Below are 121,896 nucleotides of genomic sequence, written 5' to 3'. Positions count from 1 at the left end.
CACAAAAAGGAACATAGAAAGAAACGAAGTAGCGGGTTTCGTCTTATTATAACATCAGCTTTTGTTAGGTTATTTTAGGTTAGTTAAATATTAATGATTGCCCCGAAGGGTGAGAAAATTGGCACCACGCAGGGGCTAGAAATAATAGAAAAGCTACTGTGAAAATACGACAAAATCCGCTACTTCGTTTTTTTCCCATGATCCCATATAATATATTTACATATTTGTATCTGTTTACAGTTCAAGGTAAAATGTTCCTGGGAACGATTATTTCCGAAAAAACTGCCAGCTGCTAAACGGCTGAACGACCATTCCAGATGATTTGTAGTCCTTCCTTTGTTGGTTAAACTGCATGTAAACATATAAATACGTTTACCAGCTGCTTGCAGCTTATACCAACAAAAAAAATAATTTGGAAAAAAATCACAAAACCTATATTTGTTTTTCAGCTGTCGTAAGGGGGTTACATATAGTAGAATCGACGACCTTTCCATCTGCCCCCCAATTATTATTTTAGATTTCTTTCTCTTGTGGTTATACCTTATTTCTTCGCTGCCAGCCTTTAAGGTTCATAGATTAAAAAAAAATAATCAGTCCTGGCAACATTTTACCACATGACTACTCGATTCATAACTTCTCCAACTAAGCTGTTTCTAGGGCCTGGCTGCCGTTGAATTACTATGAAACTAGAGGATAACTATTTTCCTAGCTGTATTTAGCATAGAATTGGTCCAGCTCTCTTTCAATAATATCCACATTGTTCAACACGTTGAATTCCATCATCTTGTTCATTCTAAATAATAATTGCATCGAATTATAGACAGTGTTCTGCGGATATGAAAAAGATAAAAATTTAAACCGGTGTTGCTAGACCCAAGGGGCCGAAGGGTAATACTTTTATGTTTTTATTTTATTATTAGAGAATATTTTCTAAAATACGATGCTATACATAATTTTTCAGTATGGCTGAAAACCGGTTCTAATCCAGCGGGTTAAAACTTCAGGGGAAAAAGAAAAGCCAGTCCATCAAAACGCATACAGTTTTAATATAAAACGAAATTATGTTTACTTTAGGCTAATAATTGTAAAAGTAAAAGTCCGTAAGTTTGTTTTCAACACAATAGTTGATAAAATATCCGATTTACTTAATTTTTGAGTTGTGGATTCCTGGGACCATTAGGTATATTGTTTGTAATGATCGTTTGTGTGTCTTGTCTGATTGACCAAAATTAGATAAATTATAAATAGATAGATAGACAATATTATAAATAAACAGAGCTGGATCTTTAAATCATTTTAGTGGTGAGCCAGATCGGGGTGTGCCGAATTTCAGCCAATCACAGCGCGGCATTTCATAAAATCCTGTGCTCTCATTGGTGGAAAGTTGGCTCACCCCGATCTGGCTCACCACTAAAATGATTTAAAGATCCAGCTCAGGATCTCTGTGTGTACTGAAGGATCTTCCTAACTGCTAAAACGATATGGTTCTCCTGTAAAGTGCAGTGTAGCTTCTCATATGCCTTGGGAAGGTTTATAACTATTTTGTGGGAGGATGCCACTACCCTCCAAAGAGAAATCGCCACTAGAAAAAATTTAATACTTAAATTAAAAATGGGGGGTTGGTCGAATGACCCCCCCCCCCCAGTAGGGGCGTAGCCGCTAGTAAATAGATATACAGACAAATGAATAGATAGATACCTGTCGAAAGAAAGATTTGGATAGACAAATCTCCAACTGGCAAAATCATTTGTATTTTCAAAAATGTTGAAATTCGCAAATGCTTTCTCATCATCTGTCGCTCTAAATAAAATTAAAAGATATTAATAAGTAGCGAAGCACAAAAAAAATCATGGAATGGACAAACAGACAAAAAGAAATAGAGATAATATGCAAAAAAAAGAAAATCACGAAACCTTTAAAAAATAAGGTTTATTACTTTCAATCATGACCGACAGACAGACGGACAAAGCAATGTCTAGAATATATGGCACTGACAGCTGTCTATCCTCAATACCAGCCGAGAAAATAACGTATCGGACTTATGAACGGGCAGACAAAGTGAATTATAAAAAAAGTAGCAAGATTTACTTCTCAAGTTGTTTTTCTTTCATTAAACAATAAGCCAAGATGTTTTTTATCTTGTACTATAAAAAATAAGAATTTGTTTTTCAAGGTACATAAAGAATTTAAATTAAACAATTCCTTTGAGTTTCCTATTACGACTTTCCAGTAAAAAACATATTAAAGTTAGTATATAGATGACGAAGCCCATTTTGTTCTGCGATTTTAATTGTTTGCTAGCATAAAAAAAGAAACACAAAATACATAAAATTTAGAAGCTAGTAAAAGTGACTGACTCAGATTATGACATCAAAAAAATTAACCACTATATATTTTACCATTGGTCAATTACACTGGCCTCTCATTGGTTAAATTTTTTGACGTCATTAAATTTATTGAGAACCTGTATAAACGTGTAATATTCAATTAATTAATTTACTTTTTATGGAATTTTGATAAGTAGGTTCTCAACTAGAAGTATCCAAACTTTTTACTAATAATTATAAGAGCATTTTACTGTTCTAATTTACAGAATTTTCATACCTAACCTTACCTTGGAACCCCGGGGGCTGAGTATTCTCTAAAGTCTTTGTTGATGAGTGGGAAGTAGAGAATTACCGGGACATTAATATCATCCTCCTAAAAAACTTGAAAAATTAACCAAAATACGTTTCCTGCTTTTTCCTTCAAGAAAGAACAGCTGCGAATATTTTTTTCCTAATAATTAAAAGTAGAAACAAAACAGTCATAAATTTATTTTCTCGTATTCATTCGAATCCGGTGGATAGGAACCGGTTCTCATCCATACGAAAAAACTATGCCTAGCATCGTATTATAACCAGCTTTCTATGAATTTAAAAATGTACAATCATAAGATTAAAACCAGTTTTTTAGCCCGTGCCTTCGGCATCTCGGGGCTAAAAAAACTGGTTCTAATCTTATAATTGTACATTCTGTATCCGCGGAAAGCTGTTTATAATACGATGCGAAAAATAACTATTAATTTACTTATCTATAATACAAAGTAGAACGATGTCTGTCTGTCCGTCTGTCCGTCTGTCTGTCTGTCTGTCCGTCTGAAGCTTAAGATCTCAGTAATCACTGAACCGATTGGGCTCTTCTCTTCAGGGATTATACCTACTGGTCCTGTGATGGTTTTAAGCTATTTTCTTGGGGGGTGGGACACCCCCAACCCCCCCAAAAAATGAAAAATAACCCCCCCCAAAAAAAATTTTTTTTTTACTTTTTCTTTTCAAATCTAAAATACGAAAAATTAGGTTGCTCAAACCTCTTGGGCCAAAGCCCCTAGAGGCTAGGGGCGAAGCCGCTAGTTATTTATATTTTAACGAGTCTTTTCTAATTGAATTAGACACTTGTAAGGCTATAATTTAAATTATATTTTAAAATATGATTCTTTTCTTTGGTTTCCTAAATGCAATTATATTTGGTTGAATTAGTTTTAATTTATAGAAAGGGTGCATTTTAACTATAACATTTGTTTGTTTTTCCGTTTAAAAACATCTTTTGAAATAAGTTTATTTTTGGGGTTCGATTAAAATCAGCCACCCACAACTTGTGGATGGCCTAACCCACCCGCAACTGGGGCATAACACGTAGCACATCCGCTGGGAGTCGGAAAGCGAAAAACACTGCGTCATAATTAAAGACGTTAAAATTGGAAGATGATTAAAGTCCCTCCACAGATTATGGACGTCATACGATAAAATAACCAGTGAGAGGCCAGCATTGATCAATTACAGTGTATACTGACCTCTCATTGGCTATTCTATCGTATGACGTCATAATCTGTTGAGGGATTTTAATCATCTTCTTAAAATTGTTACTTCTTATGCTATGTTAGGTGCACGATATTAATAGTTAGAGAAGATAGAATTCCTTGACCCAAAAAAGGCGCAATTTATTATCATGTACAGTAAGGACTTTCAGACAAAGGTCGGTTGTCTGATGGGTGTTGCTTTACCTTAAACCCCGGGTATTTGGACAGGTAAGAAGATATTGCCCCGCCTTTGTCATCCTTGGTTAACAGTGATAATGGATATAGAATACGTGGATACTGTGTGAGATTTTCGTCTACCCTGATAAATTGATTCTTTTAGCTGGCTAATATAACGATACCTCCCCCATCCTTTATACTGAAGGAGCGTTCTGACCATTGAACGATGACTATGTTAGCAACCTAAATTGACAACATATTTTCCCCTGCGCAAAATCCAAGTAATTATATATTGATTGCATTGGTATATGAAAGGGACTATACGCAATAATTGTTAGGTACTGGAAATAATTAAAATTCAATTTTTTCCAGTATTTCGAAACTGATTAATATCCGCTGGAATAATACCGGTTCTTGGCCATACTGTAAAAATCGTATATCGTATTGCATTTTATCCAGTTTTCTACGATTATAAATAATATTAAAAACCTTCGGCATCTCGGGGCTAACAAAACTGGTTATAATCTTATAATTATTCATTTTTATATCCGCGTAAAGCTGTTTACAATACGATTCGCCAAATAAATATTCTTTATTTTTTACTGCGCATTTAGAAAATATATTTTCATCTAGCAATTTGTTTTTGCAATCTACTTTTAATCAAACTTTGTATTTTACTTCAAAGCAAAATGCTGAAATTAAGTTCGCCAGGGAAAAAATACATATATAAAAATATTTTTTTTACCTCCATTAACACCGGAGATTTTTAGAGCTAAAGTTTTGAAAAAGTGACTGAGAAAAAGAATTTTTTTTTGTTTCTCTTATTTTTTGGATGGTTATATTATGTTTTTCTGGCAACTGAATAATGAGACACAAAGAAAAACAAGTTAACTAATTATTTCTTTTTTATTCCACCAAAAAATATAAATTTTTAATGGCAAAAAATACTACTGAATGAATTGATTATTTGCAAATTTTAGGTTATTTATTAACCCTTATTTATAGAAAAGGATTAATTATGACAGTTGCTCCGCCTACTTTTCTGACATCTCAATTATTTAATAGGGGGTAAATTAAGCTTTTTAGACTAAAAAGTCATTATGTTTTAATTTTATTTTCTTTATAACTTTTTTGTTATTAAAGTTAGGATTGTGAAACAAAAACAATTTTCCTGCTATATTCATAGAGATTTATTTGGTTTTTTAATCTTAAACAATTTTGCCTAATAAGTAAGTTTTTCAAAATATCATTAAACTAAAAAGACTCAAAAAATATGTGTAAAAAAATGCTTTTTACTCAAAAACTAAATTTTTTATTTCATATTTGTATAAAGTTTCTGCTAGTAACAAAAATAAAAGGATTTCTAGCTTAATTTTGCTAAAAAAGTCGTTTCATGTTAAAAGTTACTTTTTCCTCAGTCACTTTTTCAAAACTTTAGCACTAAAAATCTCCGGTGTTAATGGAGGTAAAAAAAATATTTTTATATCTACTTACGTGGAATACTATAGAGAACAAGGACATATGCATTTTTTAATAATTCATTGAGAAATAAGGGCTGCAGATGCTTAAAAATACTTTTTTGAGGGTCATGCTGTATAAAAATAATTATTTTTTAAGTACGTTTTTTAAAAAATAATTTCTAAATGGCTGAATAGAATCTTATTTGTAAAATCTTAACCTTTTATTTTTTAACTCCAAAAGGGGCTTGAGCACACAACCCCTTTTCACTTATTTGAAGATAAATTGAAAATAAGGAGGGGGGGGGGGGAATTCGTTTGGATGTTTTTGCTTTAGGTCATGTTAGGTTACACTAGGTACAGGGCAGACCAGCAGGGTTAGGGCATCTGCATTAAAAACTAACGTTTCTTCCATATATTCAATTTATTTAAAAACAAAGTGAAGGGAAAGCAGTCTGTTTTCATGCAAATTGGTAATAATTTTTCGGCGCAATTCATCATACTTACTTGTATATTACCTCGTAAGGGCGGGATTCTCCTTCGATTTAAGTGATCATCTAGAGAATCATTTACGTGATGCAATGGGATACGATAATCTAACACCCAAGGATAATAGGTTAGGTAACATCCTTCAGAAAACCAACCCTTTGATTGCACGACCTTCGTCTGAGAAGTCCTAACTGTGCATATGGTAGTGAGTTGCACCTGTTTATGGCATTCCCCCAACCCTTACTATTTATGTCGCGCACCTGACATAGCAGCAATAGGAACCATTTTAACGCCTGTAGTTATGACTCGGTGTCGGCCCGAGATTCGAACCTATCACCTCCCCGGCGACGAGCGGATGCGCTCCGTGTTGAGCCACGATCGCGAGTTATCATCGTGCTTAGTCTTGCATCTTAAACTTTAAGCTAGAATTATTAAATTCAATTTTGGCATTGAAACAAAACTTATATATCAAATTTTATTAATCATTAAAATAGTTTTCAATTTCTATTATTGATCCTATATCCAAGCTTTCTTAGTAAGAAATTAAAATATAAATATTTGATGAGAAAAGGATTTATTACACAACAACATGTATGAATCATGTTGCAGATTTAACCAGGAATCAAAAGGGATAAGACAATGGAAGACTCGACAATGTATCCGATAAAATGAGCCATGTGACGTCATAAAAGGGAGAGATGAGAGGAAAAGTGGGAAAGGAAACCCATTAAAAAGAGATCTATTGACGTCACACGGCTCATTTTGTCGGACACTTTGTCCAGTCTCAATGGCCGATAAATTTATGTGCATCCCCAATGATGATACACATAATTGCCCTTTTTTGCAGATTACAATTATTGGTTGAAACGTTTGGACATTTAACTTAATGAATCAACCAATCAAAATCCAATAAAGTCCCCAAAAGTGTAAAGCCAAAGAATTATGAAATGTTATTTTAAAACTTTGTGGACTTATGAAATAAACAGCCCATGCCTCCTTTCTTTTTTAAACTAAAATTAAAAATGTGAAGGGTCAACCCCTTCCCCCCCCCAAAAAAAAAATTCTTGCCCCCTAAAATTTTTTTTGGGAATTTTTCTTTTTAAATCTAAAATAAAAATAAAATTACCAAACTCAAATCCCCTCTCCACAAGTGCCCCTAGAGGCCTCTAGGGGGCGTAGCCGCTAGTCCTATTATATAAATTAGTAAACTTTTTTTGTCGCTAACCGCTGAACCGATCGGGTTCTCCTTTACAGGGTAGCTTCTCATAGGTCCCGGGAAGGTTTATAACTATTTTCTTGGGGGGTGGGACCACAACCAAAAAAAATATCCCCCTCTCTAAAATAAAAAAAGGGGTATTTATCTTTCTTATTAGAAATAGAATCCTATCTAATTAAGTTGATATAATCATATCAAAAATGTAATCATGACAAAACTATTATGTAAAAGATTTCCGTACGTCTACTTAAGACCATATTAAATAAGATATAGAAAAATACTGTAGTGCTTTCGATCATAGTTTCGAAAGGATCCAATCCCCTCACCCCATTTTACAATTTAAAAAAACAGCACTTGCAGAGGTCTATATATAATCTGCATTACCCAATTCCTATGATGTACTATTCTTATTTCATCAAACCTAACTTTAGATATGAATCAAAAGTGTGTTTTTTTAAAGTGTATTTGTGCTCCATATGCGACATAAGGGGGAAACCAGGGCTCGGCAGCTGCGCCTCAGAGAAATCAAGCTTTTTCAAATTTTAAATATCAGTTTGGTGTTAAACCTGACCCAAATATGGAAATCCCTTTTTAAAAAAAAATTACAAAGCATCCAAACGGGTTTAATTTTGAGGCATAGTCGCGGCTAATGTAGGAATTTTCTTTAAAATGTGTATATTTAAAATTATAGTTTAACTTAACGAAATATAAGTTTAAGAAAAACTGTAATTAAATTAATGTTTTTTTTATTGTGTTTTATGTGATTATTAAAAGGATATTATGTATTTTAGAAGATTTTAAAACTACATCATAATCTTAAACTAGCTAAACTTTTAAAATTTCAAATAAAGAATTATCTCTTATATAACACCCTTATAACTAGTGACTGTGCATTTAATCAGAAGGGTCCCCCCCACCCCCCCCCCCAAAAAAAAAAAATTTAACAAGTGTGGTTTTCCTAAAGTCCCCAAGAAGTTAAGAAAATTTCCACCTTATTTGGAAATATACTAAAATTAATTGTTTTCTTTTCTTTATGCCTATCCCCTGCGAGGCTTGTACCTGCGGCTCCCTAACCCTTTGGGGCTATCCTGTTGACAAATAACCTAACTTAACCTGGCCTTAAGTTAAACACGAGAAACTTCTTCCACTTATTTTCAATTTATTTATTTCAAAATAAGGGTTTTGGGGTTTCTGTGCTCGAAAACACATATTGTGAAAATCCAGAAGAAAACATAAAACCTGATAATGACACACAGACAGACATCCTGTTCATTTTTATTACCTTAAAGACATAACACTCTTGAACAGGCTCTTTAGATAGCTCTTTCACTTTACTCTAAAAAAATATACAATTTATTAAAAATTAAAAAATACTAACAAATACTTATGAAACAGACCTTAGTGCCTATAAAAAATGACGTCATAAAATACAAATAACCAATGATATGCCAGTATATTTGACCAATCGTAAACTGTAAACTAGCCTATCATTAGTCATTTGTATTGTATGACGTCATTTTTTATAGGCACTATAAGCTGCTACGATACTTAACCTAACCTACTCCAAGTAGGGGGGGGGGGGGGGACACAAATAAAACAGACAAATGGGCAAAGAGTTCAGTGGTCTTTAAAAATAGACAAAAAGAAAGAGAACGAAAGTATGAAAAAATCTCAAGAACTTATAGATAATATATTTGTGTCTTTTGTAGCATGAGATACTAACCGATAGACCAAGTAAGTAGTATACTGGATATATAAATTTGGAAATAATATCAGCAGTCTATCTCAAATAACAGCCGATAAAACCACATTTCTCGCATTGATGGACAGATAAATGTAGCTATAAAGTAGCTTTCTAAAACGTTTATTTAGTTCAAACTTGTAGGTCAATAAAAATGAAATATCACCGCGGAAAAAAAAATATTAAAACCTTAGTAACAATTTTACTTCATTTAAAAAGTTTGTTATATACATTTTCAATTGAATATAATTAATTTTGTACATTAAAAAGAAAATAATTAGTTCGTTAAAAAAATAGAATATTAAGTACACGACCAAAAACAATTTTTCAATTTTCCCTAAACTAAAACTCAATACTCAATAGTGATTAGTGGAATAAAAAATTTGCAAAAATGTCTAAATCCTTTTTATTACTATTAAACTGTTAACACCTCTCCCCTAACCTTTTTTAATTTTGGTAAAGACTTAATTGGAGGGGGGGGGGGGGGTGGATATTGATAGGAGGTGATTAGCCCTCAAAAATTAGTTTTTAAGTATGATAGATTTTAACCCTCCCCCTTCCCCCATCCCAAATGTATCACCAATCACCTCAAACCCTTTAAAACCACTGATGTAAATGTTTTAGCACTCCGCAAAAAGGATCATAGCCCTTGGTTTTTACGAATCAGGTAAATGTTTGACATACTTCATTCTAAATAATTTTTCTATCCCCCCCCCCCCCCCTCCTCTCCCAAAAAATAAGGTTTTACTCATTTGTGCTTTTTTCAGTGCCTGTAAAAAATGACGTCAAACTGGCCTATTACTGGTCAATTAAAATGTAAACTGGCCTGCCCTTGATAATTTAGTCTGGTATTGGCCTATCATTGGTCCTTTGTATTGTGTGCCACCGTCACCTTTAGGTGAATACTTGCATTAATATTACCTTAATATTAGGGAAGGGAACTTTGTGGAGATTCGCCCACTTCTCGGATAATAATAGTTCCTAAAAAGTATACAAATATATAAAAAGAGTTTGTTTTGTTCATTTTTTATCTTATACTTTACACTGCACTAAAACTTTTACTTCTGCGTATTCTAAATTAATCATAATTGAAATCGGGTAGGTAATTTTTTTCTTTTTTTTCCTTATTTGAATAAAAAATTTACTCGACTGCTTTTAATTCCAACTTATGGTAGCTTTGCTGTTTACCAAATTTTGTAATAATCAAAGCATGACTAAAAATGCAACGAGTTTACTTACAGAATGACGTACTTACACCCTGATGACGTACAAAACTCTATAGTTACAGAGTAGCTGCGCTATGTTATAGTTATTTACCACATCGTATTATAAACAGCATTCCGCAGATACAAAAATGCCTAAATGCCTAAGGAACGGGCTAACAAAACAGGTTTAATATTGTGACTGTACATTCTATATCCGCGGAAAACTGTATATAATACGATACAGCACATGATTTTCAGTTCATGGCTTAGAACCGGTTCTAATCCAGCGGATATTAATCGGTTTGGAAGCCCTACTGGAAAAGATATTCTTACCCTAAATGGATGGCTGTCATCAGATTCTCTATTGCTGAAGTCAAACACAAGATAAAACTTCACATCTCTCTCTGGCCTTAAAAATATAGCGAATTTAATAAAAAAAAATTATTTCTTGCTCACCACTTATTTTTAAAAAATCAAAGTAGGGGGGCTGGGGTTAATTTGTTTAGTTTGTATATTTGTTTAGGTTAGGTCAGGTTATATTGAGTGCCCGCAAGGTTAGAGCACCACAGATATAGCCATTGGTTAAAGGAAAACATCTACCCCCCATATTTTTTTTTAAAAAAGAAGAAAAGGGGGTGATAGTGCCCGACAGGTACTTTCAGGGAAATAACTTGTCTCAAAAAATACCCACCAAATTTCAAATAATAGATTGATAATTGCAAAAGTAGGTCTACTAACAAATCTTTTAGATGGTAAATATTAGAGGGAAGAAATGGCTGAAGATTGAATTAGAAGTTGACCTTAACAATGAAGTGCTTTTAGAGCGCAGATATATCAGAAATCAAATTTACAATAAATAAGAAAAAAATGGATATAGTTGAGGCACACTCTCGGGATAGGACATGATGATTTAACCAATCAAACCTTGACATGAAATCCCCAAAGTGAGAAAAAACTAGGTAGACCAAAAACAACTAGGAGGAGAATACTTATATATGAAATTTAAGAGTAGAAAATTCGCTCCATCATTTATTCCCTCGGGCAAAAGATATTCATTCCTAAACAAAAAACTGGATAGGAATACCCCATTTTTAGCGATGCCTCAAATCCATAAAAGATTGAAGAACCATTGATCGTGGCCTACGCTCTACAAAGAAGAGATAAATGGCAATGATGGTGATTACCTTAACAGAATAGGGAAAGGTATGTTGAAGCTCAAACCACTGTCCACAAGGTAAATAGATTTCCCATCTGTTCGTGTTGCTTCGTTGTAACCGTGGAAGTCAAGATCTTCTAAAAATAAATCAGCATCTAGTGTGGAGCGCTCCAAAGAGAGAGGCGACAATGGGCAGTTTATTACGCTAGTTCCAAAGTTTTTCAATAACACTTTCTCATTCGGTGGCTTTACAACTTGGGGGACTTAAGTGAATTTTGATTGGTTGGTTTATTAAGTTGAGTGTTCAAACGTTCCAACCACTACTTTTACGCTAAAGAAAGGGGTAATTTTGTGTATCATCATTGGGAATGTACACCAATTTATTGGCCGTTGTCTTATCACTTTTGATCTCTGAAAGCGCACACTTTTCAAAACATCTTGTGTTTTAAATATGGACACAATTAATTATCCTATTCATTTTATTTTTTTTAATAATGATATCTAGGACAACAAGGTACAATATCATAAGCAAAGCATATCTTTAACCTAGTCCTAAAAATGTAAGTATGTCTGTTAGAACTCTAACAGTTTAAAACCGTTGGCTAATAAAACAAGAATTACTTTCACAATTTCACTTTAATATCCGCGGTAAAACGATGCTATGAATGACTTTCCAGTATGGCTGCGAACCGGTTCTAATCCAGCCACAATTGAAAAGTTTTACTACCTGGAAAGTTGGAAATATTTTCTGATTCTGTTTTGTCTCTGAAATTTTCTTGGATAGTGAGACCTCGCAATGGGTTGTGTATCAATCCAGCTCGACCTAAAATGTACAGGAATCTCCTTAAGGGATAAGACAATGGTTGATAACTTCATGTACTTTTCCATGATAAACAAAATAACCCCATAAAAATATTAGTTTAGAACCATCTAATCAAATTCAATAAAAGTTCCTAAGGTTTTGGAACCAACGAATAAGATAACGTGCATATGAAATTTTGGGTATAAGTGTACTTATAGTTATTATAGACAACCTACCGCGTACATTGATTTTATTTTAATATTCGTGGAAAAATGATTTGATACTATGTGGGTTTTTTTTAGTATGACTGAGTAGTAGTACTGGTTTTAATCCAACGAATATTCATTGAGTCTCAGTCCCTCGGGGTTGACAAAACTGGTTTTAATCTTTTGATTTTTCATTTCAATATCTGTGGAAAGCTGTCTGATACGCTGCGATAAATAACTTTTCCTTGGCAGGATTTGGGCTTTTTTTTACCTGCTCTGCTGTTCAGTGGCAAAGCCTTTTCCATGATACTTAGAAATAATGATGGATTCTGTCTGGCGATTTCAAGTTCTTCGGCCCTAAAAATAATCAAAACTAAGTTTCTGATTTATATAAAAGCAACAGGATCTGTGTCTGTCTGTCTGATATAGTTCTCCTTTACAGTGTTGCTTCTTATAGGTCCAGCGAAAGTTTCTAACTTATTTTGTAGAGGGTACACCCTTATTACTAGGTACAAACAACTGCCTCTAGAGGCATCTAGGTGAGTAGCCCAGGGAGGAAGGGGACATTGGAAAGTTTATCCACACTAGTCCTAAATTTTATTATAGAGTTTTCGGGTATAGTCCTTTCCAAGACATCCCTCCATAAGGAGCGATTCTTCGTATTTTTAAAATGGCTTTTTATAGGTTATTTTAGGTTAGGTTAGGTTATATTGTGTTAGGTGATTGCCCCACAGGGTTAGGTAATTGGCCCCGCAGGATTAGAGCCCCCCTGCAGGGGCTAGAAATAGGAGAAAAGCTACTGTAAAAAATACGAAGAATCGCTCCTTATGGAGGGATGTCGTGGAAAGGACTATACCCGAGTTTTCTTATATGTTGGCTTAACAACTTTGGGGACTTTTTTGAAGTTTGTTGGTTTATTAAGTTGAGTGTCCAAACATTTTAACCACTAATTGTAATCTACAGGAGACTGAACATATGAGGCTGTACTATATGGTCTGACTGTCCCTACGACGGTCACTTAAAGATTGATAAGAATTTTTTCTCGTATTCATTTGAATCCAGTGGATAGGAACCGGTTCTCATGAATACGAAAAAACTATGTCTAGCATCGTATTATATCCAGTTTTCTACGAATATAGAAATGTACAATCATAAGATTAAAACTAGTTTTTTTAGCCGGTGCCTTCGGCACCACGGGGCTAAAAAAACTAGTTTTAATCTTATAATTGTACATTCTATATCCGCGGAAAGCCGTTTATAATACGATACGAGAAATAACTATTCTGATTATTCAAAGATATTAAAATCTGGAATATTAAAGTTTCTTTCTTACTTTTGTAGGTTTTTAATTTCTGCGCTACTTATGAGCACGTAATTATCCTTGTTATCTTAAAACTGACACGCAAAAAAACGTGTAGGTTTTAAGTATTCAAGACATATACGTTGATTTGCATTAAAATTCAGCACAGAAGAGATTTATTTTGTGTCATCACATTCGATAAATATAAAACATATGCAAGGACTGAGATTCAGCCAATCAATTCCATTTAAAATTGCTGAAAATTTGGATATTTGTGGCATGTTAATGTAAAATTTGAATTGCGAATAAGAAGGGTGGCAGGGATAAGGAAGTGGGTTGTGGGGAATTTTCTCTTATAATTGTTTGTCATAATCTTAATCCCTTGTCCCTGAATATATGTATGTAAATGTACCAAAAAACAGTACTGTCAGTGCAAAAAATGTCCGGCCCCAATTGAACTAACAAATCTTTACAAAGTGTCTCAAATAATCAGCCATGTGACGTCATAAAAATGCGGGATGAAAGGAGAATTGGGAAAGAAAACCCCTAGAAAAAAAATGGATAATCTCTTATTTTTATTACGTCAAAATGCTGATTTTTTAAAGATGTGACCGTCAGACATACGGACAGACGTTATAAAGCAGCTTTGTTTTCATAAAAAAGTATTACCTTAGATTAGCTTGGCGTTTGGTTTTTATTTGAGCCTTGAAATTCTCTAAAACATCCCTAAAATTAATCTAAAATTATGACTTAAATTGATTTATTAGTGCTGTATACTGTTAGCCCTGAGGTATTTAATGATATTTAGTATGGCTGAAAACCGGTTATAATCCAGCGAATATTATTAAGTTTCGAAGCCATACTATATTGTTATGTGTTTTAGACAATTTACATGTATGATAAAATCAAATCGTAGAAACATTACCAGTTTTGTTGCCCATTGCGTTTGTCCCTCTGATTAATAATAATTACAATCATTATTATTATCAATAGAGGTATTCAAAATATACCATATTTTTTATCACAGTTGTCTATCATTGTCAATTATTACCTGGGAAGGGAATAGGGTAAAGGATGGGGATGGGGGAGATCGTAATTTTAGCCCGCTACAGAGTTCACTTTATTATAGAACATTGGAATCTGGTGTAAGATACAAGGAATAATAAATCCATTTACCTGATAGATCTGGAGGAGGTGAGCTGTTCCTTGTCCAACTCTGGACTACTCACAGGCGTGCACGGCTCCACTGGGCTGCTGACGGGCGTGGTCGGCTCTACCGGGCTGCTGACCTGCGTGTCGCCGCCATTTGGACTACTGTTTGGCGATAGCATGTCTTCTCTATAATATCAATGTTCATATGCATCAAAATAATAATCAATGATTGAAGACAATACAGACAATTACCAATTAGCTACTAGGCCCCCTCGAAGCCTCGGGGGCACTCAAGGTTGGAGGGGGAAAATTCCAATCCCCCCCATTTTTAATTTGAATTTTAAAAAGAAAAATTGTTAAAAAAAAAATTTTCGGCGTGGAGGGGGCATTTTTGGGGAGTTTTGAGATACCCTCCCCCCCAAATAGTTAAAAACCTTCCCTGTTCCTATGAAAACGTTTTCTTATTCGTTAACTCAACAACTTTGGGAACTTTTGTTGAATTTTGATTAGTTGATTCATTTAGTTGAGTATCCAAACGTTACAGCCAATAATAAAATCTACAGAAGGGGTAATTTTGTGTATCATCATTGGGAATGTACATTTTTTAATGTCCTTTGTCTTATCCTTTAAGATCCCTTTCTGGTGATTATTAAAATGATTTGAAAACATCATACAGTATGAAAAAAGTAGTTTCATGTTTTAAAGATTTACTGTAACTTATCAGGGATCTAAAGGGATAAGACAATGACCGATAAATTGATGTACCTCCCCAATTTATAATACTCGAAATCATCCCTTCTGTAGATTAAAATTAGTGGATGAAACGTTTGGACAATCAACTTAATGAATCAAGCAATCAAATTCATTAGAAGTCTCCAAAGTTGTTAAGCCTACAAAAAATAAGAAAAGGTTATTATAAATCTTTACGGACTAGTGTAATAAACAGCCTAATGTCCCCTCCCTCCCTGGTGACTTATACTTTGATCAGTCTGAACATTCCTGGAAGTATCTTCAGTACTGTTACCATCACTCCCATTGGCAGCATCCACTGACAGATTAAACAGGTCCTCATTACTCACTGATTTCTCACTGAAATATTTATACCATGGAAATACTAGTAGCTGTGCCCCTAGCAACAAGGGGCTTTGTTTTCTAAAGGGGTAAGAAATTGTCTAAACCAATTCCAAGACTTGAATCTAAAACTAAAGTAGCCTAAATCATCTTGTTAACTATGTGAAGATTTCCTAAAAAGGAGAACTCAATCGACTCAATGATTATTTAATGACTTGGATAACCTCAAGAGTGAAGTTAATAATGCTCTTAATATGCAATGGATCGATAAAGAGCAGGCTAAATGGCTGGTCCCAGACGAACCTAAAGAGGGCCGCCTTTATGGTCTTGTTAAAGATCACGTGGCCAAAGAGAAGTGGCCACAGAATAGCAAAATTCCCCCCCTGCGACCTGTAGAAAGTGCATCTGGTACCACTTTTGAAAACTGTTCACACTTTGTTGACATGCACAGTAACGACATTGTTAAAAGCCTGCCGTCATACTGGCAAGATACACCTGACATGCTGCGTTTTTTTAAGTCAGAGAACGATGCCGGACCGCAGCCGCCTGGCACAATTCCGGTCACCTTAGACGTACAGTCTCTATACACAAATATACCAATTCAACAAGGTATAGAGACTTTCCGCTACTTTTTGAACCAGAGACAAGATAAATCTGTACCAACATCGTTCCTGATTATACTTCTTACATTTGTCCTTACGTGTAATATTTCAGTATTTAATAATACTTTCTACCTACAGACTATAGGCACCGCGATGGGCTCAAGAGTCGCCCCGACGTTTGCGTGTCTATTTATGGCTGGTGTAGAGCAATTGGCTCTAAAAAGATGGAAAGGCCTACAACCCCGACATTTTCGCAGATATATTGACGATATATTTTTCTTATGGAATGGTAGTGAAAATGAGCTTTTAAAATTTATTAAACATTTAAATGATTTCCATCCATATCTTAAGTTTACAGCCAGTTATGATTTCACCAAGAAAACCGTTGTTTTTTTGGATACAGTTATTTCTGTGACAAAGGATAACTTTATCAAAACTGACCTTTATGAGAAACCGGGGCGAAAATGCAACTATCTTTCGCCCTTATCCTGTCACCCCTCACACATTACAGAAAATATACCTTACTCATTAGCGTTAAGGCTAAAACGTATTTGCAGTGAAAATTTAGATTTTTTAAACAAATTAGATTGTTTGAAAATAAAGCTTTTATCACGTGGTTATAAAGTTGATTATATAACAAAAGCTTTTGATAAAGTGAAAATTATTGATAGAAATGTTGCTTTACAAAAAGTTGCTAAGCAATCTGAAATAAAACGCCCAGTTTTATCTTTACAATATGACCCCCGTTTACCCTCTATTTCAAATATAATTTTTAGATTTTGGAAAGTTATGGTAAAAAATCCTAGACTAAAAAGAATTTTTCCCCACCCACCAATGATTACTTGGACTAGGCCAAAAAATCTCAGAGAATATTTAATTCGAGCCAAACTTCCTGTTTTAAATGATCGAAAATCAGAGAGAAAAAAGATTGGTTCTAAACATTGTAATATAAATTGTAATCTTTGTAAACATTCACCCAGATTTGCAAATTATTTGACATCATCAACAACAAATGAAAAATTTCCTATTCTCTCTAGTATGAATTGTTTATCTTCTAATGTAATTTATTGTATAACATGTGTTAAACAATCTGGCAATTGTAGACTAAAACCACAGTACATTGGCAAAACAAAAAATCGTATTTGTGATAGATTTAATGCCCATAACAGTTCCATTAAACCAAATTCAACCAAAGCTGTAGGTATTCATTTTTCTTCTAATGGACACCAGCCCAATGATTTTCAAATGGTGCCATTAGAGCAAGTGCAGAGTAATGACCCTTGGATTTTGTTATCTAGAGAAAAATATTATATTCGTAAATTTGACCCTGTATTAAATATTAGAATGTAAAATGCAGTTGCAATGTTTTAAAAAAAATGAAAATAACAACCACACCACAATCCCCTCTTGCTACGCCCATTCAAAATCTTCAACCCTTTCTTTCAGCTGTTTTTTTTGTTTGTTTTGAAATGGTCTGCTGTTAGACCATAAATAGATATGTAGCGGGAGTGTAAATATGTTTTAAAATGTCAAAAAAGTTTATAGGTATGTGTTTTAATAATATGAATTATGAAAATTTAATTTTCTCGTATTCATTCGAATCCGGTGGATAGGAACCGGTTCTCATCCATACGAAAAAACTATGTCTAGCATCGAATTATATCCAGTTTTCTGCGAATATAGAAATGTACAATCATAAGATTAAAACTAGTTTTTTTAGCCCGTGCCTTCGGCATCTCGGGGCTAAAAAAACTAGTTTTAATCTTATAATTGTACATTCTATATCCGCGGAAAGCCGTTTATAATACGATACGAGAAATAATTATTAACAGCATTTCTAATTACACAACCTTTTATAAAGATGCGATGCATCTCTACAATTCTTCAAATCAAAAAGAAAAAAAGAAACGTTAAATATCTTATTCAGATTCTTCAAAAATAGACTTTTTGTATGTATTATTTACTGATCTGTGTTTTTTTCCTTTACAGGACGATTGAGAATGATAACCTTAGTTATTGAAATATGTATATGGCCTGTACAAAGATGTTAGTTTGATAAAGTAGTCTTGGGTTGAGATGGATCAATAGCTTTTAAAACTAAAAGAAAAAAAAACTTACTACTCTAGAGAAATAACATATTGAAATCAAGAGCTTAATCGTCATTAAGTTGAGTGTCTTAGTGTCTTTTAACCACTAATTGTAATTGTAAACCAGAGGGGTAAATTTGTTCATCATCATATGGGATGTGCATGAATTCATTGGCCATTGTCTTATCCCTTTATCTCCCTGAAAGATATTCATGTTCGAAGTGCACTTTACACACATTAATAATTCATTAATTTTGTTGGATATTGGTACACGGCATTAGAACCATCCTATTATATAAGGAAGTAAGGTTAATTTGTCTGTAGCTTAAGATTTGATAATTACTGAACCGCTTGAGTTCTCCATTTTACAAAGGTTCACTCAAATCCTGGCATGTTTTTAGGCTTTTGAATTTTTAGATGTAAGTTTTGGGAAAGTTTGGAGTTATTTTTTGCTTTCCCCACCCCTGTGAATATAGTGTCCTTATAGGCTAGGTGCGCAGCCGCTGGTTAAACAATAAATTGCAATATATGGCAAGAAGGAGCAACTAGGAATTAGTTTTAAACGGATTCTAACTACAACTTATCCCTATTTGAAGGCCACGTTGTCCGTTTCTTTTGTGATTATTTTAATGCATTGCTAAGGAGACCTGTGATTTTTTTTTGTATTTTCAATTAAAGTTAATTTAATAATATCATTTTAGAATAACTGTTCTTTTTTCATTAATTCTATTGTCAAATTAAAGCTGTTCTCCTAATATTTAATTCCTTTATTATAATGACAAAACTACAATAAAAAATGTGGTTAACTTTCCAGTTGACTTACTACATTTCTAAAAATTCTTTTTCGTGTTTTCATGTAAGATATGTGATTCATGTTTTTAGTTCTATTTTGGTCATCTTTATATTCTTTCAAGGGTGTCCTAGTATTTCCTTAGTAATTACCTAAAGTGTTAAATTTACATAAAACCGATTAAAATCCGGTGGATTAGAACTGGTTCTCAGCCATACTGATATCATGTATAGCAACGAATTTCAGACAATTTTCCACAAATATTAAAATAAAAATCATATAATTTATACCAGTTTTATTGCATGTTGCACCAGATTCATCCCTTTTACCCCATCCCCTCCTACTAAATGACCTGTCTCACTCTGACCAATGAATAAGGTCCATATTAACAAGCTAAATTGACTAATTGGCTAAATATTCACGTATATATAATACTAGAGGCTTTGCCCCAAGAGGTAATTGGTACGACCAACAAAGTTTTATTACCTGCCTAAAAAATTAGGGGGGGGGGGTGGTTGGTGGTGTTCCACCCCCCAAGAAATAGCTTTAAAGTGGAGAATTCAATCAGTTTAGTGTTTACCGAGATATAAAGGGACAGACGGACGGGCAGACATCAAGCTACTTTGTATTATAGATATCCATTAAAGTAAGTGTAAAAATGAACAAGATATTTCCAGATAACATTTTTCATTGTATCATTTCTGAGGGATAGGTCAATGAAAGTAAAACATATGCATTTTTCTATTTATCACCGACTTTATATATTTTCTAAACCTGCCTACGCGTAAAGCGTTTACTCAATAAGCAATAACAATCTTAAAATTATATTTAATGCATCTAATTAATGTCTGATGAATTTCTTCATTTTGCCCCAAGAGGTTTGATAAACCTATTTTTGTGTTATCTAAATTTAATAAGAAAAATAAAAAAAAATTCTGGGGGGGGGGGTAGTCGACGTCCCTTTTTTAATTTTAGTTTTAAAAAGAAAAAGAAAAAAAAATTTTTGGGGAGGTATTTTCATTTTTTGTGGGGGTTGGGGGTGTCCCACCCCCCAAACAAAATAGCTTAAAACCATCATAGGACCAGTAGGTATATTCCCTGAAGAGTAGAGCCCAATCGGTTCAGTGGTTACTCGGATCTTAAGCTTCAGACAGACAGACGGACAGACAGACGGACAGACAGACAGACAGACAGACTTCGTACTACTTTGTATTATAGATAATGCCATAAAACACTTTTCTTATAATAATATATTTGTTTGATGAAATAAAAAAAAAGTTCAGTCTGTGTTTTGGCCTGTCATTAGTCATTTGTGTTGTATGACGTCATTTTTTTTAAAGAGGCACTATAAAGACCATCACTGGGGTAAGGATGCTAGAGCAAATTTAGTAGTAAGATTAAATTATCTGCAATCAATCTATCCCTGAAAAGTAAAACTTATAATGGTTGGTTCTCACCAATTAAGAATATTAGATGCAAAACTTCATTAAATATTTATCTATAAAAATCACAGTGGAATTGAATCAGAAGTAGAAAAAAATCATGGCGATTTTGTGCCATTCCTCAAAATGCTCAGCGGAAAAGGAAAGCTCCCCACCCCTTATCTTAAAAAAAATTTTTAAACAAGGACTATTTTTTTCAGTATGTTTAACCACTGTCGGGGTCTCTAACCCTGTCGGGCTTATAACTGCAATACAATTACCCTGCGGGGCTATCCAGTACCCCATACAAACTAACCTAACTTAAATAAAAAACACATGAAAATCTATCCACAATTGAGGAGGGTTTCTGTGCTCGGTAGGCTCTTTGAGTGTAACTTTTATTTTTGTCTTTTTTTAATCATAAAAGCAAAGTTGTTACATGTTGAATTATTTTTTGATATTTCTACTAACATTTATAATTCACTGTGAATTGTAGTGTACTATATTTTGGTTTTGGGATAAAAAGTTTATTCTATAATTATATCAAGAATTGTATATATAGTACATAATATATTATTTGGTGGAATATATTTTTTTCTTCAAAATATATAATAAAAGTTGTAAGTTTATTTTTATTTGTAGCTTAGGATATTGATAACTACTGAACCAATTAGGTTCTTTATTTTAGGGAAAGCATTCCATAGATCCCAGGAAGGTTTTATGCGTTTTTATCTTTATATATAAGTCTTGGGATGGTTTTAGGCTTTTTTATATGCACATCTCTTACCTTGCTCGCATCATATAAAGTTTTTTCTTTATGCGTTAAGACAAGTTGTTAACCAATGAGTTGGAACTGTTTTGGACCTAAACATTCCCCAACTCTTAATGTCATGCATTTGATATAACAGCGGTAGGTTAAACTTAGACATTATTACTTATGTTGCAATTTGAACACATAACTTTTTTCAACTACAAATGGAGGTGCTACATGTCATGCTACAGATGCAAGCTTAACTCTAACTTACAGAATAACTGAATAGTCTAAATTGTCTAAATACAATTTTGTATGAGAACATTTATTTGAAGAAAAAACAACAAGATAAAGATATGATATAGAAAAATTTTAATTAAGAAAGGATTTCAAGATAAAATTAGATAAGGCTGTCAACTTAGTGTTCACAATCCTTTACTTCCAAAAATACTTTGAAAATTTAGAGATTATTGACATTAGAGAATCAAGAATGCTGAGAGCACATAGACCCAGCCACAAACCAATAGCACTTCCCAAATCAACAACAAGGCTGAAGATGTCATAAGCATACACATCAGTGAACACAGTAACATCATCAGCAACATTGTATTCAATCAGTCCATCAAGTTTCCTGTTTGTAGTATGCAACAGTTCTTTTAGGTGTACATGCATTGTGAGACATGGGGGTAAACAGATTTTGAACATATCCAACTCTAAACCCTTTATCAGATCTAATATTTCTGACTTCATAATATTCACAGCTTTCAAGTCCTTGATTTCTAGGTCCTTGTCTTGTTCGCAAATCTTACCATGTTCATTTGGGAACCATGGAGGCAAACAGCCATAACTATTCATTAGGTTATCTTCAAGAACATCATGAATACACTTTCCATAGCTTGTGTCTTGTTTAGTGTAGTCTGTGCAAGTTTTACCATCATGAATACTTTTATCATGAATGCTTAATTTCATCAAGTACTGAAAAACATCAAAAGTGTCATTGCCTGTAGGTCCAAATGCGTGCTTTGCATTATCCATTTCTGTTACGCGTATGTTATTATCAAAGAAGGGATCAACAAGTAGCAAATTTGTTCTCTTAGTTCCTTCAACTGAAATTCCACTTTCCATATGGTTAACTTTCATGCAGTAACCAAAAGGTAGAATAAAATCTACCTTGTAATCATGATGAGTTGAGCCCATAGTTCCATTGTTTTCCATTGTTCTTGTAATCACTGTATAATTGCTGTAATCTGGGGCATACAATTCTTGTAGTAGTTCTGTAGATGTCCTGTTGCCAAATTTCCCTTTCCAAGATATATCATCAGAATCTGTTATGATTCCAAAGAGAAAAGTAATCAGATTATATCCATAGTAGTTTCCTTTAACATGATTAAACTGACGATCTTGACAGGCATACAGAACTGGCATTGTCACTTCATCAACCAAAGTTTGAGATGTGTGTGGCATAGTTGGGCCCTCAAAGTACTTTTCTATAGAATGCTTCATTTGGTAGACAAATATTCCAAATGCCAAAAACTGGAACAATGTCCTTGTCATTTGTTTATGACTCATTGTAAAAACTTGGATAGGTTATATTGTAGACTTATACATCATCTTCATATCAAGGTTAGAAGTTTACTGAGGCCATGATAAATTATTAACTCAATAAACCTATCAATTGATTTTCAATAATATAAAACATTAATTAGAGATACACTGGTTCCTGGTCACTTATTCTATATCTCTTTTTGGCTGATTATATTCATAAATTCTATCTCTGATAGGATGATAATGAACATATGCTCCATCTCTTATTGGCTGATTATGTACATATACTCCATCCCTTATTGGCTGAATAAGTATACTCCATTTCTTATTGGCTGATAATGTACATATGCTCCATCTCTTATTGGCTGATAATTAACATAAACTCCATCTCTTATTGGCTGAATAAGTATACTCCATTTCTCATTGGCTGATAATGTACATAAACTCCATCTCTTATTGGCTGATAATGAACATAAACTCCATCTCTTATTGGCTGAATAAGTATACTCCATTTCTTATTGGCTGATAATGTACATAAACTCTATCTCTGATTGGCTGATAATGTACATATTCTTTATCTCTAATTGGCTGATTAAGTAATATGCAGTGCATTTAGTTATTTTCTTCAAAATATATTTGTTAGCATATATTCCAATAACTTGCAAAATAAGTATTTTCAAAATTTTGTCACAATTAAGTTCTAAATGAGGGAAGGATTAATTAACATGTTGTAACAATATTTGCGTCATCTATAAAAATTGTATGGAAATTAATGAATTTTATTCAAAGTTTCCAATAAATTCAACCAATATTCATAATCATTAGAATTTATGGTGGTCAATAAACATAATTAATTTTTACATAGGAAATAATTCCATTCAATGAAAATCTAACATACAAATAATATATATTGACCTTAATGAGGCAATTTTACTACAATTGAAAGTGGACTGCAATATGCTCTTTTTTGATAATAAGGATTCTTGTGCTTAGTTTTATTAGATTAGGATATGGAATAATAATTCCCCTTAATATCTAGAAACAATTTTTAAAATAAGATTTGGTGCATGGGGTGCAGCAGCTAGCAAAACATAAGATATCTAATTTGAAACAGAGTTTTTTTTCTTAACTTTTGAAATAAGGGAAGTGTAATTCATGTGTCAAATTAGCAGTACAAATGTGTACAAAATTAAAAATAAATATGTTATAAAGAAATCTATGTACAAACAGAATCTTTATTAAAAATTAATAAGCAAACTATTTTATGTATATTTTTCTGTAAAAATACAAAAACAAGCATGTTTACAGCCATTGTTCTTGAAAATTTTAGACAAACAAGGACAAATATGTACAAGAAAGAAAGTTTGGTTTTCTAGATTTAATAAAATAGGAAGAAAGTGTGCAGCAATTTGTATTCACACATTGTTTTCATACAGGCCATTAATATAAGAATATCAGAAAAAAAGGTATATAATCATATTGAAATAATAGTAATTAAATTATCAATCATATAACAAGCTACTAGTTGCCAAACAAGATTAAATTATGCGATGGAAGCACGCAGCTAAAAAAATTTTCATTTAAATAAAAAACTACCTCAAAGTTTCAGCAAAATCTTCTAGAACACACAACTTTATTTCATTGACATAAGATTCCTCTGATACCAGCATATCTGTGAGTGATGGAGTTACACTAACACCACCTAGTAATAAAATCAGATACTAAATTTAAATGTCTTTAGGGGAATAAATATTATTATTATATGTGGTTGAGCACCACCTAGTAGTGTAAAATCAAACTAAATCAAAGAGGTATATTTACATCCTTGCCAGATAAATCTAGGTTATAGAGTCATAGCTATTACTAATTCTGCATATAATTGCATATGTACGTCCAGCCGTTTGCCCGCTGGCTACCAAAAATATTCTTAGTTTTTTGGGCAGGGGTATTGAAGAATGAGACAATGGATGATAAATTATCATGCATTAATACCACTTCTCTATAACCTCTAGTTTAAAACCAATTCAACAATAGCATCAAAAATTACAGAGCTGACTAATAATGTGGTTTAAACACCATCTAGCAACAAAAAATAGAACTAAAAATCAATAATTTTACCTGGAGCAGGGTTACTAAATCTTCTTTTCAGAACAGCAGTTCGAATTATTTCTTTCTAAAAAATATTCATAAATTAGTAAAATATGTATGAAGTATGGCTTCGACACCGATTAAAATCCGCTGGATTAGAACCGGTTCTCAACCATACTGAAGAATCATGTATAGGATCGTATTACAGGCATTTTCCCACAAAAACTAAAATATAAAATTATAAAATTAATTCCAGTTTTGTTAGAACAGGCCTTCGGACCATTGGTTCTAATCTTATGATTTCATTTTGCAATACGCGGAAAGCTGTACATAATACGATGCGAAAAATAACTATTATGCATAATTGTCTTTAATAAAACCTGAATATAAAATTAAAATCTGAGATAGAAAAGCTTTGCTCCTATAATCCTACACAGTTATAGTACACAAAATATAAAATACAGAAAAATGTATGTTTTTAAGTTAGTATTATTTAGATTTTTTGGTCAAAGCGAGGATTTTTACAGTTAGGGTCGGTCCATACGTCTGCAACGAATACCTTAAATCACTAATATAGGCATAGAAACATATTGTAAGTATGTCTATTTTAAAAGCAATGATTTTTTTTTCTTTTTTAAATAAATTCAGTTGATTTCAGTTGACATATCAATTCCTTGGATGATTGCATCCCTATAATTAAGTCTTAAAATGTAAGTGTTACCATGTTAAGCATCCTATGTTTTATACTCGTTGCTTCTCCCCCAGTAACCAGGGAGGTCGGCAGAAAATAGCCTAAAACCATCCCAAGACATTTAAGAAGCTTCACAGCTTCAGACAAAAAATTTTTACTACTCTATGAAGTATTTCTATTCAGGTCTCTAAATAAGTGTAAATAATGTTAATACCTAATGTTCGTTATTCTTAAAATCTAATTCGCTTGTTGTCATCCTTGTTATATAGTTAAGATTTTACCCTTTTAAATTTTTTGTAAGTATTTTTCCAATATTAACAAATAAAATACATTTTTGCAAACAAATATATGAAAGAATCATTCATTTTAATGAAACAAGGTTAAACATAAGAAGCGTAGCAACAAGCTATTTCTTAGTAATTTACTAGCGGCTACGCCCATTGAGGCCTCTAGGGGAACTTGTGGTGGGAGGGTGGCGGAATCAAACCCCCCAATTAAAGTTTTAGTTTCAAAAGAAAAGCAAAAGTAAAAAGAAGATATTTTTCTGGGGGTAATTTCTCTTGGGAAGGTGGTGGTATCCTCCCTCAAAATAGTTATAAACCTTCACAGGACCTATGGGAAACTACACTCTAAAGAAGAACCATATCGGTTCAGTGATTAGTGAGATCCTTCAAGTAGGATAAGTACTTGTATGGTTTTTAGACACAAGCATAGCCGATAGTGTATGATAATGTATTTTTTTCTGCTTTTTTATTTCAGGTTTTATTTAAATAATAAAAAATCAGAGCTAGACAGCAGCGACTTCAAATATAGCTGGATGTCTGAAACTGTTCCTAAACAGACAATCCATCTTTTCAGAATTTTTTTATGCGCACTAGCGGTTTTATATCAAATGCCCTGACAAACACCATAGATAATTTTCCCGTATTACCTAGATTTATAGAGTAGATGCGCTGCTAAAAAAGTTGTTACTTGACGTCAATAAAGAAATGCTTAAAGTTGACAAGTTTACTTGTTACTAGACGAATTGAGAATTGTTAAAACTTGTTTCAAAGTTAAATAAAGTTTCAAGTAAATGAGAATAGTTATTTCTCGCATCATATTATAAACAGCTTTCTGCGGATATTAAATGTACAATTATAAGATTAAAATCAGTTTATTTAGCCCAGAGATGCCGAAGGCAATTTTTATGGACTGGGTCCACCCAATCATTAATCATCAAAGCATTCTCTGGACCTATAAGAAGCTTTACAGTAAAGGAGTATTCCATCGGTTAACGATATCTTAAGCTACAGACAGACAGACGAACATCCTGTTTCTTTTATGGGATGTATTAGTAATTGGATTAGTAAATCTCATGAATTCTATAGGTAACTTCACAAAGTGTCTCAAAAAATCAGCCATGTGACGTCATAAAAATAAGGGATTAACCCCCTCTTTTTTAGAGGTTTTCTTTCCAACTTCTCCTCTCATCTCCCTAATTTTTATGACGTCATATGGCTGATTTTTGAGACACCATGTAGAGTTACAATATATAGTATACAGAGTGTCCAGAAATAATGAGTTTTTAGGTTTTGGGAAACAAGAAGTAAAAAAATAAAAAAATGTTACATGTCCATATTCTCTGGAAAAAATATACATCAAATTTATAACAGGTGGTTTTTAATATCTCTTAACTTAACAGCGCATTTTAGAGCTTAGATAATTTAATCTTATTAAGCTTTTTATATAGGCTATAAAAAAAATGACGTTTATACTGGCCTACCATTGGTCAATTAAAATGTATACTAGCCTGCCATTGGTAATGTAGTCTGTGTATCGGACTATCATTGGTCATTTGAATTGTATGACGTCACTTTTTTTATAGGCACTATTAAGAGCTTCTGAAAGTGAAGCTTACCTGAAAATCTGTAATGTTGGTAGGTTGGCAGGTATAGAGATTAAATCCGTTCATTCCAGTTTCACCCTTCCCATCACAATCTCCAACCTTACCCACACACACATAGAATAATTACTAATATTTAGGAAAAAAAACAAGGATGACAACATCCATAAACGTATGAGAAAATGCTATACCGAGTATCTATCCCTTGGATAAGACAATGGCGGATAAATTGATGTACACCTCCAAAGAAGATGCACACAATTACCCCTTCTGTAGATCACAAGTAGGGGTTCAAACGTTTTGACACTAAACGTAATGATCCAACTAATCAAAAAGTCCCCAAAGTTGTTAAAACAACGAATAAGAAAACATTATTGCCGTTATCAACTTTCATTTTTTTTAATTTTGAAAATTTTGGTAACTTTTTGACACTTAACTTAATGAACCACCCAACAAAAATTCAATATAAGTCTCCAACGAATAAGAGAACGTTATTATACAACTTTGGGGACTAGTGTAATACAAGGCCCATTGTCTCTCCTTCTAAGATCTCTTTTTAAAAGCGAAGCTTTTCTAAAATTATTTTTTCCGCTAATAAAAGATTGAAATGGAGGTAAAGCAATATAATTGGTAGATGGAAACGATGTATTTGTTCTACAACTTTCAATCTTAATTATTCTTTCCTCTCCGCAGTATTCGTTGAGAAGATCATCGTCTGTTTGTTCTGGATGATGGTGGGTAGGGTAGGGGTGCCCGTTTTGTTTCAAGGTCTTCTCATCTAAAACAAGAGGTGCTTTTACTCTAAGTGACTATCAAACACCGAGACCCCACTCCTCATTTTTAAATGAAATTTAAAAAAACGGAGGGGCTGAGTATTTATTTTCTCTGTTTTTAACCCATACAGGGAGGGTTAACACTGCCGGTCCTATACCGGCGTTGCCTTAACCCTGCGTGGCTTCCGATTATCCAAGTTAACCTAACCATGCCCTAAAGTAAAAACAAACTACTTAAACTCCTCCCCCCCCCCTTATCTTATAATTAATTCTAAAAAACAAAGAGTGAAGGGGAGCTATACTCGCCTAAGCTTGGATACCGAAAAACATTGATATTCGGGTATAGTGCCTTTCGTAGAAACGCCTCATAAGGGGCGTTTCTTTGTATTTTCGCAGTAGCTTTTTTCCTTTTTCTAGCCACTTCAGGGGGCTCTAACCCTACGGAGTAATTACCTAACCCAATATAACCAAACCTAACCAAAATAACCTATCAAAAGCCATTTTGAAAATACGCCGAATTTCCCCCTTAAGAGGAGTTACCATAAAAGGGACTATACCCGGATATTCTTTCAATTTATTTTAAAATAATGGAGTGCAGGTTTTTGCTCGACACTCACTTTTTAGGAAAGCTCCAAAAATTAGCTTACCTTTAATATTATTATGTTGAAGAATAATTAGATCCTGAAAAGTTTCAGCGCCATCTGGTACCAGCAACTTTTCCTGCAAGCAAAAAAGGATATTTTAAGACAGGAAAGTATACATTTTTATTTAATTCAGAATAATTTCGATGAAGTAACTATTTGTGTCAAGGGGAAAATTTGATTTTTTGCTGTTTATTAAAAAAAAATTACAATCCTTATAATAAAGTAACAGGATGTCTATTTGTTTGTCTGTGTATTTGTTTGTGTGTTTGTATGTTTGTACCGAAGGATCTCGATAACCGCTGAACCGATCGGGTTATCCTTAACAGGGTAGCTTCTTATAGGTTATGGGAAGGTTTATAACTATTTTGGAGGAAGGTACCACCACCCTCCCAAGAGAAGTCACAAAGTAATCGAAAATTTTTGAAATTTACGTAGAGGCTTGAACGAAACATTGAAATAAGGAAACAAACTTGTAAAGTGCCACAAGGGGCGTAGCCGCTAGTAATACATAAACAAACACCTATTCAAAATTTTACTTTATCAGTCTAACAGTCTTTCTGGTGTAAATCAGATTCCTTTGATATAAATAATTACTTAGATGTTTTGCTTTATAACTAGCGGATAAGCCTCTAGAGGCATCTAGGGGAACTTGAGATAGGAGGGGAATTCGATCCACCTTAATTTTAATTTTCTTTCCTAGGATTTTTTTCCTCTTGGGGTGGAAGGGGTAGTCCTTTTTTACTACGGGCGATTTGAATTGGGAAGGTAGCTGTACACGTAAAATGGTTATAAACCTTCACATGAGCTAAGAGAAGCTACAATGTAAATGATAACTATATCGGTTTAGCAGCTCGAATGATTCTTTGATACAGACAGAAACACAGACACAGACATAGATCCTGTTACTTTTATATAAGGAATTTAACCCTTACAGATTGACCCCCCCCCCCTCTATTTTTTCAATGTAATTTTTTTTGTAGGTAAGATAGAGAGTTATGACTTCATGACTTTTTAAGTTTAGTAATTATACGTCGGCAAGAGTTGATTTTATTAGGATATCTGGTCTGTGTCGGTCGTGGTGTCCGGTCAAAGTCGGTTGGGTAGCACCAAAATTTAAAAAAAAATCTAAATAAATCTTAATTTCTACATTATGACTTTGTATATAAGGTAGAAACCTAAAATTTTTTTGGTGAATACTGAGATATCAATGACCTTATGAGAAAAGTGGTTTTATGACTGTTTGACCGCACCCTGACCGACTTTATGACCGATTTTTGTCCGGCTTTTACTACAGACATATATCATGAATATCGTGGCTTCTATTTCAGCTAGAGACCTATACATTTTTTTGGTAAATCCTTGAGCAATAATAAACAGATAAAATATTAATTGGCGCCGCCAACCGCCGTTTTACCGCCGAAAATGGCGGTTTCCGTTATTTGCCGTTTTTTGGCGATGATCAGAAAAAGTATTTTTTTTGTTATGAAAAATAAAAGTTCGTCCTAAAATTTGGTCATCCTAGCTGCAAAATTGGCCGCTCTACAGCTGTTTTAAAATTTAGCGGCTGGCCGCTAAAAAGCGGCTAAGAAGCGGCCTGACTGCTATGACTAGAAAAAGTAATTTTCTCTAAAAATACACATGAACCACCAGAAAAAAATTTTACGTCTTTATCTGTATCAGAAGCCGAGATAGAGGGGGGGGGGTCAATATGACCCCCCCCCCCCCCCCCCGATCTATTAAGGTGGGAATAGGGGCCCGATCTGTAAGGGTTAAAAAGATTTCCTTGATTAATAATCAACTGCTATATATATATATCTTAAAACTAAATTTTTGATTGATTATCAGAAGCTTAGATAAAAGATTTGTCTGAAAAAATAGCCTAAATCCACCCTAAAAAGTAAAGCTAAATTAGACTAAATATTCGGCTATATATCCCTATTCTTATACAGATTGAAGCTATAACATCCCAAAATTTATATTTTTTCTTGAAAATTTGTTTGTAAACAGTTATAATGGATGTAGAATATACCTTGATATTATGACAGGGGAAAAATTGTCGTCAATTTAGGTTGCAATTTTCCCACGTATTTATTAGTCAGGCCGTTTATCCATCAGGATTTTAATGGAAGGGGTAAAGGGAGGATGGGGTATTGTTATTTTAGCCCGCTACACTATTATTATAGAACATGAAAATCTGGTGTGCGATCCAAGTAATAATAAATCCATTACTGAAATGAAAAAGCTATTTATATTATGTCATGTTCTTTTCATATTTTGAATGTAATTGCCAGCAAAATTGGATGTATTCCATTGAGAATAAAAACTGCAATTATAAACACCTGGTTGGAACAAGGTTTTAGTTTTTAGGGGATGTTATTTCTAGAAATTCTATATAAGGGTTGCCAAAAATAACAATTATCTTACTTTTTCGATAACCCAATTACTTATTTTAGATTTTTAAAAAAAATTCTGGGGGGAGAAGTAATTTTTTTCTATGGGCGATTTTTCTTTAGAGGGAGGTGGTACCCTTCCCCGAAATAATTCTAAACCCTGGAACCTATGAATAGCTACCATTTTGGTTCAGTACAGATAGACCAACAGAAATACAAAAATCTTGATAGGATTACAAAAAATTGAATTAAGGATCAAGCACCTGACATATACTTATTTATTCAAACTTATTGCTTATTATTTACATTTAATTAAGCATAGTATTGTAGAATCGCTGAAATTTATTACCAATAAAGAAAATAGAAGTTTATATAAGCACAAATTAGATATATTAGAATAAAGATATGACCATACAAATTACTTATGGTAGTAGAGAGGCATAATGTCTGATTCCACCAATAGGAAATCCTTAAGGAACATTCAAGAGTTCTCATTGGTTGAAATTGTGTACACATTTTATTACGAACGCATGTTTGTTTTCAGACGCAACCCAATCTTTCCCACTTTTGTATTAATTTTGTTGGAACATGATTCCAGTTAAGTCATATTTTTCTTTTCCGAAAAAGGGAAGGGGGGAAGAAAATCTCTTCAAAAGAGATGGGGAAAACACCCTTTTCTCCCATCTCTTTTTTTCTTGAAAGCATCCAACAGAGGATTTAAAAAAAAATTGGGCTAGATACTCGCTGGTGAGGCAAAATTTTGTTTAATTTGTTTTGTAGATTTTTAATTTGATTTTGGAGGATTTTTCAAAAAATTATTTTGCCTCACCAGAGAGTAGCAAGCCTATTTTTATTTAAGAATCAACCTAAGCTTAATTCAAAAGTAAACAATTCTATCTTCTGCTAGAAATGTTCCTTTTTAGATTTGACGAAAAATCGGGTCAGACGGGTAATCTAGATATAGTATTTTATTCTTATGGTTTATGGTTAACAACAAAATTTTCTTATTTTGAGGGAAAATTCAAATTTTAGATTTAAAATGTTTTATATTTCTTTAATGGAAGGAGGGAGATTACCATAACAGTAATAGTTATTTCTCGTATCGAATTATAAACGGCTTTCCTCGGATATAGAATGTACAATTATAAAATTAAAACTAGTTTTTTTAGCCCCGTGGTGCTGAAGGCAACGGCTAGAAAAACTAGTTTTAATCTTATGATTGTACATTTCTATATTCGTAGAAAACTGGATATAATACGATGCTAGACATAGTTTTTTCGTATGGATGAGAACCGGTTCCTATCCACCGGATTCGAATAAATACGAGAAAATTTATAAATCTTTCTTCCTTTGAACATGATTTTATAAAAATTATTCATAAAAATACAAAAAATAAATAAATTGATTTTATAGATGCAAAAAAAACCATAAAATATTCAGTACAAGAGTATTTTTGTTCCACGTGAAAAACACAATATTTGTTTTTTTAATAATAAAATATTCTCAGTCATGTATAATGTATAATCAGAGATAATACAATAAACGATAGATTTATATACATCCCTATTAATGATAAACAAATTATCCCTTATGTAGATTGTGAAAAATTACCATTTGTTATGTTTCAGGTTATTTCCCTATATCAAACCAGTGGAGCATTGAACTATACCAAAATAGAGCTATACCAAATAAGTGAGAAGGCGCAGCTATGAAACCATACATCCTTGTTAGACAAATACCAAATGCGTTATAGTGATTTAATAAAATATATTTATCATTTGTTATATTGTTGTTTATTTAATTAAAAGATTTATGACTGTAAGGGACTTTTTCTATTGCAGAAAGTTAAACTGATTCTGGGCTAAAATATAAGTGTATGTCAAGTTCATTATTGTTTCAGAGAGAGATGCGAATGTGTTCGTTCTTGTTAAAGTGGGACAGCTGTCATATTTGCACTGCAGGCCGTTTTTAGGTAATCTTTCAATGGTAGCAGCAGGAGCAAATAAGACTACAGGACCTCTATTAATCGGAAAAACATCTTTCTTTCTCTTTCTCTTGAAGTGAATTATAACCCAATCAAGCGTGATACTAAAGACAAACTAAAGGTGTTTAGAGAAGTCTCAGGGGGTTGAAACATATCAAATGGAGTAGGAACCGGTGGGTTATATAAAAATATCAAATTCAGTGAGGGATTTGAAACATAACAAAATTTGTAACAATCCAGAGGGTGCTTGTAAAAATATCAAATTCAGTGAGGGGTTTTTGATTAATACCAAAACAGACGGGGGCGGGACCGTACATGGATAATAAACAAAAATCACAAGGACGTATAATACCAAAAATAGTTATTAGCCCAGAATCTAAAATATCAGAAACAGAAAAAGGGGAGCCGGAGAAAAAAGATGGGTAGGATTTGGGAAACCGTTACCAGTCCCTAAAATAGAAGATTATGCCGAATTTGATACATGGTGTAAATGCGTTACAGCATGGTCTAAAACTTGTCATATACCAAAAGAGCAACAGGGGTTTTATTTAGCACAAGAAATCCCTATTTCAAGCGATAGATACGGCACAACTTTAAGAGAAGATATTTACAAGAATTGTCCCCCTGACACCTTAGTAGAAGATGAGGAAGGGGTAAACAAAATCATCGAATTTTTAAAAACAAGATTTTGGACAGACAGTGAAAAAGACATCTATGATACAAACACAGCAATTAAAGTATTCCATCGGAAACGCGACCAATCGCTTAACGACTATATCATAGAGTTTGACAAATTATACACAAAAGCAAAGCAATTAAAACTTATACCAGGCAGGCCAGAATATGATATGTGTAAGGCTGTAGACTTAATGTTAACATCAGATTTAAACAACCACGAATTCATGATAATGCGGTCCGTAGCAAATGTCAGAGCCGGCGATGGTAAAAGATATGAAACCGTCAAAGAAAAAATGCGAGAAATTATCGGGAAAGGAATATCTAATACAAAATCAAAAAGTGCGAGCGAAGAATCTTTCCTTTCTCAAGTCCAATCTAGAAAGGACGACGACATTAGCATGCACGAAGCCTACATAAGCAGAGGATGGAAACCGCCGCCAAAGTAAAACAGAGTATACCAAAACAATAAAAATTGGCATCAAAACCGAAACGGGCCAAATAAAGCAAACAATGGATATGAAAATAGAAACAAGACCTTCATCAGAACAAAACCTAAAAATCCACCAGGCCCTGATGGAAAACCTATGCAATGTATTAGTTGTAGAGCTGTGACACATCTGATCAAAGATTGTCCAGATACATTCGAAAATCAACAAAAGAAACAACAAAATAAAAACTACAAAACAGCCTATGTAGTAAATTATGACACACTGGAAGAAGAAAAGGTTCTAATGCCAATTTCGGACTCAGAATCAGAACAAGACAAGGAAGGGAATGTTTTCTGTGCAGTATACTGTTCAGAAAAATTGGAAGATATGAGCAAATTCACTGCAGAGGCACTTAACAAAGCAGCACTAGATACAGCATGTACAGCTAGTATTGCAAAGAGTCTAGCAAATGACATAAGAACCAAAGAAAACGAGAATGAAGTTCAAGATAATAAGGATGATACAACAAACACTGACAAACCCAGCACGACAACAAGAAGTCAAGAGACAGCAGTCCCAGAAGAGACAGATTGGCACAGACTAACAATAGAAGAGAAAGAAATTCCTGATGCAAGAGAAACAATAACTCCAACGACAGATGAATCTGAAATCCCTTTAATACCAGACAATGATGATCAGAATCAGGAACAATCACTTCAAGATCCATTGACTAGACATGAAATCAACGAGGAAGCAGAACCACAAACAACAGAGAGCACGAACAAAGGAAGGAAAAGGAGGAAAGTTAATCAAAAACCAACTCCTGAACTCAACTGTGATGGAACAATTAAGAATGCTGCAAGTGTGTTAAAAAGAAATGATAGGATTGAAATACTAGAGAATGGTAAATGGGAAAAAGGAATTGTACTTGGTCATGGAGGTAAAGTAGGAGGTAAACACAGTGGCTGGTACAATGTACAGCTTGACAACGGAGATGTGTTTCATGATGAGATGTCCGCTATGAACAAGAACATATAGAAGGAGAGGATGAAGAGGAAGTGTTGATTACAATACAGCTGGATTGTGGTAAGAAAATCAGCTTCAAGAACTTGGACAACCGTAAAGTATGGTTTGAAAACGAAGAAGAAGAGTTAGTACTTCTAACAACTGCAGATGTGTTAGCAGTCATGGTTCCAAAAGAACAAAGAAACTCACCAGAATGCATGGAAGCAAAATTGGAGGAGTTAAACAAATTGATTGCATTTGACACATACAAAGTAGTCAATGACGAAGGACAAGAAAGAATTACAACAACATGGGTACTAACGGAGAAGGGAACAGAAAAGAGAGCAAGATTGACAGCCAGAGGATTTCAAGAGGATGGTGAATTTCCGACAGATAGTCCAACTGTGCAGAAGCATTCGATGCGTCTTTTACTAGCAATAGCAGCTACAGAAGGATGGGATATATGTACAACTGATATATCAAGTGCTTTCCTTCAGGGATCAAAAATGGATAGAGATGTTTACGTGAAACCTCCCAAGGAAGCAAATCAAGCAGACAAGCTTTGGTTGCTGAATAAATGTCTTTATGGTCTGAAGGATGCTAGTAGAAAGTGGTATCTGAGAGTTGTTGACAAGCTTAAAGAACTTAAATTTGACACATGCAAGTTTGATTCAGGTATGTTCTTTTTGTTCAGGGATGGAAAGTTAATTGGCATTGTAGCGCTTCATGTCGATGATTTCCTTCATGCTGGCAATCAGTTTTTTAACCAAGAAATAATGCCACAACTTCTTGGATGTTTCAAGGTTGGAAAGTCGGAATCAAGAGAATTCATGTATACTGGATTCTTTCTCAAGCAAACTGACCAAGGTATTTGACTAGACCAGAACAAGTATGTCAGGAATGTGACAATTCCAGCAATTGACGTGCGTCAAATGAAAGACAAAGAGAGAGAGAGATGAATCAAGAGGAGTTGTCTCTACTAAGATAAATGACAGGAGTAGTCAATTGGACAGCCAGAGCTACACGTCCTGACCTAAGCTTTGATATGATTGATCTGTCAACAAAATTCAAAGGTGGCAAAGTTGCAGACCTCATAAAAGCAAAAAATGTAGCTGCCAGACTCAAGAAAGAAGAAGTGTCTGTCATGATCTCTAATCTTGGGAACTTCAATGACTGTGAGATGATTGTCTATACAGATGCAGCGTATAGGAATCTGAACGACAACACAGACAGCTGTGGTGGATATATAGTATTCATCGTCAACCTAAAGACTGGCAAGGTAGCTCCATTGGAATGGAAAAGTGGCAAACTCAAAAGAAGAGTCAACAGTACGCTACGGGCTGAGACACAAACATTATACAATGGTATAGATGCAGCTGTTGGTCTTAAGATGTTGCTTAGTGAGCTGTATGGAGGCACAGTTGACATGAAGGTTAGAGCAATCACTGATAATTTTTCGGCAAGAACTGCCGTATATTCAGAATCTGAGGTTGGAGAAAGAATTCTGAGAGGTGACATTGCAGTACTCAAACAAATGATACAAGACGGAATAGTAACCGAGATAAAATGGGTGACAGGAGAGAACATGTTGGCTGACCTTCTTACCAAGAGAGGAGTCAATAAGCTAGCTCTATTAGATGTCTTGGAATCTGGAAGATTAAAACCAGAAACCCTCCAGCTGATCAGACAATAGGAAATCTGATGCTAATTTACAAAAATACCAAAATTTTTAAACATATCAAAAATTATTCAAATATATCAAAATACTGTATTTCAAGTACAAAACATCAAAACTTCAAGAAGAAACAAAACTCTACAAAAATCAACAAAAACATCACAAAATTCAGGAAAATCACAAACAGAAACATAATTCATTGAATATAATTCCATTTAAAACAAATCACCCATTAAAGTAAAAATTTTGAAAAATCCATGTAAAATATGTAGCCTGGGATTTAAATGACACGACAACGGATTTTGGGAGAATGTGACAACCATGAGTTGGCAACACGATGAAAGCGCAAAATTGCGGCATAGAGAGATTCTTCAAACTCGTGCCGGTAACATACCAAACCAAAACAAATTTGAAAACATATACACGTAGCGCATTTCAAAGCTTTTTTTAGTGATATAAAGTATACGTAACATCAAATTCTGTATATAGTAGTAAAAATTAGTGAAATTATTTTTTTTCTCCCAAACCATAATATCGTAATATTGCATTTTAAACATATCAAACAAATTTTTTTTTTCTCGAATCTATCCTGTATATCATAGTAAAAATTAGTGATAATTCTTTTCTCTGCCGTAGTAATGTAACATTAGACTATAAACATACCAAACAAATTTAGTTATTATTTTTGCTCAAATATATTAATAGCTATAAAATTTTTTATAAATATACCAAACAAATATTATGTCTGAATTCTAATTATCAATCTATCCTTTCACACAAAAATTTGTTTCTTTTCATCATAAACAAATTTTAAACAATTTTTTTTTTCATTTTTCAGAACAAATAAAATCCAAGGTAACCATAAGCAAGCACTTCGACATTGTGGATGTTGTTTACGCACATTTTCGTCCATTTGATGAACTTTGGGAGGATACAGATAAAAGGATGTGGATCTCTCTATCTGACAAAAACTTAGAGGAGATGACCTCAATTGTCAAGGATGCCATTTTCGACCAAGAGAGGCCTAAGAACATCATCTGCTTATTCTTCCAGAAGTACGTGGGAGGATGTGACAATGACCTAATGCGCGAATATGTGAATGAGCTTGTTGAGGCAACTAAAGCACAGAAATGGAACAAGTTGAGCATCGCCACAAGTTACTTTGTGCCTTCGCACATGCAAGTGTGGGATAAAGTTGGCGAATTCAACAAAATTGCTCATGACGCCAATGAGGCCATGGGGATGCCAAGATTAAATGTCCATAGATCTTTGATGGCAATGGTCTTGGGTGACGGCAGCGATAAAACACTGCGGGTTAGGTTCGGCATGTGGATTGAACCACAGTTAGGTGTTCACCTGGGGACTCACCCTAGTTTCGAAGGTGTGGCCAAAATTGTGGACACGGTGATCAAGACATTTGATCATGCTTTCAAATTTAGGAAGCTGCTACCATCCAGATTCGCTGAAACCAGAGTTATGGTGCCACCTTGTTTGACCATCACTCCCGGTTACAACAAGAACAATTTCATGAGGCATTTACTGGCGGATAGAGGGTTATTGAGAGGGACATTGGTGTTAAACGCTAAATTATGTCAGATCAACTGCCACCAGGATGGCAAAACTGGCATGTTTATAGGACTCATGGTAACCTTAGCCGCTATAATGAGAGAGAGGGCATGCTAGTTGCCCACAAACTTCTTCTCAAGAGATCTGATAAGCTGCCGATATGGAATCTAGAACAAGAGGCAGATACTGACAACATTGAGGCTGTTCAAGGTTCAACTGAGGATGAAATGGAGAATCTCCCACTTCCAACTGTTGATATTGACCAGCTTGGCGAGGCCTATGACCCTGATGAGTGGGTGGCAGATAAGGATCTGGAAATTGAGTTTGTTAACAACCAAGATGGTGAGATTGAGGTAATGACTAGAAGGGTTGTATGATGAGATGGAACAGGATAAAGTTGATGACCAAACAAAAGAAGAACAAAAAGATTATAATGAAGATGAGGATTGTGTTAAGAAGTTAGAGCTGGCAGAAAGAATGCTAACAATTGCTATGGAAAGAATTAAGGCTTACAAAGAGGAACTGGAAAGAAAGAATCTCATCATATCCAAGGAGAAAGCAGCAGTTAAGTTTTATCGTCATCAGTCAGAATCAAAGAAGGAGAGAATTGAATTCTTGGAGAAAGAGAACGACAGGATTGTATCTCAATACAAATATCTCAAGAATGTCTACAAGGCAAGGGGTGCAAAGGATTTGAAGTAAGCAAACAAAAGAAAAAGAAGAATTTCATATAAATGTGACAAATTACCATTTGTTATGTTTCAGGTTATTTCCCTATATCAAACCAGTGGAGCATTGAACTATACCAAAATAGAGCTATACCAAATAAGTGAGAAGGCGCAGCTATGAAACCATACATCCTTGTTAGACAAATACCAAATGCGTTATAGTGATTTAATAAAATATATTTATCATTTGTTATATTGTTGTTTATTTAATTAAAAGATTTATGACTGTAAGGGGCTTTTTATATTGCAGAAAGTTAAACTGATTCTGGGCTAAAATATAAGTGTATGTCAAGTTCATTATTGTTTCAGAGAGAGATGCGAATGTGTTCGTTCTTGTTAAAGTGGGACAGCTGTCATATTTGCACTGCAGGCCGTTTTTAGGTAATCTTTCATAGATTTATATTATTATAATCTAATTAAACCAACGATCTAAAATTCAATAAAAGTAGGATAACGTGGTTATAAAACTTTGGGAACCTGTGGCCAATGTCCCCTTCCTCCCTGTATATATATGTTAGAAATATAAAATGTAAACAAGAGTGGTTTTCATAAAAAACATGCACATTAAAACTTTATTTAATCTAACCCCAAACCCCTACAATTTTAAGACTTGATAATAGATATGCTTTGCTTATGATATTGTACGTTTTTGTCCTAGAAATCAGTATTCAAAAAATCAGATTAATAGGATCTATAAGTATATTATTAAAAAAAATTGTCCACCAATCAGAAAAGCAGAATGTTTTTAATGGGCGTACGGACTTTCTTGTAACGATTAAAGAGTTGCAATGCTTTCTAAATCGTACCTATCTGTCTAAATTATCAATCAAAGTTTGAGATTGATAGGACAATTCTAACATGCCTAAATTAATGAAAAGAGCTATCAGTTACGGACACACAAACATACGGACGTACTGACATATCCTAATTATAGGATAGTTTCACTTTTTGAAATAACTAACGGCTTCGCCCCTAGCCTCTAGAGGCTTTTCCCCAAGAGGTTTAATCAACCTAATTTTTCGTATTTTAAAAAGAATCTTTTTTTTTTTTTGGGGGGGGGGGGTATTTTTCATTTTCTGGGGGGTTGGGGGTGTCCCATCCCCCAAGAAAATAGTTATACACCTTTCCAGGACCTATGAGAAGCTACCCTGTAAAGGGGACCCGATTGGTTAAGCGGTTAGCGAGATCCTTCGGTGCAAACAGACAAAAAGACAGACAGACATCGTTCTATTATAGATAAGATTGTAAAATTTTGTATCAAGTGCTGCATTGTTGGACGAATGACACGACTTTTACCTGGTCTATAAGAATATTGATATGGTCTGGAAGAGTGGCGCTGTTCTTTAATCCCCCGACATTTGTCCCGTGGTCCTTTTCTTTCTGCACCTGTTCTCTTTCCAGAAATAATCTCTAAAAGAATAATTACTTCTTTATAAAGGGAGTCATATAAAAGACTTTTAACAAGAGTAGAATGCTAAAATTTTGGATTGAAGTTGCTTTAATGTTGTATAACGTTAATTTCATATTTACATATTTTTCTCGCCAAATATGTAGTTTTAAAAAAGATATTTCTTATATATTCACTTGTCGGCATTTTGTAGAGTTGGGACATGTTTTAAATATTAAGAACAAAAAAAGTTTCATTGAAGCTTTTAACAATTACCTTCAGCAGAATGGTAAACGCACTTCCCCAAACTCCATACAAGTAGTGTAGTGGTACCTCTTTATGGCCTGATTTGAGTAATATAATATTATAATATTTGTTGAAAATTTCTTAAATTTCTATTATTGCAATAATGGTTTGAGACTTGTATGCCCCAATCAATTCTTCCTATTATCATTTTTTTCCTCTCCAATATGATTTTATCTATTGCTTATTATCTTTTTTTTCAATTTTGTTTTTTCTTACTTATATGGCCTGTATGAAAACAATGTGCAAATACACATTACTGCATACTTCCTACTTTTTAGGAAACTGCGATTTGGGAAGAAATTTTGTTTTATAAATTAACCATATCAATAAAATTTGACTGTATATATAAATGTATATAATACTCATTTAATTCATTTATTATTGTTTTCTTTCTATGTATGCACAATAAATCTAATCTAAAATCTAATCTAGAATAGATTTATTAACCTAATCAGTCTATGTGACCAATTAATCCGTCTATCATAAAAAAAAACATTTTCTGTCAATCAAAGCCTTATCCTCATAAAATTTAACTGTCTATGTCAATGAAATGGAAAAAATAACTTTCGTACCAAAATGAAAAAGTTCTTCCAAAACTGTGTTAGAATTGTTCCTACAATGTGTTTCTATTGGGTCCTTAAATGGATTGTTTATCTAGACCTAACTTATCATTTGGATTCTAAGTATGAGAACGGAGCCAGGAATCTGGAGGGATTAGACAATGGCCGATTAATTGATGTATATTCCCAATGATGATACACAAAATTACCCTTCTATAGCTTATAATTGGTGGTTCAAACGTTTTGACACTAAACGCAATGAACCAACTAATCAAAAAGTCCCCAAAGTTGTTAAGACAACGAATAAGAAATCATTGTCCTATTATTTTGGAGACTAGTGTCCATTATCCGCTAACTCCCTGGAACAGAACACATAAAACTACGTCGAAAAATACAGATTGATTTTAACAGTCATGTCTTTTAATTTTTTTAAATATTTTTTTTTAAATCATAGTTTCTTGTTCAAATACGCATTTTCCCACCCTTAAACAATCAAATATTTCTAATGCTAAGTTCTTTAGGACACACACTTTCTATAATAAAAAGTAGAATGATGTCTGTCCGTCTGTACCTTAAGATCTCGGTAACCACTGAACCGATCGGATTCTACTCTTAAGGGAATATACCTACTGGTCCTGTGGTGGTTTTAGGCTATTTTCTTGGGAGGTGGGACACCCCCAACCCCCCAATAACAAAAATCCCCCGCCATTTTTTATTCTTTTTCAATATCTAAAATAGTGGTGGATTAAGGGAACTCCAGGTAATAAAAGATGTAATTATATCTCTTGGGGAAAAAAGCCCCTAGAGGCTAGGGGCGAAGCCGCTAGTACACAATTAAAGTATTCCATTTATTAAACTATATTATTCCTGACACAGAGTGACCCATAAAAAACTTGCATCCAAATTTCTGTTCAAACATTTTCAATCATTTAAATCCCGTTCTGTAGGTCTCAATTGGATTTTAGAATATATAATTTACCTTTTAAAAGCACAACATTTAGAAATGAAAGATTTTTGTTGATGTAAAAAAAATAAACGTAGGTATTAAACAGAAAGAATCGATTGTATATGTTTATCACATTGTATCTAGACAGTTTTAAATTTAAAGAAATTAAATAAATAGTGTGATACGATACATGATTTTTCAGTATGGATATTGATCGCTTTTGATTCCACATTTACAGCATACCTATTTCTCTACTTGTTCTTAATATAATTGAAAATGTTCCTGAATTGGCATAGATATTCCATATTTTGGTATACTCATCTCATAAGGGTTAAACTCATACCATTCCTAAAGAGTTAAATATTCATTATTTTGGTATACTCAATCATTAATTGAGAGTTAAACTTATACTATTCTTAAAGGGTTAAATATTCATTATTTTTCCATATTTTGGTAAACTCATCTCATAAGGGTTAAACTCATACCATTCGTAAAGGGTTAAATATTAATTATTACTTCATATTTTGGTATACTCATCTCTTTAGGGTTATACTAATACCATTTCCATTTTTTAGTAAACTCATCTTATAAGGGTTAAACTCATTCCATTCCTAAAGGGTTAAAATATTCAGTATTTTTCCATATTTGGTATACTCATCTAATAAGGGTTAAATTCGTACTTTTCATAAAGGGTTAAATATTCATTATTAATCCATATTATAGTATACTCATTTAATAAGAGTTGAACTCATACTATTCCTAAAGGGTTAAATATATCATAGATAATCCATATTTTGGCATATTCATTCATCTCTATAAGGTTAAACTCGTACCATTCCTTAAGGGATAAAAATGTACATTGATATTCTATATACTCATCTCTTTAGGGTTAAACGCATACCATTCCTAAAGGGTTAAATATAAAGATTTTCCATATTTTGGTATACTCATCTCATAAGGACTCATACCATTCCTAAAGGGTTAAACTCATACCATTCCTAAGGGGTTAAATACAAATATATATCAACTCATAAGGGTTAAACTCTTACCACTCCTAAAGGGTTAATTATTCATTATTTTGGTATACTCATCTAATAATTATTTAGCGCATATCCTTCTAAAAGGGTAAAATATATATAATCTCATAAAGGTTAAACTAGTACCATTCCTAGAATTAAGCATATAATTTAATTTTCAATAGTACACAGAGTTTTATAAACAAATTATCTTATTCGTTGGATTAACACTTACAATAAAGTTCCTTGCAAAATATAAATGTTTTCTATTTCATTCTTCACAGGGAAGCTATGCATAGGTCAAGCACAATAAGCAAACATTTTTTCTCATGTTAATAATGTTAAGAAGATATACCTGAAATATTTTAGCAGAAACATTTTTCTTGACGTGTAGACATGTGTAGAGAGGCATAGGTACTTGGCCAACCTCCAGGTGAGCCCTCTGCTCACTTAACCGGCTTTTCATTCGCTGAAAAAGTATGTGTAAGTTGTTTTTCATGTGGAAAATTATCTCGTTCAACTTATACTACTTAATCTAACATAAACCCCAGCTATTGAGACCCCCACCCACTTATACTAAAATAATCAAAAGCTTGAGAATCCTTTTAAGCACGTTGCTTTTATACTAAAATATATGTATACTAGCGGCTACGCCCCCTTAGAGGCTTCTAGGGTTACTTGGGGGGGGGGGGAGTTGAATAGGGTGGGGTATTTTTCTAGGGGTGATTTCCTTTGGGAGGATGGTGGTACCCTCCCCCAAAATAATTATAAACCTCTCAAGGACCTATGAGAAGCTACCCTGTAAAGGTGAACCTGTTCGGTTCAGCGGTTAGCGAGATCCTTCGGTACAAACAAACAAACACACACATACACAAACAAACATCCTGTTACTTTATTATAAGGATTAATAAACATATTGAATAAAAACTGTCCATATTAATTGGCCTCAACTATGGATATACAAATTCGTGGATATTTTTTGTTGTAAATTTTTGTTGTTATTGATCAGTTCGGTCGTCCAGTTGGAGTAGGAGAGGAGAGAATGAGATACAGGGGTTGGATGGGGAGTATCGTTGGTTTAGCCCGTTTGGAGTATCACTTTATTAGAGCACATGAAAATCTGGTGCAACATCAAAGTAATTATATATCGATTATTAGATGATGTCATCAATCAACATGTAAGGTGTTCTTTTAAAAACTCTTTAAGATGAGACAAGATTTATTTTCAAATCGGTTTAGTAATAATAAAAATATGCAAAGCATTTACAGACATAATAAATCACATCATTAATATACTCTTACTAATATGGTATCTACGATTATGAGGCATTCCATAAACCAGAGGGGTCCTAATGACTTGTTCTGAATTATAGAGTAGTTTCGTTACTAGGCCCAATCTGTACCTTTTTGATTCCTGAGACGTAATAAAAATGAGGGTTTCTCCATCTCTTTTTTAGGGATCTTCTTTCCCACTTCTCCTCTCACCTCCCTCATTATATGACGTCACAGGAATCAAAAGTGGTGCATAAGGGGTACAGATTGGGCTTAGTCCTAAATAATATTCTTACCCCAAGGAGAAGTTGTTCGCCAACCAGATATCCAAAGAAATCTGTGAATGCCACTGGTTGTCCTTGTTTATACTTCTTTGCTATCTTTCTCAAATATCTAGAAAAAAACAAGGATGGCAACATCAATTTACGCGAAGCTCTAAAATCAGACAATGGTACAAACAAAAAGGAAACTGTTTCAAAACAATAGGATGGTTATATCTACTCTTAGACTGTTTCAAATGGACGTAGGGGCTTTCTGGTAACGATTACAGAGTTGCTCCGCTTTATAGATTGTACCTAACTGTTACAGTAATCATCATCATGCAAAGTTTACGATTGATAGGACAATTCTAACAAGCCTAAATTAGCATAATGATCGGACTAGAATTTAAAAAAAAACAAAGCATAGAAACAAGAGACTATACAAAGTGTCTGAAAAAATGAGCCGTGTGACGTTAATCAATCCATCTCTTTTTCTCTCCCTTTTATGACGTCATACGGCTCATTTTTTCGGATTCTTTGTAGAGTCTCAAGGTATATAGGGAAATTTAAAAAAAAAAAAAACTAAGTCATAAAATTGATAGGACATTTCTATCAAAACTTTAAACTATACCTGGAAGACCACGAAGGAAATGATGGACCTGCTAATAGAACTCAACACACCAATGAAGATCCACAGTCAATAGGATGATTCTATCAAAACTATAAACTCTACCTGGAAAACCATGGAGGAGAGAGATGAACCTGCCATTATCTCTCCACACACCCACAAAGATACTCAGTCAATAGGATGATTCTATCAAAACTATAAAATCAACCTGGAAGACCATGGAGGAGAGAGATGAACCTGCCAGTATCTCTCCACACATCCACGGAGGTCGTCAATTATTTCGTTCACTGCCTCGCCACTAGGTATATACATAATTATAGCCATTTTCACATGGTGAGGAAAGGTGTAGGGTGAAGCAACCCTCCCTCATACTTACTTACAGTAAGCCTAAGGTGCATTTAGTTAAGACAGAGATATAGGATAGGACAATGAACCTGACATTTAAAAGTTAAGCTATTTGGATTTTAGGTGGCAGAACTAACGCAACTTTTCTTATTTTGGCTACATTTAAAGACTTTGGGGGTACAGCGCAGAGTGCCGTGACACATTTTTTTCTATCAAAATAAAATCATAAACATAACTGAGACAGACCATGACATTACACTTAAACTCCTTGATTTTAGTCTAGCAGAAAAGTGAGATGCAAAATAATGTTATGGGTATGCCTTATCCTTCCTAATTTCAAGTCATTGTTGGACTACCAGATAACTATCCAAAATATTGATCACAATCTTTCAAGAACTTAATTAATTTAAAAGAATTAAGTATGACATCAGAGAATTAAGTAGGAATTAAATTCAATTAAAAGATATAATTGGAGATAAATAAAGTATAATTAGAGTATAAAATATATGTTGCTTTCTCACATAGTGTTGAATGGGAACTGATAGACCCCCCCTACCCCCCCCCCCCCCCATATATTTAAATAAATTAAAAATAGGGAGTGGGGAGTTTTTTCCTTTAAATTACCCCTGCGGGACTACCCAGTACACAATGTACTTTTGTAGTTTGTATAATCACTAGTGGCTGCACCCAATTCTGCAAGACCTTTATGAAGCTTCTCTAAAATAGAGGAAACCGATCGGTTAATAGTTTCCGAGATATTTACCTTCAGACAAAAAATCTTATTGAATTATAAAATTCAAATACCTCGGAAATTTTGGATGGGTGTAAAGAGTTGCTAGGTACCAACAGGAGCCAGACAACGCACCTAAAAGTTATAAATGGCTTATTATCAGGAAGGAAGAAGACAATGGTCTGATTTTTACACTAGTCCTAAAAGTTTTTATTATAAAACTTTTTGGACTTTCATTAAATTTTGATTAGACTAACAAAACTGGTTTTAATCTTATATTTGTAGATTTTTATGTCCGCGGAAAGCTGTTTTCATATGGGTTATTTTGTAAAGGAATTTTTACAGGACATAAACTTGCTTAAATAAATCTACAACTCATTCTTTCTGCTACAATTTACAGCTAAATCTACAAAAAATTATTGATGAATTAATTTAATTTTAACTCCATTGTCCTATCCCTGAATCTCTTAATTTTAATTTTTAATGCACTTTTCCGATAACATTTTTGAATTTCCCGTTTTTCCATACTTTACATAATACCAATACACATATGAGTTTGTGGATTGGAATAGGAATGATGCAACTCTTCTTGTCATTTCTCTATTTAAAATCAGTTGGAGCGGGGGGGGGGATAGGATAGGATGTAAGTGAAGAGGTTTAGGAGGGTTAATATCCTCAAGAAAATGTTTGTGTCTTTAGTTAATTATGTAAAAGGGCTAATAAATCCTTATACTAAAGTAACAGGATGTTTGTCTGTTTGTGTGTCTGTGTATCTGTGTGTCTGTACCAAAGGATCTCGCTAACCGCTGAACCGATCGGGTTCTCCTTAACAGGGTAGATTCTCATAGGTCCCGGGAAGGTTTTTAACTATTTCCGTGGAGAGTCTTACCACCCTCCCAAGAGAAATTGCCCCTAGAAATTTTTTTTTTTACGTTCTCGATTTTAGAAAGAGAGTTCAACACAAACATAAACGTCAAACGCAATATAGACATATTTTAAATATAAAAAAAACATTTAAAGTGCCACTAGAGGCCTCTAGGGGCGTAGCCGCTAGTAAAAGAAATAGGATCATAGTATAGTTTCATTTAAATTTTTTGGGTATAGTCCTTTCCATGACATCGCTCCATATGGGGCGATGATTTTCTATAGCTCCTTCAAGGAGCTATAGCATAGCCTCTTATCATATGGAGCGATGTGAAAGCCCCTTTTAAGGAGCGTTCATATCGCCCCTTATGATAAGAGGCTATGCTATAGCTCCTTCATGGCCTCTTAATAGCTCCTTTGAAGGGGCGTTAATATCGCCTCTTATGATAAGAGGCTATACTATAGCCCCATGATGGCTCCTTCATAGCCTCTCCATCGCCCCTCCGTAGTCCCTTACCTTAATTTATATAACATCCCACTTGATGGCCCCTACATCGCTCCTCCATCGCCCCTTCTCCAAATTTATATTACATTGTACTTTGATGGCCCCTACATCGCTCCTACATCGCCCCTTCATCGCTCCTACATCGCTCCTTCATCGCTCCTTCTCCAAATTTATATTAAATTGTACTGTGATGGCCCCTACATCGCTCCTACATCGCTCCTTCATCGCTCCTACATCGCCCCTCCATCGCTCCTCCATCGCTCCTTCATCGCTCCTTCTCCAAATTTATATTAAATTGTACTGTGATGGCCCCTACATCGCTCCTACATCGCTCCTTCATCGCTCCTACATCGCCCCTTCATCGCTCCTTCTCCAAATTTATATTACATTGTACTTTGATGGCCCCTACATCGCCCCTCCATTGCTCCTACATCGCCCCTCCATCGCTCCTTCATCGCTCCATCTCCAAATTTATATTACATTGTACTTTGATGGCCCCTACATCGCCCCTCCATCGCTCCTACATCGCTCCTTCTCCAAATTTATATTAAATTGTACTGTGATGGCCCCTACATCGCTCCTTCATCGCTCCTTCATTGCTCCTACATCGCCCCTTCATCGCTCCTTCTCCAAATTTATATTACATTGTACTTTGATGGCCCCTACATCGCCCCTCCATCGCTCCTACATCGCCCCTCCATCGCTCCTACATCGCTCCTTCATCGCTCCTTCTCCAAATTTATATTAAATTGTACTGTGATGGCCCCTACATCGCTCCTACATCGCTCCTTCATCGCTCCTACATCGCCCCTTCATCGCTCCTTCTCCAAATTTATATTACATTGCAACTTGATGGCCCCTACATCGCTCCTCCATCGCTCCTTCATCGCTCCTACATCGCCCCTTCATCGCTACTTCTCCAAATTTATATTACATTGCAACTTGATGGCCCCTACATCGCTCCTCCATCGCCCCTTAATAGCCCCTTACCTTAATTTATATAACAAAGCTCCTATATGGCCTCTCTATCGCCCCTTAATAGCCACTTACCTTAATTTATATAACATAGCCCTACATAGCCTCTCCATCGCCCCTTAATAGCCCCTTACCTTAATTTATATAGCATAGCCCCTACATAGCCTCTCCATCGCCCCTTAATAGCCCCTTACCCTAATCTATATAACATAGCCCCTACATAGCCCCTTCATCGCTCCTTCTCCAAATTTATATTACATTGTACTTTGATGGCCCCTACATCGCCCCTACATCGCTCCTCCATCGCTCCTTCATCGCTCCTACATCGCCCCTTAATAGCCCCTTACCTAAATTTATATAACAAAGCTCCTATATAGCCTCTCCATCGCCCCTTAATAGCCCCTTACCTTAATTTATATAACATAGCCCCTACATAGCCTCTCAATCGCCCCTTAATAGCCCCTTACCTTAATTTATATAACATAGCCCTACATAGCCTCTCCATCGCCCCTTAATAGCCCCTTACCTTAATTTATATAGCATAGCCCCTACATAGCCTCTCCATCGCCCCTTAATAGCCCCTTACCCTAATCTATATAACATAGCCCCTACATAGCCCCTTCATCGCTCCTTCTCCAAATTTATATTACATTGTACTTTGATGGCCCCTACATCGCCCCTACATCGCTCCTCCATCGCTCCTTCATCGCTCCTACATCGCCCCTTAATAGCCCCTTACCTTAATTTATATAAAAAAGCCCCTACATAGCCTCTCCATCGCCCCTTAATAGCTCCTTACCTTAATTTATATAACATAGCCCCTACATAGCCTCTCCATCGCCCCTTAATAGCCCCTTACCTTAATTTATATAACAAAGCCCCTACATAGCCTCTCCATCGCCCCTTAATAGCCCCTTACCTTAATTTATATAGCATAGCCCCTACATAGCCTCTCCATCGCCCCTTAATAGCCCCTTACCTAAATTTATATAACAAAGCTCCTATTAGCCTCTCCATCGCCCCTTAATAGCCCCTTACCTTAATTTATATAACATAGCCCCTACATAGCCTCTCAATCGCCCCTTAATAGCCCCTTACCTTAATTTATATAACATAGCCCTACATAGCCTCTCCATCGCCCCTTAATAGCCCCTTACCTTAATTTATATAGCATAGCCCCTACATAGCCTCTCCATCGCCCCTTAATAGCCCCTTACCCTAATCTATATAACATAGCCCCTACATAGCCTCTCCATCGCCCCTTAATAGCCCCTTACCTAAATTTATATAACAAAGCTCCTATATAGCCTCTCCATCGCCCCTTAATAGCCCCTTACCTTAATTTATATAACATAGCCCCTACATAGCCTCTCAATCGCCCCTTAATAGCCCCTTACCTTAATTTATATAACATAGCCCTACATAGCCTCTCCATCGCCCCTTAATAGCCCCTTACCTTAATTTATATAGCATAGCCCCTACATAGCCTCTCCATCGCCCCTTAATAGCCCCTTACCCTAATCTATATAACATAGCCCCTACATAGCCTCTCCATCGCCCCTTAATAGCCCCTTACCTAAATTTATATAACAAAGCTCCTATATAGCCTCTCCATCGCCCCTTAATAGCCCCTTACCTTAATTTATATAACATAGCCCCTACATAGCCTCTCAATCGCCCCTTAATAGCCCCTTACCTTAATTTATATAACATAGCCCTACATAGCCTCTCCATCGCCCCTTAATAGCCCCTTACCTTAATTTATATAGCATAGCCCCTACATAGCCTCTCCATCGCCCCTTAATAGCCCCTTACCCTAATCTATATAACAAAGCTCCTATATAGCCTCTCCATCGCCCCTTAATAGCCCCTTACCTTAATTTATATAACATAGCCCCTACATAGCCTCTCAATCGCCCCTTAATAGCCCCTTACCTTAATTTATATAACATAGCCCTACATAGCCTCTCCATCGCCCCTTAATAGCCCCTTACCTTAATTTATATAGCATAGCCCCTACATAGCCTCTCCATCGCCCCTTAATAGCCCCTTACCCTAATCTATATAACATAGCCCCTACATAGCCCCTTCATCGCTCCTTCTCCAAATTTATATTACATTGTACTTTGATGGCCCCTACATCGCCCCTACATCGCTCCTCCATCGCTCCTTCATCGCTCCTACATCGCCCCTTAATAGCCCCTTACCTAAATTTATATAACAAAGCTCCTATATAGCCTCTCCATCGCCCCTTAATAGCCCCTTACCTTAATTTATATAACATAGCCCCTACATAGCCTCTCAATCGCCCCTTAATAGCCCCTTACCTTAATTTATATAACATAGCCCTACATAGCCTCTCCATCGCCCCTTAATAGCCCCTTACCTTAATTTATATAGCATAGCCCCTACATAGCCTCTCCATCGCCCCTTAATAGCCCCTTACCCTAATCTATATAACATAGCCCCTACATAGCCTCTCCATCGCCCCTTAATAGCCCCTTACCTAAATTTATATAACAAAGCTCCTATATAGCCTCTCCATCGCCCCTTAATAGCCCCTTACCTTAATTTATATAACATAGCCCCTACATAGCCTCTCAATCGCCCCTTAATAGCCCCTTACCTTAATTTATATAACATAGCCCTACATAGCCTCTCCATCGCCCCTTAATAGCCCCTTACCTTAATTTATATAGCATAGCCCCTACATAGCCTCTCCATCGCCCCTTAATAGCCCCTTACCTTAATTTATATAGCATAGCCCCTACATAGCCTCTCCATCGCCCCTTAATAGCCCCTTACCCTAATCTATATAACATAGCCCCTACATAGCCTCTCCATCGCCCCTTAATAGCCCCTTACCTAAATTTATATAACAAAGCTCCTATATAGCCTCTCCATCGCCCCTTAATAGCCCCTTACCTTAATTTATATAACATAGCCCCTACATAGCCTCTCAATCGCCCCTTAATAGCCCCTTACCTTAATTTATATAACATAGCCCTACATAGCCTCTCCATCGCCCCTTAATAGCCCCTTACCTTAATTTATATAACATAGCCCTACATAGCCTCTCCATCGCCCCTTAATAGCCCCTTACCTTAATTTATATAGCATAGCCCCTACATAGCCTCTCCATCGCCCCTTAATAGCCTCTTACCTTAATTTATATAATCCTTACCTTAATATATATAACATAGCCCCTACATAGCCTCTCCATCGTCCCTAAATAGCCCCTTACCCTAATTTATATAACATAGCCCCTACATAGCCTCTCCATCGCCCCTTAATAGCCTCTTACCTTAATTTATATAACATAGGCCCTACAAAGCATCTCCATCGCCCCTTACCTTAATTATATAACATAGCCCCTACATAGCCTCTCCATCGCCCCTTAATAGCCTCTTACCTTAATTTATATAACATAGCCCCTTCATAGCCTCTTCATCGCCCCTTACCTTAATTTATATAACATAGGCCCTTTATGGCTCCTGTACAGCCTCTGTAATTGTATTGCCCCTTCATTATAGAAGGTAGGGCATTAAGGTAAGGAAGGAATGTGACCCTCTACAGTTTTAAATTTAAGTTTTAAAAGGATGACAAGGATGACAACATTTATAAAAGCAAAGCTCTGAAACGGTAGAAAAAAGTTTAATGAACATTAATAATGTAGAATGTCAGAACTGAATAGTCAGAACATAAATTTAAAATTCGAAACAAAATTGTAAGTAAATTTATTGAGAAATTGCTTACATGCAGGAAAATGCTTAAGGACGTACTCACATTTTTTGGACTTGTTTATAGATATGATTCGCTTATAACATTCTATTTTGTTGTCCTAGGAATCAGTATCCCAGAAATCAGATTAATCGGATAATTTTGATACATAAAAATTTGTTGTAAGTTAATAATTAGTATGCTTAAAATGGACGTACGGATATTCTGATAATGATTATAGACTTTCTAAATCGTACCTTTCTACTACAGGAATCACATGCCTAAATTAACGAAAATAGCTAACCGTTACGGACGTACGGACTGATCCTTAATATAGAAAAGCTTTGCTTTTAAAAAGTTAAAAAGATTTTTTGAGGGGATGGGGTAATATTTTTCTTGGGGTGAATTTTCTGGGAGGGTGGAGATACCCTCCCTCGAAATAATTATAAACCCTCTATGAACTTAAAAGAAGCTTCACTGTAAAGGAGAACCATATAGGTTCAGCGGTTAGCTTTTCTACAGACAAAAAAAGATTACTACTTTATATAATAGGTTATGAAAAAGGAAAAAAAAGCAAGATAACAAGGATAACAACATTCACAAAAGCAAAGCTCTAAAATCAGGAGGTCAAACATAAATTTTGTTAAAATTAGCGTAAATCCATAATACAAAGTAGAATGATGTCTGTCCATCCGTCTGTCTGTCTGTTTGTCCGTCTGTCTGTCAGTCCCTTAAGATCTCGGTAACCACTGAACCGATTATATTCTACTATTCAGGGATTATACCTACTGGTCCTGTGGTGGTTTTAGGCTATTTTCTTGGGGGGTGGGATACCCCCAACCCCCCCAAAAACAAAAAAATCCCCCCCCATTTTTTTTTTTGCTGAAGATTTTCTTGGTCCTATTACGAATTTCGCCAAAAAAATTTTTTATCACCTCTTGGGGTAAAGCCCCTAGAGGCTAGGGGCGAATCTGCTAGTATAGAATATAGTAAAAGGGCATAATTTTATTTTTAGTATTTGATTATAATACTAAACCTTGTTGTCCTAAGAAACATTACTCCAAAACCCAGATGAATGGGACAATGATATTATACAAAAAAAATGGACGTACATACTTTCTAGTAATGAATATAGTATTGTACCCAACTGTTATAGAAATCATTCTGCAAAGTTTGAAATCGATAGGATATTTATAACATGTCTAAATTAAAGAAAATGTCGTCTTACCGTTTGGACGTACGGACAAACCAATCCTTACTATAGAAAAGTTTCACATTTAAAAAGGAAAATTATAATGAAAATATAATGAATTAATAAAATAAATATAAATAATATAATAACATAATGAAATAAAGAAAAAAAAATAAACTAAGAGAATGAAATTTTTTAGTTAAATAGAATATTGAATAAGGATCATATAATGGACAAACAGACAAAGTAAGTTATAGAGCAGACTTTAAGAGAATATGCTATTACTCAAAGATTATCACGAAACCTAAGTCTTTTGAAGCATAATTGAGAGACAGACAAAATAATTTATAGACTGGATATACATATGTCATGGGAATATTCACTAAAAATCTCAACAGTCTATCTTTAACAATAGCAGAGAAAACCACATGCTTAACTTAATGAGAAGAGCAATGACGAAAGGACTAACCCTAATTGTAGAAAAGTTTCTCTTTTAACAAAAAAAGTATTTTTTTTGGTCTGAAGCTTAAAAATTTCATAAACTGACTAAATTCTCCATTTAAGGGAAGCTTCACATAGGTCATGGGATGGTTTTTTGCTATTTCATTTTCAGATTTAAGCCCCTAATTGGTTTAGGCTATTTTTCTGCCTCCTTACATTAAAAAGAGCGCAGCTGCAAGTGAATAAGAAAAGAGAAATATAAAAGAAGAATACATATTATCCTATTATATAAAGTAGTAAAACATAAACAAACGTTGGAGTGGACAAACCTAGGAATGGGACAATCGTCGGAGTGGACATTGCTTATGTAAAACGCAGGAGTGTCTTTAATTTTATTTATAAAATAAAAATCTTTCAAAACAAAAAAAAAATCTTGAATATCTTTTCTCACAGACTGAAATTTTAAAATCAGTCTGACAGTTTTCCAAAGTAGGTAAGTTCTATCGAAAGGCAAAGGTTTGAAACAGATAGAACATTTCATTAAACTAAAACATATTTTTTTCTCACATTGTTTACAACTGTCAAATATGTTTTTTTATATGCCTAACCCCTGCAGGGGGCTTATTTGTATATTTATATCTTAACCTAACCTAACCTGTGTAGAAATAACTAGACAAATGTTGTTGAAACCTAATTTTTAAGATATTATAGACACTTCTGCGTTTTACTTATATAATGTCCACTCCGACATTTGTCCGAAATATCCTGCGTTTGTCCACGTTAGTAAGGCTTTCTGTTCTGAAACTTAAGATCTCAATAACTACTAAACAGATTGCGCTTTCTATTTCAGGTAAGCTTAATATTTGTCTTGTAATGGCTTTAGGCTATTTTATTTTAAGTCGAGGGATGGTTTTAGGCTATTCTATTTTAAGTCCTGGGAAGGTTTTAGGCTTTTATTCATTCCCCTTTGAATACAGAGCCAATAGATGCTGGGGGCGTAGCCGCTAGTCGATATACAAAGTTTTTTTTGTCTGTAGCAAAGGATCTCGTTTGCTCCTAAACCGATATGATGTATGTCTGTCTGTCTATATCGTAGGATCTTGCTAACCGCTGAGTCCTGAGATGATTTTAAGATAGTTTATTTTTTTTCCTTATAATAAAATAACAGGATATTTGTCCATAAAAAGCGAAGCAATATCTTAATTTTTGTTGTTGGAACTGTTATTCAGTTGATTATACCGAGGATCTAAAGGAATAAGACAATGGCCGATAAATTTTTATCCTTCCCTAATAACGATACACAAAATTGCAACACTACAACCAAAATATGACAAAAGTCCCCAAAGTTTTGAGCCAACGAATAAGAAAACTTCATTATAAAACTTTGGAGACTATTGTAAAAATTGCCTAATGTTTCCTTTCTCCCTGAGATTATACAGACTATCCTTAAACTAATATTTACATTAAAGTAACAGGATGTTTATCAGTATCAACTGAACCGATATGCTTCTCCTTTACATTGAAGCTTATTTTACTCGCAGGAAAAGTTTTCATTTTGGGGAGGGGACCAACACTTTCAGCCCCCGGAAGGTATCACTTCCCTTAAATTCTTAACCTTCCCCCTCCCCCCCCCCTCTCCACCACATCTATTCATTAAAGTACTCCTAGGGTCATCTATGGGATTAGCCGTTAGTGACTTAAAAATAATTCAAGTGCAATGATATATTTACCAAATTAATACGATAATTTTGTATACATTTTTTATGAAAAAAAATTATTTTGCCAAAGGCAGCCAAAAAATAAGCAGCAAATATTTCAAAAATGCTCTGATAATCAGAGATCTACAGGGATAAGACGAGTGTCGATAAAATGATATATATACATATATACAGTGTGTTTTTTTTATGAGAACTTTTTTGAAAGCAATTTTACCTTACTTATAGTTATCAGAATTTAATGATTAATGGCTTATTCTCTTCTTTTTTTATAACCTTTAATAGAAAAGCAAAAAATATTTCAGTTTTTATTCAAAAAGTACAGTAAATTAAAAAATTTAAATCTTAGGTGTCAACATCTAAAAATGGTTTTAGTGCATTTTTCTTATAATCTACCTTTGCAAGAATGGCTGCAAAACGCTTCAAAGTTGAGATATAGAGCTAAAAATTTATATAGATACTATTTGTGACATGTACTAGAACATTTTGAAATTTGAAGGCCATATCTCAACCAGGGAGGGAATACTGGCCCCCCAATGTACTCCCTCCATTCTTGGAAAGGGTAGAAGATTTGAGCATTAGAAAAATGCGCTAAAACCATTTCTCGTATTCATTTGAATCCGGTGGATAGGAACCGGTTCTCATCCATACGAAAAAACTATGTCTAGCATCGTATTATATCCAGCTTTCTACGAATATAGATATGTACAATCATAAGATTAAACCCAGTTTTTTTAGCCGGTGCCTTCGGCACCTCGGGGCTAAAAAAACTAGTTTTAATCTCATAATTGTACTTTCTATATCCGCGGAAAGCCGTTTATAATACGATGCGAGAAATAACTATTTTAGATGTTGACACCCATGTTTTGAAATTTTGAATTTACTGTACTTTTTAAATAAAAACTGAAATATTTTTTTGCTTTTCTGTTAATGGTTATAAAAAACGAAGAGAATAAGCCATTAAATTCTGATAACTATAAGTAGGGTAAAATTGCTTTCAAAAATGTTCTCATAAAAAAAACACTTTATATATATGTATGTTTATATATTAATTATTCCCATTGATGATTCACAAAATTACCCCTTCTTTAGTTTAGAATTAGTGGTTGAAACATTTAGACACTCAACTTAATGAACTAAACAATCACTAAACAATAAAAAGTCCCCAAGGTTGTTAATCTAACGAATAAGAAAACGGTATTATAAAACTTTGGAGACTAGACAGCACTCTTGGATAAGCCAACTTATAACACTTTGGGAACTATCCCAATCCTCCCTGGCGAAATGACAATGAGATTTTTTGGTAAACTTTATTCTTAATAAATTAGCACTTGCCAAAATTATACTGGAGAGATATTTCATTGAAGAATAAATCTTTTTTTTTGCCCAAACTTTTCGTCAGCCAATAATAACAGATAAGTTAAACATTGTAAAAATAATATAGTAACTTAACTCGAGTTGTCGAGAAATTAGGTCCTGAGATGGTTTTAGGCCTGGAAAGGTTTATAACAATTTTATCTGTATTTCTTAAAATAAATTAACAGAATCTTTGTCTGTATGTATGAATGTCTGTCTGTACCGAAGGATCTTGCTAACCGCTGAACCAATATGGTTCTCCTTTACAGTGAAGATTCCTATAGGTCCTGAGATCGTTCTCCTTAATAGGGTAGCTTCTCATAGGTCCTGGGGAGGTTAATAACTATTTTATTTTAATCCTTATAATAAAGTAACAGGATCTTTGTCTGTATGTATGTCTGTCTGTACCTTGCTAACCACTAAACCAACATGGTTCTCCTTTACAGTGAAGCTTCCTATGGGTAATGAGATGGCTTTAGGCCATTTTATTTTTAATCCTTATAAAAAGTAACAGGATCATTGTCTGTATGTATCAAAGAAGATCGCTAACTGCAGAACCGATATGGTTCTCCTTTATAGGGTAGCTTCCAATAGATCCTGGGAAGGTGTATAACTGTTTTGAAGGAGGATATAAGGGGCTATTAAGGGGCGATGGAGAGGCTTTGTAGGGGCTATGTTATATAGATTAGGGTAAGGGGCTATTAAGGGGCGATGGAGAGGCTATGTAGGGGCTATGCTATATAAATTAAGGTAAGGGGCTATTAAGGGGCGATGGAGAGGCTATGTAGGGCTATGTTATATAAATTAAGGTAAGGGGCTATTAAGGGGCGATTGAGAGGCTATGTAGGGGCTATGTTATATAAATTAAGGTAAGGGGCTATTAAGGGGCGATGGAGAGGCTATATAGGAGCTTTGTTATATAAATTTAGGTAAGGGGCTATTAAGGGGCGATGGAGAGGCTATGTAGGGGCTATGTTATATAGATTAGGGTAAGGGGCTATTAAGGGGCGATGGAGAGGCTATGTAGGGGCTATGCTATATAAATTAAGGTAAGGGGCTATTAAGGGGCGATGGAGAGGCTATGTAGGGCTATGTTATATAAATTAAGGTAAGGGGCTATTAAGGGGCGATTGAGAGGCTATGTAGGGGCTATGTTATATAAATTAAGGTAAGGGGCTATTAAGGGGCGATGGAGAGGCTATATAGGAGCTTTGTTATATAAATTTAGGTAAGGGGCTATTAAGGGGCGATGTAGGAGCGATGAAGGAGCGATGGAGGAGCGATGTAGGGGCGATGTAGGGGCCATCAAAGTACAATGTAATATAAATTTGGAGAAGGAGCGATGAAGGGGCTATGTAGGGGCTATGTTATATAGATTAGGGTAAGGGGCTATTAAGGGGCGATGGAGAGGCTATGTAGGGGCTATGCTATATAAATTAAGGTAAGGGGCTATTAAGGGGCGATGGAGAGGCTATGTAGGGCTATGTTATATAAATTAAGGTAAGGGGCTATTAAGGGGCGATTGAGAGGCTATGTAGGGGCTATGTTATATAAATTAAGGTAAGGGGCTATTAAGGGGCGATGGAGAGGCTATATAGGAGCTTTGTTATATAAATTTAGGTAAGGGGCTATTAAGGGGCGATGTAGGAGCGATGAAGGAGCGATGGAGGAGCGATGTAGGGGCGATGTAGGGGCCATCAAAGTACAATGTAATATAAATTTGGAGAAGGAGCGATGAAGGGGCTATGTAGGGGCTATGTTATATAGATTAGGGTAAGGGGCTATTAAGGGGCGATGGAGAGGCTATGTAGGGGCTATGCTATATAAATTAAGGTAAGGGGCTATTAAGGGGCGATGGAGAGGCTATGTAGGGCTATGTTATATAAATTAAGGTAAGGGGCTATTAAGGGGCGATTGAGAGGCTATGTAGGGGCTATGTTATATAAATTAAGGTAAGGGGCTATTAAGGGGCGATGGAGAGGCTATATAGGAGCTTTGTTATATAAATTTAGGTAAGGGGCTATTAAGGGGCGATGGAGAGGCTATGTAGGGGCTATGTTATATAGATTAGGGTAAGGGGCTATTAAGGGGCGATGGAGAGGCTATGTAGGGGCTATGCTATATAAATTAAGGTAAGGGGCTATTAAGGGGCGATGGAGAGGCTATGTAGGGCTATGTTATATAAATTAAGGTAAGGGGCTATTAAGGGGCGATTGAGAGGCTATGTAGGGGCTATGTTATATAAATTAAGGTAAGGGGCTATTAAGGGGCGATGGAGAGGCTATATAGGAGCTTTGTTATATAAATTTAGGTAAGGGGCTATTAAGGGGCGATGGAGAGGCTATGTAGGGGCTATGTTATATAGATTAGGGTAAGGGGCTATTAAGGGGCGATGGAGAGGCTATGTAGGGGCTATGCTATATAAATTAAGGTAAGGGGCTATTAAGGGGCGATGGAGAGGCTATGTAGGGCTATGTTATATAAATTAAGGTAAGGGGCTATTAAGGGGCGATTGAGAGGCTATGTAGGGGCTATGTTATATAAATTAAGGTAAGGGGCTATTAAGGGGCGATGGAGAGGCTATATAGGAGCTTTGTTATATAAATTTAGGTAAGGGGCTATTAAGGGGCGATGTAGGAGCGATGAAGGAGCGATGGAGGAGCGATGTAGGGGCGATGTAGGGGCCATCAAAGTACAATGTAATATAAATTTGGAGAAGGAGCGATGAAGGGGCTATGTAGGGGCTATGTTATATAGATTAGGGTAAGGGGCTATTAAGGGGCGATGGAGAGGCTATGTAGGGGCTATGCTATATAAATTAAGGTAAGGGGCTATTAAGGGGCGATGGAGAGGCTATGTAGGGCTATGTTATATAAATTAAGGTAAGGGGCTATTAAGGGGCGATTGAGAGGCTATGTAGGGGCTATGTTATATAAATTAAGGTAAGGGGCTATTAAGGGGCGATGGAGAGGCTATATAGGAGCTTTGTTATATAAATTTAGGTAAGGGGCTATTAAGGGGCGATGGAGAGGCTATGTAGGGGCTATGTTATATAGATTAGGGTAAGGGGCTATTAAGGGGCGATGGAGAGGCTATGTAGGGGCTATGCTATATAAATTAAGGTAAGGGGCTATTAAGGGGCGATGGAGAGGCTATGTAGGGCTATGTTATATAAATTAAGGTAAGGGGCTATTAAGGGGCGATTGAGAGGCTATGTAGGGGCTATGTTATATAAATTAAGGTAAGGGGCTATTAAGGGGCGATGGAGAGGCTATATAGGAGCTTTGTTATATAAATTTAGGTAAGGGGCTATTAAGGGGCGATGTAGGAGCGATGAAGGAGCGATGGAGGAGCGATGTAGGGGCGATGTAGGGGCCATCAAAGTACAATGTAATATAAATTTGGAGAAGGAGCGATGAAGGGGCTATGTAGGGGCTATGTTATATAGATTAGGGTAAGGGGCTATTAAGGGGCGATGGAGAGGCTATGTAGGGGCTATGCTATATAAATTAAGGTAAGGGGCTATTAAGGGGCGATGGAGAGGCTATGTAGGGCTATGTTATATAAATTAAGGTAAGGGGCTATTAAGGGGCGATTGAGAGGCTATGTAGGGGCTATGTTATATAAATTAAGGTAAGTGGCTATTAAGGGGCGATAGAGAGGCCATATAGGAGCTTTGTTATATAAATTAAGGTAAGGGGCTATTAAGGGGCGATGGAGGAGCGATGTAGGGGCCATCAAGTTGCAATGTAATATAAATTTGGAGAAGTAGCGATGAAGGGGCGATGTAGGAGCGATGAAGGAGCGATGGAGGAGCGATGTAGGGGCCATCAAGTTGCAATGTAATATAAATTTGGAGAAGGAGCGATGAAGGGGCGATGTAGGAGCGATGAAGGAGCGATGTAGGAGCGATGTAGGGGCCATCACAGTACAATTTAATATAAATTTGGAGAAGGAGCGATGAAGGAGCGATGAAGGAGCGATGGAGGGGCGATGTAGGAGCGATGTAGCAGCGATGTAGGGGCCATCAAGTTGCAATGTAATATAAATTTGGAGAAGGAGCGATGAAGGGGCGATGTAGGAGCGATGAAGGAGCGATGTAGGAGCGATGTAGGGGCCATCACAGTACAATGTAATATAAATTTGAAGAAGGAGCGATGAAGGGGCGATGTAGGAGCGATGGAGGGGCGATGTAGGAGCGATGGAGGGGCGATGTAGGGGCCATCAAAGTACAATGTAATATAAATTTGAAGAAGGAGCGATGAAGGGGCGATGTAGAAGCGATGGAGGGGCAATGTAGGGGCCATCAAAGTACAATCTAATATAAATTTGGAGAAGGAGCGATGGAGGAGCGATGTAGGAGCGATGTAGGGGCCATCAAGGGACTAAGATATATATAATAGTGAAGGGGCCATGAAGAGGCGATATTTAATTAAATAGCCCCTTGGGATAAGAGGACATATCATCTCCTCTTTAGAAGGGGCGATAAAGGAGCGATAAAGGATCATTTAATCGCCTCTTAGGGCAAGGGGCTATTAAATCGCTCCTTTCAAGGAGTCATAACATCGCCTCTTGTTATATGGGGCTATTAAATCGCTCCTTTCAAGGAGCCAATACATCGCCCCTTGTCATAAGAGGCGATCAATTAAAATCATCGCTCCATATGGAGCGATGTCATGGAAAGGACTATACCCAATTTTTTTTAATTATCTTCCTTCCTTTCTAATTTGAATATAAAGGGGGGAAAAGTAGTTTTTTATAACTAAAATTAATATTTCAAAAAAATCTATATCTATGTCACTGCACATAATATGTAGATTAAAACCATATTTTCCAAAGACACATGTCAAAGAAAATTTAATAAAATATTCCTCTCTCTCTCATATAATATTTATTATTATATCTGAATTCAATACTTTGGTATTTGAGGGAATGTGATTCAAGGATAAAATCTATTAACCATTCCACTAGTTAAAGTTTGTAAATAAAATTTAAATAGGTTGATAATCTTAAAATTTATTAAACGCTTTTTCTGTTAAAGAAATCGACTTTAAAAGTTTTTTTTGTATTATAGAATACTTTGCTAAGGTCTAATGGTATCAAATTAACAAGGTTGATAACATCGATAAAAACAAAGCTTTAAAATCAAGAAAGTCGAACATTAATATTTGTAGAGTGTCAAACTTTATAAGTCTAAACAAAGTAGAAATGAATTTATGAAAAATGTATAGAAATCAGCAAGTTTAAAATGGATGTACAAATTTTCTACTAACGTTTCTTAATGGTATTTATTTGTTACAGCAATCTTCAAGCAAAGTGTAATAAATGATTTGACTTTCATATTGTAAGTCAATTAGATATGAATACCTGCATAATGGAAACAATCTATCAGTCCAGAGTCATGGAGAGCCTAAAATATTCAATTTCTTATTTAAAAGTTAGAATCCCTATAATAAAGTAACAGGATTTTTGTTTGAACTGAGGGATCTCGCTAACCGATATGTTTTTCATTTACAGGATAGCTTCTCATAGGTCCCGGGAAGGTTTATAACTATTTTTGGGGAGGGGGATTTTTACTGCTGCTGGAATAACATTAAGTGCTTAAACTAAATTCATAGAAAATGACTTATTTAGTGATTTATTGAAAATATTTGTCAGGTTTTTGATAATTTTTCTTACCAAAGCAATTTATTATACAATTTCTATTTTGGATAAATTACCAAATATTTTATTCACAAAGCAGAAACAGTTTCATCCAGTATTATAAAATATAAAAAAAGAAGTATTATATAATTTTTCAATTACTGTAATTGAAAAAAAATGTACATAACTTAAAGTAATCTTATTTAATCTTTTTCATAATAAACAAGGATGATTTTTTTTATATAATTGCTTATATGTTGTAAAAATGGATAACTCTAGCTAATCTTCATTTTTTAATATTACCTTATAAACTCCACTATATGCAATCATAGCTCTAAATCCCCCGCCAGATGTCACCAGTGCCAACTTTGGCAACTTTCTCTCAGGTTTTGGCGCGTTTTTATCAAAGCTTGGTTCTGATTGGTCATTGGGTAGACTATTGATGAAAGGTGATTGGTCACTATTACTGTTGCTTATTTTTGATTGGATGAAATTTGTTTCTGAGGTTTCTGATTGGATATTAAATTCTTTTTGCCATGATTGGTTATGGTTTGGCAAGGGGTTTTCTTTTATATGAGAGCAATTACCGTTGGTCCTAAAAATAGATAGAAATAATTAGTTTTAGTTCTATGACATTCTCATGGTGTAAAAGGAAGATTTTTATATTTCTTTGTCTCAAACCCTAATAGGTTCCTTCTTAAGTACATATTGAAATAATAAATGACCAAAAAAATTCAACAAAACACTAATAATGTACATTAGGATATATAAGTTGCAAGGAATTTTATTGTTGTAGGGAGATTTAACCCTTAACGGTGGGGGGGGGGGCGTTGAACGCCCCCCCTTACGTTTTTTTCTATCTCATTTTCTGTGTGTGAAAGATAAAGAGCTCAAACTGCGTGACTTTTTAAGTATGGGTATGACACATAACTGAGAGTTGGAATTTTGTTAATATCTCCATCCTGGCGGGCACAAGATGCCAGCAAACATGGCAGGGTCATCCAGGTAAAAAGAGCAAAAATATTTTTTTGACTTAAACAAAGCATTTTATCCTACCAAAATACTAAAATATCCTCTAGTAGAACATACTCATATTAAATACACGTGTTCAAGTCAATTTCAGGTTCCAGGTATGATCCTGCAGGTCCTGATCCTGCAGGTCTCCAGAAATCTTTAAAAGGCTCCTGTGGCCGCAATTTTTGACATAAACTAATTTTAAACTAAAGCTTTTCTTACATGTCTACATAACGTATTAAAATTTCATAAAGATCTGACGCTGTTTTCCGCCGACTGCCAACTGCCGACTGCGGCGGCTGGCAGCTGCCAAGTACAGCTGCGTTCACTAAAATTTATGTTTTGATATTTCTAACAAAAAATTTACATAAAGATAAACATTTTCTGCAAAAAAAATTTCTTCTAGCTTAAAAAATAAAAAATTACAGCCGTTTGAAATTTTAAAAAGTAAAAAAGGACCTAAAAACAAAGGTTATTAATTAAAAGGGGGAAGGAAGCGAAAATTGACTTTGACTCACTTAAGGTCGGAAATTTATTACCAAACAGGGGACATGCACAAAATTTTTTAGCCCCTTAGCTCAAATGGGAAACGCCCCCTCCCCTAACTGATTAAGGTGCGGCAAAAGGCCTGACTGTTAAGGGTTAAAATCTGCATTAAATTTTAAGGATTTTTCATAAAATTCGTTTTTTGTATAATTTTTTATCTAAAAGTGGAAATACAATTTGAGTTCATAAATTTTGACCAATAGGATAGGTGGATTGGAAACTACCTGCGCTCTAATTGGTTGAATGATGTGCGACACTTAAGCTTCTCCAATTAATTTTCAATCCACAAATTACAGATTGCAAAATTAATTAACTTAAATGGTATTTTCGCTTTTAGATAAAGAATTATACAAAAAACGAATTTTCTAAAAAAAATCCTTAAAATTTGATGCAGATTTCAAATCTCCCTCTAACATTAAAATTCTTTCCAACTTATATATCTTAATGTATATAATATGTCAATAGTATATAATATTGTATAAAATTACATTTGGTTTAATATTTTTAAACCATAGATTTATATTAAAATATGAAATACCTAATGAAAATTCGGATATTGTTTTATAATAGATTTTATGTAACATATTTCTAAGAAAGGGTATTTATAGATTTAAAATATTACAGAAAGCAAAAAACATAAAGTGTAAAAAAGTACAATTTCATTTTTGCCAAAGACGTGGGTATACATCAAACAAAACAGTAAACATCTTTTAGTCAACATCATCAACATCAAATATTTATTTCAGTCAACATATTAAAATACAGTGATAATGACAGATTAAGAATATTTACATATAGCATAAGTTTATATAAATCATTGATACTAAATAATAAACATAAGAATATGTTGCTAGAGGCAGGATCTAACGCAAACATAGAGTGCAAGCTAAAGTTATAAAGTCAACAATTTTTAATTAGTAACCCTAGGAACATGCGGTGAAAGGATCAAGCCCTATACAAAAAAACTAAATATAAAATATACAGATGTACTTAAGTGAATGGAAAAATAAAAAATTTAGTGCTTTTTTTATAAAACTCAGGAGCAAAAGAATAAGGTTTAAGGTTAAATGTTAAAAAGTTTTAAAGATTACAACAAAGCATAAAAAAGAAGTTGACGGCGATGTAGTACGTTTAAGACCTAGCAAATTTTGCTTTCTAATTAAAACAATAAAACAATTAGTGGATTAGTCAACGGGGGCTCCTTTATTTTTTAAATAAATGAAAAATAAGGGAGGGGGTAGTTATTTCGGTACTACGTCAAACCCTAGATACGTGAAACAGTAGATGCGACAAACGCTAGACAGACAAACCCTAGACACGACAAGTGCTAGATACGACAAACGCTAGAATGCGACAAACGCTAGAATATAACAAACTCTAGATTTTTTTCTAAAGGCGACAAACAACAGATACGACAAACGCTAGAATTATTTCATTAGAATAACTACTGCGGGGACTATACCTGCTGCGGTTCCCTGACCAGTATCCAATATAACCTAACCTATCCTGACCTAAAGTGATAAAAAAACGAAATACAACCACAAAACCCCCTACCTATTACCTAACCCCTATTTTAATCTCTTTTAAAAACAAGGATGACAACATCCATAAAAGCGAAGCACTGAAACGGTAAGACAAACGGACATTAACACTTGTATAATGTCAAAACTGAATAATCAGAATATAAATGTATAAGAATCGAAGCAAAATTGTAAGTAAAATTGTTGAAAAACTGCTTGATACAGAATAATGGACATACTTACAACTTTAGTACTTGATTATAGAGTTGCTTTGCTTAAAAGATTGTACTTTGTTGTCCCAGGAATCAGTATACCAAAAATCAGATCAATCGGATTATTATATCACATAAAAATGAGTTGTTAAAAAAGTAAAAAAAAATGGACGTACGGACATTCTGGTAATGATTATAGATTAGCTACGGTTTCTAAATCGTACCTAACTATAACAGGAAAGTTAACATGCAAAGTTTGAAATCAATAGGACAATTCTAACATGCCTAAATTAACGAAAAAAGCTGTCCGTTTGTGACGGACGGACGTAAGGGCCGACCCTAATTATAGAAAAGCTTCGCTTTTAATAAAGTGGGATGATTTTCAGTGCTTAACAAGTAGAGGGAGAGGGGACAATAAGCTGTTTATTTCTCTATTCCCCAAAGTTTTTTAATAACGTTTTCATATTCGTTGGCTAAACAACTTTTGGGACTTTAGTGAATTTTGATCAGGTGGATCATTAAGTTGTGTGTTCAAAAGTGTCAACCACTAACTTTAATCTGAAGTAAAGATAATTTTATGTATCATCATTGGGGATGTACATCAATTTACCGGCCACTGTCTTATCCCATTAGATCCCTGCTCAACAAGAAGGTGTTAATGTGAAATTATAAGTAAATCATTTTCTCGTATTTATTCGAATCCGGTGGATAGGTACCGGTTCTCATCCATACGAAAAAACTATGTCTAGCATCGTATTATATCCAGCTTTCTACGAATATAAAAATGTACAATCATATGATTAAAACCAGTTTTTTTAGCCAGTGCCTTCGGCACCTCGGGGCTAAAAAAACTAGTTTTAATCTTACAATTGTACATTCTATATCCGCGTAAAGCCGTTTATAATACGATGCGAGAAATAACTATCATATTCTATAGTCCTATCACTGGATATTTGTCAAGAATTTGAAAAAAATTAGAGTAGAAATAGTAGGACGACAAATGTATGTAAATTTATTTGAAAAAAACACGCACAAGATGTTTGCTTCATGGAGAAAAAGATTTGAAAATGTACAATTTTAATTTCTTATCCTATTGGCTATGATATAAAGAAATTTTGTTTGTTTGTAGCAAAGTATCTTGCAAAACATTGAACCGATTGGGTTCTCCTTTACAGGGTAGCTTGTTATAGGTACTGGAAAGGTTTGTAACTATTTTGAAGGAGGGTGCCACCATCCTACCGAGAGAAACGCCCCTAGAAAAAAGTAATCACCCCCAAAAAAAAATTTTTTATTTTCTCTTTACATGTAAATTTAAAAAATTGGGTTATCGAGTTCTTTTCCTGCCTCCTAAAAGACAACTAGAGGCCTCTAGGGGCGTAGCTGCTATTTTATATATATGGAAAGATTAAATTAATCCTATCGGCTCCTTCTTGTAAGAAATAAATTTAAAACACATATGTACATCAGAAAGTTTCTTTTTAAATGAATGCATTTTTTTTTATTTTTGCATTTATATGATTCTAGTAAATTAATTACTGCAAAAATTTAGGAAGGGAGATGACATTCAAAATCAAAATGTTCTCCAAAGTTTCGAAACCTGTAGTACTGTACTCTCAATCATGCCAAAACTTTAAACTATTTAATAATTTATTTAAGAAGTATTTTGCTTATATCTTATATATAATATTTTCCGTATTCCTTTTCTTCTCAAAAAAAAAGTTTGTTTGATGTTACCCTAGAGAATATATTAGTTTACATTTCTACAGTATTTACGTCATGTGTAAACAGAAAATGTTTCATATTTCAAATGTATCTAAAAAGACATTCTTGAAAAAATGTTTTAAATCTTCAGTGGACCAAAAATACCACCCTTTCCCCCAACTTTCATGAAATGATAAAAATAATTGTTGGAAAAGTTTGGATACTTAATAAAATTTATGTTTTTATTAATTTTGGTCAGTTAAGGTTAGGTAAATATTGAGTACTTGGTAACTTCTATGGGTTAAGGCACTGAAGTGACTGGGCCCCAGGCAGGAGTTAGACTTATGTAAAAACTACTACCCCTTCCCTTCCTCTTTATTCTCAATTTAGTTTAAAAATAAGATGGGGTAGGTATCAAAGCTCAACAGGCCTTTTTACGTGAAAGCACTGCTTAGGCAATGCAAATCTTACCCTGTTTCAGTCTTATTCATTTTCTTGTTATTGCCATCATTAACTTGATAATTAGTATCTTTAACATTTTCTGAGTTATCTTTATATTTATCTTCTTGCTTTTCCATAGTTTCAATAATAATTTCATTATTAACATTATCTCTAGCATCACTTATTGGCTTAAATTTCTCTACATCATCATTATTTTTATTATTAACTTGTAATACTGTATCACTTGCTTCAACTGAGCAGTCAAGATCATTTTTATGAGTATTATTACAATCATAATCTTTGGCAACTTTATTATCACAGTTAGTGTTGGTGTTGAGATCACATAGTTTGGAAGAAACAGCTGCGGAAAAATCTTCAGCTGTTTTGTTCTGTTCGGATGGAAGGCATGGATTAGGTTCCTGAAATTTAAATGTATGATTAGAAAGGTATTTTAGGCCAAAATAATAGGGAATTTCCCTTTAAGTCCCTTAGTGAGCACACTAACCCCCTTTTAAAAAAATAAATTGAATTTTTGTCTGTATGTTTATTACTTTATATCAAGTTAGGTTAGGTTATATTAGGTGCTGTGTAGTTAAGCCGGATTAGGGCCATTAAGTATTCTCATATGGATAGACACATTTGCGTTACATTTTTCTAATCAATTTAATTTTACCTGGTTTCTTTGGTCATAATTTCTATAACTCAAGTCTGACAATGTATTGCTAGAAGTGCTGAGAGGTTGCGAGGTGGCTGCCGTGCCCTCGGAGCTCCAGGCACATGGGTGAAGACGACTTTCATCAGTTGGCGCCATTTTGAAAGATTCAGGTGAGGAGAGATGACTGTTTGATGCGCTCTCAAGAAAGTAGAGTTGATTAGAGGTTGGACTGTTACTAAAAATATAATTTTGTCTATTTCAAATGCAATGGTGTATAAATGACCTTAATCCATAACAAATTACAAAATACACTGCATAAAAGTTTTTGATAGAATTTAAACCTGTAACGTTATAAATGTATACTTAGCTTATAAAAGTAAGTGCATTTCTAAAATCCAAAAATTCAACAAAATAAAAGAAGGAGAATATTAATAAGAAACTATTACAGACAGACATACATAGAGACATCATAGTGATGGAATATAATCTAGAACAAATTTCATTTCAGAATATTTACTTCAAGTAGGCAGTCAACTGTAAATCTTCACGATCAGGGATAAGGGATGGGAAACGTAGGAAAATATTATTTCAGGCCTATTTCAAGCCTAGGCCTATTTCTAGCCTAATAAACCAGTTTTGGGATAGCGCAGTGGTTCGTATAAAATGCTAATGAAAAAGCTGTGTGTGTGTGTGTGATAGCCTGATATCTAGTTGCCGAAAGTGTACGCAGTTTCCTGGGTGTTTCCTCATCCTCGCTCAATATTTACTACTAGCTACAAATCTTCAAACTTCCCTTAAAAAAATCAAAATTTGAATGTGTAAACGATTTATACAATATACATTATAAATTTGAATTTTTTAAATTTTTTTTTTTTTTGAAGTTTGAAGCTTTTTTAGCTAGTAGTAAATATTGAGCTAGGATGAGGAAACACTCAGGAAACTGCGTACACATTCGGCAACTAGATATCAGGCTATCGTGTGTGTAGATAAAGTATAGAATCAAATTCAGGTAGCTAGTTTAAAGTAAAAAACATAACTTTTTATAAGCCTATATATTAATGGCTTTTGTTAAAATGAAGTTTTTTCTCTCCCAAAATTTTTTATCTTTTACTTTGGTAATTTGAACTGTCAGAAAGCTATCGTTGGGTTTCCCTCAGACAGATTTTAGTTTGTAGTATTTGCATTTTTATTAATGAGTAAAAATTTTATTTGAAAATTTCATTGCTAATTAAAATTCAAAATAAATAAATAAATATGCACTTGGGTAACATTCTATCAAGTTCTTTGGAACTATAATGTAATGATATATCTGTACTGTGTTGTATTGTACAAAAATTATTGTTAAGGTGTTGTTTCAATTCCGTACTAAATTTTTAAAATTCAAAATACAACATCTAATTTATAAACTACCAAATGAAAATTCGTAGCTACCTTCTTTCCAAAAAAATAATCCCGTTATTTTTGTTTTTTCTATATGGCCCTTTTTTAATGTTTAACACTAAGCAGATTTAATAATTAAACTAATGTGATCTAACACCATTTATATTTATTTTTTCGTAGCAGACGAAATCATTATTTTTTCTATAATTGTCTGCTTCTAAAATTTCCGCCATCTGTGATTTGGGCTTGTTTTGTATCAACCAATCACCAATTGGCGCCGCCAATTGGTGATTGGTTGATACAAAACAAGCCCAAATCACAGAACACTATTGGTTTAGAGCGGTAGCCAATATGAGCCATCCGCCAGTAAGGTCATTAAATTAGGCAAATGGTAAAAGTTGCATGATCCCTTTCAAAACCAGGCCGAGACCTAATTTATGGCCAGGTTTCCTATCCCTTATCCCTGTTCACGATAAAATTAACACCGTCAGAGGTAAAATTGATATGGATTTTAAAGGTTTTTATTGGACGGGGGGATGGGGGGGAGGGTATTAGGCTATTTTTTGTGGGTTCCTTGGCACGCACCCTCAACATACGAGTAAGGGGGGAAAGAGGTGAAACTTATGACACACCAAAATCTTTTTTTTGATGGGGGCATGGCCTCAATTTCTTCCCCTCCCCCTCTTAGGACGTTTTTAGAGGGGGGGGGGGATTTAATTAACTTACCTTAGTGAAGGATCAGGAGTGCTGAGGGGTGGCAGGCGCAAATCCAGCCAGCTTCCCCCTTTTCTCTTCTCATCTAAAATAATTGTTATTGATTGATTTTTTGCATTTATTAATAGCTACAATTTTCCGGATTTTTTCTTTTTTATTGCAGTTTATTAAGTTTTGTACTGACCTAGCAATTCCTTTTTTTCCAAACAAAAAATCAAAGCTCCAAATGGGTTTGAATTTGAGGCTAAGTCGCGGCTGCCGTGCACGGGTTTAATTAAACTGGTTTTAATCTTATAATTTTTTAATTTAAAATCCGCAGAAAGCTGTCTATAAAACGATACGATAAATAACTATTCCTACGATCTTTTCAAAACGTTTCTATATCTTTAAGCTTTCATTAGTAATTTGTATTAATTGTACTTTCTATATTGTATATTTTTTAAGCGAAGCTTTTCTATAATTAGGGTAAGTTCGTGTGTCCGTAACGGAATTGCTCTTATTGTGAATATAGACATGTTAAAATTGTCCTATTGTTTTCAGTCGCTAGGTCTATTTTTTCCTATAATTTTTTTATATGATAAAATTGTCCTATTCAACTGATTTTTGAAATACTGATTCAAAGACATTAAGAAACAATGTTATAAGCGAAGCATATCTATAATAATAATAAATCCTTAGAAATATGTCCTTAAAAAGTATTTAAGCAATTTGGCAACAAATTTACATACAATTTTTTATACTGTTTTTTAAGTTTTGACACTCTACAGTTCTTATTGATCGTTTGTCCTGCCATCTTATTTTAAAGCCTCACTATTATGAATGTTGTCATCATTGTTTATGCTCAAAATGCTGATTTTAAACATATAGTACCTTAATATTAATCTATAGATTACAGCATAGAAAATCATAAGTCAGCTAGTATTATTTATAGAGTTGGAAGCTGAGACGCAAAATTCTTTGGAATTTGCTCAGGGATGTTATAGGATAAGACAAATGACGAAGAATGTTTCACGCCCAATAACGCTACGATAATTGTAATTTATCGCATTAGAATATAGACAGCTTTCCGCAATTATTAAAATGAAAGATTAAAGTCAAACCAGTTTTCCCCGAGAGACTGAAAGCTTGGGCTGACAAAACTGTTTTTTTTTGGAAAATTGTCTATAGCACGATACATGATTTTTCAATACTGAGAAACAGTTCTACTCCAGCTGGATTCAGTGGAATTTACAATGACCTTTTCCTCCCTGGGTAAAATTTATCTGAAAATCAAGAATAAGAATAAAATTTTACCATGATTTTTTCTTTCATCATTTTCTAGACTTTTTCTAATATTTTCCAAAGCATTCCTGAAAATTTGTAAAAAAAAGGTTATTTTTTAAAAACGCACTTTTTATAACTTACTTTTGCTCAGGGAAGTTTTTCTATAAATAGGGCCAGTCCGTTCGTCAGTAAAATTTAGTTCTTATTTGATTATTTAGACATGTCAGAATTGTCCTATCGATTTCAAACTTAGCATGATGATTCCTATGACGTTAGGTTCGTTTTAGAATGATATTTTTCGATGAATAATTTTTTCTTAAATATGAGCTGCAAATCTAGATAAAATGACTCACGACCTTGATTAAGCCTTTCTGAAAAACACAATTAAGCCAAAGATCAAAGTCTGTTATGTTCTTAGAAATCTTTGAACTAGACAATTAGATCACAGGGGACAGTCAGACATTTAAACTTTAAAAACAAGAGTAACTCTTTGGATAGTTTACAATTGCTTCGTCCCTAGACTGCCGGGGGTGGGGGGTATGGAAGACAGGAAAACACAAAACCACTCCAAGATATTTTCAAGGCTTATCTAAAAAAGTACACTCAGTTCAAACCATCAATTTCAATGATCGTTAGCTTCAGACAAAAAAAAAATCTTACTGCTTTACATTAAGGGAAAGAATAAGAGTTTTAAACCTACCTAACAACTCTATCACGATGGTGTAGAAATTCTGCTTCTTTTTCACCAATTTCAGCCTTGAATCTCATCTCTTTATATTCACTGAAAATAATTATAATTGTTATTAAAAACAACGCCGCCAAAGTAAGAAAATAATAGATGTAGAATACATTTGGATATTATGACAATGGGAAAATTGTCGTCAATTTAGCTTGCTAACATTGAACTTATATATTGGTCAGCTCTTTCAACCAGTAGGAAGGGAGGGGTTGGGGTAATAGGTCTTGATGGGGGGAATCGTTACTTTAGCCCACTGTGTGTTTCACTTTATAATAGAAAATAAAAATCTGGTGTAAGATCCAAGTAATAATATATTCATTAAGGAGATAATAACATGACAAAAATTTAGTGTAAGTCATGCAATTTAAATTTTATAAATATTACTAGAGTTGGCTCGATATAACTATCTCGCTATTAGCTAGGTTTATTCAATGATTTATTTACGTTTTTTGGATTTACAATATAAAATACGCTCTATATTTCTATAAAATCCTTTCGTGGCATTCTTTTACTAAAAACCCACCTTGTATTGGCATAGTTTAATAACCAATTCAAAATTAATCTAATAACCTTTACAAACTGACATTTTAATTCATACATTTTATTTCACAAATTCACTCTCTTTAGATTTTTTTGAAATAGACAACATTGAATATATTTTTGAAAACATGTTGTGTTCATCACAACATGTTGTAACATACATAGGGGTGGTTTTTTTTTAAAAAGAATGATGCGTTATTTTTTTTTTATCTTTCCTTTGTCATGAAATCTATGTACTTTCTCTCCCCCTCTCTGTCTCTTTCTGTCTCTTTTTCTCTCTCTCTCTCTCTCTCTCTCTCTGTCAACAATATTTTCTGAAACAATATTTTTTATTTTATATACTTTAGCATGTAAACTAAGGCTGTAAAATTGTAATTTTTATCCAATGCTGATGTGGCTCTTTTGGTTAAGGCGTCAGGTTTGAGATGTTAAGTTTCAAGGTGAGTGGTTCAAGACTCACCACTGAAAATTTTTTTTCAATCTTAAATACTTTGGCATGTAAATTAAGGCTGTAAAACTATAATCTTTATCTAATGCTTTATGGCTCTTTTGGTTAAGGCGTCAGGTTTGAGATGTCAAGTTTCAAGGTGGGTGGTTCAAGACTCACCACTGAAACATTATTTTTCTTTCAATTTTATATACTTTGGCATAAAAACGAAGGCTGTAAAACAATAGTCATTGTCTCATGATAATTTAGCTCTTTTGGTAAAGGCATCAGGTTTGAGATGTCAAGTTTCAAGGTGGATGGTTCAAGACTCGCCACTGAAACATTATTTTTTTTTCAATCTTATATACTTTGGCATGTTTATTAAGGCTGTAAAACTATATTAATTGTCTCATTCTGATTTAGCTCTTTTGGTTAAGACGTCAGGTTTGAGAAGTCAAGTTTCAAGGTGGATGGTTCAAGACTCACCACTGAAACATTATTTTTCTTTCAATCTTATTTACTTTGGCATGTAAATTAAGGCTGTAAAACTATAATCTTTATCCAATGCTTATCTGGCTCTTTTGGTCAAGACATCAGGTTTGAGATGTCAAGTTTCAAGGTAGGTGGTTCAAGACTTACCACTGAAACATTATTTTTTTTAAATCTTATTTATTTTGGTACATACACTAAGGCTGTAAAACAATAGTGATTGTCTCATGCTGAATCAGCTCTTTTGATTAAGGTGTTAGATTAAAGATGTCAAGTTTCAAGGTGGGTTGTTCAAGACTCACCACTGAAACATTATTTTTTTAAAAATCTTATATACTTTGACATGTAAATTAAGGCTGTAAAACTATAATAATTGTCTCAAACTGATTTAGCTCTTTTGGTTAAGGCATCAGGTTTGAGATGTCAAGTTTCAAGGTGGTTCAAGACTCATCACTGAAACATTATTTTTTTCAATCTTATTTACTTTGGCATGTAAACTAAGGCTGTAAAATGTTAATAATATTTGTCGCATGCTGATTTAGCTCTTTTGGTTAAGGCGTCAGGTTAGAGATGTCAAGTTTCAAGGTGGATGGTTCAAGACTCACCACTGAAACATTATTTTTTTAAAATCTTATATACTTTGGCATGTTTACTAAGCCTGTAAAACTATAATAATTGTCTCATGCTGTAATAGCTCTTTTAGTTAAGGCGCCAGGTTTGAGACGTCAAGTTTCAAGGTGGTTCAAGACTCATCACTGAAACATTATTTTTTTTCAATCTTTTTTACTTTGGCATGTAAACTAAGGCTGTAAAATGTTAATAATATTTGTCGCATGCTGAATTAGCTCTTTTAGTTAAGGCGTCAGGTTTGAGATGTAAAGCTTCAAAGTGGGTTGTTCAAGACTCACCACTGAAATAATATTTTTTTAATCTTATATACTTTGGCATGTAATAGCTTTTTGATATTTTAAGTGACTGTTGGTATAAGGTAAATGTTTAAAAATATTTTTTTTTACTTTTACCAAATATTAATTATTATCTCAAGGAGTGAAAATGATATTTAGTGTTAAGGGTAGATTTGAACCATCTGACCTAAACTGGAACCTCATCTCTACCCCTGAGCTACAATGACAGACATGAAAGAGTAAAATTTTAAATTATACTATAAGAATTATGTTTTTGTCTATCTTGTCTTTTTTCACCACTGATAATTGGTCTCCGTCATAGCTCATTTATAGAATGTCGGTTACCTTATCCGTATGATGCGGGTTCGAGGCTCTCCGAGAGGGGCGGGGTTTTTGTAGTTGTTAAAAATTGGAAGAATTTATAAAACAAAAGTTGTCACAAATATAGGTATTAAATGGAAAATTGTAAAGTACACCTGGTACTAAGCAGTAGCTTGGTGTACTATTGTATGTACGGCTTCGTAAGAAGGGGCGTAATCTGTCACTAAGTAAATGTTTTAGTTGTTACGACGAAAGACCTAATGGACTACAAAAAAACTAAAAATATATACCTTATGGACAAACTGAATCCCCCTTAATTAAATTGAAAATAAGTTTCCCTAATAGGCCTATACCTGCGTTGCCCAAATCCTGCGGTAACTGACATTAGCAAACCTAGTGATAAACTACACCCCAATATTTCAAAAATAAGGGGGGAGGTTGTTGCTCGAAAATACACTTTAGGGGAAATTGTCGTACTTACTTTCATCATACAAGTACTACTTTGAAAGAAAAGATAAAAAAGATGAATTTATATTTCTTTTCAATTAGAAAGAAAAAAAAAGATTTTTTTCTCAAACATTTTGTAATCTTTCTTTCACTTTAAGCAGGGTTTCGGATCCGCATTGATTTTATGCGGATCCGGATCCGGATGCGGATCCGGATCCTACTGGATCCGGATCCGGATCTTTGACAATAAAAATAAAATCACCAAATTTTTCAAAAAAATTTTATTCTTTAATTCGAAGTCAAAAATACTTTTAATTTTCAAGTCTGAACCTAAACCTTAAAGATTGGCTCTCATCAAGAGAATGTCTGAGATTTTATATAAATTTAGGTAGATTTTTCCATTTTTTCTGCATTTTTTGGAGTCTAAGGATCCGGATCCGGATCCTTGGACTCAAAAATATGCGGATCCTTGCGGATCTGGATCCGGATCCGGATCCAAAACCCTGACTTTAAGGATTACTTTCAAAAATAAATTTATTCATATTGAATACTTAAAATTAAGAAATTATTTTTTTCCATTAAAAATTGAGACTTCTTTTTCTAGAAGCTTTATAACTTTCATATATAAGAACAAATGGTTTATTTTATGGACATCATGTATTTTCTAAACCTTTAATACTCTATTTAAATGATTTTTAAAAGTTTGACTGTTTGTCAGAAACACACATGGGGAAACGTGATTTTCTCAGCTCCTATTTAAAATACTCATTCCAATTTCCATTTAGTGGCCGACAAATCCTAATAAAATTTAGTGAAAATATGTTGAATGTAAAATTAATTAATCCCTGAAAATTTCAGCCCTGTATCTTGAAAAGGAGCTGAGAAAATTACGAAAACTTAAAAATCTAGGAGTCGATCTAGCACCCCAAATAACAGACAGATGGACAAAACAATGTATATATTATATGGGCATATATGATAGCAATCTTCACTAAAAATTTCAGCTGTCTATTTCTCCTATAGCGTTACGGACTGACGGACTAACTGACTGACTGACTGATTGGCGGACGGACGGACGGACGGACAGACAAAGTGAATTGTAGAGTAGTAACCTAAAATTGAATTATAAAAGCTGAACAGAAAGTTTTCATGAAGCAAAATGTTTTCTTAATTGTTTTGGTCAAGAAATCTATTAAACCATGACGTCACCGATTCATAATGGATCAATAGCAAAAACAAGAATGAAAATAGACAAAGATTTCCTCGTTACGGAGGGATTGTTCTTCGATTTAAGTGATCATTTAAAGAAGCCAAAGCATCTTTACCTTGTAATTCTATTACGTTGCACACTCAAAGGTGTTATCAAACAGACAACTAACCTTTGTCTATGCTTGGTAATGGCAGTGAGTTGCACATTCCCCCCTACTCTCAATATAGTTGTCATGTGCCAGACACGCTATCTTTGACGCTTATGCTGTGGAGTTTAAGTTAGATTATACTATTTCCATTAGGCGCCGGTTTTAGACGATTGTTGTCATTTCTGAGTTTTTGATGGGCACGGCACATAGAGTGGGAAGAAGTTGTTTTATTTAGGTTACTCTGAATTACTTTTATTGAGGCAATTGAAATTTACTAAATATCATGTGAAGTAAGTTTTTTTTGCATAACCAAACAGATTTTTTCTGGATAAATTTCAATAGGACGCGGCTTTTATTTTTTTTACATTAATGTTACCGGCCGGGTAAAATGGGTCGATAGCAATTATAAATTGATTTTTGTAAGACTCGATACAGATTTGTTTAACGTAGGCAATAAGAAAATGGTGGTTTCTATAATGGTTATGAGTATAACCTATCACAGTCTGTCATAAAAAAGTATATTTTTGACGAACAACCGAAGCTCTTTATATGGGGCTTAAAAATGACGTCTTACAATACAAATGAATCAATAGAAAGGCCAATACACAGACGAATTTAACAATGGCACGCCAGTTAGCATTTTAACTGACCAATGGTAGGCCAGTATGGCGTCATTTTAAGAGATACAATACAAAGCTTCCGTACAAACTTAATTGTAGAAAAGCTTTCCTGAAAAGAGATTGTAATATCTAACCTGTCATGAACACTCATACTAATCTCAACTTTTGAACCCTGAAACAAAGGAACAATTATTAAGTGGTTTCTGGCGGCGAAGCTTCTCTAAAATTGTTGTCTATCAGTTTATATGTCAATCATAATACAAAAGTATACAATTATATGTCTTATTTGGGTATTCTTGATTTAACTAACACCATGAAGAAAAAATCAATTAACATATAAGTTTTTGATTTTTTTGCAATAAAAAAATCTACGCCCCAAAAAATATTTTTTCCTTTATTGATATCGATTATTATCCGCTTGATTAGAACCAGTTCTCAGCCATGCAAATAAATCATGTATAGCATGGTATTACAGACTAAATATTAAAGTACAAATCATGAAATTAATACATGTTTTGTTAGCACGGGCCTCGGCCCTTTAGGGCTAACAAAACTAGTCTTAATCGTATAATTATTCAGTTTAATATCCGTGGAAAGCTGTCTATAATACGATGCGATAAATAACTATTCTTGTTTTAGAGATTATTTTATAAGTTTAAGGTTTGGTAAAATTTTATTTACAATTATTTTCCATTAATTGTTCCGACACCTAATATTGATGTATACAGTATGTGGATATATTGACAGGGGAAAGTTGTTGTCAGTTTAGCTTGCTAATATACACCGCATTTATTCGTCAGTTCGTTCATCCAGTTAGAAGTATGGGCTAAAGGTGGTGGAGTATCGTTATTCTACCCATCTACGAATGATACTTTATCAGAGTACATTAAAATCTGGTGCAACATCCAATCAATAATATATCGATAATATATTTCACTCTATAATTCCAAAAGTCCGTTTGTCCCTTTCTATTATCTGACAACTGCTTAAAGTAATCTTTATAAAAAAAGCTAGGTACCCCATTTTCCACAATTTTGCAGAGGATATGGTTCCCCTGCACTAATAAATGAGGACTATAGAAGCAACCTAAATTGACGACATAAATTAGTATAATATTAAGTACGTTATTTATAGCCATTTTCTTTAATGCCAAATGTATATTAAAATGCAAATTAAATTCTATTTTTAGAGCAGTGGCGTGCGAACCGAAGGGGGCATTTGGGGCAATCGCCCCCCCCTAGCGACCAAAATGCCCCCCCCTGCCCCCCCCCCCCTAGCCACCGCCCCCCCTGCCCCCCCCTAAATGTTGAAAAATGCCCCATTTTGCCCCCCCCTGGTCAACAAAAATGCCCCTTTTTGCCCCCTACTCTAGAAAAAGCAAAACTATCCCAGTTTCCAAAAAAAAGATCAAGAAATACTCAACAAAAAAAAATTTTGGCGCTTCGCGCCAAACAGACAGTTACTATTCTATATATATATATAATCTTTTTTCACTGAACATAACAAACCAGGTAATAGGAAGTATTTTATTTGGTATAATATAAACTTTTTTCCAAAAAAATTTTGTACATCCCCAATGATGATACACAAAATTACCCCTTATTATATAGATTACAATTAATGGATGAAATGTATGGAAACTCGACTTAATTAACCAACCAATCAAAATTCCATTAAAGTCCCCAAAGTTGTTGAGCCAACGAATAAGAAAATTTTATATGAATTATTTGGGATTAGTGTAATAAATAGCCCAAAAACCCCTCCTTCCCTGCATATTTGAAGAAAAAAAATTGCGCTTTGCGCACTTCCAAATGGTTTCTGCTTTTTATCACATGCATTGTATATTTTGTTTTTATTTCTATAAAAACATTTGTAAACAACAAATATTTAATCAAAAAGTTATTTTATGTAAAAAAGAAACAGCGTTGATATTTATCTAAGCCTTTTTCTCAACACTGTATGTCTGTCTAAATGAATAACTATATATGATGTCATATTATTTTCAGGATAAGTTTATCATTTTTTTTGTTTACATACCCTTACAAAAAGACATGTTTTTTATGGCAAATTTCATTAAAAATCCTTAAAACTAACTACACTCTATATTCCTAACTTGATAAAATATGCCACTCTTGTTGTCTTTAATTGATTTTTGTTTAAAGGGGGCCGGGAGTAAATATTTTTAGGTGCGCTTCACGCACCGCCCTTGGAAACACCACTTAATGAAAAATTAACAGAGTTTTAAAGTGCCATTTAAAGAGGGTAGGATATGTTGATATAACTTTTTAGCTTCTCTATAATTCACTATGGCTGTCAGTACGTAATGTTCAGGGGGAAATGTGATTTTTTCAACTGCAATTAAAGATAGAAGGCTAAAACTTAATGTTAACATTCCCATCATTATGGAGTATAATTAACTATTAAAAATTTATGGATGTGGGACTGCTTTTCAGGACGTTTTTGGCTATTTTTGTATCTTTTAAATTTCGGGTATAGTCCCTTTTGTGACATTGCCTCTTAAGGGGCATTTCGTCGTATTTTCACAGTAGATTTTCCCCTATTTATAGCTCCTGTGGGGCCAATTGCCTAACCCTGCAGCGAAATCACCTGACCTAACTTAAACTAGAATAACCTATTAAAAGCTACTATGAAAATACGACGAAATGCCCCTTAAGAGGCGTTGCCACAAAAGAGACTATACCCCAAAGTTTTCCATATTTCTAAGAGATTTTTATATCTGTCGATGAAAAGACAAGTAATTTTTATTATTTTTTACATAGTTCTTTATATCTTTGGTTTTTATGGTACGATAAATTTTTTTGTGGATTATAATATTAAAAAAAATAAAATTTCTCGCTGTTTCGAGCATCCAGTATGTAATTTACTTTGACTGGCATCACACAATATGCAGGAAAAAGGATTTGTGACTTTTTCTACCTAAAATATATATTTATTTCAACAGATGCTCTTTAATCTACTTGTCTGTATTCTTATCAATGATTTTTTGTGCTTTGCTACTTAAAGATGTTGTCATCCTTGTTGTCATACAATAAAGAAATATTTAAAATCTGTTTTACATATAAGGTTAATTTTTGGTAAATTATTTCCAAAATGAGTGTTTTTATCTCCTCTCCCCCCAAAAATTTTTTAATAGGGTTATTCATCCTTCCTGCTGAGATTTTATAACATCCCCTTCCACCCATAAAAAATGTTTTGTGGGTGGGGGGGGGGGGAGGTTAAATTATATTCTGTACTTTTTTTCAAAGATGCTTTCTAGCTCCCTTCCCTTCGGTCATTGCAGGGTGGGGAGAAGGGATGGGGGAGAAGAGATGGGGGGGAAGAGATAGGGGGGAGAGATAGGGGATATAAACGGGAAATAGGGATGGGGGAAGGGATGGGGAAGAAGGGATAAGGACTAGAAGGCCCATAATCAAATAATCCCACCCCTTTAAACGCCCTTATTTAAAATTAGTATATATAATCAAAATGCCCCCCCCTAAAGCAAAGTGCCCCCCCGGGGCACTTTGATTTAGGGGGGGGCAAAATTTTACAAAATCTTCAAAATGCCCCCCCCTAGACAAAGTGCTTCGCACGCCACTGTTTTAGAGAGAAGGAATTAGCAAAAATTATATTAATAAAATTTTATGCATACTGCTGATAAGAGTAGTGTTATTCATTTTAAGTCAGGAAAATAGAGATACCCATATGGTTCTGCTTTAGAGGGTAGTTTCTAATAAGCCCTAAAAGAAGAATTGCCTTTAGAATGAAAAATCCTCCCCCCAAAAAATATTTTTCTTTTTGAAATAAAATTAAAAACCCCAAAGTACCCCTAGAGGCCTCTATGTACCAAGTAAGTAGTAACTATGTAATACGATACTTATCAGGCATTTTGATAAAAAAAAATATAAACTACAATTTGTTGTTATAGAATTTTTATGTTATCCCTTTTGCATGAGAATTATCATGTAAAAGAAATATCTATAGGAAAATATCTTTTTTTGCGAGTGAACAATGTAACCCCCTTCCCTTTTGAAGCACCGCATTATTTTTAAAATTGCACAGAGCTGAAACCCTATTGGGAGTTTTATAAGAGAAAGAAATATTTTACTGTTTTTAACAAATTTTATTTTTTTCCCATGTGATTCTTAAAATATTAATGAATAAAAACTGAATTATAAATTTAAATACTTGTTGAAAACTCTGTGAAAAAAATGTATCTTAATGTTTTGTCATGGGTAAGTGGGTAAAATTAACCAATACTCTTAGTTTATTCAATAATGTACTGTTTATATAGTATTTAGTTTGAAAATTTTAAAATAAAATGAGGGGGTACATTGATACAATGGAGATTCAAGAGATTTTTCTGAAATAGTGATACACAATTAAATAGCTGAGTCTAAACTTTTTTTTATCTCTTAAGGAAGGTATTGTCTTTCTAACAAAGGAAATATTTTAGGGGTCACCAGCCGCAGTAAATCTACAAATATTGAATAGGATTCAGAAATGGGCTGCCAAATTCATAATAAAGCCGCTCTGTATTAGAGCATTCTACAGCCTTAGCGGCTACATTGGATGAAAATCCAAGATTTAATTACAGCTACAACAAAAAACTCTGCCATAGCTATCACTGTGATGTAAACACTATACATTCAACCGCAGCTAAGCTGCTGCAGAATCCCAAAATATTTTCATCTATTCTTATTTTTATTTATTTATTTTAATTTATTCTATTCAAAATTGCAAATATAAAGAAAACGTTTGGTAGGTAAAATTTAAAATTTTATGTTAGAATCATTGATGGTTATTTTATTTGTTTTTATTTTTCTCTGTCTGTCTGATTTTCTTGACTGCTTATTTTTCATTTAAGATACCCGTTCCCCTTTTTCTGTTTGTCCATCCATTTATATATCTTTATTTTTTTGTGCAATTAAAAATATAGGGTATAGTCCTTTTCGTGGCAACACCCCTTAAGGAGCGATTCTTCGTATTTTTCACAGTAGCTTTTCTCCTATTTCTAGCCCCTGCGGAGGGCTCTAACCCTGCGGGGCAAATTGACTAACCCTGTGGGGCAATAACCTAACCTAACCTAAAATAACCAATAAAAAGCAATTTCAAAAACACGACGAATCGCCACTAAAGGGCCGTTGCCACGAAAGGGACTATTCCAAAAATATCCTTTTTTTGGTCTAAATATTAATACATATTTTTATTATTTCATGTCATTTTTTACATCTATGAATTAGGGGTCATGCAAAACTAAGGTTTACCAACTAAAACCCGAATCTTATAGATTATATGAGATTAAAAAGTTGTATATGTGATTCAATTCATGATTTCAGACACCATTTGATGTAGCAACCTTTAACATTATGTTACTTCATCAAAGAACATATTTTAAGGGCCCAATGTATAACAAGGATGACAACATCTATAAGTATAAACGAACAAAGTGGATTTTAGAGCAGATTTTCAGCTGCCATTAAAAAAGAAAAATAGAATATGCGATAAACCTTTATAAAGTAAGTTCATATGTATATATGTCATTTGAAGCATGATCGACAGAATGACGGACAAAGTAAATTACTATATGCTCATTTGTACAAGGAATCATCACCAAAAATTCAACCGACTATCTTAAGTGGCAGCTGAGAAACTCATATTTCCCCATAGCGTTACGGACGGACAGACAGACAAGTGAATTATAGAGAAGCTTTGCTGCTAATAACTAAACTTTTGTTTCAATACAATAAAATTTTTATATTTTAATTAATTGTTATCTATTGTTATTGTTATTGTTGTTATTATTTAGTTCTTGAGAAAAAAGTAATAAACATTCTTTTGTTTTATTTAAATAAAACGTCAAAGACAATGTTTGGTGATTTTCCACAAAGGGCCTAGTGATCACAGAAACCCACCCATCATTTATTTTAAAAATATATTGAAAATAGGAGATTTTTCATTATGCTTTACCTCTGAGGGGCTATACCTGTGTTTTCATATCCCTGTGTGGGACTAAATTCTACCAAAAAACCTTACCTAACGTAAAAAAAACTAGAATAACTAAACCCCCTTTTATCTTATTTTTTAAAAGTCAGGGGGAGTATTTGCTCGACTATGCACTATGATGAAAATGTTTTGTAAAAAGAGGTTACTTTTTAGATATAGATTAGCAACCCCAAAAAGTAGCTAATTTGAACATAATGCAGCCCGTCATAATAAAGATATTAATAAATTATAATAGATCGTTCAATAAAAGTGAGCCAAATAATTTCCTGTGCTTTTCCTCAATTTTCCTATCGAGCACTAAAACCCCTGCGGGGCCTGTAACTGCGGTTCCCTAACCCTGTGGGTCTACCCTATATCCAATTAACACTTGTAAAAGTGTCAGAACTTTTAAATCAGAATATAAATGTATTAAAGTTGTTACAAAATTGTAAGTCAATTTTTTGAAAACTGCTTAAATACAGGATAACTTTAAAGGAAATACTTACATTTTTAGGGCTTGATTACATAGGTGCTTCGCATAACATTGAACTTTGTTGTCTTAGGAATCGGTATTCCAAAAAACAGATCAATCGGACAATTATATCACATAAAATTTAACTGTTAAAATTTACATGTTAAAAATGGACGTACGAACATTCTGGTAACGATTATAGAGTTGCTACGCTTTCTTAGTTGTACCTAACTACTACAGGAATCATTATGAAAAGTTTGAAACCCTAAATTAACGACAAAGCTATCCGTTACGTACGGACGGACCGACCCTAACTATTAAAAACTTTTAAAAACTAACTGACCCCCACCAATTTTTCTATTTTTTTCTTCAAAATAAGATACTTTTAACTGACCCTCACCAATTTTTCCATTAATTTTTAAATAGGGGTTTTCTAAGCTCGACTAAGCACTTTGAGGGAAAGCAGCCATGATTTGACTGGAACACAAAAGGGAGGATAACATTATGTACACCTCCAATTATTAAAAATAAAATTACCCCTGTTGTCGATTAAAATTATTAGTGGAAAAGTTTGAACACTACGAGTTTGTTGTAACACCCATCTTGATTTGATAAAAGTATACCAAAGTTTTTAAGACTAAAAAAATTACTTACATTTTTAAATGTGAGTATGAAGGGTTGATTTTGTGTAAGAAGTTTATCATCGATGCACACTATCTCCTTCCCAATTATCTCGTTCACCGTCAGGTTCCGGTCAAACAACACAAACTCTGAATACAATTATATAGTACAGCTTCCTTACTATGATGACAGAAATTAGAGTGAAACTCTAGAGGGGGGAAGGGGTTATATAACGGTATGTCCCCTCACCAAGGACCCTGTTCTGAAATTCAATTAGGTCTTTGATAATCAACCAATAGCGTCGGGAATATTAACACAGCCAAGTCGCTAAAAAAGAGAAAAAAGAATTTGCCCTCAGACGAAAAAGGTCTTCAACAAGGGGTTCCAGATAGTTGTCTGGATTATTCATCAATATTTATAGATTTATTAATATATATTTACTATAAAATAGATATAGAAATCGTGGATATTATGACAAGGGAAATTTTGTCGTCTATTTAGGTTGCTACAGTAGTCCTTATTTATGTGTCAGTTTGTTTCTTTAGTAGGAGGGGAGCAGGTGGGGTAAAGGTTGTAGATAGAATTATTAGCCAGCTGAAAGTAGCTTATTATCGGTGTATAAGAGAATCTCTAATACTGTCCACGAATTATATATCCACTAAACTAAAGTAACAGGAGGTTGTCTATCTATCCGCTCCACACTAAAAAAAATGCTGGAGTTTACGCCTTTTTATCCCAAAATTTTTTTAATTTTTCAAATTTTTGGCAGTCCATTTATATTTTTCTATCGGCTACTATAAGGGGAGGAAGTCGATGTCCCCACCCCCGTCACTTTCAATTACATTTTTGGTTTCGGTAGGTGGGGTGTGATTTTTTTTTCCAGGGGCGATTTATCTTGTGAGGGTGGAGGTTCCCTCCCCCAGAATAGTCATAAACCTTCCGAGGACCTATGAGAAGTTTCTTGTAAAGGAGAACCATATCGGTCAAATGGAAAAAAAGATTCTTTGTTACGGACAGACAGATACACACCAAGACATTCTTTCACTTTTATATACGGTATGCGAAAATTCCACCAAAACGTATATAAAGTTTCGTTGAAGACGATTGATACACAGACAGACAGACAAAGATAAAAAACATCGTACTACTCTATAATTATAACTATACATATATAGTAAAATTGTTACCTATAAATCTATCTCTCTCGACATCAATATAGAATTCAAAAGTCTCGTTCCACCTAGAAATAATATAAGAATGGATTTAGTATTACTTGGATCTTTCATCAGATTTTCTACTCTAATAAAGTGAAATTTGTAGCTGACTAAAATAACGATAACCCCAATCCACCCTCATAACCCCATCTCCTTCCTCCTAATAGATGAATTAAGTGACCAATAACTTATATCCATGTTGGCAACCTAAATTGACGACACTTTTTCCCGTGTCATAATATTCAAGTTATATAAATTAATATAAGATATAATTTGAAGCAGTTTGACCTTTCCAGGGCATTTGATTGCATCAGAATATTTTTATTAAGAGAAGCTGTACGTCCATGATTTTTAGGCTATTAAAATTTTCCATTCCATTTCCAAAAAGGTATGATAATTCCTTTAACAGTAAGGTACGATTAAGAAAGCGTAACAACTAAAGAATCACTACCATAAAGTCTATTTATAATATATTGAGTTTATTTTTTAACTTTTTCCTTTCCTTAACTTTAATGTATTAAAGGAGTTTGCTACTATTCATTTCAGTTTAAAGTAATAAATTTATATTGAGTTCTGACACTCTACACGACTTTGTCCTATGGTCTGGTTGTCCTTCGCTTTTATGGATGTTGCCATCCTTTTTTTTCTACATCTGCAAGTTGGCGTGAAAGCGATTAGTTCGAAGAATAGCCATATTATCATCATATCGTACAAAATATAATGATAAGCTCTTTATAGTGCCTTAGAAAAAAATGACGTCATACAATACAAAAGACCAATACACAGACTAAATTACCAATGGCTGGCCAGTATACATTTTAAGGTAGGCCAATATAACATCATTTTTCCAAGGCACTACGGAAAGCTTTATATGATTACCTAGGATTTGCAGAGTTGGTGATGTGCTTCGTTTGGTGGACAACATTAGGTGTGGCTAGCATTCGAACTCTTATGTACGGGTCCGGCTTGTATACTAAATATATCAATATTTCTATTAGGTCAAATATTTAAGCTTATACCAACAAAGAAATTAATTTGGAAAAAAATCACGAAACCTGTGTAATTTCAGCTGTCGTTGGGAGCAAACGCTTATTCAAATTGAAAACCTTTCAAGTGTTGTTTTAGATTTATTTCTCTTGTTGATTATACCTTATACCTGCATATATTTAGCCAATAAATCTCTAGGATTGAATAAGACAATGAACTATAAATTGATTTTCATCCCCAATGACAACAATTATAATTACCCCATCTGTAGTGTTGAATTATACGTGGAAGAGTGTGTGGACACTGGAATTTAAATTTACGAGGGTAAAATAAAACAGACAAAGCTCTTTATTGTGCCTATAAAAAAAGGGGATAAATTGTTAATTTCCCAAATATCCCGAATGATGTCATACTTTTCATAGTTATGATTTGACATCATTCTGGATTTTTCGGCCAAAAGTTTTTTAAAATTTATTCCTTTTTAAAGGCACTATAAAGAGCTTCGAAACAGACGAAATAAATATATTGTAGAGTTGCTGCGCATGTAAAATAATACTTACGCCAATCCTTAATTTTTCCTCTTGTAATTGCTATACCCTGGTGGATTTCTACTCTTAGCACCTGAAATAATTAATATAGTGTTTTCACATTAGTAAAATCCTATTATATATAGTAACTAGTGGGTTCGCCCCTAGCCTCTAGGGGCTTTGCCCCAAGAGGTAATTTAAAAAAAAAATTAAGTACTACTGGTGCTGCCGCCAGTAGTTTTATGTGAACTAACTTCTCCATAAGAATAAAATCTACCTCTCAATAAGAAAAAAAATCTGACTTCCACATAAGAAAAAAAATATAACTTCTCCGCAAGAAAAAAATCAAAAAAAATTGGAGCAGGGATTTTTATTTTTGGGGGGGTTGGGGGTGTCCCACCCCCCAAGAAAATAGCCTAAAACCACCACAGGACCAATATGTATATACCCTAAAGAGTAGAATCCGATCGGTTCAGTGGTTACCGAGATCTAAAGCTTCAGAAAGACGGACGGACGGACAGACAGACGGAGAGACATCATTCTACTTTGTATTATAGATAAGGTTTTTTTGTCTAAAGCTTAAGATTTTAGTAACTACACAACTGATTGAGTTATCCTTTATAGGGAAGCTTCACACAGGTCACAGGACGGTTTTAGGCTATTTTGATTGTAGATTTAATCCTTGGGATGGCTGTAGGTATTTTTCTGCCCCTTATCTACCCATTTACAGAGCTCCCTTGATGCTCATAGGCTATACTAATCCTTATACTAAAGTAACAGGATGTTTGTTTGTCTGTGTGTCTGTACCGAAGGATCTCGCTAACCGCTGAACCGATAGGGTCCTCCTTAACAGGGTAGATTCTCATGGGTTCTGGGAAGGTTTATAACTATTTTGTGAGAGGGTACAACCACCCTCCCAAGAGAAACGACAAAAACATCTAAAGTGCCACTAGAGGCCTCTAGGGGCGTAACCGCTAGTAGTATACTAAAGGACTATGTAAAACTTAGGAGATTGTATTGGCTTTTTTATCTTTTTTTGGGGGAAGCATTCTGTAATGGCTCTCTTTGCAAATAGTGAACTATATAAAATTTGTTGTATTGTAAAAATACCTAAATTGCCTTCATAAATTACGTAAAGACGAAGCAATATAAATGAGAATCAGGATACAAACAAGGATGACAACATTAACAAGTTGTTATATACAAAAAAAATAATGGATGGACAAACGGACAAAGAAAATTATACGGCAAATGTTCAGTAGTCATAAAAAGGAGTAGAAGAAAAAAAGATCCTAAGGATATAAAAGTAAAGTTAAAAGACTTTTTAAAAATCGCGCAATTCACAACAAAACTCCGCAATGTATCTTAAATGGTAGCCGAGAAAATTACATTTCTCCCATAGCTTTACTCACGGGCTGACGTACAGAGTAGCTTCGCTACTTAAATATCTCAGGAGAACGATGTTGATTACTTTTATATCACTTTAAGGGTACATCCGGTTTTGTTTAGGATATTATTATGAATTCATTTATCGCAATGTATTATAGAAAGCTTTCCACGGATAATAAAATGAAAAACTATAAAATCAAAACCAGTTTGTTTTTCCCGAGAAGCCGAACGCAGTGGCTCACAAAACTGGTATTAATTTTATGATTTTTATTTTAATATTTGTGGACAATTGTTTGTGATACATCATTTTTCAGTGTGACTAAGAACCGGTTCTAATCCCGCGGATTTTAAGCCGTACAGAAAACACATTCATCTTATCTAATCCATTCATTAGTTTTTTTTGACTTTTGTAGAAGAAACGCCATGTAAAATAATTTAATGTATTATATTTTACCAAAGATGAACAGATTAAAGATAATATAGAAAGAACGCTACATAAAAATTGACAGGCATAGATGTAGTGAAGAAATGATTCGATGTCAAATCTAGCACCGAACCTCCTCATTTATGAAATTAATTGAAACAAAGGGGGAGGGGGTGTAGTTTTATTTTCTATGCCTAACCTCTACAGGGCTATCAAGTAACCAATATAACCTAACTTGATCTAAAGTAATAAACACACAAATGAACCCAATCCCCGAAGCGCTGAAAAGTGTCATGTATGACGTCATAAAAATACGTCTATTAATAAATATTAAAGTATAGATTAGCTACGATATTAACAAAGTGTATAACTTCCAAAGTTAAATAATAATTATAAATCACTACTTATAGTTAACAAGGATGACAACATCCATAAGTAGCGAAGCCAAAAAATTCATGGATGGGAATACGGTTGTTTTCTTAAAACGACAGGAAATTTAATTTTTATATCCTTAACTTAAAAAATTAGGAAAATCGGACTATATACATAAGAGAAATGGAAAAATAAGGAAAAAATTAAAAATAGCCAAAAACCTGCAAAAAGGCAGTCTGACTGTCATGGTTGTTTTCTTTAAACGACAGGAAATTTAATTTTGTTATCTATAACTGAATTTTTTTTGGAAATCAGACCATAAACACCAAAGATATGGAGAAAAATGTGAAAAATACAAAAATAGCCTAAAACCTGTTTAAAGGTAGTCTGACCGTCATAGTTGTTTTCTTTAAAAGACAGGAAATTTAATTTTGATTTCTCTAACTGAAAAAATTTTGGAAATCGGACCATAAACACTAAAGATATGGAGAAAAATGTGAAAAATACAAAAATAGCCTAAAACCTGCTAAAAAGCGGTCCGACCGCCATTGATGTTTTATAGTTAATTGTGCTACTTATTAATAGGAATGTTGTCAAAAAATTTCAGCATTCTATCTTTTATAGGAGCTGAGTAAATCCCATTTCCCCCATAGCGTTACGGACTGACTGACTGACGGACTGACTGACGGTCAAAGTGAATTATAGAGTAGCTTCGCTACTAATAAATATAGAAGTAAACAAGGATGACAACATCCATAAGTAGCGAAGCCAAAAAATTCATGGATGGGAATACGGTTGTTTTCTTAAAACGACAGGAAATTTAATTTTCATATCCTTAACTTAAAAAATTAGGAAAATCGGACTATATACATAAGAGAAATGGAAAAATAAGGAAAAAATTAAAAATAGCCAAAAACCTGCAAAAAGGCAGTCTGACTGTCATGGTTGTTTTCTTTAAACGACAGGAAATTTAATTTTGTTATCTATAACTGAAATTTTTTTTGGAAATCAGACCATAAACACCAAAGATATGGAGAAAAATGTGAAAAATACAAAAATAGCCTAAAACCTGTTTAAAGGTAGTCTGACCGTCATAGTTGTTTTCTTTAAAAAGACAGGAAATTTAATTTTGATTTCTCTAACTGAAAAAATTTTGGAAATCGGACCATAAACACTAAAGATATGGAGAAAAATGTGAAAAATACAAAAATAGCCTAAAACCTGCTAAAAAGCGGTCCGACCGCCATTAATGTTTTATAGTTAATTGTGCTACTTATTAATAGGAATGTTGTCAAAAAATTTCAGCATTCTATCTTTTATAGGAGCTGAGTAAATCCCATTTCCCCCATATCGTTACGGACTGACTGACTGACGGACTGACTGACGGACAAAGTGAATTATAGAGTAGCTTCGCTACTAAAAATAGATAATATAATATTAAAGTATAGAGGAACCTTTTAATAGTTCTTTTAAAAATGACGTCATACTGGCCTACCATTGGTCAAATGTTTACTGACCTGCTATTGGTAATTTAGTCTGTGTAATGTTCTATCATTGGTCATTTGTATGTATGACGTCATTCTTATAAGCACCATAAACAGCTTCAGTATAAAGTAGAGTACATACCTTGCATAGTTGGGTTACAATGTGGAATTGTTGAAATTCGTCCCCTGGCCTGCAAAATATACAATTATTAAATATCAAGGACAATTAATACCATGAAGGGAGGAGACATTGAACTAGGTTCTTCTTATTCTTGGGCTTTGAAACTTCGGGGTCTTAAATGTTGATTGGGTTGTACAAACTAGCAGGGTCCCAATTTTCTATCAATTATCCTAATCTGCTTAAAGGGTAATTTAGATTATCACAATTGGGATTGTACATTAATTTATAGTCCATAGTCTTATCACTTTTCAGAAATTCAACACTGAAACTTATCTGCCTTAACTTCTCAATCAATTTAAAAATAAAATTTTTTGATGGGGGGTTCATTCTTTATTAAGTGAATGAAGATACCCTCTCCAAAAATAGTTAAAATCTTCCCTGGACCATGAGAAGCTTCACTATAAAGGAGAACCATATCGGTTCAGCAGTTAGCTACATCTTTTACTACAAACAAAAAAAGCTTACTACTTTCTATAATAGGATAATATGTTTTGATGCTTATTTTAAATGTTAAATAAAATAGTTCTTCAGATGAACTATTCCTTCTTGAGACGAAATAAATTGGTAAAAATATAAATCTTTTATTCTTATAAGTTGGATTGTTCCAATTCATAGATTTGGCCAAATTGTCAAATAATGTAAAAATTTTGAATCTAGAAAATTCAGTTTAGGTTCAATTGAATACAAAATTCAAGTTTATCTTTTCATGGATAAGACAAGTGGCGTTTATTGCTATTCACCTGAAAATATGAAGAAAAGGGGAAGGAACAAATCTTGTAGTAGGGGGTCCACCAATAATTTTGATTTACAAAAGGGACAATCTTGTTTAACTTTATTTGGAGGTCATAAATTTATCGTCAATTGTCTCATCCCTTAAGATCCCTGTGTTTTATTGTAATATGTCTTATCCCTTCAGATCCCTGTGTTTTATTGTAATATGTCTTATCCCTTAAGATCCCTGTGTTTTATTGTAATATGTCTTATCCCTTGAGTTCCCTGTGTTTTATTGTAATATGTCTTATCCCTTGAGATCCCTGTGTTTTATTCTAATATGTCTTATCCCTTGAGATCCCTGTGTTTTATTGTAATATGTCTTATCCCTTGAGATCCCTAGGTTTTATTCTAATATGTTTTATCCCTTCAGATCCCTGTGTTTTATTGTAATATGTCTTATCCCTTGAGATCCCAAGGTTTTCTTGTAATATGTCTTATCCCTTGAGATCCCTGTGTTTTATTGTAATATGTCTTATCCCTTGAGATCCCTAGGTTTTATTGAAATATGTCTTATCCCTTGAGATCCCTGTGTTTTATTGTAATATGTCTTATCCCTTGAGATCCCTGTGTTTTATTGTAATATGTCTTATCCCTTGAGATCCCTGTGTTTTATTGTAATATGTCTTATCCCTTGAGATCCCTGTGTTTTATTGTAATATGTCTTATCCCTTCAGATCCCTGTGTTTTATTGTAATATGTCTTATCCCTTCAGATCCCTGTGTTTTATTCTAATATGTTTTATCCCTTCAGATCCCTGTGTTTTATTGTAATATGTTTTATCCCTTCAGATCCCTGTGTTTTATTGTAATATGTCTTATCCCTTGAGATCCCTGTGTTTTATTGTAATATGTCTTATCCCTTGAGATCCCTGTGTTTTATTGTAATATGTCTTATCCCTTGAGATCCCTGTGTTTTATTGTAATATGTTTTATCCCTTCAGATCCCTGTGTTTTATTCTAATATGTCTTATCCCTTCAGATCCCTGTGTTTTATTGTAATATGTCTTATCCCTTGAGATCCCTGTGTTTTATTCTATGTTTTATCCCTTCAGATCCCTGTGTTTTATTGTAATATGTTTTATCCCTTCAGATCCCTGTGTTTTATTGTAATATGTCTTATCCCTTCAGATCCCTGTGTTTTATTCTAATATGTCTTATCCCTTCAGATCCCTGTGTTTTATTGTAATATGTCTTATCCCTTGAGATTGATAGGTTTTATTCTAATATGTCTTATCCCTTCAGATCCCTGTGTTTTATTGTAATATGTCTTATCCCTTCAGATCCCTGTGTTTTATTCTAATATGTCTTATCCCTTCAGATCCCTGTGTTTTATTCTAATATGTCTTATCCCTTCAGATCCCTGTGTTTTATTGTAATATGTCTTATCCCTTGAGATCCCTGTGTTTTATTCTAATATGTCTTATCCCTTCAGATCCCTGTGTTTTATTGTAATATGTCTTATCCCTTCAGATCCCTGTGTTTTATTCTAATATGTTTTATCCCTTCAGATCCCTGTGTTTTATTGTAATATGTCTTATCCCTTCAGATCCCTGTGTTTTATTCTAATATGTCTTATCCCTTAAGATCCCTGTGTTTTATTCTAATATGTCTTATCCCTTCAGATCTCTGTGTTTTATTCTAATATGTCTTATCCCTTGAGATCCCTATGTTTTATTGTAATATGTCTTATCCCTTGAGATCCCTGTGTTTTATTCTAATATGTCTTATCCCTTGAGATCCCTGTGTTTTATTGTAATATGTCTTATCCCTTAAGATCCTTGTGTTTTATTGTAATATGTCTTATCCCTTGAGATCCCTGTGTTTTATTGTAATATGTCTTATCCCTTCAGATCCCTGTGTTTTATTGTAATATGTCTTATCCCTTGAGATCCCTGTGTTTTATTGTAATATGTCTTATCCCTTCAGATCCCTGTGTTTTATTGTAATATGTCTTATCCCTTCAGATCCCTGTGTTTTATTCTAATATGTTTTATCCCTTCAGATCCCTGTGTTTTATTCTATGTTTTATCCCTTCAGATCCCTGTGTTTTATTGTAATATGTTTTATCCCTTCAGATCCCTGTGTTTTATTGTAATATGTCTTATCCCTTCAGATCCCTGTGTTTTATTCTAATATGTCTTATCCCTTCAGATCCCTGTGTTTTATTGTAATATGTCTTATCCCTTGAGATTGATAGGTTTTATTCTAATATGTCTTATCCCTTCAGATCCCTGTGTTTTATTGTAATATGTCTTATCCCTTCAGATCCCTGTGTTTTATTCTAATATGTCTTATCCCTTCAGATCCCTGTGTTTTATTCTAATATGTCTTATCCCTTCAGATCCCTGTGTTTTATTGTAATATGTCTTATCCCTTGAGATCCCTGTGTTTTATTCTAATATGTCTTATCCCTTCAGATCCCTGTGTTTTATTGTAATATGTCTTATCCCTTCAGATCCCTGTGTTTTATTCTAATATGTTTTATCCCTTCAGATCCCTGTGTTTTATTGTAATATGTCTTATCCCTTCAGATCCCTGTGTTTTATTGTAATATGTCTTATCCCTTAAGATCCCTGTGTTTTATTCTAATATGTCTTATCCCTTCAGATCTCTGTGTTTTATTCTAATATGTCTTATCCCTTGAGATCCCTATGTTTTATTGTAATATGTCTTATCCCTTGAGATCCCTGTGTTTTATTCTAATATGTCTTATCCCTTGAGATCCCTGTGTTTTATTGTAATATGTCTTATCCCTTAAGATCCTTGTGTTTTATTGTAATATGTCTTATCCCTTGAGATCCCTGTGTTTTATTGTAATATGTCTTATCCCTTCAGATCCCTGTGTTTTATTGTAATATGTCTTATCCCTTGAGATCCCTGTGTTTTATTGTAATATGTCTTATCCCTTGAGATCCCTGTGTTTTATTGTAATATGTCTTATCCCTTAAGATCCTTGTGTTTTATTGTAATATGTCTTATCCCTTGAGAACCCTAGGTTTTATTGAAATATGTCTTATCCCTTCAGATCCCTGTGTTTTATTGTAATATGTCTTATCCCTTTAGATCCCTGTGTTTTATTCTAATATGTCTTATCCCTTAAGATCCTTGTGTTTTATTGTAATATGTCTTATCCCTTGAGAACCCTGTGTTTTATTGTAATATGTCTTATCCCTTGAGATCCCTATGTTTTATTGTAATATGTCTTATCCCTTGAGATCCCTGTGTTTTATTGTAATATGTCTTATCCCTTGAGATCCCTGTGTTTTATTGTAATATGTCTTATCCCTTCAGATCCCTGTGTTTTATTGTAATATGTCTTATCCCTTGAGATCCCTGTGTTTTATTCTAATATGTCTTATCCCTTCAGATCTCTGTGTTTTATTGTAATATGTCTTATCCCTTCAGATCCCTGTGTTTTATTGTAATATGTCTTATCCCTTCAGATCCCTGTGTTTTATTGTAATATGTCTTATCCCTTGAGATCCCTGTGTTTTATTGTAATATGTCTTATCCCTTAAGATCCTTGTGTTTTATTGTAATATGTCTTATCCCTTGAGAACCCTAGGTTTTATTGAAATATGTCTTATCCCTTCAGATCCCTGTGTTTTATTGTAATATGTCTTATCCCTTGAGATCCCTGTGTTTTATTCTAATATGTCTTATCCCTTAAGATCCTTGTGTTTTATTGTAATATGTCTTATCCCTTGAGAACCCTGTGTTTTATTGTAATATGTCTTATCCCTTGAGATCCCTATGTTTTATTGTAATATGTCTTATCCCTTGAGATCCCTGTGTTTTATTGTAATATGTCTTATCCCTTGAGATCCCTGTGTTTTATTCTAATATGTCTTATCCCTTGAGATCCCTGTGTTTTATTGTAATATGTCTTATCCCTTCAGATCCCTGTGTTTTATTGTAATATGTCTTATCCCTTCAGATCCCTGTGTTTTATTCTAATATGTCTTATCCCTTGAGATCCCTGTGTTTTATTGTAATATGTCTTATCCCTTGAGATCCCTGTGTTTTATTGTAATATGTCTTATCCCTTGAGATCCCTGTGTTTTATTGTAATATGTCTTATCCCTTGAGATCCCTGTGTTTTATATTATAAGAATTGAATGGAAGTGTTTTCTTTGTCTCGCTGATTAAATCAAATAAATCCAAAGAGGTTTATTTTTATATTCAAAATATAAGGATGACAACATCCATAAAAGCGAAGCACTGAAACGGTAGGACAAACGGACACTTGTATAGTGTCAGAACGGAATAAAATTGTAATTAAATTTGTGCAAAACTGCTAAAAATACATGATACTGTTTATGGACATTACTCACATTTTTGGACTTGATTATAGAGTTGCTTCGCATATAATATTGTACTTTGTTGTTCCTGGAATCAATATACCAAAAATCAGACCAATCGGATAATTAGTTCACATAAAAATTTGTTTTTAAAAAAGTAGAAAAATCAACATGTTTAAAATGGACGTACGGACATTTTGGTCATTGCTACGCTTTCTAAATCGTACCTACCTACTACAGGAATCACCATGCAAAGTGTGAAATCAATCGGACAATTCTAACATGCCTAAATTAACGAAAAAAGCTATCCGTCCCGGACGGACGGACCGACCCCAATTATAGAAAAGCTTCGCTTTTAATAAGAAATGAAAACAAAAAGGGTATACCAAGGGTTCTTAATTGGGATATGACAATGGACAATAAATTGATGTACAACTCCCTTGTTAGTTTCAACCAACCAATAAAGATTTAATTACAGTAACAAGAAGTTGTTCAGCCACTGAATGAGATAAAGTAGTTGTAAAACTTAAGATAGCAGTACAATTGAAATACATTGTCCCCTCCCTCTCTGGGTACAAAATACATTCCTAATGTTAATACACACAATTACCCCTTACCACAATTAGTGGTTGGTACGTTAGGTTACTCAACTTATTAAACCAACCAAATTGAAAGTACCAAATGTTGTTAAACCAACGAAAAAGAAAACGTTATTACAAAACTTCGGGGACTAGTGTAATGAACAGCCCATTGTACCCTCACTTTTTGGTACCCAAGCAAAAATATTACATGGATATGACACCAGTAGAATAACTATTTTACCTGTCCATTTTGTGAGTATCTTTTGATTGAGATTAAGTAGTACAACCCTTAGAGTTTAAAACTCACAACTAAAAATTTTTGGTTGTATCACATTTTTATCTGAAAATTAAAAAAGTAATATGATAATTGTACAGTAAACTCCGAGCTTAAATTTAAAAAAACGTATGAATTTAAATAAAATTAAGTTTTAAAAATATTCTGTTCACTTTGCATAAAAAGGATTCAATTTTGAAACTTTTGGCAAAGCTTTCTATAGTTCCTATAAAAAATGACTTCATACTGGTCTTCCATTGGTCAATTAAAATGTATACTGGCCTGCCATTTGTAATTTGTAAAAATCATGAATGACGTCAAAGTAGAATAATGGACTTTTCTAATTCGACGTCAAAAGTTTTTAAATTTATTCATTTTTTAATATGCACTGTAAGAGCTTTTTTGAATGATACGTCCATAAGAAATTAGTTACATATTTACAGCGGGAGAGGTTAAGCATTATAGAACACACTCAAATGTGAGTTAAAAACCCACAAATACAATAATAATATCAATTAATAGAGGAAAATTTTTAAAAATGAATTAATTAAAATTGATAAAAGTGTACTCTGACCTTTAAAAAAAAAAAAATTATTACCATTTATCCAATTATTATCAATTGTCCTTCAGAAATTGACGTAAATATTAATAGATATGATCAATGTTGAGCCAGTCACGTGCACAGATATTTGTTTAGGGGGGACGGAGGAACAGATCTATAGTATAGATTATATAAGGATAACCACCTGCCCCCCTATTAAAATGACCTTATTCGTCTGCTACCACATTATTTCCTGCTACTTGGCTGTGTTAATACACACCACACCATTGCTTCATTTTCAATGACCCAATTAAGAGTCGGCACAAGGTCCTTGGGATATGTTATTTAACCCAGAATCTCTCTATAGTTTTACTCTAATGACGGAGGCATGAAACCCCAACTCCCTCAAATGCCCTTAAATTAAATAGAAGATTACTAAGGTCCATCAACAGATTATGACGTCATACGATAGAATAGCCAATCAGAGAGGCCAGTACACATTGTAATTGACCAAATGGTAGAATTTATGCTGGCCTTTTATTGGTTATTTTATAGTATGACTTCATAATCTGATGAGGGACTTTAATCATCTTCAATTAAATAATCAAAATTCAAAACAAGACTGATTATTTCACATAATGATTTTTTAGTGCGGATATTCTGTTGTCTGTAAATTTAAAGAAATCTTGTATAGCACTCGAGAGAACTTAAGGGAGAACTAGCTGACATTAAGAATTATAGATTAGATTCGCTACTATTAGGATACATTTTTTCCAAGTAAAAAATACAGTTTGATTTTAGGATAATATTTGACTGACTCAGATAACCGTTAATTTCATTATAGTTTAAAACAAGGATGACAACATCCATAAGTAACAGAGCACAAAAAAATTAAAAGATGTCAATAAAAAAATAAAGAGTAGATCAGAGATATCCTCTTATATAAATTTAATTCAGTAATAAAGCCACCAGTCGCTACATCTGTTAATATTATTTATAAAATCAGCTGTCTATCTTTTATAGGAGCCGAGAAAATTCTGTTCCATATGGATACACTGACAGTAATTTTGAATTATAGAGTAGATCGCTTGTAAAATGCAAAATATCATTATATATCAGCTATGTTTATCATTAACTTTAACTTTGATATTTGTTGAAGTTAGCTTTTGTGGATTTTGTTATCTTTGTTAAATAGTTTTTTTTTATGTTTCATATTCATGAATAAAGCAAGTAGCGCAGCTACTTTATAATTGTAGCATGTTCATACGTCACTATGAAACTCATTCCAATACGATAAGAAAACGCATGTAATGTTACTTGTGTATTGACGGATTTTAAATGTTCTAAGACACAATTGCTTTTAATTTTTTTAACATTTCCTTGAAAAAATAATGCTATGTTTTTGCAATTTTTTTGCATTCTTTAAAGGGCAGATTTTTCATATGATAAATATATATATATATATATATGTAAACATGTTTTACATTAAAGCATTACTAGAGGCTACGCCCCTATCATCTAGATGTTCTATGAATCTATATTCAAAGGAATATAGAAAGGCAGAAATATCCTAAAACCATACCCAGACTTTTTATAAAAATAAAATATACTTTTACCATCCCTGAACCTATACGATGCTTCACTGTAAAAGAGAACCTTATCAGTTCAACGGATATCAAGATCCTTCGCTAAAGACACCCCCCAAGAAAATAGTTATAAACCTTCCCAGGACCTATGAGAGGCTACCCTGTAAAGGAAAACCATATCGGTTCAGAGGTTGGCGAGATCCTTCGCTACAGATAGAATATATAATATGATAAATTTGTATGTTTTAATATATGTTTTTAACTATAACTTTTCTTAGTGTACTAAAAGATAAAAGATAAAATGCATGGCTCATAAAACTTAAAAAACAAGGATGGCAAGATCCATAACAATAACTCTTTTAGGTTTTCATAACTAAATAAGCAGAACACTAATTTGTAAATATAAACAAAATTGTACATAAATTTGTTTTAAAAATATAAATACAGGATACACCAATAGGACATACTTCCATGTTAGGACTTGATTGTAGAGCTGCCTCGCTTATAACATTGTGCTTTATTGTCCTAGGAATCATATTTAAAATGGACGTACAGACTTTCTGGTAAGGATTATAGAGTTGCTAGGCTTCCTTAACGTTATAAGAATCATCATGCAAAGTTTTAAATCGATAGGATAATTCTAACATGTCTTGATAACGAAAAAAAGCTCTTGTAGGCACATTCTATTATTAATATAGAATTGCTACGCTTTTAAGATTACATTATTGATATAGGAATTTCCATGCAATATTGAATTTATTTGTCGATTCTATTTTAGATTAGAGCTATATACGTCTTTGGCGGACAAAGATTAAATAATACAAAAGCTTCGCTTTTAAAAGTACTATACTCTAAAACTCACTATAACTTGTTTTAACACATCATTATAATAACAAAAATTACAATGAAAATTCTTTTTTTTTCTTCAAATTTTGTTCAATGTTTTGTGATATATATCATCAGCTGGTAGAACATTGTATCTGCACAGCCTCTCACACAATGGATCATGTTTTCATATTTATGTGCAAAAAATTTAGCGGGAAAAATTTATTTTCACGGCTTAGAATTATATTTTTCCCATTAAAATAAAAAAAAATTATTTTTCTTTAATATAAAGTAGTAAGGTTTTTAGTTTGTGTGTTGATCTTCCTGACCCCTAAACATTTATGTACTTCATTTGTAAAGGTCTTGGGGTGGTTTTAGGCTCTGATGGAATAGCTATTATGCCTCGGTATTGCTCAGCTACTTATAGAATGAATCTGTTCTTTTGAAAATAAAAAAAAATATTTTTGATTTATTTTTGTACAAATTTAGGTCAGTGTGTGTCTTGGCTTAGAAACAGAGGCTGCACAAGGGGGAGAGGGGAAAATAATAGATGAAGTGAGGCTTAATAGGGAAAGTAATAATAAAAGAGAAGGGGGAGGGGGGTTAGGGAAGTAAAGGTGGGGGGGGGATGGAGGGGGGTTGCAGTGTACTCAGGGAGGAAGGGAACATAAAATAATTACCAACTAATTCTCCTTCCTAATAAGACATATCCCATGTTCAAAATTACAACCATAAAAATTAAGGGGGGGAAAAGGGTAACTTATATTCCATTGCCCCTTCCCTGTGTACCTGAGTATACTCTCTTTTATAGTATTTAAGGCCTATCTGTGACATGCATTGTTTGAAGCTACTCCGTTGCATACTTATGCTTGGAAAAAGAACAATTCTATCAGTTGTAAGATTTTGAAGACGAAGTCGCTCAATATTCTGACGTCATAAAATGAAGGATGAGAAGAGGAGGGGTGAAAAAGAAAATTCCTAAAAGAGAGATGGATAATCCCTCATTTTTATGACGTCACATTGAGCTACTTTCATCGTTTTCCAAGATTTTTTTTGTTGGTTAACTAAGATCTCTTTAACATCCTCTTTGCGAAGCATAGAAAAGTGTCATGTGTGACGTCATAAATATATGTCTAAAAAGGAAGGATGAGAGGAAAAGTGGAAAGACACACCTAAAAAAGAGATTATTTAGACATTTTTGATACCGTCACACATGACACTTTTTGGAGCTTCCCATTTTGCATACAGAAAGCTATTTAATAGGCCCTCTGTTGATTTTGGAACATTTGGATTGTTTTAGGCTATTTTTGTGCTCCCCCTACGAAGACTAACTAAATCCCAAGGGCACTGCGCTAGAACAATATAATTCTATCATATAAAATTCTAAGGTTTTTTGTTTGTTTGAAGCTTATGATATCAATAACTTAAGTTTAATCCTTGGAATCTATTTTTTACCTATATCTACGCCTTTGAATACAGAAACCCCGTAGATGCTAGGGCACCGCCGTTAGAATAATTTATTTTAAAAGTACACTAAACTGTTAACAGTAATAACAATTATTGAAATTTTTTTCGAATGTTAAGTTTTTCTCTGGGAATCGTTACAAACTTCTAAAAATCGATGTGCTGCTTATCTATAATATTATTGATGTTTCTTTTTCATTTCCTGCTTATAAAGCTTCGCTTTATTGGTTGTTTCAATATTATTTGAATTCTAGCGGCTACGCCCCTAGAAGCCTCTAGGGGCACTGGTAGGAGGGGAAAAAGTTGACCTTATCCAATTTTAAACTTGAGTTTCAAAAGAGTTTAAAAAATATTTTTCGGGGGGCCCTCCCAAAAAATAGTTAAAATCCTTTCAAGGACCTATAAGAAGCTTTACTGTAAAGGAGAACAATATCGGTTCAGCGGTTAGCGAGATCCTTTGGGACAGACAAAAAACTTTACTACTTTATACAATAGGATAAATACAATATTATAAATATAAATGTTTTTTAAGAACCTAAATTTGTACTATGTACTATGCAGGAAGATTTTTTACAAATCAATTAAGAAAATTGAATTAACTAAGTTGACTTTGTCTATTTAGTAGCAAAGTTTATCTTTAACAAAGAATGTCTGTCCTTATCTCTTTAAGAAATCCGGTATTTTCCAGCTTAAATATTGACAGAAACTTTTTTACATAAGAATTTCAGCCGCCTATCTTTCAGTCGGAAAAAGTAACGTTTTCCATTTAACGTTTCAGACGGACGGGCAGACATTCCCTTGGAATTTAGCAAAATTACCTTAAGTTTTTAAGTCAACGAATGAGAGAAAGTTAACTTGGTTTACAACAGAATAATTTTTAAGGTAGCTTTACTACAACAAGAATGATAACGTCCACAAAAGCGAAGTTTTGAAACGGTAGGACAAACGAACATTAACACTTGTAGAGTGTCAGAACTGAATAATCAGAATATAAATGTATAAAAGTCGAAAGTCGAAACAAAATTATTAGTAGATTTGTTGAAATATAGGATAATATTTAAGGATAAACTTACATTTTTAGGACTTGATTATAGAGACGCTTCGCTGATAACATTGTATTTTGTTGTCATAGGAATCAGTATTCAAAAAAATCAGATTAATCGGATCATTAGAGATCATAAAGCTGTTATGCTTTTTAAAACATAATTACTACAGAAATCACCATGCAAAGTTTGAAATTAATTGGACAATTCTAACATGCCGGAATTAACGAAAAACCTATTGATTCCGGACGTACTGAAGGACCGACACTAATTATAAGAAATCTTGGCTTCTAAAAACAGTTTACCTAAACCTCAATATATTTTATTAATAATGATATATATCAGCAAAATATTACTTTAATTTACATCAACATATGTTATACAATATACATATATATATATTTTCTTTTAAAAAAATTACAGTTAGGCTTTAAAACCGCTTAATATCCACTGGATTAGAACCGGTTCTAAGCCAAACCTAAAACTCATGTATTGTCATCGTATTACAGACAATTTTACTTGGATGTTAAAATAAAAATCATAAGATTAATACCAGTTTTGTTATCCCGGTCCTTCGGCCCGTCGAGGCTAACTGAACTGTTTTTATTCTTACAGTTTTTTATTTCAATATCCGCGGAAAGCTGTCTATAGTACGATGAAATGAATAACTAATATCATCACATTTTATCTTTTTGAAATATCAAGGTCGCAAAATTCTATACACATTTTATGGATACTGCGTCAGTAGCGCGGCTACTCTATAGCTAGGATGCGCCTGTATGTACGTCTGTTTATCTTTGACGCTTACTAAAAGATTTTTAAAGTAGCGCTGTTTCTCTATAACATGGTTCGTTCGAAAATAGCTTACACGATTTTGTAATTAGAATGTACAATTGTTTTCCTTAATTTTTTGAAATTTTCTTAACCATTTACTATTTTTCTTTTAATAGCTAGTTTTTGCTGTGCTTCTTATAATTATGGACAAATATGTTAATATTTCTTTCCCGTATTTATTCGAATCCGGTGGATAGGAACCGGTTCTCATCCATACGAAAAAACTATGTCTAGCATCGTATTATATCCAGCTTTCTACGAATATAAAAATGTACAATCATAAGATTAAAACCAGTTATGTTATCCCGCGCCTTCGGCACCTCGGGGCTAAAAAACTGGTTTTAATCTTATAATTGTACATTCTATATCCGCGGACAACTGTTTATAATACGATGCAGGAAATAACTATTAACTTTTTAAAGCAATTATAAAATCTTAAAAGTAATTATTAAAGAAAGAAAAATGACAATTAAAAAAAATAGTTTGCCTCTAACTTTGCAGCCAGTAAAGATACTTTTTTTATTTTCCTTTCTGTACTGAACTCCTAGACTATTAAAACATCTGTAATTTACACAAAAATAGCTAAAAACCTGAGCTCGACAGCCGCGCATTAGTATCAGGGCATTCAACCTTTTACAATTTTAAAAATCAGCTGGAAGTCCAAACCTGACCCAAATATTGCAATCCCTCTTGTCAAAATTTTAAAAGAAGTCGTATATGTGTTTGAATAGGAGGCTCAATCAGCGGCTGCCACCCTGCCAAAAAATTACCAAAAACCTTTAGAGTAGTTTTGTTACTAAAAATGAAAAGTAAACGCATCTAATAAAACATTATTAAATATTCATTGGAATAATATTAAAATTTAAATTTTTCCTTTTATCTTTGGGAAATTGTGGTAATAGGCAATTAAATATTTAAGAATTTTAAATTGATTTATATTCTAAAAAAATAATGTATTTTTTATTACACAAAAAATCAATAAACTTATTATATGGTTTTTTACAAGAATTTTTGTGATAAGTGTTTAGGTTATGAAACCTAAATCTTTTTAAAACTGGAAGACTAATATTTAACTAACAAAATCTTTTTTTTATCTTAAAACAAAATTTTAAGATTTTTTTTAGGTATCTTTTTTTACAAAAAAGTTATAAGTATCTTTCCAGTATGGCTTTGAAAACCGATTTATATACGTGGTATTAGAACCGGTTCTAAGCTATACGGAAAAATCATGTATAGCATCGTATTACACACAATTTTCCACAAATATTAAAATAAAAATCATAAGATTAATACCTGTATTTTTAGCCCAGGCCTCCGGCCCCTCGGAGCTAACAAAACTGGTTTTAATGATTTTAATATCCGCGGAAAGCTGTCTATAATACGATGTGATAAATAAAGAATACAGATAGTTTTTTACATATTACATACATATAAACAAGTTTTATAAGTCAAAAGTCAATTACTTATAATATTTAGATATGATTTTTTTATGTCAAAATAGGTACTTTATTAAAAAACTGATTATCAATATACAAAATTATACAATTTTTTCTCTCCAAAATTAAAATTTACCACATTTTTTTCATTGTCAAAATTATTGGACCTTTTTTTAATTAAAAGTATTTTTCAAAAGCGAAGCTTTTCTATTATAAGTGCCTGTACTTATGTAACGGATAGGCCTTATCGTTAGTTTAGAAATGTTAGAATTGCCCTATCAACTTTGCCTGATGATAACAGATACCAGAATGTCCGAATGTCCATTTAAAACTTTTAACTTTTTTGAAAACAATTTTTGTGTGTGATATAATTATCCTATTCATCTAATTTTTGAAACATTGTTTCCTAGGCCAACAAAGTGCAATATTTTAAGCGATGCATCTCTATAATGAAGTCCTAAAAAAGTAAGTACATCCATTAACAGTATACTTTTTAAACTCAATTTAGCATCACATTTTTGTTAAACTTATAAATTAATATTCTGCTTATTAAGTTCTAACACTCTTCAATTGTTAATGTTCGTTTGTTCTAGCGTATGATTAGAGTTTTGCTTTTATGGATGTTACCATCCTTGTTACATTAACAAACAATCTTTTAATATTAAAAAAATAATACGTTAGACTCATAATATTACAAATATTATACTCATAAATATATAGGTATTATATTTTACTTTATATTCATGTGATATATGGTAGATAGGAGAACTAAGAAATTACACATTCTTCGGGTTTTGGCTCATTTACCTTCCGGCGAATCTAAATTATAATATTTTGTGTAAAGAGCGCAGCTAAATGTAATATGGATATGTCCGACTGACCAACAGCCCTTGACTAAAAGTTAAGGTATACTAAGAAAATAAAAAGTGTAACAAAACAAACTTTATGCTTATTTTAGGTTTGGATAGGTTAGGTTAAGTAGAGTCTTTTATGGAAAAAAAGAAGCCGTCTATCTCAAATAACAACCGAATAAATTACATTTCCTTTTATTTTTTTTAATTTTTAAAGGTTTAACTAACAAACCGGTCGGTATAAAAAAATCGACGTCTATCTTTCATTGGAAACAAGTAAATTTATACAATTCCCCAATTCGTGTTATGGACTGACGGACAGACAGACAAAGTGTGTTGAAGAGTTGTTTCGCCACTGAAAACGTAGCGGGACAAAGTGTCTCAAAAATCAGCCATGTGACGTCATAAAAATGAGTGAGATGAAAGGAGAAGTGGGAAAGAAAACCCCCTAAAAAAATATATGGATATTTGCACATTTTTATGACGTTGCATGGCTGATTTTTGAGACACTTTGTCCCGCTACCTGAAAACCTGTTTTACCTTGTTACTGCTGCGTCTGATTAGTTTTACCTTGTTGCTGCTGCGTCTGATTAGTTTTACCTTGTTGCTGCTGCGTCTGATTAGTTTTACCTTGTTACTGCTGCGTCTGATTAGTTTTACCTTGTTACTGCTGCGTCTGATTAGTTTTACCTTGTTACTGCTGCGTCTGATTAGTTTTACCTTGTTGCTGCTGCGTCTGATTAGTTTTACCTTGTTGCTGCTGCGTCTGATTAGTTTTACCTTGTTACTGCTGCGTCTGATTAGTTTTACCTTGTTACTGCTGCGTCTGATTAGTTTTACCTTGTTACTGCTGCGTCTGATTAGTTTTACCTTGTTGCTGCTGCGTCTGATTAGTTTTACCTTGTTGCTGCTGCGTCTGATTAGTTTTACCTTGTTGCTGCTGCGTCTGATTAGAGATCTACTTCTCTGCTTTCTGTCACCTTCGGATCTGAAATATTTATACAATCAGGGATCTCAAGGGATAAGACAATGGCTGATAAATTTATGTACACATCCAATTATGATACACAAAATTAACCCTTCTGTAGATTAGAATAAGTGGTTGAAACGTTGGATCAATCAACTTAATGAGCCAACCAATTACAATTCACACGGGTCACCAAAGTTGTTAACCCACCGAATAAGAAAGCGTTAGTACAAAACATTGGGGACTAGTATAATAAACAGCCTGTTGTCCCTCTTTCTCTCTCTCTCTCTCTCTCTCCATCTCTCTCTCTCTTTCATTAATTTAGGCATTTTAGAATTGTCCTATCGATTTCAAACTTTGCATGATGATTCCTGTAGTAGTTAGGTTTTAAAAAGCATAACAACTTTATGATCTCTAAAAATGTAAGTATGTCCATAAACATTATCCTGTATCAACCTGTTTTTCAACAAATTTACTTACAATTTTGCTTCGACTCTTATACTTTTATATTCTGATTATATAGTTCTGACACTATACAAGTGTTAATGTCCGTTTTTTCTACCGTTTCAGTGCTCCGTTTTTATGGATGTTATCATCCTTGTTTTGGGTGTGATTACAAAAAACACTATAAAACGTTTGTTCAATACGATCTCATATTACACCAGGGGGGGAGGGTACATTGGGCTGTTTATTACACTAATCTCCAAATTTTCATAATAGTGTTTATTGGTTCATTGTATTATATCCTCATTGGGGATGAACATCAACTTATCAGCCATTGTCTTATGCCTTTAGAAACCTGGGTTAAAATTATCTAATTGCTATTCTGAAGTCAAAAATAATTAAAAGACATAAAAAAAAATTTTGTGCGTATTCCAAAAAAACTATAAAAACGTTTGCTCAATACGCTCTCACATCTAACCTACGTGGTTTATGATTCTAAGAAATACTTCATTATTTTCATAACAAATCCTCTTTTTCCAATATCTCCAAAATTGAATAAATTTCGCCGAAATTTTTATTTTTAAGCTAAATACAAAATAAATAAAATTTTCATCTTATTTTTGTTTTTTTATTAATAATTTTAAAATTTTATTTTTAGGTTAAAAGCAAAAAAAAATTTTTTCAATCGTTATATGCATTAATTGGATGTCCATCTTCCAAATAAGTGGGAATCAGGAATCTAAAGGGATAAAACAATAGCCGATGAAATGATGTACATCCCCAATGATGATACACTAAATTGCCTTTTCTTTAGATTACAATTAGTGTTTAAAACGTTCGGACACTTAATGAACAAACCAATTTTAATTTAATAATAGTCCCAAAAAAGTTGTATGGCCAATGAATAAGAAAACATTATTATAAAACTTTGGACTAGTCTAATAAACAGCCCAATGTCCTCTCCCTCCTTGTCTAACTATTGTTATTTTAAAAACATGTTTACCTTGTTTTTTCCTCTTCCTGTGGTGGTAAACTCCTTTCTGTATTCTAAACAAATATGATATAATTGTCTTTTTGGCTTAAAACTTTCTAAAGTCTTATTCTGAAATATAATTTACTAGCGGCTACGCCCCCTAGAGGCCTCTAGGGGCACTTTAGGAGGGGAGAGTCGAATTTGATAACCCAATTTCTTATTTAAGATTTGAAAAGAATTTTTTTGATTTTAGTTTTAAAAGTGGTTTTTTTTGGGGGGGGAGGTAATTTTTTTTCAGGGGCTATTTATCATGGGAGGGTGGTGGTATCCTCCCTCAAAATGGTTATAATTCTTCCCGGGACCTATTAGAAGCTACCCTGTTAAGGAGAACCCGATCGGTTCAGCGGTTAGCGAGATACTTCGGTACAAACGGTAACAGCATCTTATATAGGCTAAACTTAAGAAGAAAAAGTTTACAATCTATGCAACCATATTATAAATATTTTAACGAACTGTATGTATTTTGTCATCCTTAGCTGGATCTTTTTAGTGGTGAGCCAGATCGGGGTGCGCCGAATTTCAAACCAATCACAGCGCGGCATTTCTTAAAATGCTGTGCTCTCATTGGTGGAAAGTTGGCTCATCCCGATCTGGCTCACCACTAAAATGATTTAAAGATCCAGCTCTTGTTTTTCATAAACTTGTAAAACCTCTTTAATTATGTTCTTAATCTGACTTAACCTAACCTAACCTAACCCTAACAAACCTAAAGCAAATTAAATTATCATATAAAGTAAGATTATTTTAATAACTATTGAAACAATTAAGTTCTTCATTTTATGAAAGCATCACATAGGTCCCGGAATAGTTTTAGGCTTTACAATTTTAAATTTAAGTCTTGGGATGGGTTTGTGCTATTTTCTGCTTTATCTACTTCTTCGAATATAAAGCTTCTAGATGCTAGGGGCGTAGCCAGTATTTGTAAATAAAGTGATTTTTTTAAGAGCTCGAAAGAAATGTTAAACTAGGTTTATCAAACGACTAAAATAATATTTCATGGTAATCCTTATACTAAAGTAACAGGATGTTTGTTTGTCTGTGTGTCTGTGTGTGTATCTGTGTGTCTGTACCGAAGGATTTCGCTAACCGCTGAACCGATCGGGTTCTCCTTAACAGGGTAGATTCTCATATGTCCTGGGAAGGTTTTTAACTATTTTGGGGGAGGGTACTACCACCCTCCCAAAAGAAATGACAAAAAAATTGAAAATTTTCTTAAAATCTGGGAGACTTCAACGTCAAATAAGGTGGTATCGTACATAAAAAATTAACTTTAACAAACAAAAACATTTAAAGTGCCACTAGAGGCCTCTAGGGGCATAGCCGCTAGTCATTATATATAATTGTGAACAAATACAATGAAAAGTTGAATTTTGAACTCGAGAATTATCAAAATTTTAGAAAATCGAAAATATTTACCTTTCTCATCAGCTTGGAGCAATTGAAGTCGAATACAAGTGAGGGGGAGGCGGGGATAGTGCTGGGGGTGGGGGACATAGAGTTAGGGGAGTGGGACAGGGACCCCGGGGGGCTTGCAGAGGTGGACTCGGGGGAGGGACTGTTGTTTCCTGAAATAGATAGATAGATAGATAGATAGATAGATAGATAGATAGATAGATAGATAGATAGATAGATAGATAGATAGATAGATAGATAGATAGATAGATAGATAGATAGATAGATAGATAGATAGATAGATAGATAGATAGATAGATAGATAGATAGATAGATAGATAGATAGATAGATAGATAGATAGATAGATAGATAGATAGATAGATAGATAGATAGATAGATACCTGTGCTTGACCGCTGCTGCCTGTCTGAGTTCATCCTGCCAGGAAGCTTCAAACTCTTTATCCTCTTGTGCAGACTACTCTCACCCTAAAATAATTTTTTTTATGACGTATGGTATCAAATGCTTTATTTTAGTCAAACTGTCACAAATTCAATATAATTTTCTTCAGGTGGGGAAAGGACAATATCAGTTTGTTTTTACCATATAACCACTTTATAAATAGATTATTTATTATTTTTAGGAATCCCTAAGTTCGTTGCATAATTAATACATTATTAATACATGAGAAAATTTTTAAAGCCGATTTTTAAAATATTTACTGAATATGTTAGCATCTTTTTTTGTGTGTATTTAGGCAATAAATGTTATAATTATTGATGCATATTCATAACCTATACAACTACCTGGTTAAAGTGGTGAGGACCTTTTTTGTAGCGACTGGGCTGTTTTGCTATTCCCGACGCTATTAGCTTATATTCGAAGATTGAAAGTGGGCTCAGGGTTCCATTCCGTGAACATGCAGTTATTTAACCCCTGCACCCTCACTATTTTACTTTAATGTTGAGTCATTAAAAGCATCGTATTATAATGAGCTTTCCGAGGATATAAAATGTACAATTATAAGATTAAAACGAGATGCCAAAGGCACAGGCTAAAAAAACTGGTTTAATCTTATATTTTGTATTCGTAGAAAACTTGACATAATACGATGCTAGACATAATTTTTTCGTATGGATGAAAACCGGTTCTAATCCACCGGATTTTAATCGGTTCCGAATGAATACGAGAAAGTAATTTAAATCCAGCAACAAATGTCGTACCTGAGTTCCATGCCTAAGCTTGGCATATGCAGAAGCTCCGCGTCGCAGCGTGTTCTTTGCTATCGGAATATTTGATAACTCCAAAAATGTCTAAAAATATTTTGAATATGTTAAAATCATTTTTCGGCATTCTTCATTAAAATCATTGGATCATGGAAAGAAAAGGAAGTAGCGGGTTGCGTCCTATTTTCAAAGTAGCTTTTCTCCAATTTTTAGCCCCTGTGGGAGACTCTAACCCTGCGGGGCCATTTTCCTTTACCTTCGGGTCAATCATTAGCATTTACCTAACCTAACATAACCTATTAAAAGCTACTGTGAAAATACGACGAAACCCATTACTTCGTTTTTATCCTTGATCTAAATCATTATTTTGGACAAAATGTATTGTTTTTTTTTCATTTAAGTGGTACATATTAACAAAGAAAACAAATATTTTAATAGCTTTTGATTGCAATATAGATTCCCAAATTGATTTCTAATGTAAAAAAAATTGACTTACTTAAGCTATTACTTAACAAAATTACTTTTTTTCGTGATATAATTTTTTAAGAAAGGGTTAAGTAATTTATAAAACGTGCGGTTGAGCGTCATTGATCTGAAAGTTTTACCACATTTATGCAATTTTTTAAAAATAGTGAAGTTTTTGAAATTTTTAAAAATCCTCTAAAACATGTGTAAAAAATCCACATATTTATTTTCAATGTAAAAAATAGTATCTTATGATTGCAGAAGCCTGAAACTCTGAGTAAAAGGAAATAAAAATTAAAGATATAATGTTGTTTCACTTTTAATTAAGAATTTATTGAAAATGATACTTTTCTATACTTAGGGTTCTTACGCTACAACGTCAGCTTCTACTGAATCATAGAGAATATGATATGTTCCTTCCTTTAGTTTGCTTTATGGATGTGTCAAGCTGTGTATATTTCAAAGGTCCTGTTTGACAAAACTAACTCCCTCCCCATATAAATAAATTGAAAATAAGAGGTAGTTTTTTGATATAAACCCCCTATGGGCCCTAACCCTGCAGGGTCTATACATGCAGTGCCCTGCACGGTTGCCTAATACAAAAATAAAATCTAACTTATCCTGACTTAAAGTAATAAACAAAAAAACAAAAAAATAACCATCTCCCCCTTCCCACCACCTGATTTTTAAGTTGTTTTAAAATAACGGGGTGGGTTTTCACAGCTCAACAATGTATCTTAAGTGAAAGCGCCTGATCATTTTTGTAAAAGTTACCTTAAAAACATTGTTAACATTGTACGTATCTTTTGCTGAACATTCCACAACTCGAATCCTTAAAAATAAAAGATCTCTAGAACGGCTGATACATAGACAATATCATTTGGTTTACAAACATGTTCATATAAACAGGGCCTGCCTATTTAATTAATTTTTTAACAGAATTGATTCTTAAAACTTTTTAATATTGTAAAGATGAGTAGGTATATGCAGCTTATACCGACAAAGAAATTAATTCGGGAAAAAATCACAAAACCTATAGGTGATTTTCAGCTGACGTTGGCAACACTTAGTAGAATTAACGACTTTCTTATCTCTCCACCAAAATGTTATATTAGATTTATTTCGCTTGTTGGCTATACCTTATTCCTGGGTATATAAAAAAATCGGTATATTAATCAAATGTTTAAAGGGACTTTTGAAAGAACAAAAATATTTTTTTGCAGGTGGCAGGTTAAATCTTACATAATTAAAATCAACAAAATGTTATTTTATGTTATTTACCAATTATTTTTAGACATACCGATTAAGGTCGTGCAATCAAATGTATAATAAGGTATTATAGATCATTAAATTACCTTGATGACTTTAAGGTCAAGGTAGCTGCACTACTAAGATAAAATTCACCTGTTGGTCGGTACAGTGTAGACCGTCCAGTCGATGACGTCCTCCACGAAAATTTGTCTTGCGTGACAGCCGAGGTCTACTTTGTTGCCAGCTATTACTATTGGCACTTCCTACACAGATCAAGTGATTTATTGACAATACTTGCAATTAGTTAATTTTGGGTTCTCTGGAGATGTTAAGGGCTATGACACAGGACAATAAATTTTTACTCTTTCTCTCAATTAAAAATATTGGTGGGTAAATTTAGACAAAACGCAATTAAGATTTAATTAGGTACCCAAAGTTTTAAACCCAACATATAGATATTTTGTTTTTTAAAACTTTGGATACAAATGTAATTCAAAATTCAATGTCTAACCCCTTATTGGGTTTCTCATGATATGGAGCAGCTTATAAAAAAGACATCTTACAATACAAGTGACCAATCATAGGCTAGTATACATTTTATCATTGGTCAATTAAAATGTATACTGGCCTATCATTGGTCATTTGTATTATATGACGTCTTTTTTTAAAGGCACTACAAGCTGTTTCCAAAATTGAATTATATTGGTAAATGAAAATAAAACTTTCATAAACAAGGATTTTAGGTATTTTAAGTATTTAAATCATTTACCTTAAAATCAACTCTTTGCTGTTGTATTTCTTTAAGTCTTGTCTGAATCAATTCTGCAAAAAAAATAATATTGTAGGATCTTTTTTTCTCTATTTTTAATCTGTTTTAAAAAGTTAACAACCACTTAAATACAATAAAAAGTGGTTATAAATGCTTGAACATTTAATTGAACAGAGAAAATCTGTTTTAAAAAGTTAACAACCACTTAAATATAATAAAAAGTGGTTACAAATGCTTGAACATTTAATTGAAGAGGGAAAAAAATATTATATAAGCATTTTACAATTACATTTTTACATTTATCCAACCATTAACCAATAATAATTGAACAATTGTTTGAATAGCCAATGAGAAGACAAATATATAAACATATCTATTAGGACATAATTATCAATTTTATTAGGAATGGAATTGTAGCTGATTTGAATAGACCATAAAAAGTAAGATTTTAATAGAGTTTTGCCAATTAAGAAGAGAGTTGTTTGATTCCTTTTTACATCAGCCTATAGGGAAGCAATATTTTATGTCAGCCAATTGGAAGAAAGATTTAGTAAATCTTACCAATGAGAATGCCTAACCATTTTTTATTAACCAATAGGATGCAAGATTTAAGAAAACTTGCCAAATGAGACAAGGACATCTAGCAATTTTACCAGTAAAATCTAAGACTGTTTTATATCAGCCAATAGAAAGCAAGATTTAAAGAATAATTACCCATGTGAGAGAAAGTCAAAGGCTTATTTGACCAATAAGAATTCTTTACAATTTTATATTAGCCAATAACAGGCAAGATTTAAAAGAACTCACCCAATGAGACTGGATCATCTACAGAATAAACCAATAAGAATGCATGTCCAGAATTGATTGACAGACGTCTCATAACAGGAAACTAAGAAGAAACAGAAAATAATTTTTTGATAACAACAGTTTGTAAACAAAAAACTTTTGCTTTTCTTAAAGATAATATTATAAAGATATGGAGTTGAGTACGAGACACCAAGAAGGAAGGTGGTCTGTCCACCTCTCCTCTCTTTGTGTAGTACACAATGTGTACTCTCGTACAAAACTGGTTTTAACTCTGTTGGATCACCAACACTCATTTGATTAGCGGACACGGTTGCGATAGGTTATAATATATTTTTTCTGTGTGTGTGATTTAAAACTTCTAAATTGTCATTAAAAAAGTTTTGCATCCTTATTTTTTTATGGTATTTCGAACAAATCTCATTAAGTTTTTATTGCTCCTGTTCTTTTTTTTGTTTTGTCCGCTGGATAGATTTAGTAATGGAGTTAGTTTTATATGGATTTATGAAACAACTCCTTAAGCTGTTTTTAGAATTTTTGATTCCAACATGTAAATAGGGTATTATCGTGCTTTTTGTTAAATTATAGATTGTACTTGTTCCCAAAAATTTACATTTTATTCACCCCCCCCCCCCTTACTTTTTTTTAAGTTGGATAACCAGCTATATAATATACTCCCTTGTTTGATTTGATAACCACGTGTTGTATAGGTCATCATGATTATTATTAGGTTTTTTTTCTGTAATTTTGGGTTAATCTTGTTTTCATTTGAAAAAGAAGCTGTAAAATTGAATGAATTTTAGTGGATTACCACGTGTTCATTATAAGATCAATCATGGTTCGTTTTCATCTATTGCATATTATTTATCTAATTTGTTAAGCTTGCGTTCATTAAATACTTTCTGCATAACTATTTTTTATAATATTGGCAGTATTTTTTGTATGAATTGAGATCGTAAAATATTTTTGTTAGTGCTACGAATTAAACTAAAGTTAAAATCAGCTACAGTGAAATTGTGGTCAACAAAATAATGATACTTGTAAAGAACTTTTTAAGTCTTAATACTATTTAAAGGAACAGATAAGTAGTGTTTCATTGTTTAAGTATTTGTTAGCGTGAGTAATCCAGTGAATTTTGTGTCTTTAAATAGTATTTTGGAATCATAAATTCAATTGATTTTTCTTTCAAAGAATGTCTCATATAATTAAGGCAATATAAGTTTTCTTTTGTTATTTTGTAGCACTTTTGTACTACGAAAATGAGTCTATGTGTGTGTACGGGTGTCGTTGTATTTGTTCGTTTCATTTGTATAAAGTGTTTTTACTATCTATTGAAATTTCTTTCTAAAAATCTTTTTCTCTCAAATTCACACATTTCATTACTTAATTTTCATTTAGCCTTGTTTGGTAGAATTGTTTTGAGGCGGATAATTACGTTTGATAATTTATAAGGACTTAAATTATGGATTACGTCTGAAGCCCTCTTTTATTTCATCTTAGCTATTAATAAAATTAAACAAATTGACTTGTTAATTTGGCTTTTTTTAAAGAGTTGAAAATGTGTTTTCCACGTGGGAGTGCTATAAAACAGACAAAAGTAGTTAATTTCGATCTTTAATAATTTATATGGTTTGATGCTCTGAGCAGTTTCATGGTGTTAATTACTTGTTGTATTATATGTGTTGCTTTTAGTGTAGTTTTTACCGTGAACTTGCTAATTTGAACTAATTTAAGAAGCAAAAAAATAAAATTTGCAACTGTCCTTTTTGTAGCACTCTTTTGTACTTTTGTTTTCTGTTAGTTATTTTGTATGTGTGTGTGTGTCTGTGTCTGTGTGTGAAGAAGCAGTTTTAAAATATAAATTTTCTTCAATTATAACATGTATAGTGTATACCCATGCTTTTATCTTAAGGCCTATTATGAAACACATATATGTCGGTTCTGTGGATATTTATATGAGATTACTCATGGGTTACAAATCCGTTTTGGTTTTCTTTTTAAAATTAGATAAAACTAATGGGTTGATATCCGTACTTTTTACGTAATCGTTCTTGTTTTTAAGAAGGTTTAGTTTGTAAAAATAGAACTCTATATTTTACTTTGTCCTGTCTGGAATAAAGTTTAATACCAATTTACGTTATTGTTTAAAATCACTAGGTACTAGAATTTAAGATACTTAGGGAAAATAAAAGAAAATGATGATAGTGGTCGCATAGGCCTTTTTCTAATACTTATATAGACAGGTTTCTTAGGAAAATATTGGTCAATATGGCCTAAAATAATGGACTGATTTTTGGCAATTTTGATGATGTTTACTTGATGTGCTTTGTATTCATTGATTATTATGTTATTGATAATTGTATTTTTGGAGGACGCTATTTAGTTTTCTTAACTGTTGGCTTTTAAAAATTATTTTTGATTTGAAAACTTCAGAGTGTCCTTTATCAATAAAATTTACAACTCTACCATGAAGATTGAAGCTCTTTCAACACCCTGATATCAAGATTCGAAGAAATTAGCTTTAGAAGATAACTCTAGTAATATTAAAATGATGAAATCCACTTTTACATAAGTTTGAATGCAATCTTCCTTATTTAAAGATGTTTTCAATACATGCTATTTTTTTCCAAAATCGATGAAAGTTTAATTATCCCCCCCCCCTCACATTACCATATTATGGTCGATTATATTTATGTATAAAGATAGCTTCGGATTGTTATTTTTAAAAATGATATTATAATATATAATCTATCTTGTTATTAATTAATACCTATTGTTACTATTGCATTTTTTCTTATGCTTTTTAGACGGTATTTGTAAGGTAGTTTTGGAAATTAATATTGTATTTTCTTGTGATTTGTTGCTCTTTTCAATATTGTTTTTAAATTGTACCTGCTTCATTTATAAAATCTAAAAAATCAAATAAATAATTAATCTATGAATATTTTAAGGGAAAACAAGGATGACAACATCCATGAAAGCAAAGGTCTGAAACTTGTAGAGTGTCACAACTGAATAATCAGAATATTAATGTATAAAAGTCTAAACAAAACTGTAAGTAAATTTGTTGAAAAACTGTTTAATTGCAGAATAATGTGTAAGGACAAACTTACAGTTTTAGGACTTGATTGAAAAGATGCTTCGCTTATACAGTGTACATTGTTGTCCTAGGAATCAGTATTCCAAATTTCAGATCAATCGGAAAAGAAAAAAATAGCTTTTAAAAAGTTAAAAATAAACATATTTAAAATGGACGTACGGACATTCTGGTACCGATTATAGAATTGCTACGCTTTTTTTAAATCGTACCTAACTACTACAGGAATCATCATGCAAAGTTTGGAATCAAAAGAACAATGCTAACATGCCCAAATTATAAAAAAAGCTAATTGTATCGAATGGACGGACCGACCCTGATCATAGAAAAACTTCGCTTTGAACAAGGAAAAATGTAAAGAAATTAAATGTATTTTGTATTCTAGTAACAAACATTCTCACATTCAACATTTAAAAAACCTAATTAGAATAGTAAATTACCATCATTTTTTTTTATTTTATGCTATTTTTAATACGATTAATTTTTTTCATAGACAAACTTTAAGATAACTTTAAGATAACACTCCTATCTAAATTAAAACCCTCTCTAGTGCCTTTAATAATTACTTCATACTGGCCTACCATTGGTCAAATAAATTGTGTACTGGCCTGCCATTGGTAATTTAGTCTGTGTACTGGCCTGCCATTGGTAATTTAGTCTGTGTACTGGCCTGCCATTGGTAATTTAGTCTGTGTATTGGCCTAGCATTTGTAATTTGACGATTTTTGTGGCTCTTTTATGCAAACATAAAATAACAAGGGTATAATGAACCCCTAGATGCCCTGGAATTATAGTTCTTTATCCAATAATCAGCTTTCCGCGGATATTAGAATGAAAAATTATAAGATTAAGACCAGTTTTGTTGGCCAAAGGGACCGAAGTCCAGGGCTAACAAATCTAATGATTTTTATGTGAATCTTTGTGGAACTTTGTCTGTCATACGATGCTATTTATTAATTTCAGTATGACTGAGAACCGGTTCGAATCCAGCGGATATAAGTCGGATTTGAAGCCATACTGGAAAAAATCTATCTATGTAATACTGTATCTAAAATTGCATATTCATGGCTGGAAAAAGACCTCTAAAATAAGCAGCTAAAAATGAGTAGGTATTCATTTTTCCGGACACTGTGGGAGTTTAATTCCCATATAATAAATGATGAGCTATCACTCCATCATTTATACCCTTTGGCAAAAAAAATTATATATTACTTTCGAAATAAGTGGTTGAAAATATTACATTTATGGCAAAGCTATCTAACACTTATAGCGTGTATGTAAGTATGTCTCTGTGTTAAAAGATTGAAACTTTATTTACCTCATCGTCTCCAGCTGTGTCAAGGATGTCAACCTAAAACAAATTAGATCAAGGAATTATAATATTTTTAAAAATATATGTAGATATTTAAAAAATATGAATAAGTTAGATTACAATCCTTATTATAAAGTAACAGGATGTCTTTTTGTCTGTCTGTTTGTGTGTACCGAAGGATCTCGCTAACCGCTGAACCGATCGGGTTCTCCTTTACAGGGTAGCTTTTCATAGGTCGTTAGAAGGTTTATAACTATTTTGGGGAAGGATACAACCTCCCAAGAGAAATCGCCCCTAGAAAAAAATACCCCCCCCCCCAAAATTGTTTTTCTTAAATCTAAAATAATAAAATATTTATCAAATTCAACTCCCGCCGCCTCAAGTGCCCCTAGAGGCCTCTAGGGGGCGTAGCCGCTAGTATTTTATAAAAGAATCCCCAAACAAATTTATTATTTTCTCTGAATTAGGAAAAATGATGTGATAAATTTAATAAAAAAAACTGAAGCAATTTCTAATTTTGATCAAGAAGTGTCCAAACTTTTCAACCAATAATCTACAAAAGAGGAAACTTTGTTTATTATCATTGGGTTTATTTTTTTTTTAATATTTAGTTTTAGCGAGATCATTTGCTACTGACAAAAAACCTTACTACTTTATAGAATAGGATTTCATATCTTTAAATTCATGTTTTACCTTCAATTTTGAGTCTCCAACATTGAAGTTTTCAGAATACAGGTCCTCAATTGTTGGCTTGTATTTCTCCTGGGATAAAAGATCATGTGTGAGCGACGGTTTTGCCTGTTAAGATCTTAGGAATAGCCAACAACATAGAGGTTGCACGAGTTAAAAGGGAAAAAGAATAAATTTGTTATGCAAAAAGGATGACACTTGTAACACTTGTAGAGTGTCAGAACTGAATAAAGAGAATATAAATGTATAAGTCTAAACAAAAATGTAAAATGCAGCAAAACTGCAAATACAGGACTTTTTATGGACATACTTACAATTTTAGAACTTGATTATAAAGATGCTTCGCTTATTTTTATAACATTGTACCTTGTTTTAATATGAATCAATATTACAAAATTTGATGATAGGGACGTACGGACAGACCCTAATTATAGTAAAGCTTCCCTTTTTAAACAGATAGGATATAAAAGCATAATAACTAGTTATATAGTCAGGCAGGGCAAGACATGATGAGTAGTTTTGCTCCATAGGTGTTCTAGCTATCGATCAATAACATCAACATATCTTGTATAATCCTTTGAATGACGGATTTCAAAGTTTATAAAATACTAAAATAACAGTAAGATAACTAACTTCAATAGACATAAATGGTACTGTAAAAATTAGATTATACTGTACTTGGAACCGTTTTAAAGTTAGAATTCCCATGCGATCCAAAAACTACTTGAAAACCTAACTTTCTTTGAAATTAGATCCATAGATAGTGGCAATATCTTTCATGTTTAAATTGACCCCTTGCCAAACCTTTAAAAAAGCAAGGGCCTTCACGGAAAGCTATTCACAAATTATTGGCTACAAAAGTAAAGAAAATTATATATAATTAAGAAAAAAAATGTATGATTAAAACCTTTAATTGCACGCCTTTTTTTATTTTTCAAATTATAAAACGTTTATGGGGGTTAGAACTATAAAAATGTAAATTTAAAAATACTATCTTTAAAGGTTTATACGTACTATACTATTTACGCAATATAACACAAAAAAAATAAGAACTTGAAAATTGAATTTAGTAAAAAACAATTCGAGGTTAAATGAAGAAAAAACTAAATTACGCATAAACATCTAAAAAAAACGTTTACAGTTAAAAAAGAAATAACCCAATGGGACCAGTGGTTCTCTTAATATAATTTTTCTTTTTAAATTTCAATCATCGTAAAATTTGGCTTATCTATACTACAAAGTAGAACGATGTTTGTTTGTCTGTCTGTTTGTTTGTAGCGAAGGATCTCGCTAACTTATGAACCGATCGGGTTCTCCTTTACAGGATAGCTTCTCATAGGTCCCGGGAAGGTTTATAACTATTTTCTTGGGGGATGGGACACCCCCAACCCCCCGAAAAATGAAAAATAGGTCTTAGAATGATTTTAGGCTAATTAGTTCTTTAATTTGGGTTCTGGTACGGTTTTAGGGTATTTTTCTGTTTTTCATATCCATTCGAATTCAGAGCTCCCAGATGCTAGCGGCGAAGGGTCTAGTATTAATATATGGGTTTAACTCTATTTTCACAGGATTTGCCAGGGAACAAGGA

The 121,896-nt window shown here is 33.5% G+C and overlaps 2 protein-coding genes across 2 annotated transcripts in view; both read right to left on the bottom strand.

Moving 5' to 3' along the window:
* Positions 1-459: 459 nt before the first annotated feature.
* LOC145325834 (uncharacterized) lies at positions 460-98,347 on the bottom strand. Its single transcript, XM_080168800.1, has 39 exons — positions 98,247-98,347; positions 92,312-92,360; positions 88,534-88,594; positions 87,866-87,959; positions 86,960-87,012; positions 85,806-85,921; positions 78,829-78,866; positions 73,549-73,629; positions 72,879-72,934; positions 71,598-71,670; positions 69,510-69,726; positions 68,867-69,255; positions 63,706-63,997; positions 63,127-63,169; positions 47,066-47,126; positions 46,125-46,214; positions 45,325-45,421; positions 44,112-44,225; positions 43,026-43,088; positions 42,666-42,704; positions 41,205-41,276; positions 40,838-40,951; positions 29,091-29,163; positions 28,356-28,448; positions 27,686-27,774; positions 25,125-25,179; positions 24,603-24,708; positions 15,741-15,828; positions 14,764-14,927; positions 14,257-14,313; positions 12,559-12,644; positions 12,007-12,102; positions 11,308-11,416; positions 10,457-10,532; positions 9,840-9,899; positions 8,460-8,513; positions 2,615-2,700; positions 1,699-1,800; positions 460-793 (listed from the first exon to the last, which is right to left on the bottom strand). The coding sequence occupies exons 1-39, from the start codon at positions 98,252-98,254 to the stop codon at positions 706-708; spliced, it is 3,702 nt and encodes a 1,233-aa protein (XP_080024926.1). The 5' UTR covers positions 98,255-98,347; the 3' UTR covers positions 460-705.
* A 7,144-nt stretch (positions 98,348-105,491) lies between these two features.
* LOC145325832 (GTP-binding protein Di-Ras2-like) overlaps positions 105,492-121,896 on the bottom strand; it is an 18,296-nt gene continuing 1,891 nt past the window's right edge. Inside the window, exons 3-14 of the mRNA XM_080168799.1 lie at positions 120,312-120,380; positions 119,625-119,657; positions 115,213-115,294; positions 114,406-114,458; positions 113,790-113,899; positions 113,160-113,217; positions 111,918-112,007; positions 111,098-111,182; positions 110,720-110,868; positions 109,274-109,317; positions 107,790-107,847; positions 105,492-106,827 (exon numbers count right to left, since the gene is read on the bottom strand). Coding sequence (XP_080024925.1) covers positions 106,777-106,827; positions 107,790-107,847; positions 109,274-109,317; positions 110,720-110,868; positions 111,098-111,182; positions 111,918-112,007; positions 113,160-113,217; positions 113,790-113,899; positions 114,406-114,458; positions 115,213-115,294; positions 119,625-119,657; positions 120,312-120,380 — 882 coding nt within the window. The 3' untranslated portion in view covers positions 105,492-106,776. The remainder of the gene's footprint in view (positions 106,828-107,789; positions 107,848-109,273; positions 109,318-110,719; positions 110,869-111,097; positions 111,183-111,917; positions 112,008-113,159; positions 113,218-113,789; positions 113,900-114,405; positions 114,459-115,212; positions 115,295-119,624; positions 119,658-120,311; positions 120,381-121,896) is intronic.

Source organism: Acartia tonsa, chromosome 8 (assembly GCF_053477335.1).
Source record: "Acartia tonsa isolate MP-2025a chromosome 8, ASM5347733v1, whole genome shotgun sequence".
Lineage (NCBI taxonomy): Eukaryota > Metazoa > Arthropoda > Copepoda > Calanoida > Acartiidae > Acartia > Acartia tonsa.
The sequence above is the reverse complement of the archived record's forward strand: the minus strand, read 5'-3'. Positions and strand labels throughout refer to the sequence as shown.

What these genes read in the sequence shown, in the direction of transcription:
- LOC145325834 (XM_080168800.1), bottom strand. An exon ending in ATGAATAAGACTGAAACAGG is followed by an intron (nt 63,998 to 68,866) that starts GTAAGATTTGCA and finishes ATCTATTTTTAG; the next exon opens with GACCAACGGTAATTGCTCTC. An exon ending in ATGACAGCCATCCATTTAGG is followed by an intron (nt 9,900 to 10,456) that starts GTAAGAATATCT and finishes TATACTTTTTAG; the next exon opens with GAACTATTATTATCCGAGAA.